Source organism: Scatophagus argus, chromosome 17 (assembly GCF_020382885.2).
Source record: "Scatophagus argus isolate fScaArg1 chromosome 17, fScaArg1.pri, whole genome shotgun sequence".
In the NCBI taxonomy this organism is placed as follows: Eukaryota; Metazoa; Chordata; class Actinopteri; family Scatophagidae; genus Scatophagus; species Scatophagus argus.
Genome location: NC_058509.1, coordinates 10,154,666 through 10,270,079, shown reverse-complemented (window position 1 = coordinate 10,270,079; position 115,414 = coordinate 10,154,666). Strand labels below are relative to the sequence as shown.

The following is a 115,414-nucleotide window of genomic DNA, read 5'->3' as shown; positions in this document are numbered from 1 at the left end:
TTTTACATGTATTATTCATGAACTCATCAGTCAGGTGGGGCTTTTGAGTAGCACTTTGTCCTTCGCTTGGTACCAGAAACAGGAAGCGTAAATTACAATCTTCCAAAGAGGAAGAGAGACATTTTTTTGTTTTTTTAAATGACATGACAAACATTTACGACACACAAGCCAAAGTGTAATCTCGGTGTTGCTTCATTTCCGTCAGAGTTGAGCAGAGGAACATACAGTTCATTTGTCCTGTGTTTGTGGTGAACTGAAACGAAGGCAGCCATTATATTATCAAACTTTGGAGGCCCCCTACTGGTGACTGCAGGGAACACAATGGTAGAGTCAGGATGGAAACAGCCATGGTGACATTTTATTAATTTTTACAGAAAGGATTTTAAAATATGGTGGCCAAATGGTAAGGCGTTGGTCTCATAAACTAAAGATCAAGGGTCTGATCCCCATCTGTGCCTTCAAAAATTCATAAAAAAGAGAAGAAAAAAAATAATAAGACAGAAAGTCAAGGAAAACTGATTTAACTTGAGAACAGATACATCAAATACAATAGTAGTCAATCTATAAAGATTCAAAACTGATGTCCATTCCTCCCCCAGGACAGTGTTACATTACATTTATTTATTTATCTTATGCATATGCAAATCTGGAGGACATCAGGGTTTACTGCCTTGCTTATGGATACTAGAACATGACAGGGATTGAATCGTCATCCCTCTGATTAAAAATCCTCAGGCGTTCATAGAAAACAATGTCAAGCTCATTTGACAGATGTTTGTGTTCAAGGCAAGTTATATTTCCTTCCATAAACGTACGTAAGGAGCAATTCTGAGTTCAGTGTCTTGCTCAAGGACACTTTGGCATGTGATGAGGAAGAAACGGGAAACAACCATACCATTATTTTTTCTCTAAATGTTCCCTCTAGGAGTTGAGAGACACCAGATTTACCTCTTTTCTCTCAGCTATGTGATATTTCCAGTTAGCCGGAAGGTTCCAGTTTTAAAAAACTTCCTGTTTCCACAACAAAACTGAGATGTGTGACCTGATACAGAAGTACACAACATACTGAGTGAGAACATGTAAAGACCACCATAGGGCACTTAATAATGCAGGCAATAACAAATTAAAAGTGGGCTGTCAAAGTGATTCCTGTTTTAGTCAAGCTACTATTTTAGCTTCACTTCGAAGGTTTTAAAAAAGGGGTATCAAGGGTTAAATGCTTCTATCTTTGCTCAGAAATGCTCTAAAAATATAAAATGCATTTATGATGCATTGAAGGCCTCTACTCTGTGGTGGTTGCCGGTAAAACCAAACAGCATCTACTCTTCTATGAAGAAATACTGAGATAATCAGCAGTCAGAGACTACCCACTCAGAGACTACTTCCGAGGAAATAATCAATAACCTTCAACATCAGTGCTTCGCCTTTGATGTGTTGCTGCTGCTGACAGATTAAAAAGGTGCAGAAGTAAAAGCTATGAATCTATGTTTAGCTACTAAAGCAGCTGCATCTGACAGAAAACTGCATCAGTATGGCTGAATGTTTCAGCTTTTTGACTGCAGTGCTCAAACTGAATACATTTCAACTAAATTTTTAGTTAAAAGCTTTTCTACATCAGTTTGTGCAGACTTCACTAAGTTCATTAATTTACCAAAAGTGGCATAAACATGAGTAGCTATGCACAAATATGAAGTTAAAAGTGACTAAATTAGTTTGATTTGAGGCTTTATATGAATGATGGTGCCTGATCGAATTGTCCCTTCTCCCTGCCATAGCCACTCAGTCAATCATTCGCCTCGCCACGCCGCCCCACCTGCCCCCAGGCTGATACATACAGTGGACTCTTGAGACAAGCAACCAAACAGAAAGCGTTTACGTTTTGTGAAGAAAGTGCTTTACTGATCTCATGAGAGAAAAACTAATACTAGGACAATTTCTCTGTCCTACTCTCCTCACCTTTACCTTTAACAAAACAGGACTCGCTGAGGGATAAGGACAAAACTGCAAGTTGCTCAAGACAGACATTGCAGGTACGACATTAATCAATGTGCACTCAGTCGATCCATACTTTCAGTGTACTACGATGGAGTACACTTAACACTACATACATGTTCTCCTTGTGTGCAGGGAGCCACAGTTCATATTTGACAATCAACAAAAATCTTAAAATGGAAAACAAAAATGTGCAGCTTCTCGTCAGGGCACTGCAGTTCGTAATCAACACCAGATTCAACAACAATAATCTACTAGGCCCACTTGGCATGGCCACATGGATGCTGTAATCCATTCTCCCTACAATCTGATCCCACACAGTCAACACAGATGCCTTTTCAATTAAAGATGCACCGATCAAATAAACTGCAGCTTCGACTGACCACGGCCTGTGTGTGAGCCACAGGATTTTGTTATAATGAAAGTTAACATGTAAGAGTGAGTCTCGAGCATCCAGAAGTGTCCCAGTAATACGACTAAACATGAACTCCTGAGACAATACCAGACTCAGCATCAATCTTATCTAACACCTTATCCACTGTGAGGGATGTAAATGACGCCTGCTCGGTGGAGAAGGAGACAGAACCATTCAGTGAGTCACTATGCTAATCAATTAATTAAAACACAGAACCTGGATGATATTTCATATTGATAATGCTTAAAATCAACAAGTATCATTAGACACAGTAGAAGAGAGTCAATTACCCACAGCATGAATCACAAGGATTTTCTCAGAGCAGCAACACACGTCTGCAGGAGTTACTGACCCGACAAGACAAAGATGACTTCACTGAGAGCTTCTCAGGTTCACAGCAGCACTTAGGACCAATCAAAAGGAGACCCACAAGACGAGACATTTTGAAAGGAGCACAGAACATGAAAACACAGCTGCTAATGTTCTCGTTCAGTCAACTTACGGTTGAACTCCCTGCGGCAGACGCGAGGCCTCCAGGGTCTGTTTCGTATCCAGTTCAGGCGTCGAGGCAGCTCCATGATGCCAAGCAGGTGCCAGTGTGTAATGGCCACTCACCCATCAAAGATCAGCACCCTGGTGCTTCTGCCCATCCTGAGGACAGTCCCTGCAGAGCTTCAGAGGTGCCAAGTCCCAGTTTAGCAGCCTGCACCTTTTTAAAACTGACACTTTGTCTACAGTCTTACCTGTATTCTCTGAGAGAGAGTTGTTAACAGTAGCTGCCGTGGAGCTCGGTGGTGCTACATTTCCCCTCCGCTGCTTTATCTTTTATGCATGAGTCAGTGGAACCCAACTCCCTCGGTCCAGGGGAAGGACAGAGGCAGGCCTCTCCACAGGAACAAGCAACTAATGAAGGCCAGCATCTGAAGCGAAGAGTGCACACCCTACTGAAATGTGATGCCTCTGCACCAAGTCCCCCAGGGAGGCAAGGTGGATGGACTGATGGACGGACGGGAGGTGGGGCTTGGCCAGACACCTGAGGAGGCTGGAAGGAAGCCAGTAAGTCGACAACACCAAGACATGGACAGATTCAGTGTGTGTGTGTCCATGCAGTGTTTGGTCTGTGAATCTTGTAGCTCTGATTCAGTACACTGGTGTTATTTTTGCTCCTGTTTTGTAGACTATTTCCTGATGCATCTTGAATGACATGAAGGCATTCATGACTGGATTTCCTCCCTGTCAGCTAGTAATGTGCACTGCAACCCCTTTTTCCTGCATGTTGATAACACAGTATATATGTGTCATCTCTGCATAATAATGCTCTTCTTTCATGGCAGAATTGCTAAGTTACTGTAACAGAGAAAGACTTTGGTGATTAAAAGCATAAAGATCCACATCTTAACACATGAATCTCATGAAGATTCTGTACTATATTAATCTGCTGGCATACACCTGTTTACACTTGTTATCGGTTAAGGAAACCTTTGGAAGATTGGCAACAATTTTTTCCATCACAAAATCCACCAAATCGCAAAATGTTTTATGGTGACTATTAAAAAATATCCATCACACCTTGAGCCCCTAAACTGAAATAATGAATCTGCTTGTTTTGACAGATCAACAGTCCAGCACAGACACGCAGATTACCGTTAAGAAAAAAAGATTCAGAAATCCTCACATTTACAAAATTGAAAAAGTGAATGTTGAACTATAAAAATTAGTTCACATTAATTTTCTGTGTAACTAAAAACTATTTCAGCTCTAACTTGATTCAGAAAAAAAAAATTTGGCAGAAAAATAGAACATCTGTCCAGAAAAAAAAAGAAATATAAAAAACAAATTTTGTTAATCTGGTAAATAACTTCTAGTAACAGCAGACTGTGAAGCAGCTTTCAGTAAACCAGTTATACTGTTCACACAAAAAGGTACCTGGAGCCAAATCAACATGAGATCACTAAGCTCCAGTCTGGATTTGGCTGTGTGCCGCCAAGGATTCAACATATCTCTTGTTCCAGTTCAGAGGTCACAGTCAAAGTCACTGACACACACATTGTGTACTTGCCTTTATTCAAATAAAACAACACTTTCCCACCTCAGTGTGGGGAAAGAAATGATACCCCATTAAAAAGCATATCTTGACATTTGGTTTGTCCATGTCCAAAAAATGATAAATAAAAAAGACAATTCTACAAATACACAAAAAACTACTTTATCAAACAAAACGCAACCGGTACACACACATTTGAAACTAAATGAAAATGTGGTACACTGAAACATTCAGGTTTTTTGAGTATATAAGCTACATATACCTTGACAATATATGGAAATATATTGAAAATATTTTATGTTTACTGTAGATATATAGTGGACCTCTTAGCAATACACACAAAACTGACTCTTTTAAACGACTACAAAGATCTTTGTGCTTCTGTCGGCTGGTGTTGTGGAAATGTGTATATGAAGATATTCAAGATGGTTCAGTCTGGGCCTGAATATTTCCAACTCATGGTTAACTACAACAACTGAAGCTGCTTCTTTTTATTTTTTTTTTTTAATTGACACCCTGAATAACATTTAGCAAATCCTACAGCAACATGTCAATATGATTGTGCTCAAGACACAATACACAAAAGCTACGACGTTTGGCAACACACTCACAGAAGGCACGTGTAGTTCAAACGATATACACAGCAAACACCACAGTCCGACTTGTTTCTACATGTGGTTCAACACACTACAGCTATAATTCTCTCACTAGAGAGCAGAGACACTTTGCTACGGGCTTTCTGTGAGCAGAAAGATGGTCCAACTGTCAGCCTGGTTAAGACCTTTGGTTGTTGACTGTGAACAAATGGTCCAAGTTGGCAATATATTCAAGGCAACGTTACATTAAATATTCTATGTGTGATACAAACTATTAAGACAAGAGGTAAAAGGTAAAAAAAAGGAAAAATATCAGCAACAACATTGTGCACATCAATGTGGTTGATCCTGAGGTTTGTGTCTACAAAGACCTCCGCCCCATTCTAAGTCTGGCAGGTACATTTTTATAACTAACAAATAATGACATGAGCTTAAATTTTAAAAACCTTTCCCATATCTGAAACATGTTAGTGACATTCCTCTCATAGGAGTTCGAACACATACGAAGCTGAGGGCGGACACTTGGGAAACTCTTACAGCTTGTCCCTGGAAGTTAACATCAGCGTCCACCAGGAGGTACCAGAAATCAAATATAGCCCTGAAGATGCATTCCGCTCAAAGAAGGAAGCATTTCCGATGCATCACAGTGACAGATATATGATCATATTCATAGTAGGATTACCACTTATACAATAAAACCATTAAAACTCAACTGACACAACAAAACAAGCTTGTTTTAAACCGAAATAACAGCACTTTAGTAAATCATCTCTTCCTCCTTCTAAACTAGGTAATTAGAAACTGTACCCATCCATCTGGTCCACTGAAGTATTAAAATAAAGCTTTTCTATAACGGAAGTGGTAGAACTCAAAATGGAACATGTGCAAATTTGCCACAAGTGTATTAACAAACCCCAGAACAGTGTTTTTTGGACTCTGGCTGGCTGCCATAACAATACAGGTACCTTTCAGTATGTAAACCACTGGTCAGGACCAAACCTCAGAGGGTCGTAAGATAAATCACAAGGGTCATGAGTGATCAAAATTGGAAGTTATGCTTATTTTGCTTTTTGCTCATAGCAAAAATAGCATAACTTCATGACTCTTAAGAGACATAAGAGTCGTGATCACATGTAAGGCATTCAATGAACTTTTGTGTGCGTGTGTGGGGGTGTGTGTATTTTCTGTATTAATCTTCCTGTTTGTCAATGAATCACTGCAGGGATCCTTGCTGAGTCTACTCCCTGTGGATCAGGTTGTTCGTTTGCATTTGCTGTAGTGTCACTCTAAGTTTTCAGTTAGTGTGTGTGTGTGTGTGCGTGTGAGGTGCAGGGTATGAGTATGTATGGAGGGATTTACACATCCAACACTGAGCTGTGCAACAGCACGTGAAAGCGCACCAGTTCCACTGTGTTAATCTGTATAGTGCTATTTGTCTGAGCTTTACTGTGTACAAAATTTAAATCCTTCTTCTTTGTATCCAAGATTCATCTAAATCCTGATTGTCTGCAGCTCACGGCTTCCTTCCTCTTCCTACCTCCATACAGGGTCCTTTGTTACTCCATCACTCCTTCTTGTCTGGGTCTATATTGTCCAGGTCAACATCAGGTGACGCCACGCAACACATGCACAGTTTTTGTGTGTACAGAGAGAACTGATCTGCAGTGATAGAAAAGAAAAGTTTGTCCTGAAGAGGTTATCTTTGAAGTGTTTGTTTTAGAACAAACAGCCTGAAGCATTACCAGTTTAAACATTTTGGCATACAACAGTAAGTTAACAGTATTAGGTTAAGGTACTCCTCAACTGGCAGGGGTTGTATATTTACACTACAGACTCCTTTACAGCATGTGGGTTCTACAGTACTGTACAGTGAACTTTGAAACAATAATCTCAATCACTCTTCAGCTCTTAACAAAGCTAAAGAGAGGAGTTTTTACACGTGGCAGCTGGTCTACATGCAACTTAAAGCAGTAAGCTACTTTCAGAAGTTATCCATAATAACATCACACAGACATGCTTATTCACAAGCTAATTTAAAGCTTGTCCCAAGACCTGAACAGTATTTTGTCTTAAGACATTCCAGTATCAATGTTGCTTTGTACTTACAATTATGTTCAACAATACTGTTTCTGCAGGACAATTTAAAGCCTTAGAAAGCCGAATATATTAATACCCATGGGTCTCTGTATGAGAATTGAGGTTGACTGGTCATCCTCTCTAGAATTTGCATCTGGATTTAAGTGAAATTACTGTAACGCAATAGAATTATTTTTTTAAACAAAGCAAAACTGCTACGATGATATGCGCGCCTCTTACCAAGAATGTGTCCGAGGAAGGCTGGTCTGGAGCTTGGGGGCAGGTGGACACAAATGTAGTAGACTGGTGCGCCAGACAGCGCCACAGCAATTCCCACCAGAGAGTTGACAGTGTCACTGTAGAGGGGAACCACAACCAGGAATATGCTGCACACGCAGTAGACGATGGGGAAGAACAAAGACAACTACAAGGGGAGTGGAGACAGGAGGATGACGAGGTCAAATCAGAGGTGGAAGGTTAAAACGTCTAACAATTACATTAACAACTCCAAACATTATCAGATTAAACCAGATCCCTGATGATCTATTTGTGGCTCTAATGGCCCTTAACCTGCTCAGCCAGCATGCAGCACAGTCATTCTTATTTTAAGAGAATTAAATAAACTGAGCGATCAGGTTCAAAACATCACCATAACTCACAACTAAAGCCACTGCTAAGGGTAGTGAGACCTACAATGGAGGCACTACTGATTTGTAAACAAACATAAAGGTCCATGATACTTGAATCCCAAAGAACTTATTTTGTTTATTGTGAATACAGTTTCCTTTCCGCTGTAGCATCTGCTAAGCGTGTTGAAGGGCTGATGACATGTTGAGAATTCAAAGGATGTCTGTGTTTACCCAAAGGGTGGACCCCGTTTACCCAGTACACATCTCTCTGACTAAATATTAAAAATGTGACGGTGAACTGGCTGTTCATAGTAAACGGAGGTTTACATTTCCAACAACACAGCTTGAAAACGTGGCTCAGAGGTTTCAAGATGTCCATGTTTCACAATGACAAGTTGTCAAAAATATATTACAGCTGAGCCCCTTGGAACAGGAACATTTATGAGCCTTTTCTTTTGTCATTGCGGTAAAACTCTCTGAACTAAATTTCCCAACACTGTAATTTCAAGTCTCAAGCAGGGAAACTCTGATGTGCCTGGAGGGAAGCGTCACTGTGGTTCATCATTATGTTGGTTGTCTCATGCTGTCTCATTACCTTAATAGGTCTGTGCAGATCTGGAGCTTTGAAGCGAAGGTAGATCTGGCTGGCTATTGACAGGCCAATAAACAGCCAGTAGTTAAAACTGAAGTAGTTGATTAACTGGAAAACGTCCGGCACAGACAGATACAATAGAGACATGGCACCCTGAAAAGAGGAGATGAAACACACAAAGAAACACTGTTTGACTTTGGTAACAACTGGGCATGAGGGACACGGACAGGGCTGGGTAATGCTACTCGATATCTTTACACAACTCAAATAACCAGGTGCCAAGTAGTTCACACGATACCTGCCTTTGACTGTAGTTTTGCTAACAGACAATCACCATGTGTTCTTCAATTTAATGCAATGTGTGATCAAACCTCTAGCACAGCAGCTACAGCCAATATATCATTTTAAAGATACTGGTATTGTTACTGCTATTGCAGTTTTTTTTAAACCATACCCAGCCCCAGACACGGGCATCCAAAAGTGATACTACAGTTCAATTTCAAAACCCATAAAAATATGTGACACTGACATTGAAGAGCAGGGCAGGAATTGGGGTGAAACGCTGAACATGAATCATGCACAGGACATTTGGTAGGTGACGCTCTCTGGATCCAACAAAAAACAACCTGCAAGAGAAAAACAAAGACGAAAACATGTCACACTTTCCGAGAGTTTTGCTGACATTTAAAAATTACAACCAATGCAGGCAGAAATAGGATTCTGTAGTATAGCAAGGTTAATCTGCATTAGGGGAAAGCTAATCAGAGTAGCTTCAGGTGTGCTCGTATCTACCGACCTGGAGGCCGCGATGATGGAGGAGTTGAGGCCTCCGTAGCAGGAAATGGCCACTGACAGAGGGATCAGCCACCGAGCCCAGCCCAGCACTTCATCTGCAAACGTCTGAAGTGACATTCAACAAAGTGCTTACTGCTCGCATGAATCGAATGGTGAGATCATTGGTCCTCAGCTTTAAAACACAATAACTTTTTGCAGCAAACAAATGTAAAAACAAACAATTACCCAGTGTCCTGATCACACACATTTATGTCTGTACACGTCACATTTTAGGTTTAGTAGTAAAGTGAAAAAAAGTAGTGAATTAGAAAAAATGCTTGAACTTGTCTGACTAACTTGCTAATCTCAGTATGTAAATACCCTCATGTATTACCTGCCACTTCCCTTGTGAGATAAAATTTCTGATTATGAAGGTCACTGTAGTTCCTAAAAAGCAGTCAAAGTGGCAAATGGCTACCTGTGACCTTTGCTTTTAATGCCCTACAGTTTTGAATAAAAGGTCAAGCTCAGTAACAAAAAGCCTTTAATGCAGCAACCCAATGTGGTGCTGTAAATGACCACAATAAGGTCTGCATGTGTGTGAGCAAGTGTGTGCTTCTTTTCAAAACAACAACATCAATTCCACTTGTGAATGCTGGCTGCTGTACCTGTGAGGGACTTTCTGCATTATGACTGCGAAAAAGCTCAGAAGCTATGAAGTGGATTTTGTTATTTACGAATCATTACTAAAAAGGAGCAGCTCACCCATAACAGAAAATTCAGCCATGTCGATGGAAAGTGGAATGAAGTTCAAATACGATGCGGCTCTGATGTGCAAACTCTAAGCAGTGCACAATGTTGTGCTCTCTCCAAAATCTGACAAATGCAATTGTATAAACAATGGACAAATATTTGCTTGCTCCTTAGGCTTAAAGTCAAAGCAGCACACAGTTCATGGCTTGCTGGAACATTAGTAAACCTTTGGAGTGAATACTCCAATAAAAAAAGATTATAAATTCTAAATCCTCCTCCAATGCACTAATCACATCTTACAACTTCCCAGTTCTCCTGTGTGGGGCGCTAACCTATTTAGCTAAATGAGGTTCCTGTCATTGTCTCGTCTGTACAATCACAAATAACTGGGGGGGGTATCAAACCAGATGCTAGTGCCCGTGGCTGCCAGCCAGGCACAAAGAGATGACAGCAGAAGACAGGAAGGAAAGATTAAAACCTGTAGTCCCTTTGAGGCTGGGCAGATGCAATCAATTCGAATAAGTCCCGTGATGTCCTAACAGAGTTAATGGTTAGACTTTAGCATACACAGGCAGAATGCTCACATACAGCTTCTTAAACACACAAGGGAAGGGAAATGCAGTGAATTCTTGGTACATTTAAGCTCCGATCAGTAAGCCAGTAAGCTCCGCTTCAGTCAGAAAAATTAACATCACTCTTCTTTTAGGGAATTATTGACATCATTTGTTTGCCTTCATTAGAAAAGGAGCCTCTTTCTGCATTCACGTGTTAAAGTAAACGCTTTGTCATATAGAAGGTGCTTCAACCCTTGCATGAAATATAATTCCAGCAGGTGTCCCATTTCATGTCATTACCCTTTACAGTGAAGCTAAACCACACATTTTTGAGCTTTTAATACATCAGACAGTGTTAACACATGTTAACATGTATTGCACAACAAGTGATGTGATGTTCTGCAATGACCTCTGGATACTCACCACAGCAACAGCTTCACTGCTGAGCACAGTGTCAGCATCCATGACGACATAGTAAGCGATATTGGTCAGGATGTAGATCACTGTGACAATGGGCATGGAAATAGCGATGGACAGCGGAAGATTCCTACAATGGAAAATGAGACAAGTGCTTTTGTGTAACTTAAAGCTCTCGGTTGCATTGCAGATATTTAAAAAAAATGTAAAATCTTTCTAACTCCATTATTATTCCAGCAATTTCATTTGACTATGTGAATGCAAATAAGACACTCTGTCTTAAAGATCTCATTTGAAAAACAAATCTGATCTGCCTGCTGTCCAAACAAAGCCTAGTACATTTATAGATGCACAGGATGTAACAGCTTAATGTAAAATACTTCTGAAATACCACAATCCGTACCTCTCTGGGTTTTTGATCTCCTCTGTGATAAAGTTGAGTGTGTCCCAGCCAGAGTAGGAATAGAGTGCTGAGTAGAGGGCCAGGGCCATGTCACCAGGGTTCAGCTTAGAGCCCCTGAATGAGTTCTCAAAGTTCTGGTCAAAGCCTACATACATGAACCCAGCACATCAAGAAGCATCAAATTACTTTGTTTTCATCATCAGCTAAATATATCCTGACTATTTAATCCAGCTGATGCATTAATTATTTTTTATTTTAATACTCAGATAACTGCTTTGGCTTGTATTTTATATACAGTGTAAGACACATGCCTTTACCAAGTTAGTAAAAGGACAAAAACAGTCATGCAAATCAATCATTCACCCAAAATAATAAAATTAAAATTACAGTTATTTGGGTGCAAGGTGCATAAAATGTATACATACAGTAATAAAAAGTGTCAGTAAAAAAACATAACTGGTCCAAGCTAAATCAAAATTAGAGCACTGGTACAGCAGGTATCAACAAACATTTGAAACATTCACCCATTTTATCTGCACTATTTTGAAGAAACTGATGCCGGCTGTTTGGGTGCTTTATGACACTCAATAAATAAAACCGACTTAACTAGAGCAGTAGTACTGGAATAATATGTCTGATGAGGAGGACATCCTACCTTGTGCGAGCTTAACCATGCCGGTGATGATGATGACAATAAGAGCTAGGACCTTGGCTACAGTGGAGATGACCTGGAGAATAGCACCCCATTTCACCTTCATACAGTTCACAAATGTCAGCAGACCTGATAGACAGAAAGAGTAAAATAAACAAACAAACAACTAACCAGTATCTAATCTACAGAGTTTATATTCAATGATAGACAGAGGAGCAGAGAGTTGTAGATAAGCAGGGACACAACTTGAACTGAAGAAAATATTTCTTGCTTTCATTTCTGCACCAAGAATTCTAAATCATTTCTATAATGATATGAAAATTGCAGCAGTAATTGCTCTGCTGCTCTGTTTAAATGTTGCAAGACCACAATCTTTCCTCACCCAACAAGAAGTTATATCTGGGACTCTGAGAATTGCAAGCGACCTAGCTGACTGTGTTGACAACCACTAGCGTGTTTGAGGTCACGCTCAGTCACGCAATTCTTTCCTCACTCGTAATCATATGCAACAGACTTGGCATACATCCATAGATCTTATGAAGACAAAAAAAAAAAAACAGGTTTAGGCCTGAAGAGCTGTATTAACATTGCTGTTGTTCTTACATGTTTCTTTCCTCTATTAGCATCACAAAGCTTTAGGAGGTGCTGTTTTCCACGCACAGCAGACTCAAAGTAGAGTTAAGAGAAAATCAACAAGTATAGTCATTTCCCTCTAAATGCAGTATAAACATGATTAAAACAAGCAGCTGTTTCTGTCAACACGGCTAACCACTTAAAAGAATGTCATCAATTTAAATGCAGGGTTTAACCTACCAGTAGCGCTGCTAACAATAAAGATATCACAGCAGAGCAACCTTGGGTTGCAGAAGTATCTTTCAAAATGATACTGTTGGTTAAAATTATGTTTGGAGAACAGTATTTTGTTTGTGCTGGGGAGAGGCTGTAGCAGTTCTGGTTGAACCTTCCTTCCACAACAGTTCTGAAGTGACACCTCTCTTACTATGGGTATTGGCCGAAAACACTACATCACATAAACACACATCCTCAGTCACCCAGGTCCTTTCAACACTAACGTAAACACACACACAACAGGTCAGTGAGTTTAGTCAAGAGAGCCTTACATATGATGACGGCAGCGATGAGGCGGACGGCGTCATAGGGGGCTGGACAGGTGGGGTAGAAGGGCTGGACCAGGTAGTTGGAGAATGTCAGAGCTATCACTGCCTGACAAGCTGGCTCAACTATCATCAGTGATGTCCATAGTCTACAGCAGAAGTCATGAGTCTCGATTATTATCAGGCATCAATGACATTTTTGTTAAGCTTTAGTAAAATAACAATGAATAATAACAGCAGAAAACTGAATTTGATGCTCCTCTGTCCTCACCTTTTACATGGGCCATATGGAACAAATCTCTCTTTAGCCACACTATACTTCATGCTGACTTGAAAGTAGAGACATGCAGTACACATTCTGAGTTTCTGTTGGGGATTGTCTCTGGGATCAGAAATCCTTAATTTATTTAAATTATTTTTCCCCCAAGTGCAAATTCTTTGAATACTTTGGACAACGTGCCTAAAGAATGTATTTACAGAGACAAAGAACAACAACTACATACCGAATAAAAGCCAAAAAACCTCCAAAGGCCTCCAGAATATAGGCATAGGAAGCTCCAGACTTTCGGATGGTTGTACCCAGCTCAGCGTAGCATAAAGCTCCGAACACAGAAAAAATGCCACCAATGGCCCACACCACCAGCGACAGGCCAAATGAGCCTGTGTACATGAGAACACCCTGTAAGACCACAAATGAGAGTGAGAATGCTGCAGTTAAAAATACCCAGTGCGTTTTCCTATTTGTTGCAGTTTGGTTAGGATGGCGTGAAAGCTGTCACTTAATATCTACTGCAGAGCAAACAGTGGCACCAAGAACAATGATCACAATGACAATAGGAATTTCTGAGTGCAGTAGAAAGCTGTTAGAAACTAAAAGAGCAAGAAATATTTTGTCGGCTGTTTAAGAAACTGAAGTCTGGGAAAATGAATTCATTGGTCTCATAAGAGCGAGACTCTTACCTTAGGTGACACAAAGATGCCAGAGCCTATCATATTTCCCACAATGAGACAGACCCCGTGGAGGAGCGAAATCTCCTGCTTCAGCCGCACACCGCTGCCCTGAGACGCAGAGTCTACCTCAGCAACCATTCTAAAGAATATACAGTCTTCAGCCTGAACGCAGACAAGGTAACACGGGAGTGATGGGAACTGCTTGAGAGATTCCTGGTGGCACTTAAGACGAGGTGAAAGAAAAGAAAAGTAAAATGAATAGTGGGTGTGGACCGAGACAAGAGAAAGGGAGGTAGGAGTGTCACTGGAAGGCTAAGGCTAGGCAGTCTCAAATAACCATGGTTGAATCCAAGGACAAAATCTCCACAGCGACAACCTGCAACAAATACACAGAAGTGACAAGTCACAGAAGTGCTTTTACACATTCCAGTAGTTTAATTGCTGCTGTAATTGGGCCCAAGTGCTTAACCAAACCAGTAGTGCTTTTTAAAACCCATTTAGGTCCCAATACATATCATGTCAAATGCAGTACGCCAAAATAAGCAGGATGCCTGATTACATTCCGCTGAATTTTTGTAATATGCAAATCAGTACGCTCTTGTGGTTATTGTGACATCCACTCAGCTGCTGAGAGACGGGCAGATGACAGAATCTGCCATGACAGGTGTCAGCCCATTCAACTGTAAGTGCTACATATTTTCTGTGACTCGTGTGTATATTTGATATATAAATATGCAGACTACAACAGCGGGGGGAAGCCGTGCATGCTTACTGCATTCCACAGTAGATGCTGCTGGTAAGAGCAGCTGCAGGTATGGGCCAAAAGTAAACAGGAAAACTATGCAATTCAGAAAACAGCAAGTCAAACCATGTCTGTACATATGTACGGAAAACGTACATCTCCGTGGAAGGAAATGACTTTATTTTGCATCACTCACTACATACAGTATATGACGTTACCCTGAGTTCCTTGGAGAAAACAGATGAATAATACGAATACATATTTAAACTTTACTGTCAACGCTGCAGCTAACTATACGACATAAAGACAGTGATTGTCCCCATACGTCAAACCCACTGTGGGCAGATTGCGGACACACAGGGTGAGGGACGTGAACACAAACGAATGTACGCCGCCTCCACGTTAATGCGTGGGACTGAAAATTTTATCTTAACACCAAGTTAGTCAGTCCAGATATGTTACTACGATCCACGATAGCCCAAAACACACAACCGCTCGCTCCAACACACCAACATCCTCGCTCGCTGTTAATGTTTAACTTAGCGCCAGACAGATGGATAGCCTTGTTAGCACTGGCCTCACACAGAGAGAGGGATCAATTAGACCGTGTATTACTAAATTAACGTTAACTCATTGACACTGATATCCATTTTAAACTCAACTGTGCGGCCCCAATGCAATGTGGCCCAGAGCTAACAGCGCTAGCCGACTCACGCAACAGATGTTACATACAAGATGCTGTTAATGTATATGCTAACGTTAGGGTGTGATTTCAAGCTATACAAAATTATGCTGAACTGTTACTTCACCCGTGTCATTTTATAACCCAGGACAGAATTTAAAAGTGGGAGATCATGTGTGCATTCGGAAATGACTGTATGAAAAACGAATTACCTTAGTTGTGTCGTCTTCTTTCCTTCCAGCGGGGACAAACGGGAACACATGTGCCCCGTTTCACGACCGTACAACTTTAAGCTAAGCAACATCTGCAGCTAGTTCCTCCTCATCACTGACTGCCGGAGGATAACAGGAACCACCCACTGGCAAGCCCGACCGGGGGCGTTGCCAGATAAGGAAACAACCACTAAAAATCACGTATATCAGATGTTTTAACTTTGATAGATGGCAGTGACTGCAGCGCCGTTTCCATCCCTCAGCAGACAGTGACGTATTGGCACGCAGGCACTAATACAAACAGCACTGCCAGTAGGTCAGCGCAGTGATCTGTATTTGAACAGTGATGCGGCCACTCCAGCGTGCCCCTGTGAGCGGAGAGTAAAGCACTTTTTGTGGTTGGGAAGGTGCTATATAAATTATATGTACTTTATTTGTGTTTTTATATCCATACCACATTTACAGCATCATTACAAACCACGGGGACCGCTGAATCAGGGACCATACATAAGATCATGAGATACTCCTGACATTATTGTATGTGTATCCAGGGTTGGATCAGACTTTGACATGTTTACCAGTGAAAACAGACTACGGGGGTTACATGGCAGTTTTTGTAATTAGCAACGTCATCCACTGGATCACAAAAAATATAATCTGATCTGAATACGTTTGGTTTGCTTTTGGATTGCTTCAAAATCAGACAATGGATGCAGCCACAAAAACTAGAGTATTCTTTGTTTTTCTGCTTAAATGGCTTATCTCAGAACATTTTCAGTGAAAATCCATTGCATTTTGCATATTCAGGATTACATTTGGTCAAATCAAATGGATGATATTGGGTAATCTGGGATCATTTGGATTTCTGTGTCTTATTCTGTCAACACAAAAAATATTGACAATGATAACGATAATAATCCGGGTTAGGTGTGTAATCTGGGACACTTGTATTAGGTTTTAAAAAGTCTCACTTTATCATCTCGCTTTATGCATGCCCAGCTCAATACCAATTTTTAAAGAGCATTTTGAAAAATGAGAGCAACAGAAAGCTGAGTAAGAATTCAAAGAATTCATAGAAATGTCAATAATTCATATCAACATATAGTCACATTTTTTTCATAATGACATCAAATAAGAGAAATTTATGAAAAACTACTTTCCATCTCTGCCTATGATTAATAGATCTAGAGTATTAATTCATTTAGAATAAATTAAAACATCCTGTCTCTCATTCTGTCATTTCCCTGTCTCTCTCCTCCTCATCCTTTCTGTTCCCTTCTCTTTTTCTGTTTTTCCTAGAACATTTCATTGAGTTAATTATGAATCATGAATATTTTCGTATATTAGTCCACTAATGGCTTTCCTATATTTGTACATGCTGAACAGCAACTGTGTCTGTTTGTCTACTGGCATTAGACATAAACCTCAAAGTTTGCAACTTCAGGAGTAAATAAATATTAACATAATAACATATTTACTGTGCTTGAAAGATCTTAAATAACAGTCCCAGATTACCTAAAGCATACTGTTCTTGATAAAGTGGGTCCACTCAAAAATGTCTGGAAACAAAACCCCACAAGAAACATTTTAATGCACATGTTTCTTGGGTACCCATATTGAATCCAAACCAGCCCTTCCACAAGGTGTACTGTATGCATTCTGCAACATATGAGATCTTTCTTTTGTGTAAGTTTGTGATGTGCTACTTTTTTTTAATGAAAATCTTAACAGAGGACTTTGCTCTTCTAACTCAATAGAGAAACTTACTCAAAATGTCCATCTTCCATTTTCTGTGTGAATAAAAAGGAATGAAAACTCAATCGTCACCCTTAAGATTGAACCCTTTTAGGGCCACATCAACTTTATACTTGATTTGTTTCCGTGTGCTCAACAGCAGTAAAACATCAACAAAGACAGACAAGTTAGTCTACTCTACAGCTACAAACGTACAACCACGCAGTCCACAATAACACATCGTCATAGCAAAAATAATCAGAATCAGAATCAGAATCAGAATCAGCTTTATTTGCCAAGTATGTGTGACCATACAAGGAATTTGACTCCGGATTTTTCTCTGTCCTGTGCACCATACAAAATACAAAATAGCAATAATAATAATAAAAATGAAGAAAATGAAGAATAAAGTATTTACAAGAAGGAAAATATATATATATATATATATATATATATATATATATATATATATATATATATATATATATATATATATATATACATGTAGTGCAAACAGTGGAATGATGTAGTGCAAACAGTGTGATGGTTCACACAATGGCAGGTGGTTTACGGGGAGATCAGGGAGACAGCCTGGGGGAAGAAACTGTTTTTGTGTCTGGCAGTCTTGGCATACAGAGCTCTGTAACGCCTACCAGAGGGAAGCAGATCAAACAGTTTGTGTGCAGGGTGTGAGGGGTCTGCAGTGATGCTTCCTGCCCGTTTTTTGACCCTGGACTGGTATAAGTCCTGGATGGAGGGCAAGTCGGCCCCGATGATTTTTTCTGCAGATCTGATTGTCCGTTGCAGTCTGTTTCTGTCCTGTTTGGTGGCCGATCCAAACCAGACAGTGATGGAAGTACAGAGAACAGACTGGACGATGGAGGTGTAAAAGATGGTCAGCAGCTCCTGAGGCAGGTTGAACTTCTTCAGCTGTCGCAGAAAATACAACCTCTGCTGGGCCTTTTTCCTGATTAGGTCTACGTGGGACTTCCACTTGAGATCCCGGGCGATTGTAGTTCCCAGGAACTTAAAGGAGTCCACAGTAGACAAAAACACCAATATTAGTTAAGTCATCATTAACAAAACTGGGAACTTGAGCGCAGAATTTTATTTTGATATACAGTAAGAAAAGTTCATGAAAAGTTACAATGTTGCCATTTTAAACATATATTCAAACTGTAATCGAGGCCTAATCCTTCACAGTATAACTGTAATCTAATGAGACATTTTTCAAAGGTAATCTGGACTTTTTATAGTTACATATTTTCTGTAATCTGATTAGGTGTATGTAAACTCCTGGGTCCCTGGGTGTATGAAATAGACAGCAGCCACATAACGTCTTTCTTATCTCTGCAAGCACACAAAGAGGTGTGTCTGACTTGTGTGGTGGTACTTTGCATGGTATAAGAGTTGGAACTCATAAAACCAGTAACCCACAAACAGGGTGATAACTATGAAAACCTTTGAATTAAACTGCACATGTCTTTGCTGAATGAAGCTTGGTCTTCAGGGTACACAATGAATGATTCTATACTGTTTACTAGATTCCCACAAGCCTTTCACTGCTCACGATCACTTTACTTGAGATTTGCTGCCCCCTAGCGACTATATTTGTTTAAATGTTTACACCCATTCATTTGTCGGTTTTATGATTTGTGTTTTCTGCAGTAACAAAGATGGGATAGCAGGTGTGATTCAGCCGATTGGATTTGATCAGGCACTTTAGGTTTTGGGCGCCATTAAATAGGCTATCTGAAGACTGGGCAACTGCTTGTAATCCTTATTCTGCCTGATTCTCCTGGACTGGCATTAACTCACATGGTAAGGCTTCAAGAGAGCGCCCTTCAAACTAAATTCTCTGAAAATGTTAAAATAAATAAATAAATAAAGTATGCAAAATTGAAACGTTATCGTTTTCTGAAATCATGCTTCTTATGTCAGCACCATGGACAGAGAGAGCGGATGTTTCTTCCCTGCTCATCATCACCACACGAACAAAGAGGGAAACACCCACACTGTTGAGAGCCTGAACTCTCCCGTACAAGGGGACATTGGATTTGTCAGGCCTTTGGTTAAGCAAAGGCGCGTCAAGGGAGCATGTTAGCCAATATGCACTGGGAGGCACATAAACGCTCATTACTGGCCCTGTGTCAAGACAGTCCAATGATATATCAAGACTTCCTGTTATTCGTTTCAAAATAAAGCCTCGTAATATAACGTTTTAGTGCGTTGCGAACAAAGACACAAAAAAGTGGATTGCTTTTCTGTTTTAAATCTGAGAGGCTGGAACCAGGAAATTAGTTTTGCATATTAGCTTGTTAAATGACTAAATTTACCTATCAGTTAGGCTATCAAAATAACTACCGATAAATTGTGGCATCTCTTCTTATCTGCATGAATCTGTGTTGAGTCTTGTGTTTCTAAATGAACATGTTTGTGTATTTTATTTTGAAGGCCAAGTCTACGCTTTTCCGGTTGCGTTCTAGTTATTTTCCGCCGACTTGACGCAGTTTATCACAGACCACCAGGCGCACCGGCAGCCCCCGTCTCTGCTGACTCAGTGCCTTACCAGCAGTCCTTTCACTCCGAGATACAGCTACAGCATCCAGCTGCCGACGCACACTCCTCCAGCCAGCCACCCTACAGAAATGGCTAAGACCGCAATTGGTGAGTTTTGCACTTAAAATATATTTTTTTGTCTTCAGACATAACAGCGGCTTCGCAGGTTTGAGGATGCTGACGGGCTGTGGCGACACCCACGGCACAAAAGGATGCTGAGGGCTGATGAGAGGGAGCGGCCAAACTCCTTTGCAAGTCTATAATATTAAGTTGCGTGATAGAAATAGTATTTTTTCCCCTCTATTCTCTGCTTCGAATTCAAGATTATTTCCCTGTTTTTTTTTCCTCATCCTTAACTCAGATTGGTGCTGATCAATATGAGCCAATGGGAGGATTCAGTTTACCGTATCAATGACGCATGTATATATATTTTTGTTTTTAATTCAGTTTGAAGCAAGAGAATTAAAGAGAATGAATACTTATCGACAAGAGAAAGGCGAGTTTTTTTTTTCTCCTCACATAGCAGCATTTTGTGCCTGCCTGCCGCACCTGCCCCTCATATTGCCTGACTCAGAGCCGTGCAGCATAATGCAGCGCCAGCGACCCCACCCAACATCCCCGGTCCCTTCAAAGCGAGCCAGTCGCTCTCCAGGGTGTGAAATATTTTCACCGTATCAAATCTCCTTATGAAAACTGGGCCATCTTATGTGTCTGAAGTGTAAAGCCTGATGAACCAATTTTGTGGGTGACCGCTAAAGGCATGAATGAGAGAGAGAGAGAGAGAGAGAGAGAGAGAGACAGAAAGAGAGAGAGAGCATCCTTCATCCTTTCTCCAGAATTGCTTTGCAGTCAAGAGAAGAATTTACAACTGGCGATGAAAATGAATGTGGTCTCAGGAAGACCAGACTCCAATCCTATAATGAAGGTTATAGACTGTAAATGTTGTCTCTTATGTTCCATAACTGTACTGTCATCAGGCCACAATATCATAATGTGACAGTATTTGGTAGGGATATATGAAGAGGTGAGATCGCATGCTATGGCAGCTGGTAGGCATTTGGTTTTTGTGTCAACCTCTGAATTTCCAGATCAAGAATATTGATATATTTCATCTACATGTGGATTGGATTATTTGAACGTATCACCTTGTGAGTGCAACCTGTGTGTGTGGCCAGTCTAGGGGATAGTCTGTTTGTTTTCTGGTTGACTAGGCACCTGATGGATGGGGGGGAGCATGCAGACAGACAGTGGTAAGGGTCCTGGTGTCTGTGCTGTGGGACGCTGACAACGAAACCATGACGGTTATATTTATCCCCCTGTCCTCCTCCTTCGTCTCCTCTTTTTTCCTCCATGATCTGAGCTGTGGACAGGCAGAACAGGGCGGGCAGGGAGCACACACTCGTGCCAATCAGCACCCAGCAGGTCGCTGAGTTCATGTCAGCTCTTAATATTTTAGCACTGCATTAAAGGAATGTAAATCAAGATAAATACTCCTGTGTAAATGTGAATTTGTGGGGACTTTCATAAACCCTAGACAGACCCTAAAGCTTCTAGATGTATCCGCCGTCTCACAATCAAACCTGTGGCTCAGAACCACTCCTGCGTGCATTAAAGCCTCTAAGCACTCTTCCTGATCCTTATCATGCACACTTGTCATTTCCAGTTAGGTGTGGTCATTCGTCTGGTTTCCTTAAATCAATTTCCCTGAGTACAGAAACAGACGTTTATCGGGCAATTGTACCAGCAATTTTCAAACAACTAGTCTCGTCAAAATCCAGCTATATTTTCCATCCTATTATCTGCATCACTCTGTCGTAATGTGTGTAAAGCTTATAAGTCTAGACTCATGTTTCATCCCAGTTTATCACCAAGTCCCATCGATCAGTGCAGGACACTCCCATTACTGCTTCAGATGACTGTATAAGAGGTGACATCGATCCAGCGGTGATGGTCTCCCATGTGCTCGTGATCTGCTCATCACTTGTGATAATCAGCATCTGGGTGAAACAGTTCAAACATTTAAGCACGCTAGTCTGGAAAAATTTGTTTTAGGTTTTGGTAGAAACCGTTTTCCTTCTTTAATATTTGGCAACACAACATCTCTGTGCACTTTTAATGCCCTGATCTGGAACTGAAACAGTCACGCAGACAGAAATGTAACCATGTTGATAATCGGCCATTTAAGTTAATTTTCAAGCCAAAATGCCACAAATTCTCTTGTTATACCTGGCTGCTTTTCTTGACTTCGTGTGATAACAAAGTGAACTTCTTTGGGTTTTGGGATGGTTGTCAGACAAAACAAGACTTTCGCCCTGCACTTCAGGAAACTGAATCGACTGTTTTCACAATTGAATGACATATAAACTAAAATATATTTTCTTTTAATTGAAAATGATCTTTAGTTGCAGCCCTACAGTGGTCTCCTTGGACAGACACAGGGCGCGGTCCGGGAGCAACTTACCACTGGCCCTTCCCTCCTACATCAAATGTCTGGACGGGCCTTTGGTCATCTGGGGGTCATAATCCTTCAGTTAATAGCCAATTTTGCCGCAGTAATACCTTCATAATTTTTTGTCAGGTAGCCCTTGTGTAAAGGGCCTATTTGTGCTGACCACAAGCCTAGTGTGCTGCTAGGTTATAGGAGCCAGAAGGGCAGAGAACACTGTGACACACAGGGTCACATTTTGACAGCTTTTATGCACAGTTTGCTCATGCTCTATCTATCTTTTACATGTTTTGAGAAAAAAGGCACACTATCTTTCGCAGGTTGTTCACCGTTCTCTTGATAAGATTCTCATTGTCGGGTGTTGGGCGTTTCAGAGAAGATGAAGACAGGAAGGAAGAGGTTGGTGGTTGAGAGGAATTAGAAAAGTAAAGAAAAAGAAAAGTACTAAACAGAATTGTGATGGTTTGCACCAACACAGAAATGAAGCTCCCAGGAGATGCGGGGAGAGCAGGAGAAAAATAGAGGATGATAAAATGGGATCGAGAGGGAGAATACATCAGCAACAGATGAAACGGAGGCTTGGGGATGCAGAAGGTGCTGGTGAAGAGGGATGCTTGCGGGGGAGGAGGTACAGTAGATATTGATGATCTGTGCTCTTTGGCTGATGGATTGAAAGAGGAAGTGCAGTGTGCTGGCTGTAGTCGGGACAAGAGGAGCAGCTCTCTGGGAGGATGCAGAAATGACTGGTTGAAACCAGTCCACTGGATTGGGGTGGGAGCATTAAATTGGTGTCGTCTGCATTTCAAATTATTTGGTCTCATCTCAGATTGGCATAGGAACCTGACCCAACATGTTTAAAACACAGCCAACATGTTCGATGGTGGTGTTTGGACACTTCCTGCTGTGGACTGTCATGCTGAATCATTTGTCATTTTTATGTGCCTGAGCTGGGAATGAGCTTATTACTGCAGAAGGAAAAGATATTTTCTCTCAGGAGAAATACAGCAGCAATTTCATATTTTTGCACAATAGAGAATCTCATATATTTTTGATTAGGGACATAAAAGAAGAATCTCCACAGCTCAGTTAGAGAGCTGTTTCAATTTACACTGAGTGCTTATCTTCCAAGATAACAAAGACATGAATCTTACTCTGATGCAGTCAAAAGCCAAGTATTACTCACCTCAGACAAAACTAGAACCGTGCTGCAAAGATTAGTCATTTTTTAAATAAAAATGCTGAACTTTTGATGATTCCAGCTCTTCACTTGTAAAGATGTGCTGCTCTTCTCTGTTAAATATCAATATAAATGGACTATGCTTGGGTTGTAGGACTGCTGGCTGCACAAAACAAAGGTGAAAGGAACTTTTCAGTTTTATTATGTTTGACAGGCCCACCAGGTCATTAAATTAATTAAGAAATAACCAAGAAATGTATAAATAAATTAATCAAGAAAATAATCTGATTAATCTGATATGATTATATAAATAATCTTTTGTCACAGCTCTGAACTAGAAATCTAGATCTAAACATTGAGTTTCAAAAGGTAATTGAACCCAGGAGAGGTCCCACCCAGAACTTGGAAACCACTGAACAAGAATCTCTGCTGATTTGCTCCATGAGCACTTAACCCAAATTACCTGCTCCACTGAAGTGTTAACTGCTTGAGTCTTCAGCTGTCAAGTCGGGCTGGGTGTGGGAGAAAATGGCTGCTGGGGTCTTGACATACACACAGCAGTTAATGAGCCTGTGACAACCCTCCAGAAGCTCTGTTCCCCCCTCTTTTGTCAGCAGAAATGGTGCGGTCCACTAATTACAAATTAGAGTGCTATCCACCTGAGGTGGCTGCTTCCATTAGGCTGTCCTGGGGGCAGTTGATGGTGGCTCCGAGTCCCACTGGGAACTGCCCCCTTTGCTGGTTTTTAATCCTACTGTCTGTCTGTTTATATTAGAAAGGTGTTGCCATGTTTGCCAAGCCCTACCCCAACAGCCAAACATTTTCTCCATCTTCCTCCATCTTCTCCCCTCTCATCCTCCTTTCATCTGGGAGAAATCAATCCACTTTCTTTTTCTCTACCAAACTCTACTTTATCTTCATTCCTACTCAACCCCCTGTCGCCTTTCTTCCTGTATTTCTCTGTTTTTCTGCACCCCCTACTCTGCTCCCCGCTCTCTCACTTCCTCCTCAGGGAAGGGGTTAACAAGGCCATCAGAGAGTAGTGAGAGCTGCATCTGAGAGTTGATCACATTACCGTGGCGTCTGCCAGTCTGCAGGGCAGAAAGCGAGACACAGCATGAAGAAGAAGACGAAGAAGAGAGATTGAGCAGGGAATATGAGCAAGGAATAGGATTTGGATTAATCATACTGTACACCGTACCCCAGCATGGAGAGGCCTTTTCACAATAAATCTCATTTCTGGCTTTGCTACTGTATCCTGCTGCAAACCATGAATCAATGTGGCACACTTCAACCCTGTTGGCCTTGTGCTGTGGGTGATGAATTATGCCATAATATGACAGTCCACATGCAAATCTCCACAATGAGGCAGTGGAACTTGACAGAACACAGCAGCCATGTGCTAAAAGCAGAATATCTCACAACCTGCAGTGTGTTGCGGTATTTTTGCCGTTCTCCCTGCAGGGACTGCTGCTGAACTCTGGGTTCATGTTACCAAGTAGTAGGTGCCAAAAACACAGAAATAAAAAAGAAATCAAGGTTAGACAAGGTTGGTTGTTCTGTTTTTCACTGTCTGCTCTTTGGAGCACTGCGTCCCACCCTCTTGTGCAGGGTTCCAGTTGCCAAATATAGCAAGTATGATTTAATGCCAGCTTTGCTTCAGTGTTATTAATTTTTGGACCTTAAATGGATGGGGTGGGCAGTCATATTGCTGTGTTATGCTGATAAACTAAACCCTTGGCTGCTGCCCATAAGCCACAGACAAAGAAGATAAAAAACAAACCAAAGATTATTCAAATATCTATCATAAATCCCCGTTTCTTTGTTTTCTGAATTATCTGAAAAGCTAAAACTAACCTTTGATGTTTTTTGGTGCTAGCCACAGAACAGCTGAGAGGAAACAGGGCGTTGGTCTGTCTACGTTAATAAATAATAGACCAAAATGAAATGCATAGCTAATGATGTGTGGAGAATCCTGTGGGGACGACAGCATCTTGACTGTTGGGGAAATTAGGCCAAGTGAGGACACATCCATCTTGCTCCCCTCGTGGCTCAGTGAAAACAAAGCCCACAAAATGCCTACAAAACCCGAAGCAGTTCAGCTTCACAAGACTTCCTTTGATTAGGTTTTCTTTTGGAAGACTTGATGAATAATTAATTATCTAAAAATCTGTATATTTACATCAGGTCCCTCTTGTGGAGGCAGAAATGGGCTAACAGTGTTTCATCTTTTTGCATGTTAGTAGGTTAATGATATTTTGTCTGAGTGTGTGTGTTTTACACTCAGTTTACATACAGATGCAAGTGTAACACACAGTCATGTGTCACCTCCACAGCTTACAAAGAGAAGATGAAGGAGATCTCAGTTCTCTCACTCATCTGCTCTTGTCTGTACCCTGAGAACCGCAAAAACATCATGGGTGACTTTGAAGGTATGTCATAATTATACTGAGCACTTCCATTTTTAGCTTCCTTTTCAAAAACACCTGAATGTACAGTCACACGGAGGCAACAAAGGATTTTTCTGTCTGTCTTTCTTTCTTGTTAATGCACACACATGCAGACATGGACATCAAGCCCATTAACAAGCGGGCCTCAGGCCAGGCCTTTGAGGTTATCCTGAAGCCGTCCTCCCCTGTGTCTGATGTTGCCCACTGCATCACCCGCCCCCCAAAGAGGGACCTTTCCCTGGAGGACATCCAGAAGAAACTGGATGCAGCTGAGGACCGGAGGAGAGTAAGGATGCTTCCAGTCATTTTTATTGCACTCAGCTCACATATCACTTTGCATTCAAGAGCCACAAAAAGCTGTAATAAATCTTATTGTAATGGATACACTAAACTATCTATGACCCAAAACAAAAGCAGAATGCAGTTTATTACAAGTTAATGTTAATTGTATATTGTGACTACATGACTTCCCTTAACGCTTAATTTCTTGTCTTGTTGTTTGGTTGATTGCGCATCACTCTGACTACTGCAGGTGCAAGACTGCCATGACGAATCTAATGTGACACTGGCTAATTCCTGCATCTCATTGATTCAAAAGTCAATACAGTCAGTCAAGCCACTGGCAAATCCAGCAACCCACCAACAAATCAATCACACAATCAATAACACAGCTTGATAGATTTTTTTTAACTCAGGATGTCCAATACTATAAGTTAAATAAACAGTATATTTTATAATTTATGGGACATGCCAGGAGAAGACAAAGTTGGAGAAGGAGAGAAATTCTCTTACAACCAGACATTTTCATGCTTAACAAAATTGTATGATTCTGATAAGTTGAATTGGCTCTGGCTCATGCTTAAAATTTAAGAAAAAAAAAATCAATCGATGGTATTGGGTAAATCAGTGCCTCACTGATGACCTTTGCTCTCTGACTCATTCTCTCTGGTGCTCATCACTCTTCCTGCTCTAGTCCCTGGAGGCGCAGATGCTTCTGGCCCTGGCTGAGAAGCGGGACCATGAACGCGATGTGCTGCTCAAGGCCATGGAGGAGAACAGCAACTTCAGCCGCATGGCCGAGGAGAAGCTCCAGCTGAAGATGGAGCAGATTGAGGAGAACCGGATGGCTTACTTGACCGCCATGATGGAGCGCCTGCAGGAGAGGGTGAGGAGCAGGGGCGTCGTCCAAGCCAGCTTTCAATTTTTGACCAGACACCCCAAAAGAAAAATACTAGTACAAAAAGAGTCTTTTTTTAAATATTCTGATTTACTAGTATGAACAGTAAGTTTCTAATTGTTGCTTCCAAATCACCAACACGCTTCAGGGAGTCTAAAAATGCCTCGCTTTTAAATGCTGAATGTAAACTCCTCACAGCTTACTAAAGAAAAAATACTGTGGACAGAACTTCACTGTGCTCAGTAGAAAATACAATAGTCTTGGATTGGGATGCAGCTATTTCTGAACTCCATCACTAAGTTACTGTGGATTTTATGGGGTTGCACGATTAAAACTTAACAAAAAAAATACACCAGCTAAACACTTTGGCAGTATGTAAAACAATCTTCAGATAAGCAAAGTCAAATTCAATTGCATAAACAGGAAGTTACTTTAGCATCACAAGATGTAACTTGCTGTGCTATTGTAATAACCATGGCTGTTTTACTTGAATATGGATGAAAAAGAAACACATGCAGGTGGAGACAAGGGAAAAAAAGCCGGTATAAAGGACTTGTATACCAGCTTGACATAAATTTAGGACCTTCAGGAGAAGCCTACAGAAGTTTGTCAGAGACGAAGAAAAGATGTCAGTCGTTGCTGCAATGGCAAAAGTAGAGAAATGGTGAACTGAGCAAGAAACCAAAAAAAGCAAACAAAAGTGACATCTGTGTTTGTGTTTTTTCTAGGAGATGCATGCTCAGCAGGTGCGCAGGAACAAGGAGTTGAGAGAGGAAGTGACGGCGTGAGAAGCCCCAACAGGTTCTTTGTCCCACCCCCAAACCTCCCACCACCACCCTGACCCTGAAGAACACCCCTTTCCACACCTTTTCCCACATGTCCCCACCTCTCCAGCTCCCTGCCATACTCCCCCCATACTACTATAAAATTACCACAGCCTGAGACAGTGGGAGGTTCAAATGGGGTTGGGGGTGGACAAAATAAAAGCAAAAATAGTAATAAAAAAAGAAAGATTAATGTCTCCCACCCACTCTTCCCAAAAAAGAATGTTTTTGCTCTGTTTCAGATGAAAAGAAAAAAATCAAATTGACAAGCGTGTGGGTATTGGTTTTTGTAAATACTTCTTTTTTTTGTTATATACAGTGCGATACAAGCAGCAGAAGTATTGATTGCAGTGTGCCATTTTTCTATCTAAGTTTCCTCTCCTTGCATATATATATATGGATGTAATGATTTGTTCATTTTTATGTTCATTTCAGCCTGAGAATCATTTCGGGCGTAGGTGTTTGTTGTGAGTTTGCCAGCTAGCTGATGTTTGCTGTGACTGGCTGCGTCCTCACAAGGCCCGCATCCTGGCTCTGTTCCCTTGTCCCTTCAAGTGGCCACTCACTCATTTGACCCTGCAGATCTGGAAACAAAATTGGATCTCTGTTTGGTTGGAGTGATTTTCCATCCAGTTTATGCCAATGTTCCAATTAGTGAGGGACATGTGCAGGAAAGTTGGCAGAAGAAAACGGAGGCAGTTTGCTTTCTGTGGGGACTGCAAGCCATCGCTGCACATCCACTCCTGTGAGTTAGATGGTGACTGTATCACAGGAGAACACTATAGCATTTAATGAGCCCATCCACATCCTCCTCCCCTCCGTCTGCAACCTCTCCATCTTTCCACATGCATACATACATACATCCTGTAGAAGCACTCACTCACACGCTCTCCATGTGGGCATTTAGCCAATCATAGCACAGAGCTCAGTAGGAGCTTGCTATATTCTGTCCATCTGGCACCAGAAAGCTCACATAACATCCCTGACCAATTGCGGGCATCTTATAGTCCTCAGAAACACGCTTCCAATCACATTTCCAATCAAGCTTGACAGTAATATACAACACAGTTGAGGTTGAAATGCATCTGAAGAATGCTGGAGAGTGACAGACTACACCTGAGATCAGACTGTGAATCTTACACTGGGGTAACCACAAATAAATCCCACCTATCTCCGTTTCATAGAGGCTAGAGTAGTGCTCAGCATCATCAGCGCCTACTGGAATCATTGCACTTCACTCCAAGACACTGTAAATGCCACTGAGAGTCTGGCACAAGAAAGATATTGAAGCCATAACAGGTATCGCTGCAACAATGATTCATGAACACAGTATTGCCATCTGTAAAGGTGTATATGAGTGTATTAAAGTATCCAAATAGTTTGTAACCAGGGGTGTTGAAGCCTGAGGTTGAACCCTGTTGGTCACACACGCATGGTAGGCCCATAGAAGTGTGTGAGAGAGTGTGTGTGCGTGTATTTCAGAAAGGGCGGGTAGATACGTGAATGTTTGTGCCATGTGATATTGCCCCGGTGAAGTGTAAACCAACACCATCACAGTGTGTAACAGCTGTCACAACTACACCACAGACAGTGACTATCCTACCTGCCTCTCTCTCTCTCTTTCTCTCCTCTGTCCATTTGTGCGTTTCCCCCTCTCCACATATATCTTTGTGAGCAAGCAGTGGTTAATAAAGATTTGGGGTTCAGTGAATGAATCTGGCTTTTTGAGTCTCTTCCTTCACACACTGCGATCGGCCATCACTTGATTACACTGGATTTCTCTGACAATCTTGACACCTTAAAGAACATATCAGAGGTGTTATTAGGGATTCAGCTACTGATTATTTTTTCCCTTGTAGATGAACCTGTTTACTACTAATCATGTCATTTGTTGTGTAAAAGCCTTTTAAATCATACCCAAAAGAAAAAAAGAATATAACAAAGTACATTTACTCTGATTGTGTACAGTTCTGGTTGCTTGTACATTACTTCCCATCTTATGTTTTTTATGCTTCCACTCCCCAACATTTGAAAGGTAAATATTATACTTTTTGAAACCTTCATCCAGGTTCACACTGTTGACTTATCTTTGCATGTGTTAAACATACATAAAAGCAGGAAAGATTTATCTCAAAAGTAACGTGTGTTGGGAATACTGATAAAACACTGCTCGTGCTCTTTAGAAACAAAGATGAAGATGAAAAAGAAGATGAATATGATTATTCATTGGTCACATAAAGCCATAGCACAGTGAAATTTGTTCTCTGCATTTAACCCATCCCAGCTCCTTAAGGATATTCACATGGAGTTAATGACAAAAGATTACGTGAGACCACCTACTTCCTGTGTGAGTGCAGTGACTGATTATTTTACAGATTCAAAAATAACATAAAAAACATGATCAGTCTCTAAAATATAATACAAGCTCCACCTTGATAAGCTATAACATTAAAATGCTGCTTACAAGTTGAAGCATTGCTAACAATAATCCAATAAAATAACATACTTAACAAAATAACAACATAAAGGTTTAAATGTGTTATTATTAGTACTTTCACTTTTGACACAATGAATTTCATTTATTACCCAGAATTCTGAATGCAAGACAGAGTATTGTGTTTTTCCTACTCTTAACAATCTCCAGGGTCTCAGTTGTTGAGGTACCATTTATGACCAGCTGGGGGAGCCAAAAGACAAAATTTCCTCTGCTAATAGTCTGACTCACCTTGTGGTTTTGGCTGCAGTGAAGCTTACATCACTGCCTGGCCCTGCATCATCCTCACTGACAATAGACGTCAAAGGGGGAAAGCGAGGGTGGACATTTTATAGAGATAGAGGATATTCTGGCGAGTAATTAAACCTTTGGATGAGTGGAAGCGGGGACGGCTTACTGAGCTGAGAACAGAAGGTGCAGCTGGTGAAGGCTGAAACGATGGCAAAGGGACAAAACCCTGCACACTTCCTTTCTCACCGTTTCTCAGTCTCTCTCTACTGCTCTCTTTGATCACCCTGTCCCGATTCTTTCTTCCCCCTTTCCCTCCATATCCTACTCCGCTCTCCATCCCTTCTTCCTTTCCTTCTTCATCCTCTTCCAACCTGCCCTCCCTCCTTCTTTGCTCCTCCTCTAGTTCCCACGCAGCACATGGGGCCAGCCTGGCTGCTATTGTCCAGGATATCCCCTCCTTGTTAATGGTTTCCTGTGCACACACAGAGGGCGGCTGAGAGAAACAAGCAGCCTCATCTGATACCGGGCATTGCCACGTACTACACTCACACACACACACACACACACACACACAAACAGCTACAGGCATCAATAAGCAAACACACATACCATACATGCACTCAAAACCACATTCACACCCTCACGCACAATCTCAAACGCTCTTGAACAAACAGACAAGCAAACGCACACTCAGAAACAGAAAAAGATGCCGATAAAGCCACAAACGATTTATCTGAACTCTTTTATTACAGGGAACTTGACAATACCACCAGCAACAACTTTTAGATGCTGAGAAATCTGAACCATCCGTGCTTGCTTGTGCTCTGTACAGCCATCAAAATATACAAACTCAAGAGTGAGGTTTGCCAGGAGAAGCCAAAATGTCAGGTGGATACCAAGAACCGGTCTTTCTTAATGAGAAAGAACTGACGTGGGTTGCCTTGTTGCTGTCACAAATAGTCATTTTAAGGATTGATAATGCTGCTACTTTGAACAGGAAGAAGAAAATAACTTGTAAACATGGCGATAAAAAGATGAAAATATTGTAAAGCTGGTAGAATCTGGAAAGTCATATGCAAAGCCTCAGTTGTTAAGGATAAGATTTACTGTAGAGAGGAAACATAACTCGAGGAAGGCAAACTTAAACAATGGAGCACCATACAAACTTCAGAGGCTGGGGGTAAATTATGGCTACGTTTACTTCAACCAAGCTGGTAGCTAACTTCTGTTCCCAGTGTTTAGTCAAACAAACACCTGGTTTCGGTTATTCCACCCCATAAAATGCTGTAAAAAGGGGGGTGACTCTCGACCACCTCAGCCCCTTCTTTCACCCCCACCCCCACTTTCTCTCTCTCTCTGTATGTAACCAGGGCACCAGCACTGGGTGTTTCAGCTCAGAGGGATAAACAAAGAGGAGACAGTTTCGCCCAGGAACTTGACGGGCGGCGACTGCTTGACCATCTGGAAAAGCCATTCCTGATAGGCTGACAACAGTGGGTGAGACTTCTAAAGAGGTGGGCAGGAACAGAGATCAGTTTCGATAAATCACCCCTGTTGCTTTTTAGTCGTGGTCTCCCTCCTCACTGTTCTTTTTTTTTTTTTGTCTTCTAATACATTAGTAAGAAAATAAAAATCCTATAGCTAGATGTATCTTCTGTGGGATGTCAACATCATAGAAAAAAATAGTATTTTCTTAGCTGGGAAAACAAAAAGTCTTGTCCTTGAAAGTCCAGCTCAGCTGGGTAGTGAGTCTATTTGTAGATTGTGTTGAGGTTTTCATTTCAGTCAGAAAGCTCCTATCTCCATACCCCAGGGTCTGTAGGGCTTGCCCACACTGGATGTTGGGACTGGGGGGCTGATGGTGGTGGTGGGGGAGATGAGGGGGAAGGCACTGAAGGGGAAGGGGAACGCTGAGAGGGAGGAGAGAAGGGGAGGGGAGAGCTTGGACGCTGACGAGGAGACCAAGGCGGGGTGGACGGTGGTGGGAGCGGCAGTGCTGGGGGGAACCCGGATCGGGCCTTGATCTGAGTGGGGAGTGGCACTGCCGCTTCGCTTGCCTGGGGCGTGAGTCTCCGCAACCGATGAAGATGATGAAGAGGAGGAGGAGGAAGAGGTGGATGAGGCGGGCCCAGATGACAGAGGAGTTTGTGGGCTGCTGGTGGTGCTGCGGGGTAAAGGTGCCAAGGGTTGGTGCTGTTGGTGCTGGAGGAGGAGAGGGTGGGTCAGGTGGGGAGGAGGGGATCCAAATGCAGAGCCCCAAGCCAGGTGACTTAGGCCAGAGTGAGCCTCTCTTTGACTGGCGTAGTTGTTAAGGTGGGAGACCAGACGGAGCCGCAGAGGATCTGTGCTGTCCAAGCCTTCGATTATGCTCAGATATCGGGCCGTCTCAGCCAGGCACTCCCTGAAACCCAGTCCACGGTAGTCCATTGCCAGGGCATGGGCGTCAAAATATCCTGAGGTTAGGGCAAGAATACGGAAGATGAGTTTACATAATCACCTGAACTGCACACCACAAAACAAGTTTGTCCAGAACAGTAGGAGCTGTTTGACATGAATCAATACGCCCCTGGCACTGGGACTGTTAAAGAGTAAATAATCATTCAAAACAAGTCGGATATAACTGGAAAGCCTGCCAGACCAGTTTATAATCTATATAAATGCAATCAGTTTTGCAGTCTTAAACACATGGAGTGAAAGGTGTTTTGTGGGAACAGTTAATGGATCCCAGACATACCTTTGCCTCCAGCAGCATGAAGCATCTTCAGATGGTCAACAGTCATCTGCAAAATCTCTGCTTTCTCAAGTTTGGCTGAGCCCTTCAGCGTGGGGGAGACAAAAAGGAGCCAGTCAGAAATAATCCAAAATGAGCATGAATGCACGACGTGGCTTTCATATTTCTGGACCTCATTGGTCACTTTGGGTAAGAGACGTGAAAGTTGCTCACCTGTTTCTCAAAGGCGCTGGGAACCAGCCTGCGAAGCTCGCTGAGGCTGTTGTTGATTCTGTCCCGGCGCCGTTTCTCAATGATCTGAGGAATGGCAGAAACATTATTTAGCTATTTCCATAATGTGTGCCTTTGACAAAATTACGCACAGGGACTCCAGCTGCACGAACGGACTTCTCTGTTTTCCATGAACATAAATCCACTTACTCCTCGACGCCTTTTCCTCGCCTGCACCTGAGTTGATGTGGTGGGAGACATGGGGCCGAGAGGAGAGCTCATGTTCCTGAAGACACGTGAAACGGGGACAGTTAGTCAATATCCATTTGAATTTTCCGACTTTGATCATAGATGCTAAAGCTGTAGCGTTACAGGCGTTTATTCCATCAAGGCTATCCGTTAATGTGAATGACTTAAAAATAACTCACCCATTCTCATCCGCGCTCTCCTTTTCCACCTCAATAGTCTCATCCAGCTCGCTGTCTGAGGAGCTAAAATCGTGATTCCTTTTCATTTTTGATTCGTCCACAATAGTCCTTCAGTTTTGCCGTGTCTGCTGCGTCGCCGTCTGACGTTCGTCTGCCCAACTTTGCCCGGAGCGCCTCCGTTTGAAGCGCACAGCTTTCCCACGGTGTCATTTCAACTGTGGTGCCGGCCAACAGGGGCGGGGCATCGAGTCAAGACAGCCAATCAGAAAGCGGCAGTGGGTTTGAGTGACAGCGCAGTTGGCCCAAGCTCATCCTTTGACAAGTCAGAGAGAGGAGAAAAAAGTCAAGACCTTTCACTCTGTGGATGTTATTGGAGGCTTTGGAAGTGATGTAGAAGTTTAGAGGCCGACCTCTGATATTTTATTATGAAAACACATTTTGTTGTTAGCAGTGTTTGTCTGTGGTGGTTTCAGATATGAGATTAAAAGAAACGGTACTTGGATGACTCCATCTGCTGAGGAAGACTGTGTGACATGATAAAAAGCTCCTGAAAAAAATTCAACTGCTGCTTCCAAGGTCAAGAATGAAATCTCATGTTTTATCTATTTAGTTTTTTTAAATACCTGAATTAAGATTTTTTTCATGAGTACCTGAGTCAAACTGAAACTGAAACGGATTTATTTTTTTAAGTCAAGCTGATGGCTTCTGGCAGGCTACTGTTTCACACGAAACTACCGTTGTAGTTTTGTTATTAATTCCAAATTGGGGGAACACTTTTGTTTTTCTGACTTTTCTGACAGGGCAAATAGATTAAGACCACACAAAGACAACGTGTTTTTCTTTAAATGTAGGCATACTATTCATCCTCTTTGTACTGTAGAAGGAAGCTTTTGAATTTCTTTGCCTCACTCTGTACAACATGCAACAACTCAACACTGAAATCCTGGTTCTGTTTTCCTGCTGAAAATTGAAGCGCAGTGGGTATTTGTGACGCTATGCGTTAGAGTGACTCATCTTAAAAAACACAGAGGATCTTTGGAGAAACTTTGACAGCGGTCCAATGGACTTTCGGTCCGAGGCCAGGCCCTCCCTTCACCACCACCCCACCCCACCCACGCCTCCTCCCTCGTCTGTGTCCCGGTGGTGATGAGGAGTGGCTGGCCGGCTGTCAGCACGCGCTGGCCGTGGGAAAGTTCCCTAACCGGCGCTGATAACCAATCAGAGGCCGACGGCCGTCTCCGGCGCTGGAATGAATGGAGCAATTGGTCGGGGCGACGGGCGGTCTGCGAGCGAGCGTGTGAACCTGTAATCCAATACTAACTCAGCCCGGAGAGACAGGGAGCACTGCCGCAACTAAAGGAAGCCACCAAGTCTAATCTTACCCCACAGAGAGACCTCATGCACGGCAGAGACGCTGTGGGGACTTCAAGGACCCTTTTTTTTTTAAAGAGCGCATTCAACAAAAGAGCATAATGCAATCAAAGCAAGTTTCCACATCACCACCACCACCACGAGACCGGTGGCTCCCATAATGGTCACACTCCCCAAATAATTTGACAGAGCTGCTGGTGTATGTTTGTATACATGAAGGGCTCATGTTACTGCATGTGGAGCTGGAGATCTTCACTGGAGGGTCTCCTGCGGGGACTGTGGTATTCAATACACAAAAGTCACGCCATAGAAAAGGACAACATAAAGCCTAATAGGCTTGTAACTTAAGTTATGTACACATTTAAAATCACTTTATTATAAGATTCTCCTTTTCATGATTCTCCTCCTCTTCCTCCTCCTCCCCCTTCTCACCATCATTATTATTCTCGTGTGATTGTTTTATTGCGGTAATGATCCAGAAGATTGAAGTTTAGCAGAGATCTGTTAACTGTCTACTTCAAACCAAGTGTGTTAAAGGAAGGTGTGCAGTGTCTGTTCATGTCTGTTAGGAGCTGCTGATTGCTTGTTCATCCCATTTCAACTTCACACTCAACAACAGCTCCCAAAAAACATTTTTTTTAACCAGACCAGCCAGTGAGATATGTTTAGTATCGAGTCTTAGGTAGCTGGATTTGTTATTTTTGGTTGTTTCCTCTTGATTCAGGTCTTTATGCTAAGCTAAGCTAACCACCCGCTTGCTAAAGCTTCAGTACTTACCATACAGACAAGAGAGTAGCATTGATCTTTTCCTCTAACTATAAAACCATATCGTAAGGGTATCATAAGAGTCTTCTCCACAATCTCAGAAAAAAGATCTAGCAGTTTGATTGGCTTATCATGCAGATTTAACACACAGACATCCATTTTGCAATGCTGCTCAGACTTATCTATAATATCAGACAGCCTTTTTCAACATCTCATTAATATTGTTTGCAATCCACAGTGAAACCAGTTGATGCTGGCAGCACGCTGGCATTTCTCAAAACCAGTCCAGCTGTCTGACAAGAAAAGCCACGCTTCAAAATGTCAGTGAAGGTCACTTTTTTAGAATAAATAATGCCTCCTGCGAAATATCCCCTCTAGGCAACGAAACTGAAAGGCAGCAAGGAAACACAAAATCCTGATTAATCAGACATGAAAACAATATTGCAGTACAAATTATACACACCACCATTCATTCTCTGAGGGAATGTACTTTGGTCAACAGAAATCACTAAATCTCGGATCAGTGTCACACCACACGCACGCACACACATGCACACACACACTCACACGCGCGTGCACACAGTAGTGCGGCGATCCTTATCAGTGGGAAGCAACCAAAGGCGTAATAATCATCAGAGAGAGACGAGGCTGCCTTGTTTGGTTTATATGAATGAGAGGAAGCACTTAGAGCTGTTTTCATCTTATTGTTGTTGTACAAGGCTACACTTATAGCAGGACAGACACACAGATGCAGTCCCACATACATCCAAATGATTATTGGTGAGCTGTGTGTGCGTGTGTGTTGGGGAGTAGGAGTATGGGAGTTGCGTTCACATGCGTCTGAGTTCATGCAACCCGAAGCCTTTGTCACAATAAACACAGGTGTGCATCCACATTAGTTGCTGACTCTGTGTAAGTGTGTGTGTGTGTATGAGACCAGGGGGAGTGGGAGGAGGGGGAGAAGAGGAGGTGGGAGTAAGCCCTCTTGTTGTATTTCAAGTTCACCGAGAGTTCCCACGCTGTTATTTTCTGCACGGCTGTCTTTGTTCTACCGGTCTCATCACATGTTGTGATTAGTAGGGCCTTTCAGGGGCCGCCCTTTGAAGGTGAGGGCCCGCAACACGACATCATCAAATCCCCTCCCTCTCCCCCTCCTCCTCTTCTTCCTCCTCCTCCTCATCCTCATCCTCCCCGCCTCTTGTCCCGCTGCAAACCAGGCCACCGAACCGACTCAAACTCAGGGGCCAAAATAATCAGGGTTGCTGTGACGGTTCACTTCCACTGATCTCTCCTCGCTCGTGTTCATTTCTCTTTTTCTTAAATGTCTATTTTATTTTATAGTTTCCTCTGTGTTGTTTTCTTGAATCGCGTCCTCACTCTTTTCTCCCTCTCGGTCAGTACTTTTTGCTGTCAGAATGAAGTCAACAGTAATTTTTCTCTCCAAACCCTCTCTTTAGCTGCCAGACACTGAATATTGATGGTTCACTGTCTGTTCTAACGGTAGACATTAAGAAATTTATTTAGAAATTAATTGGCAGATCATCCTGAAATTTTGGCCACAAAATGATACGTTTCCATGCCCTCTGCCCACTCACACTGTGCAGTCAAAAACAGTTTTGAATTTCAGTTTATTAGCAAGCCACGAGTACATTTCTGTCAGCAATAACATGTCAGCAGTGCAGACGAAAATTGAGTCTAGGCTGTCTTACCAGAAGGAAATGCTTGGAGTTGTGTGTGCACACTCAGCCTTTGAAGCAGTTTTATTGAAGGGTTCCATCAGTAAATTCACTTCAGTGCTGTACATGTTCCATATTTTTTATTTATTTTTTTTTTGCATTATGTGCAATTACATCTTTTGCACATATTTACACAATGGTCCACATGTCATCAGGCGTTTAGTCGTATTGGTTTGTTTGGCTTTGATTTCCTGCAGAAAGCTCGTGTGGATCGACATGACTTCAGTGAGGGTAAATGAAGCGAGGCTGCAGTGTCGACAGAGCGACGTTGATGAACGATGTTGATATCGTGTTCAGGAACTCTCAGTTACTGCTTAACCAAACAAAGTCACGCTGAACTGTTAACTGCTCAGGCTGTTCTTGATGGTGTCTGACTGCTACTGAGACAACATTTTTCAGCACGAGCAAACGTTTTTGTTCAGTCATGTTTCACGTCTGGCGTGTCTTTAATAGAAGTTTAATATGAAGTTGATTATACAGTGACATTATGATACAGTAATCGTGCTACTGGTCAGGGTCAAGATGAGTGTGCACTGTAATTCTAGTGCAAAGGAAATAAATTTGGTCATGTTAATTGTGTGGCATATAAACTAGCTCTGATTAATAATAGTGAGACAAAACAGCACTTAAAGTATCAGTTAAACCAGCCCTCATCCTCGTCCTCCTCCTCTTTTTCGGACAACTGAATCATATCCTGGCTGACTCCGCTGATGACTGATGTTAAAGGATAAAGCTGGTGTTTTTTCAGGTTTGTAATCTGCCATCATCCCAGTCTGTTCTCATATCCCTGCAAAGTGCAACACACTGTCAGTTTTTATTTATAAAACCACAAATCACATATTTTCATCAATGCTTTACAACCTGAACAACATATAACTTCTTTGAAGCTTGATTAGGCAAAAAAAAAAAAAAAATCTAAATAACTTTTTAATTGAGAATAAGGGTGAATGTCTTATGTATGGAGTATATTATTTGTTTGTGATTTATATATATTCGGTAAGTTTCGGTGAGTTTTATCATTGCTTTATGCTAAAAACATCGTGATGTAATAAATCACTCTCAGCATATGCTGACTGATGAAGTTCAGTGTTTTTTTTTTTTTGTTTTGTTTTGTTTTTTGTCTTGTGTCTGATTTGGGTTATCATTTTTGCTCAGTTTATTTTAGGGGTCTGTTAAGATGACAATAACATAAATGTAAAAGAAAAGATAGAGGTAAATTAGGGATGTAAGGGAAGGACGAATGTAAACTAGACAGAAACTGTAGAAAACGGCAGCAGACTTAGTTTGTTATGTAACACAGATGTCAACTAAAACACTTAGGATCTTTGAAGTCTTTATAAATACACACAAACTGATATTCTGCTCTGAATAATCAATGAATAATCACTTATGCTTGATAAGGTTTTCCCACACAAAAAAAATGTTACAGTTGTTTAAAATTACATTAAATCCCCCCCACTGAAGAACCCATAATTGAAGAAAATAAAAATTTTTCATTTCAAAAGTTTAACCAATGAACACAAAACATCTCTGAAAAGTCCTCTCTCTGTGTTTATGTCCTGGCGGCTTCAAGTTTCCACATCACACAAGCTGCGTGTTGGACCGTAGTTTACTTCCAGTCATGCTGTCTTAAGCTCATCTCCTGCACACACACACACACACACACACACACACACCAATGTCACGTGAGCAAGGGGAAACATCCCATCTTCAGCTGATGGATGTGAAAACAACCTTCTAGTGTCAAACTCTGTGCACACATCACTCTGCACAGTGATGTTCAAACACACTAGAGTAGTAGAAATAAGAATAAAAACATTTTTGAGTGGGATGTGGGGTGGGGCTTTAAATATTTTTGCTAAAGCCAAGTACTACATACTTTTCTTTTCTTTTTTTTTTTGAAATTGAGTCACAGTCAAACACCGAGAGCTGCGGCGTCTGCAGGTTAGCCACAGACAGATGTTCGTCCGCTCGAAACAATACGGCGAGCAGCGAGCTAGTGAAGGCCTGTGGAGGGCGAGCCTTGTTATTGGTTATAAATAGAGCCGTGTGGAGCACTGAGGAAGGCCAACTTTGTTTCCCCTGACAGGGAAAGGAAGCGACGGCTAATTCTGCTCCAGACGTGTGTGACACCCGACCATTGTGCCTTAGAGAGAGAGAGAGAGACGGGGTGAGGGAGCGAGAGGGTCATTGTTTATGAATGTGGGTGTCTTAAGGAGGGTGTGCTGTATGTGAGACAGGGGTGAGTGCTGTGTGTGTTTGTGTGTGTGTGTGAGAGAGAGAGAGAGAAACACTCCAGTATTGTCCTTTTGGAGGGTGGGGGTTTGAACGAGGTTTCATTGTTTGCTGTTGTCTGTCACTGACAGTTCCCCTGTGAGTTTTGTCATGGGGGGGGGGGTCGTCTTCTTCACATTGGTTCTCAGTGTGTGTGTGTGTGTGTGTGTGTGTGTGTGTGTGTGTGTGTCCACGGAGGAAATGAAGTATGTGTCAAAGTTGACCCACTGACACTCATCCCTGTCTTGTCTCCCCATGGGAAGTGTTCGAGGGCGTCCCTCTGTCACAGACACAGAAACACACATGCACACACACACACACACACACACAAAGTTTCAGAAGCTAACTCCCAGAGTCTTCTTTTTGTAGATGCTTGTTTTTTGATGCTTTCTTGTGCTCTGAATAATCATTTTACAAGCATCTTAATTAGCTCAAATATATTATTGAGCAAAGCAAAGAAACAGTTTTTTTTAAGCTATTTTGACAGGTTGGACTTTGTGTCAGCTGTTTTCTCAAATAAAGCAAACTTGACTCAAACTGTGTGTTCCTTTACACTTACTTGTAGTGCAACCCTGTCTAATTTGCAACAGCAAACTAAACTAATACGTTCAAATGTTAAAATAATTATAAGAAGATGACGAATAGCGGGAGATGGCAAGGATGGCATTGCTGTTATTTAGTCTCTTGTACCTTCTGGCTTACCCTGTCTGTGGTACTCGACCCTGAGGACACTGTGTCCTACTGAAGATGTAACTCTTTAAAAATGACTCACAGAAATAGATACTTTAGTTCTTTTTACTTAAGACTCCTAAAACAAATGGGATCTGTACTGGGTACTTTTTTGGGGGGAACTATTTTCAGCTGTGGATTAATACGCATTTGCTACTGGGAATATCAGCAGCAGGACAGTGTTGGTGGGATTGTCTCAAAGTAAACTTCAGTGTCCATGTTCATTGCAATAAAGGAACATGTCCCCCAGTGTAAATCACTCATATGTTGTTGATATATTTTGGACAATGACGATGCTCTGTGTCACAGAGGAATAAGCTACATCAGGCTTTGGCTACACCAGCTGTTAACAGGATGCTTGTTTTGGTCTTTTCGTGACAAGGCAAGAAGGAGAATACAGAATACTGCCAGACTTATCCTTGAAAACAGTCTAATAATTTAAAAAAAAAAGAAAAAAAGAAGGTATCCCACACATAAAGTGTGTGCAGTTAGCACAGTATTTCAGGGTAAAAGCTGTTCTGGAGTATGAATGCGAGGCTCTCATGCACCTGTAGCACTTCCCAGACGGCAGATTTGATGGACATATGTTGCAGGGATCATGTCTGTGATTTTTCTGGCCACAAGAAACAACCTGAACAGCCCCTTCATCTGCAGTTCTCTGATCTTCTAAATGGTCGTCTAATCCTCAGTCTGGTACATTTGATATCTAAATTCAACAGGTGGATGTGAGGCAGAACTTGGTATTTGACTACCATTTGCTGCATCCAGAAGTACCTGCTGGTCGAAATTAACCGGACGTCGTAATAAGCACTGTCTGACTTTAATCAGGAGGTTAAGTTGGGAGCAGAGTGGCTGGTTTTGGCAGGGGGTGCGGTGGGGTCGGGGGGGTGTTGGGTGTGACTCATGTCTGGAGTTGGCGAAACCCCTGGTGGGTGGTCACTGTGAGGAGAGAGTGAGACACAATCTCAGAGAACAAAGGCAGTTATTTAACTTTCATCTCAGCTTGAGCTAATTATTCGCTTTGAGTTTGTCACACTTTCAGACTGGCCTTGTGCCCCTGATTTTGCAATGTTTTGACATTTTATATAATTAAGAGTATATAGGACACGACAGCAATGATCTGGGAAAGAATAACTTGTTGAAATGCCACAGAAGTCATAAGAAGTCTGTGCTTTGTGCTTGAAGAAAGATTGTCCCAGATTTCATCTTTTGCTAAAGTGTGAAATGTGAGGTGAAAAACAACACTGTTTTCATTTGTCAAATGTGCACGCACACACACACTCCTAACGCACACAAAGTTCTAATCACCCATCTTAACTCACTAATTCGATAACGAGCCTGAACAGTCGGAACATGTTTTAACGTTTGACATTTGGCCTCAAGAAAAAAAGAAAGGGGAAAAAAAAGGAGCCTCCCTTTAGTATCTTTGCAGTCTTGGGAGAGAGTAGCAGCCCCACGTCCTCCTCCTCCTGCAGCGAAGGGTTGCTGGTCCTCTGACCCTGGTAATGATGGAGGGTCAGGAGTCAGGTTGTGTGAAGGAACTGTCTTCGTCTGCAGAGCGCGTGAGGAGCGCCTGGGAACCAGAGCTTGCCGTGTGATCCCGTGAAATTGATCTCTCCAGAGGGGACCCACTGGTGTGTATTTACTTTCATGTGTGGTGGTTGTGTGTGTGCGTGGAGGGGGGGGGGGGCGCGATGGGAGACACACCAGCGGAAATGGTAGACCCAAGTGGTCGGCCCGTCATGCCGTGACCAGGGGTGCCATGTCTGCCTGTCTGTCTACAGCAGGCATGAGACAGTGGGAAGACAGTGGAGGCAAAAAAAGCAAATGAAAACATTTCTCACTCAAATGGCTAATTGCACAACGAAGATATCAAACACAGAGAAAAGCAATTTGACATTCTGGAACATATTTTTGGAAGGTGAATATGCAGCATGGAGCTTAGCATATGGTTTATAAGCAGGAGGAAACAGCTAGCCTGACTCTGTCCAGAGCTAACAAGCAGCTCTAAATTTCACTGATTAACACACTTATTCAAAGTGTTTCTTCTTTTTCTTCTTCTTCTGAGAGAGTTCATTTACAGGTAGACTTTATGAAAGGGTGAAAGAAAACTCTGTTTGGGCCAGGCACCTCAGATCTTCTTCCACACATGATCTTCAGTGCAGCTGAATAAAATGAGATCATAATTTTCAAAGGAGCAGACAACGGAGCAAAGAAAAACAAAACTGAGATGGCGTCCAGACGGCATCTGATTTGATAGAAAAGAAATTCATACTCATGTTACCCTACAGACGTCGTTTCTTTTCTTTCTCTCAACACACGGCTGTTCCCATCACTCCTCCTGTGTCACAGCACCGTTTTCTTATCGTCCCAGTGAAACCAGCACATTCGTTAGTTTCAGTCATTATTTCGCAAAAACCTTCTAATCAAAGACATTCCAAAAAAGGCACATACTAACCTTGAACAGTTATTGTTTATCTCAAACTTTTCTGCCTTCAAAAAAATAATTTGATCATTTATTAATATTATACATTATTCTGTGTTATGTACCTTCTGATTGCACACATTATGATTACATGTGCCAGAAGAATATTCACCACAACTTAATTACCATTGGACATTCTTTATGCCAAGCTAAGCTAGCTGGCTAGCTGAAGCTTAATGTAATGGACAAATACTGTATGAGAGCCGTGTCCATCTTCTCATCTAACTCTCAGCAAGACTTTTCCTTTTGCCGTTATGAAACATAGTCTATTATTTATGTTTCAGCTATTTAAGAAGGACCTTTCAATCTCTCAACATTAAGGCCGAAAGCAAACAATCATAAATGTGTGTAAATATAATAATGTATATTGTCTATACCTCATGCTTCAGTTGTGTTAATACTTTGTCTGATCCCATTAAAGCACCTCTAGAATGAGCTGAGATCAGGAAGGAGGAGCATCTTAAAGAGAGAAACAGATGAGAAGAAGTTGTTCTTGTGTGTGTGTGTGTGTGTGTGTGTGTGTGTCAGTATCTGGGAGACAGGCCCCTCCAGTGATGGCTCTTTCATCTCCAGCATCTGCTATTCTTCTTAGAGCTCTCGGGCCAAACCTCCGCTGTCTGTCTGCTCTGTCTATTCAAATGCGACCACTTCAGTCATATCTGCAGGCTCGTTATGGCAGCTACAAAACCAATCCCTCTGTGTGCTTATTCAATCACAGAGGGGATCTTATGAGCTTTCTCGTCTGGCTGCTTCCTCTCGGAGGCTTTGCACAGACATTTCGGAACAATCAGATCTATTAGTTGGGACTTCTGATGTCTGATCCCTCGGTTGTACATGGGGCACACCCCGTTCAGAAATTCCTTGAGGTTTGCTAAAAAGACAGGGAGAAAATTTGTCAAGAATTCGGTCAGAGTTTACGGCTTTGAAGCAATGCCATGAATGTCAGTATGAACTGATATCCACTTTTTTGTGACGTGAAGGACGGTGATGGTAACAGAAAGTGTCGCATCAAACAGACCAACTAAGAGAGATTTGCACATTTTCAACAACGCAACAGAGGAGAAATGAGCTGAAACAGGACATTATATGTTCTGTATGCACAAAACTATACTTTACGCTTTACTGTGAAGTGCGGCAGTGTACGAAAGGGCTGAGCAATAATTCAATATTTATCAACCATTAGTAAATTCTATTTTGATTGATAACAGAAATATTTGTATTAACATTGTGGTTTCAGCTGCATTTTCTGGCCATGCTATGCAATATCATTCAGTATAGTTGTACTTTAACTTTTTATCTCAATAGAGAATTTTACAACATGAAGCCTAACCACAATCTACGTCTTTATGGAAACAAATGTGATGAATCTTTTAGCCAAGTAACCTTTTCGTGTTAGAACTGTGGAGAATTTTGTTGAAGTAAAATACTTTTTATCCCACAGCAGACTTGTTTGATATTCCTGAAGTTCAACAATACATTTCTTAGGGTGGCATAAACCTAAACTCCAGTTTAAAAACTATTGTTTTTGTGGTTATTTTACCTTGAGAAATAAAATTATGGGTTTTTTTTAAATCTACGATTATAGTTTCAGCACTGACTGCAATGGAAGAACTGTAATTTACATTTTAGGGATAAATAAATGAGGGTTTGACATCATGTAATGTTTCTGTCATAAAAAAAATTCATCTTTTGACCTCAAATTCACAAAATGTATAGCGTCATGAAATAAAATGATAACGCAGAGCATGTTGTAAAACAAGTGATGATATAACAAAATGTACAGTATATACAGTATGTATATATGTATTTATATGGTGTTTAATTTGCAGATGGCACGTTGTTGCATTGTGCCCACACAAGTCAAGACCAGGTTTGTGGGAAGTCACACACTCACGGGCTGAGAGAGTATGACTTATGTGTTGTCATTACATCACTCAGAGGCAAGTTTCAAAACATTAATTAGACAGACTTCCCGGCTTGTTTGCTTTTGGACTTGTGAGTGACGTGTGGATTTGTGTGTGCGCACACACACACGTGCTCTTCTGTGCACTGTGAGCGGTTGCTATGATTTGAGTTTGTGCTTGCTGTGTGTGTGTGTGTGTGTGTGTGTGTTGCCATAGAGTGGTTACTGTAGCGCTGATTGCTGTTTATTTGGTCTGTGGGTTGACACAGAGCCTAGCAGTCAGGAGCACCACTGACAGCTCTGTTTTCATTGGGTCCCTGTGGCCGTACCAACACTAACACTGGGGTCGCGGTCTTCCCTCTGTCCCCTGCACCCCGAGACTCCCACACCAAGCTTCCTGTCTGTGCTTTAAAATAACATACAGTAAATCATTATGATTACAACAAGATATTTTCAAAGACAGCGAAGAAAATGATGAGAAAAATTCTGTTTCAAGAATAATATTGAGCTGAGTATCACAGAGTCAAAATGTGGCTGATTTTTAAGAAAGGGAAGGTAGAGACATTACTGATGTAAAGTTTGTCAAGATGGTAAGAGCATTCCAGCTTTTTAAAGAAATCATTTAAGTGGCTAATACAATACATTTGATTTCTTTCCATGAAGGGGAAGATCAATACCACTCTCATATCTGTACACAGGTATCAAGTTACAGCCAACCATCGGTTAGCTTAGCTTAGCTTAGCATAAAGATTAGAAGCAGGGGGAACAGCAAGCCTGGCTCTGTCCAGAGGTAATCCACCCACCAGCACCTCTATGATTAACACATTATGACTTGTTTCTCTTTGATCCACACAAAAATCCCAGCTAACTGTTTACTCTGTCTCCAGTCTTCATGACAAGCTAAGCTAAGCTAAGCTGGCTGCTGACTATAGTTTTTGTCTCACTGTATATTTACTGTCTTGACGATAAAGCAAATGAGCATACTTCCCAAAGTGATGAACTGTTCCTTTAAGATTATTAAGAGGAGGAATACCTGTAATACTCATTTAAAATATAATGTTGAGGGGAAAAAAATCTATTTCATTTTGGAATATTTGAGGACATAATACTTTAATCCTTAAAAGAGAAAGTTTCAGGGATAAAGTATCTGTCAGATTTGACTTTGGGACTGTATTCTTTCTGCACCATGTAATTGGCAGTGATTGATTAATAACACTTATAACGCTGCGGCTAAATAATGACAAAACGTGAGTATGAAAAATAATATCACATACACAAACAAACATAAAGTGTTCAATTTATACTTTCAAACAAATGGCTGAGAGTGGACTGTGTGAGCACTTGTTTTACTGCCCAACATGAGCTGTTATCAGAACCAGTAGGAATGTTACAGGAAACACGAATTTTCCTTTAACATTTGATTTTTTTACACAGTCTGCAAATTTCAAATGCAAATTTCAAATCCAGCAAATCCGTTTCTGGATTTTCTGGCTGAACTTTGTGTGCACTGTGAACCGTTTCCACTCACAACTTGTCGTGGTTCAGCCCTGGCACACACAGATGTAAGACGAACACACACATACACACACTGACACTACACATGCTGACATGCTCAAGATGGTGTATGGTACATGAACACTTAGTCAACCATGTAATGTGACCCTGTCTCAGCCAACACACACATACACACACACACGCACGCACACACACACGCACACACACACACACACTGGTAAGGAGGTCACCGCTTTGCCATCTGGTGGTCAGACCCCCATCACACACACACATACACGCAGTCACACATAATGATATAATAACCTCTACTGTCCAACTCAGTGGACTACCGTGTCTGTCTCTTCACCCACCCGTCTGACCACTGACCCTGTCTCACACACACACACACACACACACAGCTGACATCTCCCTTTCCTGAGAAGTGATGAGAGTATTGGGGGATGAGAAGGACGGGGTGGGATGCCGAAATGGGCCGGGTGTGGTGTGTGTGTGTGTGTGTGTGTGTGTGTCTCTCTCTCTGCTGTAACGGCTGCTCCCGGCCATCCACACAGCTGTCTGTTCGACACACTCACACTCACACACACATACGCACTGAGCGGCTGTGAGAGCCCCCCCCCACGACTGCTTCCCAGGCCTGTGACGGAGAGAAAGGAAAGGAGGGGAAACGGCTGGAAAGGATTAGACACACAAACACACACACTTACACAGCAGCAACCACACATTAAACATGACGCATAAACGCACACACACACAAACACATTTTCTTGAAGAGGTTTTGGTGCCAGATCGCTGAGGAGCAGATTATTGGCTGATCAACAGTGTGTTGCTGCTTCTGTATGGGCATGCAGAGTAATGTCAGACGTTCTAAGGGTTTTTTGATTCCCTACCACGAATGTGGTCTTCAGCATTTGAAATGAAAGCAATTGCTGAAGAAAGAATTGCTGTGAGACTCGGGAACACAGAAACATCTGTGACAAGTCGTCAGACAATCAGACAGGTTGTAAACAAGCCAACAGTTCTGCTAAACACTTCATTTAAAAGTGAAACCAAAAGTGAGTGAACACAAAATGCTGGCAAAAATGTTGAGAAAATTATTGTCTCATTGCAGAGAAAACAATAGAAAAAAAAAATTACAGTACAAAATGCAAAAAATAAAAGTTGTCCGAATTTTCTCTTGTACATAAGTCTGGTTGATTAGGAGGTTTAGTTGAAACCTGATGATGAGATATGGCATTAATTAATGGCATTAGTATAGACTTATTATTACCCAACAAGAAATCAAACCAAAGCAATAATAAAAATAGCATTCAAGTTTTACAAAAAATCTTTAAAACAACCACTTGCAGTCGTACTGTCTTCTACAAAAAACACTGGCTGATTAATCCAAACTTACAGTTTAGTTTTTCTTTACGTTTTTCATCATAGTTTTGGTGATCTTTTTTTTACAATTATTATTTAATTGTTGATTTTTTTTAGCATTTTTATCTTGACAGTGTCTTATCTTAGTCAGGGACAAATCATTTTCATCATACTTTTCATTAATTATGGTGATTATGGTGATTATGGTGACCCTAACAAGAACACAACAAAAGACAGAAAACACAACCAGATGTGGAAAATACAAATACAGAAACACTTAAGTAGCACAAACAACAACAGACACTATTTTCATAAGGCATCAAAAAGAGACAAACACTGCTGTTGCCATGGTTTGTGACTTATTGATGGGGATTATCTGAGTGAGTTGGAAAACTGACTACAATTTAAGGTTTTATTTTTTTTTGGGTGGGACAACAAAGCTTGTTCATCATTTTTTAGTGATTACTTTCCATCGCCATATTTGCAGCGTTTTTTGGATTTGGTTGTGTTTTTGGTTGTGACACTGTATTATTTCTAAATGCTGCACATGCTTTGTCACATTGGTGAATTACATACAACTTTAACACAAGGAACATAGACCTCGAAATGGTCATATAGATCCTTTTCGGGGACGGTGATAATTAGATAAGAGGAATTGTTAGTGTTAGTCTTTTGTGTCTGGACTCACCCATGCTGACAATATAAAGCAATACTTTTTCCCTTCATTTCATACCATTCACGTCACATAACAAATGTCAGCACAGGGTGATCGTACTCTCTGCCAGCAGGAAATTGTTCATAGTTAACAGGAAGCACTACGGCAGTCCCAACAGGAGGCGATGAGCAGCAACTTTGGTGAAACTAACTTTTGTGAAGGATGTGTCTGTTTAACACATCTTCCTTTCAGCAGATATAAACGTGTGTCAGGATCATGTTTGTGTTATGTTTTGCATGTGTTGTCCTAACGAGACCCAACAGATTTGTTGTGTAAATGGTGACATCCTTTCGTAGAGTGTAGTTTTTGCTTCTGGAAATGTTTTGATTGCAGAAACTGTGCTATTTTAGTTATTTGTCGAGGGCCTCATGGTATTTCGGACATGACATGTGAAAACATGCAGCGGACTCAAGAATATTCCCCGTGTTTATGTTTGTACCGGGTGTTTTACGCTGTGTTTGTTATCCCTGCAGATGGAAATAGACAGAGGCTGGAGTTTCACAGGCACAGGAAAGGCTTTGTTGGCAGCCAGAGCTGTCACTGCAGGAGTTTGCATGTGGAAATCTGCATTGATATACTATAGCATGAGTCCTTGATGGCAATCAGGTTCAGTCGAGACGTACTGTATGCATTCAGCGGGTTTTAATGAGAGACCGCAGTAAAAAACAAAGACAAGAAGAAAGACAAAGGGAAATAATCTAAGTCACTTGACAGGATGAGGCTTCATGAAAATCAAAGTTGTGACATCCCTGCAATGATTCCAGACCCCAGATTTAATGCTTGGTGTTCACCACACATATTTGCTTTGTAGCTTTTTTGCAGCTCTCATGAATATTTGGGAGCATGTTGTTTAGGCGACGGCGGGTTCCTCTCTGTGTATGTTTGCGTGAGTGTGGTGTGTGAGTGAGCGCTATTGTGGTTATCGATGCATACTTCTGATGAGGCACGACATTATGAGCTGGGCAGCAGTTAAGAGGGTGGTGGTGTGTTTGTTGTGTGTGTTGAGAGTGTGGGAGCGAGACAGAGAGGAGAGACAAAGACACCGAGACAGAGGGAAAATAAGGAAGCGAGAAACACACAGAGCAGAGTTAAAAGTTAGCAGAGAAAAAGACGCTCACGCCAAAGCATGTGTGTGGTTAGGAGGGCAAATGAGAGAGTCAGAAGGAAAGAAAGGAAGACAGAAAGTGATCCTCTCTCTTCCTCTCTCTCTCTCTGTGTGTGTGTGTGTGTGTGTGTTGTAAATATGTTTTGAAGGGAGAACAACTGCATTATGTTTTTCGTTTACGTAACAAGGAGATGTTGCTTAAGAACGTTTCTGGCAAGATTAAAGTTGTTTAATTGTGTGACTCAGATTTAAATTGAAACATTTAAAGGATAACTACTAAATACTACCAGTCCCTATTTCTAGTTTCCATGAAGGCCATTTTAATGGGCACTCCGGAAGGCACTTTATCATGTTTTGTCATGCACTTTTGCTGCACATCACATGTTGTCTGTCATGTTGTGGGACAGGGCTCGCTTGGGTGGCACGCATGATCTGAAAAAGACAAAATAAATGCCAAACAAAGAAGATAAAACGAGTACAACACAAAGTTAAGGAGGAGCTCAAGACAAGACAGCAGCCCTCAGCACCATCTTTTCTTCTATGTTGATGCATTCTTCACACTCCAGACATCAGAACTATCCAGTTTGCCCTTGAATTGTAGGCTCAGGAGGCAGACAGAAGGTCAGTGGTTCCATCCCCCGTTCCAGCAGTCTGCGTGTCATCCTTGGGCAAGATTTGTCCCCACATTACCCCACCATCAGTGTGTGAGTGTGTGCATGTGAACTGGTTGAGCATACACACAATAGACATGGAGCCATTTGGACAGAAAGCACTGTATGTGGCATGTGTTGAGTGGTTGGTATAAATGCAATCCATTATTTCCATTGTTGCATTTAATGTTAATAATCCTACAATGATCATGTTGTCTTGTGTGATTATGGGCTCAACATTAATACTAACTATTATTAATTTCATATTTGTTGGGTTGCAGATGGGGCTCCAGTCAGGACTTTGAACCCATGCATACCTTTTGACATTTTATACATTGAAGTGGTAATTAATCAGATGGAAACGAGTGATAAATTCAGCAAAAACGATGTTACACACCTAATAAAGAGGTCACGCATTGCAGTTGGCCACAAACGATTATTTGAACCATTTCAAGAAGTTATAAAATTAGATTTCTAAAATGTTATTTTAACAAAATGGACTGTGGTCAAGTTCAGCTTAGTCATCTCACTGATTCACAGTAATTCATTAAAGTGTGTGAGTGTGTGTGTGTGTGTGTGTGTGTGTGTGTGTGTGTGTGTGTGTGTGTGTGTGTGAGTTTGTGCTCATGGGTGTGGATCCGTAGCAGCAGCTGGTGGATTATACAGCGCAGATGTGTCCCTCATGTCCTTCAGAAGATGTCGTCATGCTTCCTGTATTTTCGCCAGCAGTACATGATGTCACTTCCTGTGCTGGATAGCATGTGTCTGTGTGTGTGTGTGTGAGAGAGGGTGTGGACCATGCTGATACCCAGCTGCAATGGGCTCCTAACTGTCTGTCCTAAATGAATATAACTAACACTCTCACACAGAACAAAGGAGAGACATCATTACAGGAATCTGAGTGTTACTTAAAGGCAGATAAATTTCTTACACGCTGAGTCATTGATCTTTCTTAGCTAATGACACAGCAGGAGGAAGGCTCTCAGTTGGGCCTGATTAGTAATCAGGGTCACATCCTAAACGTGAGGCTTAATCAATATGAGACAATCAGAGCAACTGGTCCACCCAACATAGCATAACGTACACAGAGCTAAAAGACACCTCGTGTGGCTGTGTGAGATGCCTGCAGGTGGGACAAAGTAGCGGCAGTATTTGATCACCTGCGATGAAAATGTGTTGGGGTTTATTTATGTTCATTGAACATTGTATAGACAAAAGTATCCAGACACACATCTTTATGGTCCTTACTTCCAGTTAAGGGAAGTCTTAAAGCTTAATGCTTTTCTAATCCAGCACAACTGTGCCCCAGTCAAGGTCCAGTATGTATGTATTTAGAATGCAATGTCATTAAAGTCCCTTCTGTTTTGACAAAGAATCATACAAAAGATTGTAAACCTCAGTATGAAATGAAAAACGGAAAGCACTGACAGATGATGGTAAAGGAAGTATATCAGATCATTATGTCATTAAAAAGTCACTGCGTATTAAAAATAAATACAATATACAGTAAAATGTGCAGTAAATCTGAGAGATGACAGAGAGCTGAGAATAATGCCAGGATGTCAGACAAGTAAAGCTGAGTCATACTAAGGTAACAAGATCCCAGTGTGCTGTAGGAAATGGTGCTGACTCATCATGGCAAGAACATGATGTTATTATAAGACAAGTGTTTCACAAGTATGACATGTCGGTCTGATTTAGTGGTAATACAGTATGAAACAGCACAAAAAGGCTGATTGATTGAATGTGAAGTTAGTTTATATAAACAAAGACCGATATTCAGATTCTTAACAAGAACAATAAATGCCTACAAATCTGGTAAACCAAAACCGCTTCCACAAGCTGCTCTGCGTGGATCAAAAGACTTTGTTTTTGTAGAAACTGACATTTTGAGCTTTTTTCATAAGTCACAACAACACTAAAACGCCAGAAATAAAGTCTGTCAGCAGACAAACAAAGATTCAAACATACATTTATTAAGCTAAATTTAACAGATGGTTTATGAGGCAATGATGAGAGTCTGCCCTCATCTCTCTCATCCAAAGCAAAGGCAGACGCTGACTCTACATATTGACATTTCTGTCGCTGCTGAATGTGGGTGCTTTTATTGAATCCCCTGTAGAATGGACTACTGCACTTATCAGCTGCTCACTGCCTGTGATCCCTGTGATTTCATTTGGTTTTATGGTATGGAGTCTGCTCTAAGATTGTACCGTACATTAAGGAAGAAGGCGAGTTCAGAAGATGACAGTGGCGGCTGAAGAAAGCATCTTTTTTTGAATATATATACAAAATTAAGCTAAACCTTGAACAAAGCCGTGTGTTTGTTCGGTGTTGTTCCAAAAGTGTGATGCCTTTATAAAGGCCCCGTGGTCAGTCACGTGTCCACATGTTCATGCATGGACTCTGGGAGAAGCCGAGACTGTGGTGAATATCTTTCTGCAGCGTGTATTCAAAATATGATTAAACTCACATACAATAATGACGAATATTAATAAATGATCAAGTTCTTTTTTATGCTGAAAAGATTGATTGATAGAGACAATTCAAGGTTAGTGTGTGCCTTTTTGGAATGTCTTTGATAAGAAGGATTTCAGGAAATAAAGGAATATGACTGAAACTAACGAATGTGCGGGTTACATTGTGGAGATAAGAAAACGCGACACAGGAGGGGTGATGGGAACTGCTGTGTGTTGAGAGAAAGAAAAGAAACAGAGTCTGTAGGGTAACATGAGCATGAGTTTCTTTTCTATCAAATCAGATGCCGCCTGGACGCCATCGCAGTTAACAATAAAACCTAATCTACATTTACTGAATTGCACTGAAGATCAGACAAAGATTTTTCACCCTTCCACATCATGACTTTTCATAATAAAACATCATCATCCCTACATGTTTTCAATCATCCATTCATCTGCTTCATGACAAAATCTCCTCTCCCTCAAACATTCCCTTCATCTTTCCCTGTACGAGTCCATGCATCCTTCCATCTGTCCATTCCTCCCTCTCCCTGTTCATTCTTCTCATTTCTCCTCCCTTCACTTCTCTCCTCATCTATTCGTTCTTGTTAGTGTGACCCCTTTTCACAGTCTATGGTTGGCAGCCGCGCTGCTGGGACACGTGGTTCATTGACTGGGAAGGTCTGGCCACACACTCTTTCTTCTCACACCATTTATTATCTGGACCGGGAGACTCCCAGGACCCAGGAGCTTGTGCTCACATGAACACTAACACACACAATCACACACACACACAGAGGAGATTATAAGCAACATTCAGTGTGAGAACTTCAGCGAGGTCTCTTCACCCGAGTCACACAGATGTTCCTCTTGGCACCTCAGCAGGTTGTGGCGGGGCGGCTCAGGGGGCCTTTCTGGGGTCTGGGGAGAGACGGGGGGGGGCTGAGGGCCAAACAGGGCCCCAGAGTGTGGATGAGAGCTTCCTTTGTGGGACACAAAGCATTGTCTGTGCTGGGAAAGGCCATGAGGATGGGAACACCGCCCAGAGCTGGACACTGAGCAGCGATTCTAGCTCTGTGAGTGTGTTTATTTGAGACAGAGAGACGAGGAGAGTGAGTCCAAGTGTGGGAGAGAAAGTGTGTCCTCACATATGACACACAGGGAGACCAGTGCTGTATGTGTGTGTGTTAGACACTGCGGACTTATCCATGTACAGTGAAGTTGTGTGAAAATCCGAGAGTGTGAGAGAGCAGCTGGAGTGTCGGAGCGGTTCACTGTTTTTCTCTTTAGGGTCTCATCAGTTGAACTCAGGCCCGCTCACAACAGAGTGTGGTTCATCCAGGTGTCTTTGGTGAACTATTACAGCCAGCGTCAGCCAGCAACATGCTTCTTTCTGTTTGTCCTGCACACCCTGTTACTCCCCTATTCTGCCATTTCATTCTCAGAATTGTACGTCACTAACAAAGAGTTTGGTGAAGGAAGACCACACTGAATAAGAGCATGGTCATTTGAGAAATGCGAATGTGATAATAACCTTTCTATAGAAACAAACGTCAACATCAAATTTATCCTGGGATAAAGCTATTGCAAAAGCCGTACCAGACAGTCTAACAAGCAGCCCCACCCAGCTTTTCTTTCAAATATGATAAGATATGGTGCTGATGAAGGGCCAGGAAGCATAGTGGCTATTTTAAGCCGAAAGAGTGAGCTTGCATGTGTGCGTGAGTGTGAGTAAAGGGGCAGAGCTGGGCTTGTAGGGACGGTGGGAATGGATGAGGAATGTCAGAAAGCCAAAGATGGGGAAAGAATGAAAACAAAAAAAAAAGCAAAGAAGTGGTTTATGCCCCCAGAACAAAGATGGAGAGAGGCTTTTTTTTAAATTGGCCTTTTCCTTTGGGTCCCAGACTCACTGGCTGAGAAGAGGAGACAGGGGGGACAGAGGAGTGCATGTAGCCTCTTTTCAGTACACACACATTCACACACACACAGACCACAAAGCCAGTCCAAACTGCAGAGGGCTCCAGGAACATATTAGGAGAGTTTGGGACTGAGGTGATGTGGGAACCTTGATAAACCAACACCGTCTAATTACTGTCGCCACAGCTCTTTTACTGGCCAAGCACATTGCACCAAAACAAAACACACACACAATCACTCACAAAGCACCACGCACTACCAAGCTCTTACAAAAACACACACAGACAAACACACAACGTTCTACTTAGGCACATGTGAACATCAGAACAGGCTGGCCCCGGGCCCTGAAGTTCTCTGTGGGTAGCTGTGTTTTACATAAGACAAGCGTGACCCTCATGCACTGTGGAGAATGTGTATGTGTGTGCGTGTGTGTGTCCGCATGTCCACTTTACAAACCACCCTGGAAAACCCCGCTCCTTAAAATCCATGTGGGTCTGCAAACCCCGCAGAGCTGCCATCTCATAGTTTATTCAGCTATTTCTGGGAGCCCGGTTAGTTCAGCCTTTAAGAAATCAGAAGACCTGAGAGAGTTTGTGCAGAGGTTTACTCTCTCACAGGGACATTCAGAAGAGTTTCTGGTTATTGTTTTGTCCAACGTTGCCCAACGAGAGAAAGGGTATCAGATATGTCTTTTACTGTCATGAAGGATGCACAGACGTGTCAGTGCTTTTTATCATCCAACACAGATTCACCTTCCAGAAAATCAGATTATCTTCTAAGATGAAGACACCTTTCACGTCTGTTGCAGGCATGCAAGAATAATGCAAATTAATGTCAAAAATGTAAAATTATGTGGAAATGTTTTAAATGAGAAACCTGACAATAATAAAAACATCTTTTAACATGTGAAACGATACGTACAGTTTTGAACAGATTTAATTTTCCCCAACTAAAATCAACCTCAAATTACTTTCAGTTATATTTGTAACACTGTGACAGATTGTTTGGAGAGTTTAAAGAAGAAGACTGTCATTATTCTGTAACTTTCCTCTTGATAACAATTTCCCCGAAAAGACCCAAAACCAACAAAGCATCCACATCTCAATACATTTCCAGTTCACAAGTCCACTGATTGCTACTGCAGATATGAATCTTTAAAAACAAGTCTAAAAGTTATATTTTCATTCAAAACAAAAGAGAAAAGAAAATTATTTACTGTCGTCTTCAGCAAACGTTACTAAGACAGGAATAAATTATACGTTTAATGGGCTTCTACTTCTGCGTGTGGATGAGGACAGATTTGTCGCTGCAGTTTGTGTATTGTTGGATTGAGCAATTTTGAGGAAAATGTCGAAAGTTTCTAGATTTATTTTTAAAATCTTAAATCTGAAATGTGAAACTTTTGTCTCCCCCTTCTGGCTGTAAGAGTAATTACACAAACACTGTCAACATGCTTTTGAAGCCATAAGCTCTCCTTTTCTTCTGCTGACTGACATAAAACACGTCGCTACGGGTGCACCACTGTGGGAAAGTCACCACAGACTCGAGATTTAAAAACTTCTGCGTTCTGTGAAAATACAGAGAGATTTATCAGGCTTTAAGGGGGGCAGTCATGGATCAGTGGTTAGGGTGTCGGACCCGTAACCGGTGGATCGCTGGTTCAATTCCCCGTACCGGTGTCCATGGCTGAGGTACCCTTGAGCAAGGTACCTAACCCCCACTGCTCCCCGGGCGCTGCACGCGGTCGCCCACTGCCCCGGGTTTGCTGTGTGTGTGCACGTCACTTGGGTGGGTTAAATGCAGAGCACAAATTTCGTTGGAGTGAGTTCCCTCCAATGACAAAATATGTCACTTACTTAATCAGCACTGGGTGAACTTGTTGGGCAAGCACTTGAATGCAACAAAGCTCATTTGTATGTAAAAGTCCTGCACTGCAGGTCTTAAAAAAGTGAAACTTAAGAGAAGCGCAAACTTGCCAGCCGAGCAACAATAGTCCAGTCAACATGTGTCACTATTGTTGTTTACTGCCAAATGCAGCTTTTTCTTGCCTACACTGATATGACTTTTAACTACATAAATATGAAGACAGTTCACAGATACACACACACACACACAGCCTGTACAGTAGTACAGTGGATGTTGTCACTGAGCAGACTGCAGTAGCTCTGGTTGCGGTGTCTAATTTCCACATGATGAGAGTGTAATCCTTGCAGGTTCCTGCCTGCTGCTTTGTTTTCCTCGCTGTCTGACTCATCCCTCCAACCTGTGGGAAGGAGAGAGAGACGGACTATGTCACTGTCATAACATGGGATTACTGTCTACAATACACTTTCTCAAAGGGTTGGGAAAGATGCCCTGGAGTTTCTGTCCTCTCCTCTGTCTTTGTCCTCTCAGTTCTCTCGGATTGCACTTTCATGTTTTTTGGGTTCTCACCTCTCCTGTTCCTTCTCTATCCTCTCTTGTCGCCCATTGTTTACTGGTTTACGTTGATATTTTACAAGTTATATTATCAATAACTGAAAGCTTTTATCCTTTTTTATCATACGCAAGTGATATCACCCAAATCCATTTGATGTCAAAGACAGCTTGTTTATATTCTGACGTGCTTTGAACTCTTTCGGTTCACTTCCAGTTTCACCCATTACATTTTTTTTTTCTTTATCACAACAAAGACTTTCCTTCTTTCTTTTTAATCCAATTATCTTCCTTTGTTAGCTTGCATCAAAGACCTCCATCAAGAGAAGATTATCACATCCTCTAATTTAATACTTCTGGCCAAGATCATATCTCTAAATTCTTTGCAAGAATTTTGTGTTGTGTTGCAGTTATGTCAAAGACTCAAAGCATGAGTGATTTATGTGGGTTATTTCTGAGATATAAAACCTTGGCACATATGAATATTCTTGAAATTATGTCCTGAAAGCTTGAGGTTTCTTCATCCTGGGAGTTTCCGTTGTTCTATTGCAAAAAAAAAAAAAGGTTGCTGCAGCTCATGTAAATATGAGCAATTTATTCCACCTTTTCATAAGTAACTTTAGTCTATTTTTTTCAGAATTTTACTTTAGCAAAGTTCAAGAGTACCCTCTCAAGTGATCACATTTAAACATATATATGTTGAGATATGAGAGACAAGGAATTACTCTCTCTAAAGATAAAAAAATAAACAAAACAAAACAAAACAAAAAATGCTTTATTACATTTTATGCAATGATTCACTATGTAGACTAAAATATCCAGACACGGGGCTGTTTTTCATTTCCCTTCCAGTGAAGGGAAATCTTAATGTTTCAGCATATCAAGACAGTTTGGACAATGCTATGCTTCCAACTCTGTGGGAACAGTTTGTTGAAGGCCCTTTTCTATTCCAGCATGATTGTGCCTCAGTGCACAAAGCAAAGTCCATAAAGACATGGCTGGATGAGTCTGATGTGGAAGAACTTGACTGGCCCACACAGAGTCCTGACCTCAACCCCATCAAAAACCTTTCGGACGAACTGGAACAAAGATTGTGAGCCAGGACATTTCAGCATCTGACCTCACAAATGCTCTGATTCATGAATGGGCACAGAAATACTCCAAAATCTTGACAAAATCTTTTGTCTATATGGTGCATATAATTTTGCAAAAAAATGTGGGAGCATATGTGTTGTTTTTTAGATATGCAAAGTGCCAAAAACAAACAAATAAGCAAACAAAAGAACATATCTCACATCGTGTGTGCTCCCCTGTGTTTCTGATTTCCTGATAAACAGCTTTGTTCTGTAAATTAGCATCTTTTAGCATTTTTTACTTTTATGATTGTTAGCAATTTGACAAATACTGATCTTGGGCACAACTTTCCAATAAAGTTGATACAAACACACCACATAACATATGACTTGTTCTCAAATGACCAAGACCAGCTCATACTCTGACTCATCCCCCAACTTTCTCATTATCTGTGTGAATCCCAGGTCTTATCAGCCGGCACCTGCGCCGCTGCTCAGCTGCAGCAGACTAAATCCAGCAGGATCACAGCTAAACACTGTGGGATTACAACACAGTTTAACAACACTGAAGCATTCAGACTCAGGTTTGATAGCCTTTCTGAAGCAGCCTCCCAACACGTTAACAATCAACCCATTTTACACCCGCCCAAACTGATGTGCAGTGTGAGGTTTGCTGCCAAAACCCGGCAGTCTTACAAAGTCAGCATTTGAGAAGCAGCCATTCAACCATACAAACCTGTACGTTTTTAGTGTTCTGTCAAAGGGTATTGCGTCGTAGAGTAATAAAGAATATTTATAAAAATGCAGCCTACAGTGATACATGCATTTTTATCACCATTTGAGTTTCAACATTTTGGCAGCTCCAAAGAGAACAATTTCTGATTCAAGATCCTACATGCAGCCACAGAGCTCCAGGGTCTTGATAGTTTGGCCCTTTGGGTGGAGTGGCAACATCAAAAACTCCACACACACACACACACACACTGCTTTCCTGGGTGCCAAAAGAGCTTAACAAAGTACACAGAGGAGCTTATAACTCATCTTATACAAAACCAACTTACTGCCGTCCACCTGGCAAAGGAAACACTTTGCCAATAACGAAACCTCACCTGCACCTGCAACAATCGTTCTTTCTCTTTGTTCCAAAATCTTCCCCATTTGAACGGAAGGAGAAGTGAAAAGAGTTCAGTTGCGCCGTGTCAAGTCTGAGTTTGACGTGTGTGTTTGAACTTTGTGGTTTGAAAATGTTTTTTTCACCCCAGGAGTGGAGATGTGGCCCCCTAAACAAGGCTGGTAAGAAAAACAAATGAAGGTCGGCATATTTTCATTTAGAAGAAAAGCAGGAAGCTTTGAATACCCAATGCCAACAGTTCAAAGAGCTGCAAGGAAGGTGGGGAAGGTGTACGCACACACACACACACACACACAGTATGCCATTCAATTTAAACAAACAGGAGGCCTCAGCGACCCTCACAAGGCCATGTTACTGAGGCTACCAGTTGCCTTGCACACACATACATGTTCGAACAACCGTTGCAAGGCCTGGTTCGAACAAGTCATTGTTGTGTTACATTCAGACACACACACACACACAAAGCCCCTCGTTGGCTCTCCTGTTTCAGCCGCATGCAACCAGTAATGTGTACAGCCACACAGTAGAGGCCTTGTGTGCAAGGGGTCGTAACAACTGCGGCAGTAGCTGCATGGCCACCTTTAACCCCTGACAGCATGGGAAAGTGGGCGCACTCAGCTGTTGGGACCCCGGTGGGGCCGGTTACCCCCCTCAGTAATGGTTAAACGATGATTAGACATCAATGGGAAGACACCCACAACGTTCAGAGAGGAATGTCGTAAAAGTATGTAAGTGGATAAAGTGTAAACAAATAAAAGAAACATCTGAGCATTTGATGCATGTGCGCACACACACACGCACACACTTCATTAGATTATTGTCCTGACCTCTACTGTAATGATGAGTCAGTGATGAACATGACAAAGAGACAAAAAAGGGAAAAGACTCTACTCATTAGTCTAATTGGCCTTTCTCTGAAGCCCCTGAGGAGCGATTGTCCATTGATGGATAAGCAGCCGTCACTTGGCCTGTCAAGCTTTGGATTCAGAAATCGTGAGCAGAAGGTGTTTGTGTGGTGTCTTTTTCGTCGACTTTCCAAAAAGACAAAAAAACATGCGGGCGACAGAGTAAAGCTGCTTTAAGATGCAATCCTGAGCATGTAATATTAGATTACTACCTACAGTCAAACTACCAAGGCTCTTGAGCACATCATTAGTGGCATTAGTTTGTGGGTTTACTGGTCATGTTCACAAAAACAAAAGAAACTACGACATGCATCGTGCACTGGAGTGTTTCCTCAGTGTGACGGGAAGCTATCAGAGTTTAGGCTAACATGAGAAGCTCAATCATGCTCTTTTTTAGATTTAGGGAAGTTCAGAATCCATTAATCCCAGCTAATGTTTGCTAAGCACGGTCAGTCCTCATCTGTTTCTCTTGTGATGATAACTGTGACAATAGCACTGCTAGATACTGCTGATAAGATCTGTTAGCAACAACAATGTCATTTCAGCTGGTAAAGCTGACAGTCGCAAGCATCAAATGGTAGCAGCTTTTGTCAGGCACAGCGAAGGACCTTGTTTCGGCATTTCAAGATGTAAATGTGACAACACGGAAGACGTGAGACTATAACATTTGCTTGCATCTTCACACACACTGCACCCATTTTTTTCCAGCCTTTGAAGACATAAGAGTATTTCTGCCTGTGTCTTTTGGTTCTCACAGTCCTCGGTCTCTGCAGGAATGCCAAGTATCCAGGAACCCCCCCCGGCTGAGCAGCCAGTGGTTAGGACCGTGATTTAAAACAGCCCTGGTTGTTCCCATGTCACACACTGTGAAAGGGGGCATGTGGAGGTGGGCTACAATATATGTCCTCTGCATTCAGCTCTCCATGAGGCTTCACATGAAGCTTTTTTTTTTCCTTTTAGGTGGCGCAGAGCCGGTCACCTCGGGTTGCACCACACCACTTCAAGAGACCATAACAGTATGTTTAATGTTTTAGCTCATTAAGTACAAATTGCAAACATTGCAGCAAACCAGTTTCCAAAGCACAGTGAAGGGTTTTGGGGTGACAAATGCATTTTTCCTACCTTCTAGTCAACCACAGGTTACAGTTCATCATCAGCACTTGTAGAAGTTTAAAACTTGCTGTTACGTGGTTGAAACTGCCATGCTGAAATGTTTGCTTGCTGATTGGCTTCTTGTTCCTGATTTTGTTTCAACAACAGTGTATTTATAGGTTTCAGCAGCCAACATAAAACAAAGATGTCAGGCCTTGTTTAACTTTACCACCAGAGAAGACATTGACATTGGATGTAAATTCTCTGATTATGTTCAGTTCAGCTGTGTGCGAAAAGCAAATACAGTATAGTTAAACAGATAAAGCAAAATAGTTGAGGTAATATTGGCAAAGATCTTGGGTTACACCACATTTCTGAAAAGAAGACAGAAAAAATGCCTTTGTGACTTTAAAAGCCTGCGATATGCCTTTTGTAAAATGCAAAGGCTATACGATATGTGGTTAATAAGAACAGAAAGTCTGTCATGGTTAAAGAAATAATCAGCTCTGACTGGCTGTATTTACGTGAGAATGAAGTCTGTGGTTCATCAGAGAGTGAATAAACATGGCCCTTGCCTTTATGAAGCAGAGCTGACTTCAGACTTGACGAGGCATATTGGTGTTAGACTACAGTGAAGAAATAAATATATGCCTTTACTTCCATCAGGCTAGTTATAACGGGTCAGCGAGCACACTGCCCCCGAGGATCTTCCTTCGATTGTTATAAACCCTCAGACAGCTGGGGCCCACAGACTCACAGATGCCCGGGCGAGAGGAGTCGAGACTGATAAGAAATTGTGTTTGTGTGTGTGTGTGAGACTGTGGTGAAAAACCTGTTACTGATACGCATGTGAATGTGTATATGTCTGTCTGACACAGGTTTGTGTGTGTGTGGCGTAGAAGGTTTCATGCCCTGCATCCTTCCGTCAGGTTGGCAGCTGACTGTGATTAATATTTCAGTGTGGGTGTGTGTGTGTGTGTGTGTGTGTGTGTGTGTGTGTGCATGTCTGTATAACCTTGCCATGACAGCAGTATAATTGGCATAATTACCCACCCTCGCTAAACATCACACACACCCTGCAGACACAGGCGCACACACATGTTCGCGCACACACACACACACACACACACACAGTGCTCTGCACTTTTCACTGTGTATGCTCATATGTCTGAACTGATATAAGTATAGCGGCCACATGCAGAGGAGTGATCCAACCCAGTGCTCAGACTAAACACACAAACACACACACACACACACACACGCACACACGCACACACACAGAGTTCGAGTCACTATCCATCCACTGGTAAATTAAAAAAGTATTATAAATAGTGCTTTTAAATGGGAAAATATTAAAGGATAAGCTCAATCAAGCTAAATCACATAATAAATTGACAGAAAATGTATAAAACCCACACTGTATTCATATTTCATAATATTAAAATAGTTTTTCATCGCCTTATGTTCAGCAGGCTTACTGTAAACATAATGAAGTTCTTAAATGAAAGCTTGTGTCAAAGTTTTCCACCAAAACACCACATAACCTCACATAAAATACGTAATGCAGTATTTTGCAAACTTGTATATTTCAAAGTGTTAGTACATATATGAAACAAGAATACAAAATACACTTCAAACGCTTTCCTTCATGATACCTCTGACAGCTATGATAGTAAGTTTAACTTTCAAGGCTCTTTCTTCTCAACGTAATCTCCTTCCAAGGCCAGGGCGTCACACGTCTCAAACAGCAGATAACTCCCAAAATTAATGCCAAAGTTAAAACAGTTATCTTTGTTGTTTGCTGTTTTTGTACGTGAAAACATCAAAATAAAATCTTTATCCCATGTGAAAGTTCTCCCTGATGAGACGGCTTTGATGAGGCCTTTGAAGTGGAGGAGTCGCGGTAATAATGGTGATGATGGTAATTGATAACGGTGAGCTGAATGGCAAATGGCCGTTCATCGGGGATAGGAAGTGCTGAATGGAAGCCAGACTGGATGCTGCCAGGCCTCGGGGCTGTGTGATAATAAACGGGAGGGGTTGGAACAACGATGATAAGAAAAAAATAGCAATTGTGTATCTGTGGGTGTACACTTCCAGTACACGCTGTACGCCTGAGTGTGTTATTGTCTGCGTTTTGTGTGCACAAGGGCTTCTTGCGGATTGGGTGTAAAGGTCAAAGTGCACGTGTGTGTGTGTGGGTGTGTGGGTGGGGGGGGGTGTAGCAGGTGGTTGAATAGTAGAAAACGCACAACACACGCTGTCACTATGATTATTAGGGGGGATGTGGGAAGGATTGGGGGAGAAGAGCGAAAAAGTAAGCGCAAGAGGGGAAAAAGAGGGAGACAAGAGAGAGAACTTAATTTTGAGTAATTAATGAAAACGGCCTTCACTGCCAGATCGTCCACCTCAGTGTGTCTCAAGACGACACTCTCATTTCTTTGTTAGGAAATAACGCGAGACCTTTGTAGCGTGTCATTCCCCATCTTTCATTTCCTGTAATTGGTCTGTGTCTCATAAGGGCTTAAAATGTCCAAAAAAACCCCAACTTCATAATAATAATGTTTGTCCTCAAATGAAAGTGACATTTTTGGCAAATAGTAGCATTAAGGTTATCCCTTTGTGTGAAAGCCCGGCACTTCATGTTGACTATGCGATATTTGTGTAGGGAGGAAGATGTAAATTTTTCTTTTTGCATATTTATCCTCACTCAAATCATCGTCTATGTTTAGAAGGTGTCTCATGTTCATATTGTAAAGCCATTGAAGTTTGACATTTCTGTTGACAAACAGACAAATGGATGGCAAGAGAGCAGAAAAATCTAGTCAAGAAAGTTAGAAAACAATAAAAGTAAAAAAGGAAGGAGATGCAGCTTGACGAATAGGAGGTGAACACGTCTGGGCAGCCTTTATCTTACTGTGTGTGTGTGTGTGTGTGTGTGTGTGTGTGTGTGTGTGTTTGTGTGAGACTGTGCCACAAACTAATGGAGCTGGCAGGGCGGAATCAATTACTGACCAGCAAGGATTTTCCCACAAGCTCGAGCTGGTGGGAAACAAGGAGTTCTTCAACATGAACGTGTGTGTGTGCGTGTGTGTGTGTGTTTGTGCGCGTGTGCTTCGGCGTAGCATGTGGAGGTATGTGTGCACGTGTGGCTGATATCAGTGCATGTCTGCATATGCAAATGTGTAGGTGTGTTAGTGTTTACTTTTGTGTGTGTGTGTGTGTGTGTGTGTGTATGTGTGTGCGTGCGTGTGTGTGTGTGTAAAAGGACGGGACGGCTGGCAGTGGTACACACGCTGGGAAAAGAGCCGGCGTGACTTCAGAAGAGAAGCGAGTTGACTTATGAAGGAGTGACTCGGTGTTCTGTACAAACCTTGTTATGTTTTCTGCCTCCTCCTTCAGCCGCAGGGCAAAAAACAAAACTTTATTTCATTACTTTCACCCAAGACTTTATGACATAAATCCTCCTCCTGTTAGTGTAATTGTCTGGCAGACTGACACACCATGTGTACCAATGAATATTTTTTTTCAGCTTTCTCTGAAGATTTGTGAGCATTTGTGAGTCAAACCTCACATGCACAATATATTTACATGAAAGCCAATAATAACGAGCCTGTGACAAACATTTCCCAGCATTAAACTCCTGCCTGTCTTTGCCATAAGCACAATTTGAAAACTGAAGTTCTTTCTTTCTCTCGTGTTTTTTCCCCTCTTATTCTCTGCAACCAATCGGCTTTTGCCACAGTTGCTTTTATCCAATCATCTTGTTGCTCTCTGAATGTTAAACCTTTTGCATGCTGTTGTCAGCTGTCACTTTAGTTTCTGAGTAACACAAGTAACACATGATGTTCCTGTTCTTACTCAGAGGAAAAGAGCAGGAGCAAAGGCTCCACATTATTGTTTACCCATGTTTCCTGTGTGTGTGTATGTGTGTGTGTGTGTGTGTGCGTGCGCATGTGTGTGTTGCCCTTTCATTTGTCTGATTGTTCTCTTCAGTATCGACTCTGTATTGAGTGGCTGTTGCTCTATAGTGAACAACTGCAGCAGGAAGCAGTGCCATGCAGGATAACATTGGCTGGATTTAGGGCTTGGTGACCCAGGGGATACTGAGCCTGGTGACACACGCATACACACACACACACAACACACACACACACACAATTGGGAGCCAATAGGGCTGGACAACAGTCCCCTGGGTGGGTCTTTTAAAAACCAATCAAGCAGACATCTTGGCTCTTGTCATTGTTGGGTGTTACAGTAACGCCGCCTCTGTGACCAGATACAACTAGTCTTTATACGCACGCACAAACACAAACACACACACACACACACACACATTTCCAGCCCCAGTTTTAAGCAGGCCAGTGTTTCTCAGGATGTAGGGTGTTGTTCCAAAGTTGTACACGGAGAGCACAGGGAGTCATCCCTGCTTGCATTCATGCACTTCTATCAGAGGAAATACATTTATAACACACAAATATACTGTTTAAAAAGGTTATATAATTCAATATTTTATGTCAATAACTGTGTGTCCAGTTCTCCTCGTAGTTTTGTGTCTCTCCCTCCCTTTCTTTCTCTTTCTGTACCTTTCTGCAGGTCTCTCTCCATCCAGATCTACATGTTGAACTGCATCCGGCCGTCTGACAAACCCATTGTCTACTATCAACATCTGCCCATGTTGTTCTTCTATGTAGTGCTATTAGAACTAACTTAAACAACATATCAGCTAAAAAACAAATACATACAACATATATAGTCTTCAGAATTCCAATTATAAAAACCTGTCATGTCTATCCTTGTAATTCATGATGTTTACTGCAGAGTTCTCCCTTGCAAGTCGGGAGTTTTTCCTTGCCACTGTCTGCTTGCTCAGGGGTTCAGGCTCTGGGTGTCTGTAAAGCATCTAGAGACAATTTTGATCGTATAAGGTGCCATATGAATAAATTGAAATTGAAATTGAAATTAAAAACTAAACTGAAAGATGTATCAGACGCAGGATCGTAGCACAGCTTCATCTACCTGCATAGTGCAAGTGCATTTAGGATGTGTCCAACTCCAGTTTTGCTAGTTAAAAGGCACACAGTCTGGGGGCAAAGTAAAGCCCAGGGGGGTTGTATTTAGTGTTTGTCCCGATATTTAACTGAGGAGGAGGAGCACAGCTGTGTGAGTGTGTAACAAGCAGACCTACGTAGGAAATAGCAGGAAAGTACTGCATCCTTGACTTTAGACCAGGTTTTTGTTGGTCAATGGCGCAATCGCTTTCTGCTGCCTCAAGATAGAAAAGCAGCAACAATGCACCTGACCACAGCGCCAACACGCCCATGGTTTAGTTTAGTCATAATTGTCAGCTAAACCGCATATGCTGACTGACATCCCAGTTAGGTGAGCTTTTCCTGGTAAACCACTTATGTCCTTTTCCACAGAAACTATGATTTTTAATTTTGTCTCGTCCTTCAGTCGAGAAACCGCAAGAATGCCAGACAAATCAGACTCAGTCGGCTCGGACTGCTTGTCTCACTTTAAGTGTCATGTTGCTCAGTTTCAGAATTTTGGAATAATTTATTAAGAATTTACGAGAGGTGTCCTGGAAAGAAATACACTATATACACAAAGGTATTGGGATAGGGCTGTTTTTCATGGGTTGGGCTCAGCCCGTTATTTGCAGTGAAGGGAAATCTTAATGCTTCAGCATACAAAGACATTGACAAAGACAACGCTATGCTTCCAACTCTGTGGCAACAGTTTCTATTCCAGCATGACTGTGCCCCAATGCACAAAGCAAAGCTCCATAAAGACATGGTTGGATGAGTTTGGTGTGGAAGAACTTGACTGGCCCACACAGAGCCCTGACCTCAACCCCATCCAACACTTTCGGGATGAACTGGAACAGAGACTGCGATCCAGGACTTTTCGTCCAACATTAGTGTCTGACCTCACAAACGCTCTACTGCATGAATGGGCAAAAATTCCCACAGAAACACTCCAAATTCTTGTGGAAAGCCTTCCCAGAAGAGCAGAAGCTGTATGTAGCTGCAAAGCTGTTTAAGTATTTAGAATGTAATGTCCCTGTTGGTGTGATGGCCAGGTGTCCCAATACTTTTGTCCATGTGGTGTAGTCCTTTCCAGAAAACTGGAAAGTGTTAGGAAAAGTGTTAGGAAATTATACGCTTAAAGATTGTGTGTCAAAACTCGAGTATTAAGAACAATTTTGAGGATTTTTTCTCATTAAATAGCATTTGTAGCCAACAAGCTTCATTAGGAATGAAAGTGAATTGAAACAAGACCAGCCTGATCAAAGTATGAACTGTTCAGTGTCACAGTTCACCAGCCTGTGTGTGTGTGTGTGTGTGTGTTCAGGGAGGTGCAGAGGATGGATGAGTTGTTAACAAGACCTCCTACGACAACAACACCTTTAGCTACAGTAGCACAAACACACTCACACACACAGTTAACAAGCATTCCTCTTTCCTGGTCTACCACATGCTATTGAGTCAGTACACAAAACACATGTGCACATACACACACACACACACACACACACAGCCTGCCTGATCCCTCAAGATGTTTTATTTTGTTTGTTTGTTTCTTGTCCTCTTTACACACTTGAACACACACACACACACACACACACACAGTTACTCACATGTGTTTGGATTTCAGTCTGAAGCAGCTCTCTCCCTCCTTGGTTTCTCTTCTCACAGCAGGCCAAAGCAAACTTTGAACGGTCACTCTGTGTGTCGTTACGTACCACACACCTGCTCCAGACAGTCATTTCATTTCTCTTCTGTCTTCAGTTAATTTCTTTAAATGCATGTGAATTCTGCTATGATAAAACTAAATTCAGCTGTTGAGCAGGTGAGCATAAGCACAATGCTACCCGCTGAGCTGCCCCAGTGTACAAAAATGCGGTCTGATCCGGAGGCCATGACTTATTGGAAAGTTGAACATCTTTACATTGTTGTTATTGTACTTATGTCACATAGCCGTTTGTTTTGAGGCTAGTTTAGCACCAATTCTACATTTTATCCACAAAAAAGACTATAAGACTGCAGCAAAATGAACTGATTAGGTATTATTTTGATATCTCAGACTATTTCAGTTAAGAAAACAAATCCAGACACTGACCATCTCACGCCTTTATTTCTAGGCTTAGAACTTATGTCATAATGTTTCAGGGTTTAGTGTAGAGATTCAGAAACTCCACCGACTCACCAGCTGCTGCGTGTGGTGGGGCACCAGCGTGCAGAAAGATTTATTGTGAAACGGTTTTGAATGTAATGTATTAACGACTACACCTCTGTAATAAAAACACACAGTCAGCTGTTCTCATTTTCAAGCATGAATTTACGAGCACAGAGGCATTCAAGTGGACACTTTTGCTGTGTTTTTTTGCAATTATGGCGGCACCGGTGCTTTAAACCCTTTAATCTGTTACTCCGGCTGGACTAAATGGACTTTATCTCATGTCTTACTGATACCTTACAGATTAAGCACCAACGCAGTCTGCAACGCCGTTTTAGTTCAAGGCTCTTTTTCAGTCTCAACTCCCACCACAGCAGCAGAGTTTTTACAACATTTAATCGCTAATAAGAAAGTATATGCAAATAATGATAGCAAAAACAAAAAAATAAGGAAGTATGAAATTAAGTCAGTTATAAGAATTAAGACAAATGACCAACATAGACATAAATGCAGGCTACAGGAAGATTAAAACACCATAAAATAGAAATGACTTTAAAATAAGAGTGAATAGAAAAATGCACAAAGGCGACTGTTCACAGCCTCCACAGATCTTAAGTCCAAAGCTTTTTTTAAAGCTCTTCTTTAAAGGTATTTTGTCTCTCCTTGTTTTAACGGGCTGTGCTGACTGACAGTTTAGTTTTGCCTGGTTAGCACACGTTCCATGTTGTACTTTCTCCTGTTCTACTTTCACATATTGTGTATTTTAGTGTATATACAGATACACACACACACACGCAAACACACACACACATCACCAGTGTCCCATAACCTCCCAGATGTCTGAATGTCCCATTTGTTTATATGAGTGTGTGTTTGTGTGTGTGTGTGTGTGCGTGTGTGAACGTGGCTGCTGCTGCCGTCAAGCCCCTGGCGTTGACACAGTAAACTGATACTAAAGGGTCTGACAGGGGAAATGTCTCCCCACCGCACACACACATATATACACTCAAACACACACACACACATACACACACTCCAGAGGGAGAGGAGAGCACTGGAGGAGCGGCACTCACACGGAGATTGAGTTACAGCTGAATTAGATCTGAGCTGTGGGAACCAGCACCTTCCCTTAGACACACACACACACACACACACACACACACACACACACACGTGTTGTCACTACTTGACACCATAGACACGCTGGGACACACGCTGAGATGATACGGTATGTGTACACATTCTCTCTCTCTCTCACACACACACACACACAAACACATACTCTCCCACACACGCACCACTTATAAACAAACACACGGTCATGAACAGATGCAGGCTCACCCTCAGGGACACACACACACACACACACACACTCACACAATATGACATCAAAGAACAACTATGTGATCATACAAACAAAAAGCAAGTACGAACGCCTGGCATTGAGTGTGTGTGTGTGTGTGTGTGTGTGTGTGTGTGTGTGTGTGTGTGTGTGAGAGAGGGGTCATAATTAACAGAGATAATCATAAACGCAGATACTCATGTGTAAACAAAAGTGATTAAAAGCACAAACACACATTTCTGTTGACACCAGAGAGCAATGAAGCCTGATGTGGCAAGTTTATACCCGGCGCAAACACTGCCTGGCACTTTGTGTGTGTTTTACTGTGTGTGTGTGTGTGTGTTGATCGTGTTGGCCTTGACTTGGAGATGGTGGCCCTAAATAAAGCGAGGCTGCAAAGAAAAGAGGACAGAAGAGAGGCCACCACACCACAAGCCAGTAAACTCTCCACATCTTAATTGCTCTTTCGTTTTCACATGGTAATGACTTTCCTCATGTGTGTGTGTTTATTTGTGTGCCCCTGCCAGGTTCACACAGCGAACCCGCCAGGCCAACACACACACAGTGTGTTTGTGTCTCCTCCTGCCATAAACACACACACATTCTGCTGCTGCGAGCTCCTATTGTACACACAGCCGGATGGATGGATGGATGGAGTGTTTCCACCCCCACATACATCCATTTTATTTCATTAGTCGATGTTTCCCACAGTGGTTACTTATAAAGTATATTTAACTACTGTACAGGAATACAATTTTGAGGTAGTATTTTCTGCTACTTTGTACTTTGCAGATTTTGTTCAATAATACAAACTTGATATAAGATTACATATTAAGATAAAAACTTTATTGATCCCTGAGGGGAAGCTTAAGATCAAGTAGTAGCGGTCAAACCACCTTTACCGGCTTCAACATGATGAACACATGAAAGCATCAGCGATTATCATCCACGTAACATACATGACTGTGAAATACGTCATTCTGCATAACATATACTTTTACCTTTTGTACTCACTTATACTTTTTTACTTTTACTCATATGTCTCATGTGTATGTTTTTAATTGCAACAGAGTATTTCTGTACTGTGATATTGCTGCTTTTACTTAAGTACCAGATCTGAGTACTTCCTCCACCTCTGGTTTCCCATCACGCCCCCTCTGCTCAGTCCGTTATTGAGTCGTCTCTTTTCCTCACTTCAGTTCTCACAGTTATCTATTTCATTCTGTTTTGACAAAATGATGCAGTTGACAGAAAAGTTTGGGCTGTACTTTTACTTCTACTACATGTCAGGACAGTAACTGCTTCTACTTTCAAACTATTCAAACCATAAGCTGCTTACACCAAAGTGAACAAACAAACAAACAAACAAAAATCTTTAATTCCTCTTTAATTAATTTCGTTTTCTTTCTTTATTATTTTATGCACACTGCCAGGGCAATATGGAAAACACCAAATGGCTGTGCAGGATCAAATAAACTCTTTGTCCATTTAGATTTTATTTTAATTCTTTAAAACAATATTTTTGTCAATGCACAGCTGTATTCCTCCACATTATGCTTACAGAAGAAATGAAAAACAGTTGAAAGCTCCTCCAAATGTGTGTGTGTGTGTGTGTTCCCCATCAATTTAGTCTTGCACGTATTACAAGTTACATATTCTCAAAGACGGTCAAAATCACTCAGGTGAGGCAAACACATTTCCCATAATGCAACACAAATACATAGCATGCACCACTGGAACTTGCCCTCATGTTTTAAAGCCAGTCTCAGATTTTCTCAGGCTTTATGAAAGCTCTGTCACTGTTCAGTGACCGACAAGACAAACTAACCTTTATGTGTAAAATCAATGAAGTTTCCCTTCCAAAGGCAGAACAATAACAAAATATTAGTACGAGAGGCAGAAAAAGAAAGTTCTGTCATCAGTTGTTCAGTTGTTGCAAACTTCTGCTTCTGTCACTTCAAAGTCTGTTGTAAAGCCGCGGTGTAAATGCGGGCCACGTGCAGCGCCGTATTAAGCCGTCCTGCTGGGAACACTTTACGCATGAGAGCCAGATTTGTCTTAACACCAGCGCAGGGTCACAGAAGGTCACAGAGGAGATAATAGTGATCAGAGAATAATCTTCATTAATGTTTGCTCTCGCTTTGACCCCCGAGTGCCTCACTGTGAAGCCGTGAAGGGAACAGTGATGATGTGAACACACACATGCACACACACGCTTCATACCCACACAAAGGGTGGAACTGGGGTTCCCCTGTTAACAGCTGCAGCTGTGATCACATTATTACCTGTCTTTCCACCTTTGATTTTTTATGTTCAACCCACAAGAGCTGGTGGTGGGAGGAGGGGGTGTGGGGGGGGTGCAAACAAACTCTCCACAGGTCCGGGGCTCCGGTTTCAGCCTTCCGTCCGCCGTGGCTGGAGGGCCATGGGAACACGGAGCGCCAGGGGCCCTGTGTCAATAAGGAGCAGTGGTTCGACACAATGGAGGCCTGCTTGCAGACAACACCGCTGACAGACACCCACACAAAAGAGCCTGTGAATGGGAAGGAGGCTCATGCACACACACACACACACACACACACACACACACAAATGCACATGAACACACACACACAGAAAAGAACAGAGCTGTGTGCGGTTGCCCACAAGGCCAATGTTTGATGACTGCCTGTGTGTTTGTACACTCAAACACACAGCAGCGCTCATGCCCACGAGGAAATAAACACAACAAACTGAGGCCTGTACACACTTTAGACTTTAGACAGTACAGCCTGTACCACAGAGAACCAAAGACAGGTCGGTAAATTGTACTTTTAATGCATTCTTTGCATTTGTTTCAGTCTAAGAGCCAAATTGGTGGAATTTACTGCAGTCAGCCACTCAGATGACTTCAGATAAGCTGTGACAGAAGAGTGTACCATCAGATACTTTAATCTGTATGCTCCTGGCAAATCTGTCTGTTGGAGTAGGGAGTGGAATAGGGAGATCTAATCTAATGACCTAATGGGTTTACGCGACTACCTGAGAGGCACTGATGTTTTGCTGTACTTCTCCAGTGTCAAAATACAAACACTGGTCAGATTTTTACATATTTCACAAATTTTTACATACATAAAAAGTTTAACTTAAATTTAAGTCAGGATCAAATCGCTGCTTGTGCTTAAGGATTCATACATTTACAGCAAGTCACATAAAATTCTTACTGGCATTCAGCAAGCATAGTTACACCTTTGTGCAGGAAGGGACATTAAACCACCTTATGTAAAAATACAGCCACCAGGCTCACTGCCCCAGCTTTAGCAGACCCACATTTCATCAGGGCATCGATCAGTTCTTCCATCAGCGGCCTCACTGAACAACTGGGACAGAGCAGGAGCTGTGCACACTGTCCAACTGTGCAGGGAGACAATGTAAAGAGAAGTGCTGCCACCTGGTGTCTACTGAGAATGATCTTTTACTCTGAGTCTTTACAGCAGGTGGCAGCATGTTGGCTTTTGGGTGGAAGTATGAGTTCATGGTTTTCTGAAACCACTCACCCCCATCCAACCTGTGATAACTGGATCCAGAAATCACATTCCTGGGCAGGACTACAGAGGGAGTCAGATTTAGAATGATTAAGCGATGACAGTAAGAAATATCAGAAGATGTTGAAGGGGACAAGACACCTCACCATCAGCGTCTCTTCTTGCGATTTATCTGTAGATGTGTGCAAATCTGACAGAACACCATCTACAAGAGATTTGAGATTTGAAGCCGCGCAGCTGTCAGTAAATCTCGGAAAATATCTAATCACCGTGAATGAGTTACGATGACTGTCTGCAGTGTGTCACCCTGTTGTTATCCTTTAACCACAGGTGTGTCAGGATGAACTGTGCCATAGTGCAAACTGCTCATTTACAGTGTTGGCACCGTCGGTTGCTTAACATTCACACTTCTGCAACACTGCTGCAGTTTAAACAGTACAGAAATCTCCATGTGATTTATCTTGCACAGCACAAAACATCGCTCATATAAATATCTTCCTCACTTACACGTCTGCTGTGACATCCTCACAGGCAGAATGTTGTCCCTGTTGTCCACCTGCCCATATTCCTACTGTAAAAGCAGCCCGTTCGGCATCAGAGAGGGACAACAGAGGATTCAGAGGATGGGGAACACAAGCAGTATGTAAAGCTGCTTTGAAGAGACGATGGCTCCTCCCTGTATTAGCCTGGTGTCAACAAAATTGGTGTGAGGAGTACAGCTCTAAATATAGTTAGTCAATACACACCGATCAGCTGCTACATTAAAACCAGTTGCTTGATATTTTGTAGGCCCTCCCTCTGCTGCCTAAACAGCTCTGAGCTGTCAGGGGAAGGGACACGGGACCTCTGGGGGGATTTTGTGGTCACCACCATCAGAATGTTGGATCATTTGGGTCCTGTGCATTGAGGGTGGGATTTGCCTTATTAAGGTGCATCCCACAGGTTCTCCATCAGGTTGGGATCTGGGGAGTCTGCAGGCCGTTGTTGTGGTCCTTGAGAACCCGAGATTTCTCTGCAGAACATTGCATTGCAAACAGATGATTTAGGTTATTCACTTCACCTGTGTTCATGTTGTGGAAAGATTCTGACTACAGGAAAATAAGTGGACAAAGAGTTTAAAGCAATATCAAAGTTTTATTCTTAAAATGTAGTATAGAGAGGAACAGTAGTACAATTCAGACAGAAAAAAAGGAAAATGTAGTTCCATCTTTGAAAACCTTTGATAAAAACGTAAAAAGAGTAACCTGAATTTGCTTTGTGTTCGGAGGGCACTGAGGCGCGGCCCGAGTTTTGCATCACTGTTAAAGTTCGAGAGAAGTTGAAAAATACAACCTTTTGCAACAGCGTAAAAAAATACAGCTGGGGAAAAAAAACCTCTGCTTTACATCTGTAGTGTTTTTGCTTCATTTTTCGTGATTTTTTTTTTCTTGTCCATATAACAAATACAGCATAAAATCTAAAATGATACATCATAGTTTTGAGTTTCATTCATTACAGTAAAATCAGTAGGATGGTAAAGAGTATCAAAAGAACAAACAAGACAACAGGATGGTGTGATGAACAAGCACACAGCGTGAACAGAGAGAAAGCGGAAGGTTAAAGTTCACGGAAATAAACCACCACGTCAGGAGGTCTGTAGCTGACAGTCAATGTGTTCCATTACACAGATTCACTAGTTAAATAATATATTCTTCATATATATATATATACTTATCTTATATATTCTCAACATATATATATATATATTTATATATATATATCCATCATATAACCCCTCCCACAGTGATTTGAAGGTAAAAGTGACACGAAGAGGCTGATATCTCTATGACTTAAAATATATCTTCTTCCACTGAGAGTAAAGGGAAGTTACACATCTTCTGTATCATTAGCACTTCAGTACATACTGTATATTCCACTGCATATAAACAGATACTGCTGTTCCAAGGTCTCAACCCGCAAACAATCCGTGTTTTTTAAGAAAATATGTGCTTAATGAAATAACGAAAGGAGAAAGGAAACACCTGTGGGAAAAGGACAAAATTAAACAAAATCTGTATCTAGGGTAAAGTGAATGATTTTGTAGCATAAAAACATTTAAAAATCTCAACAATTACAGACACGAGCAAGGATTTTCTACACTAAGCATGTTTTCACCTGGCTTTTCTCATACATTATATTTCAACAATAATTAAAAACAACAATTTTGGTTGGACAAATAGAAATTAACAGTCTTGATTGCATTTTGGAGTCAATATATATAATATTAAATAACAAAAACAAAAATGTCTAATAAAAAAAGTTGCTCATTGGAAGAAAGACACAACAGTTTTTTTATATATATATATAGCTCCATTCAGACCCGCTTTTTGGGGAAGCGAAGAAACATAAAAGCAAATTATTTTTCATGAACACAAACGTAAGTGCATGTCTATGAGGCGCCATAGAGCTTCACTTTTTGTGGAACAAAGTGTTTTTCTACCTGGCAGACCTAAAAAAAAATAATAAAAAATAAAAATAAACTTACATCAAATTAAACTGATGACATTTTGTATATCTCTTACACATGAAAAATGGAGTTCTTTCAGACTTCAAACAACGCACATCAAGACTTTCTGAGCACTTCTTCCCCATCGCCACCAAGGTTCAAGTGATTCAAAATATATATACTGTATTTACCATATAACTCAGTACCAAATATAAACAAACGTATACAGGTATTGGTGTCCACTTAGGTCCTCAAAACGTCAATTACAAGTACTGCCGGTAGTTCTACAACATGGTGTGTGTGTGTGTGTGTGTGTGTATGTATATGTGTGTATTAAATAAAATAGAAGCTTAAAAACAATGGCAAAGCATACCTGATAGTCGCCGTAGCACAACAGTGTTCTATAGTTTGAGCTGATTACACGTGTATAACTGAGTCAGTTTAAGCTTTATGATTATAAACATCATATATAGCCTGTAGGTCCAGTATTCTGCGACAAGCATTACAGCACCAAACGTTTCATCATTTGGCAAAATTCAAGCTTTAAGTGAAAGTCAAATGCTTTTGTTTAATAATAATAAAGTGTTACTGTGACGCCGTGATTTGTATAAAGCTAGCAATAACATTTCCCCTTGTACTTTTTTTTTTTTTTTAAATTCATCTTATTTCCCCGCTTAACAAAAAACCTCACGTTGTCTTTTTTTTTTCTTCTTTTTTTTTTCTTTTTAAAGCATATTCAGTAGTTTTTGTTTCCTGCTAAATCTTGGTGTGCGGTCTGTTTGGCACAATATCGCAGCCCTCTTAAATTAATCATAAATATGGCTGTGATACATTAGAGTCACAAAACAGATTTTTTGGTTCCAAGATTCGTGCAGGGAAAAGGAAAAAAAATTAGAAAAGAATATTATAATATTTAGCGCAACTAAAAAAGATCTACAGAGCAAGTTAAAAATCTTCCTGTGGACAATAATGCTCTTCTTCGGTGTACTTCTACAAGCACCAAGCAATATACTTTCAGATTGTGCAGAAAGCGACAGCCATTACTGTGCCTCTGCCGGCAGACAAAAACAACAGAAATACAAATTATAGCATTTGATAAGACCATAATAACCTCTCTTCATAAATTAAATAATTAACATTTCGCTTTTTTAGATGATTGGCCTACCCCGACTCTACATCACCAACGTGCCCAAGGAAATAAAAATACCAAAAACCTGATTTATCATATTATTCGCTGTTATTAATCTTTCTCTTGTGGGCGCTGGGCCCAGAGTTGGACACATTTCAACAATAATAAAATCTGTACATCTTGGAGTTCTCATTCTAACAAAGCTTTTGTTTTAAATCCATCTCTTTGTCATGTACTTACACAATTAAGTAACCTCAAGGTTTGATAGCACTTTGGAGTTGATTGTATACCAGCTAGGTTTTGTATACATATATATTAAACATCAACTTTTTTTTTTAATATATATTTTGTTTCTCAAGCTTGTTAAAATTCTTAGTCCTCTTCCAGGGCAGCACCGGCATTGCCTTCGCCCCAGTTTGATTGGTCGTTGTCGGTGGGTTCCTCCCCCTCCAGGTCTTCTCCATCCTCACCTTCGAAGTCTTCATCGCGAGGAAACTCCATGCCCTCCATGGCCTCCAGGCCCTCCTGAGTGGCCTGGTGCGAGTCGGCGCAGTCCGCACACACGCCGTAGCGCCGCGAGCCGTGACGGATACCAACGCTGGCCGCAAGCATGAATATCTTCTTGCACACCATGCACTTGTACTTTTTGTCTTTCTTGTGCACCTGTAAGAAGAAGAGAGAGAAGGCCGGAGAGCGTCAAGCAGATGAGGCAAGTCTGGTCACTGATGATTTTTTAATATGACATTTGAAGGAGCAATTTGACATTAAAGAAATTATTCACCTCATATCTCAAGTGAGACAAAGGATGCAACTCTCATATCGTAAGCTAAATATGGAATGAGCTCTAGCAGCTGGTTAGCTTAGCATAAAGACTGAAAGCAGGAAGTAACATTGACCCATGTTGTTTTTTTTAATCTCTTCATTTTTGTAAGAATTTGATAAATGAGATATTACTTTGTGATTAGTTAGGCAAAATATGCTACTTTTGGACAGAGTCAGAGCAGCTGTTTCCCTCTGTGTCGAGTCTTCCTCTTTAGCTAAGCTAACCAGCTGCTAGTGGTGGATTCGTATTATACAGAAATGAGAGGAGTATCAATCTTCTCATCAAACTCTCAGGAAGTAAGTAAAGTAAGTAAAGTGCATTTCCTTAAATGTCAAACTATTCCATGAAGACATTTTTCAAATATTAAATATGGAGCAAGAAATCAGAGTGCAATGTTTGAAGTTGTTTCTAAATGTGGATCTAAAAATTTTAAAAACTTTTTAAACTCTTTAAACAGTCTGGCAGATTAAATTGCCTGCCCGTTTTTTTCAAATTTTGTTGCCTGTATAATAATGCAGCCTCTGTACAAGTAATACGAGATGAACTCACAAATGTGCTTCAAATTTGTTTTGTGCCACTTTGTGAGAGACTCTAAAATACTCCCCACATCAATAAAACAGGTTCCACAGCCAAACCATTCCTGCTTTTAAAAATATCTTGTTGCATTCACTCCCTTGGACAGAAAGCTGCTAGACACAAACCGTGAGGTGGAGTGCAGAAAGATGCAAGGGAGTGTTTGGCAGAAAATGGTGGCAGTACATCACGTGGTGAAAGAGAGGAGAGGATCCTGTGCATATGTGGACTCACCAGGGAATGTCTCTTTACGTGCTCACGGCGGGTGAACAACTTGCCACAGATGTCACAGCTGAAGGAGCGCACGCCCGAGTGGATGATCAGGTGCCTCTTGAGCGTGCGCCGGTGCTTGGCGATGTAGTTACAGTGTGGGCACTTGAGCTTATTGAGGGCTAGGTGTGAGGACTCGCCTGGACAGAGACAGACAGAAACACAAGGTCAGACCCAGTAACATCCTGTCATAAACCATGGTTTGCTCTTTGAGATTTAGACATGACTGGAAGTCACTTGAACAAAGTGGATATTGAACAAGACGATCATAAAACCTACATTTGCATCTATAGATCCTCTAATGAGAGAAGAGTGAGTCAGGAACCAATATCCTGTTTATCAAATCAACGAGTTGGATGCGGTTACCATTAGGGAGAATAAGAAACCACAAACTGATGCATTGCAAAAAGCTCCTCCGGTGAAAGTTTGCTACAGAAGTTTGTTAACTAATTACTCTAGCAGCCATGTAGAAACTACGGATGCACAATGAATTATCAGCACGATAATGGGAAATTTATATCTGCAGCTATCAGCCGATAATCAAATTATAGACAATAAACAGAGCCGATAATACAGCAAATCTCATTACAGCTATGGAACAATACATCATCCATCTCTGCTCAAAGCATCGTTGCCTTTCTTACTCTCAGGTGTGCATAAACTACAGATTATTAACTTTGTTTTAAATACAACATTATCATATCGGTCAAGAGAAGCAGGTGGAAAAAAACCAAATGTGCATCTGTAATGTGAACTTCACTCTGTAGATTTGTCACCATTGCTACACAACTGCCGCTTTTAGAAAGGATACAGATTCATATCAGGACTGACTGCAAAACAGCAACATGGGTCCGTCGTACTACATGGACGTGTAATGCAGTTTGGTGTTAAAATGCTGAAGAAAGCATCGGGGATCGACCAGTAAGGGTTTGCTAGTGCTGACAACTTCATTACATCTTGAAAGGAAAAGCTACACTTTCCACAACACTAGAGATTCAGATCATTGATTCAAATAACAGATAATATTATATACCACGACCATAAGCAGTTATTTTAAAATGCAATAAAACAAAAAAAATGCTCATTAGATCCAATAATGGGTCAGGAGGATAAACGTTCATTATTCCTAATGTAACTGTGAGTACAAGTGGAGTAACTTCTATTGCCACTCAAATAATGAGGAGGTACACTGAATAATTTAAGAAACTGCCAAATTGCATCCAGTCTTCATAAACCCAACATCAAACACCATTAAATCCAAAGCTAAAAATGGAAACACCACCATTAAGTATCATCCATCAAGCTTGGCTATCACACTACTTAGCAACAAGAGAATAGTGCTTGCCACCTTTTTTTTTTATTATTATTTCAATGACGAAAAGGAAGAAATCGAGATGTGCCCACACCAGCACTTCTCTCCTGAGATGTTTATGCTAACAAGCTACCGAGCGCACACATAAATAAGCCATCCATTGATTTTGAAAAGGCTCCAAACAGAAAGCGAGTCTTCGCCGCTGAGAGAGCACGGTGACAGGGCTGGGCCTTTTGTTTGAGCCAGGGAGCACACAACAGAGGCGTTGTCAGGGCAGGTTGCTAAGGGGTAGGATGGAGGAGGGAGAGGGGTTGATGAGAAGCAGGTCACCTGTGTATTCCCCGTGTGTGTGTGTGTGTGTGTGTGTGTGTGTGTACGCACACATGTACAAAGCAGAGAAGCAACTCTTGGAAGTGCAGCAAGATGTTTATGCAGGCTTTAGAGCTCAATGAAATGTTCACTATATGTCATTATAAATACAGAGCAAACTTAAAGTTATTTTTTGTTTTTGTTATTTTCAAATTTAATTCAATGATTTTTTTTTTTTTTTACAGTTTTAAATACAACCTCTCTGGCCTGGGACTTAACTGAGCTTTCCTCCCCTCATGCCTTTTAAGCTTATGTCTCGATCCACAATTCCACTGCAGCACTGATGTGTGTCAATCAAAGTGCGACTTAAAGCCAAAAGACTTCCAAAGATTTTGTTTTTATTTCTGTTCTCTGGGTGTTCACAAAGCTGTTTCACCACCATCCGTGCTTAGTTTTAGTCTAGCTCCTCAATTGCCTTTGTGCAACATATTGCAGGAACGTGGTGTCCATCAACAGCACACTCAAAAATTAAATTGATCTTGCTGGTATTCATTTTATCTGCACTGTTTAGTTTTATTTCCTGATGTTAATCTCCCTGTCTCTAACTGTTAAATAGAAATAAAATGTTTTAACATACTGACTGGACTGCCCACACTCTTTTGAGAAGATGCATTTTAGGTAAATACTTAAAGTTTCATTCCTGTTCTTTAGCTGCAGTCTAATGAGTGAGGCGTCTTACCATTCTCCCAGGACTCTCCTTGCTGTATGTCCTGGATGATGCTATACTGGATCTGATTGGCCAGCTCTGGGAAAGGGGGGGAGGGGGTGGGGGTGGGGGCAAGAGAAGCGAGAGGGGAGAAAAAGATATGAGAGGTGGTTCAGAGCCTCGGGGGTATACATACACACACACACCTCACTATGTTTCGTGTACACAACTAACTGCTCTCCACACATGAAACAATGGAAGTTTCGGTTAACACAGACAAACACACACACGCACAGCCCCCTACTGTATGTAAAGCAGTGTGCTCCCCAGGCCAGAGGGACAAACTAATGGCGTAACCAGGACTCCAGCAGAGAGGGGGTTAATCAGAGAATAGAGTCAAGCCCTCACGCTGGCTCAGTTTACACCCTGCTTTTGTGAACGCTTGTGTGTGAGCACCTGTGTGTGTCCGGTTCCTCCTGCATCAGTGCTTAAAGCCCATTAAAGACACACCCCTGTGACTGTGTGTGTGTCTATTCTCCATGGGTCAATATTTGGAATAGTGAGGACAGTCCCAGTGCATTAGAGTGGATTAGGGAGGGAAGGGACTGCCCATGACGGCTTTGCACCTCGCAGGGATTGGGGGAGTTATTGGGTGTGTGTGTGTGTGTGGTGTGTGTGTGTGTGTGTGTACGCACTCATATGCTTCAACAGGGACTAATGTGCATGCAAATGTATTTTGCCTGCTTTGTGTATGTCTGTGTGCAGCACCCACCCTTTAAACAATCCAACAGTCTTGTTTGGAGAAGACGAAAGAATTTACTAGCAAAGAGTGTTGGCTGTGGGCTCAGCGTGGTGAGAGCAGACAGCCATGGTAAAGTACTTATATCACTGCATCTACCTTTCACTTTCAACTGCTATTTTGCACAACACTAGCCTGCCAGTAACTCTAAATTGACCAAAAACAGCTGCCTGGACAGTTATATTTGTCAGCACTTTGGCTTTTTTTGGTAAACCATTACTGATAATTTTGAAACAAGATAAGATTTGTGTTAATACAGCATGTAAAGAAAATTAATATGCAACTAACATTTTTAAAGCAAAATACCATACACTTCATCTTTCCAGCCTCTTAGTTGAGAAGAAGCTTTGCTTTTCTCAGTTTTATAAAATATGTTTGGACTGCTGTTTGGACCAAAAAAAAAGTCATGTCACCTTGGGCTTCAGGCAAATGTAACTAAAAGAGAAAGCAGCAAAATCCACAAAGATAAAAATTGTCCCTTGCAGACCTAAACTTTTTTATTAGCTAAACAAACAATCTATAGTACTAAATGACTTAAAAACAAGCAAAGCAGGAAGAATACCACCATTTGGGCTCCTATTTTTCCATCCTTGGAGTGGACCACACAGATCCAACTGAAGCAAAATGAAAGCCAAACGAGTGACATCACTGTGGGAAACTGGGACAGCTAATAATGGTGGATGACTGCTCATAGGCTCAGACAGAAATATGCAAGCGAATGAAGACTAATCATGCAAGAGGGCCGTCTAGTCTTAGCAAGAGGATCTCACAATTGAAAGATGATGTTTTGGTGTTGTAGTCTCATCTGCATAACTGTGGGTATATTCATAACCTCATAGAATCGTCTAATAATGCATGTACATATCTTCATTGTTGGTTTTTGATGCAATGTTTTAGTAAAGCTTAAGTAACATGTCAACCGTCATGTGACACACGTATCCAGAGCGAGTCACAACAATAAACAATCTATGAAATACAACACAAGTGAAGAATAGGCAGCAAAGAGAGGCTGTCACAAAATTAAAGTTTTGACAAGTGACTTTCTGTGCATAAATGGCATGTGACCATCTCCCCACGTGCGTCCCATGAGATGTGGAGTGAAATATGATTCGATAAATATGGTTTTGAGCCCTCTGACATTTCAAGCACAGTAGACTCTTTGCCATAGATTCCATGACACAGCAGTTATCTACAAAGAAGTACTTCAAATTCAAAATATCACACACATACCACTGGATCTTCCTATTAAGTATTATTTTTTTCTTAATAAATCATAACCCTCATCAACATCTGATCTATTCATTAGCTTACTCATAATAACACGGAGCGTGGACGGTTACTTGGTCAGCTGGTTTATTATTTAAGACTCGAATGCAAGGCTAAAAATTATTTTAGACACCTTTCACATAGGAGACTTTAACTCCAAAAAACCCCCAAAAAACACATCGACAATACCTCAGTTTTGAATAAGAAGGAGGCAGGGAGAGCTCTCACATTTAGATATAAAATGTGTGCTTCTGTTACTCCTCTCTGTATCACCTTGTCTTAGCAGATGGACAGAGTTAAAAACAAAAGTCCTAGCTTTACTGCCACAACACTGTTAAAAAAAACAGCATTTCAACACATAAGAAAGCACTTTTATGAAAATTCCTCTTAAAAGGAAACAAAAACCCCTTTGGAAAACACTTTTCTTACAAACCGAGCAAAAACTGGAACTGAAAAAGGGTGAAAGAGGTCAGTGGTTAAAAAACACGCCGAAATGAATGCAGTGCTGCTCATATAAATAACAACACCTATTGTTCATTCGTAGTGGCTCAAAAAAATAGGACAAAAAGGCCCTCCCCTCTCACGTCGACATCAAACAGCATCTGGATAACATGTTGCACACTTCTGCAGGTATGCCAACACAAGGCACCTCTCACACATGTTCAACAATAGGGTGTTCATCAGCTGCAGACATTTATTGTTCTTGAGCAACAGCAATGTGATCTGACTGTCAAGATTGTGCGGTGGTTATTTTTTGCGGATCCCGTCTACACAAACACAGACTTAATATTCACAGATCTATATTTAAACTATAAACATACAGTTTACTGTATGAATGAATGCCACAGTTCGGAGGTAAATGTACCGCTGAATACAAAACTATAATTTAGGGGATAAACAGTTGCCTTGAAACCTTTTACTGTGACTAAGAGCCTACTTGAAGTTTTAACCATATCTTAATTTGGAAACGTAGTATACATTAAATAGAGACATGGAGCTAAACGACAAAGATACATGAAGAGAAGGTTGGAGAGTTCGCACATGTGCAAACAAAGCCTTAAAGTGAGTCTCTCTACGCTATTACAACACCCTGGATCCCTTCGTGCACACATTAAAAGAGCCCTACCAGGAGCTGGAGGTACTAAGAGCATTCAAGTGCATTTAGGGAGGCCGGGGGGAAGAAATGTTTCCCCCGCTTTCTTCATTTTCCTGCATTAGGGATCACTTCTCTCTCACTCATAGACACAAATGTACCGCTCTCTCTCTTTCTACACACACTTTGCGCCTCACACATCCCTGCCCCCCGCCACCCACACCACTCCACTTAATATGTGATATCATTATGGTTACATGGAGTGCCACGCTTAATGGGCCCAACAGAAGGAGCCGAGAGAAGAGATTACTAAGAGCGCTACGCTGTGTGTGGGTAGGGAGGAGAAGGAGAAAAGATTAGCGCAAAAGTTAATTCACGAAACTTCAAAAAAAATATGCTGAATGAGTGAAAGACACTAAAAAGGTCAAACAGACTTTGCCAACCACAGCATAGTGTGGGTTTAAAAGTGAATGTTGGATAGTATAGATCATCTCTATTCATCTCCAACTCCCTTTAAAATAGTTATTTCATTATTCCCTCTAATAAAACATCATAATACATCCAAAGACTTATTAAGTCGATTCAAAAATCATTGAAATGAACCTTCCAAAACACCTCATCATTCCTTGAGAACAAGTCTCAGCAACGCAATGTGGCGGCAATGTGGCAACACGTCTCTGTGCCCAGACAAAGCACTCCAGGTGGGCGTAACTTTCATAAGCCCCCTCCTCTGGAGTGATTAGTGGAGATCGCGGCTGGGAGTGACTCACTTGATGGCTATGCAGGTTAGAAGCTTGATAAGCAAATTTCCCTACTGTTCGATGTAACAGCAGGATATTGATTAGAACAGTACTTTTAACATATTTTTTGCAGTGTAATCAGGAAAACTAGTGACCATGCCATTGCTTCACCACTGCGATTAAAATAATGCAAAACGGTCTGGGCTGGAGAACCGCAAACAGAGAATCAAATACTGAAGCCACGTGACCTACCAGATTTATCATCTTCAGGCCCGCTGACTCCCCGGTGCGTAAATCATTATAGATGTACGGTGTGGTAACAAGCATTACTCAAAAAATTTTTTGAATACAGATTTTATAAAATAAAGATAATAAACATGACCAGTTAAATTTGAGGAGCACATGTATAAAATGATACAGAAAACACCCAGAATCATTTAACTTCAAGTAAGTGTTGGAAACAAGAAGGCAGAGAGGCATCAGGCTAACTAATGATGCTATCTGACATAACTGGTTATTGTGTCTTACACTACCAATAGCTTTAGGCTGAGTTTGCAGACATAATCCCCATGTATGTCAAAAGCAGAACAGGGATGCACTGTTACACAGACGAGTGCACAGGGCCAACCACCTCTTTTAGGGGTATTCTTCCTTGAGCTTGGCTGTGCTGTAGAGCTTGCTGCTTTTATATATAAAATATTTTCCACTGAACACTTAACAATAATGTTTAAAATGCTATACAGAAGCCCCAACTTAGCAGAGCTTTCCATACATCAAGTAGGAAAATATGCATCTTCAAATCATACATACAGATGTTACACCCAAGTGGTTTCTGGATCATACGCCACAAAAACACTGCATGCAAATCTCTTGCTTTCACTTACAGAGAGCATGCAGCGTGACTAAAAGGAATAAGAAAATAATGATTTCAATGTGAAAGCTATACATATAATACTGGGTAAAGAGGTGGGGATGCAGAGTGTGTGAGATGTGTTTAGAGGAACAAATGTGTGTCATACCAGCATTTTCGGAGAGGGAGGAGAAGTCCTCTCTGGGGTAGGAGGCCGAGGGCTGGATGAACATCCCCTCATCAAAGCCCTCTTCAGGTTCTGGAGGAAAGTTGTACACGAAACGTCGTGTGGTGGTCTGTTTTTTTCTCCGTCCGCTTCCGGCTGCAGCGTCCGGTGTTTCTCGCTTTATTGCTGCTGGTGCTGTAGCAGCGCCACCTGTGGCTGGCTCATTCCAGACGAATACCTGCATCTGGCCACTTGCCGCCCTTGTTTCATTGGTCTCTGCTGAATCAGATGAGTTGTCATTGTGATGGGCCCAGCTACCAGAGGATCCAGGGGTCACCAGGGCACAGCCCTCACCCCCAACCACTGTCACTTCTATATCACTGGTCTCCTCCTTCACCCTGCCGCCTTCATCTTCTTCTTCCATTGCTTCCTTTCCTTGACTGTTGCTGGCCTTGATCGACAGCTTTGACAGGATGCTTGTGGCCCAGAAGTTGCTTGGTTTCCGGTCCAGCCCTCTCTGTCCCTCTTTGGCTACCATCTGCCTCTTGTTGTAGTCCACTACCACTGAATCAGGAGCCTCCTGCTTGATGCTGATATTCAAGGCATCTTTTATAAAAGCCCTACAAGAGTGGACAACTTCTGTCATCTGGAGGTAACTAGCAACAGACATCACCTCAATGGCATTTTGGCTTGTGAGCAGCAGATTCCCGGAGTACAGAAAGTCGAGGATAACAGAGAAGCCCTGAACAGCAGCAACATCCAGGTGTGTGACGGTGGCCTGGTCCTGGGCCTCGCTCTTGGTCAGACAGTAAAGGGTTTTGAAGTAGCGGCTGCCTGCCACCAGGATGTTCTTGTGTGCACGGAACACCTGGCCTGAGACAACTATGTTGACGTCACAGAGGATGCCACTTTTGCGTTGCTTGTCCAGCTCCTGCAGGAGCTGATAACAGTAGGAGTTCTCATTGGGCTTGTTGCGGTAGTCTTCCCCTGAGCAATTAGTGGAAGGGCTGGTGTTGTCTGAGGGCCTCACCATCTCCTTTTATGTGAAAAGAGAGAAAGAAATTATTTCAGAAAATTTGTGCTCAACAAGTCATTTGCATAAGCAAGCACAAATGTTCTTAAACAAAAACGTATTTTCTTTTCCGTAAACTCTGTCTTTACAAAACACACACACACCCTCAGGGATCCAAGTGTGACACTGACTTGCCTGCCCTAGGGGTGAAACAGGTTTGACAGGCTTCTGTTATGGAGAAGAGGCAACGAAAGCTCTTTCTACTTTCAGGAAAGGTAGTATTCAATTCCTTTTCTCCATCAAAACTCCACAAAGCCTAACAAAAAACGATCATACCAGGTCCAATCAAAGATTAATAAACCATTAAAGATTGTAATTCAATATATAAAGGTAAATTATTTTTCCTTCTTTCAGCTATACTGGAGAAATCTTGAAACTTTTAAAGACAACCTCGGAAGGCTATTTGCATATGTTTTTGTTTCCAACGGTGGAGAATTTAGCATCATAGCTTGCATAATATTACTATTAGTTGTATGACTGCTGGAAAACAATGCCAAAGAGTGAGAAAGAAACCTTTGCTTAACAGGGCTACTTGTACATCTACTGTTTAGATTGTTCTATAAAGAGAAATGCAAGTGACATTATTTATGGCTATTTCTGTAGAATCCTAAAACTACCATCCATAAGGATTACCCATTTAATAAGTTAAAAAACACCTTTTAATTTTTAAATTTATTTTCAATCAAACAGTGAGGAATCAATTTGTTCCAACACCAGAGAATGTCTTTGTTTTAGAAGATCCCTAGATGAAGACAGGTGGAAGTTTTTTTTTTATTAATAAATAATCCTTCCAGTTTGGTTTAAATTATCACCCAACCCAATACTACACTGGAAATTTGGATTTGCAAGACCTTACACAAATTTAGCTCTTGTACAGTAAAATTATCCCTCTTGGCGAACTTGATGTAAAGTGGACCATAATTAGACCTGGAGGAGTGCCGACCAATGTGTCCAAAACAGGACACACAACATGGCTGTAAGATGGGTGGAGAACTGGCAGAAGCATGGATCTACTCTGTAACAGCCCCACTCCCCCTCCCGTGCTCCCCTTTAACAGGGCAAAGGGCCAGGCTGGTACGGAGCAGAGGAGAAGGGAGCACATGCGTACCCAAAGTGTTACAAAAGCAGAAATACATTTTTTGACCTGTATGCATACACGTAGATAGAAAAAAATACACACTCCAATAACAGATAAAAATGCACATTACACCCTGCACGTGTGAAAGTCTTCATTATAGTTTTTACACTCTGAGCACACACATGCAGTGGCATACATCTCCAGCTCATTTTAGAATCGCACAGCAGATGTCCTAATCCAGAATAATTCACATTGCTCGAGCCCTGCATTTTTGCCCCCACCCACCAACATCTCTTCTGTGCAGACATGCATGTACACGCACGCGCCCGCACACACACACACCAAGCTGCCGACACATACACACAGCTGGGGTTTCAGCTCGAGTAATTCAGATTAAATCCATTTCTCTGAGGTCCCCACCCAGCCCCCACCCCCACTCGCTCCACACTGCAGCTCTTGTCCAGGGCAGCCTGGGCACACAGGATAGTATAGGGGGGCTTATCATCCTCTGCCACAGCTGGAAGGGGAGAGATGGAGAGAGATAGGATGGGATAAAATGAGAGGCAGAGATCGAGAGGGGGAAATGTCGATGTACTTTGCAGGCTAGAAGAAAAAAAAAACAGAGGATGGAAGGAAAGAAAATAATGGCAGACAAAAGAGCAGAATGGTAGAAAAAAGTAGAAACAGAACTGAGAAACTCAAGTGTGAAAAGCTAAGAGGCGATTGCGGAATAAAAGGGAAAAACCTGATAATACACACACACAAAGAAACAAGTGAGAGCAAGAGGTAGAAACTGAGAGAGCAAGACCTTGAGCCTCAACAAATAGGGTGGAGGAGAAAATGTGGAGCAGAGGGAGCCGGAAAGCTGGCGCGATAGAGAGAAGGAGTTAGGTCACCCCATTTTAGCCTTCACAATAGCCCGTGTTCTCCCCGAGGCTCATTGTCCACTCACTGTGGGCCTTTGTGAAAGGGCTCGGCACTCACTCTCCTATTTCACAGCATCCCATCTCCCACTTGCAAGCACAGAAAGAAGCCAGGGTTCATGTGGGTGAGGCAAAGAGGATGGGAAGAGAGAAGCAAAATTATTCCATGATATACACATCAAAGCCTCTGGAGGGGCTGGCCATCATGTTGAGTACTGTGGTGGAATATATTGGTGAGGTGGAGGGCAGGAATGCTATCACAACAAGAGGTGCTGGATATGCTTCAGCGTTAGACTGTAAGTGGTCGCACACATTAGTTTTTTCTGCTTTGTTTTTGTTTACATCGTTCCTGTTTTGATACATTTAGAGCTAATAAGCTTTTCAACAAGATTGACAGAAAAAAGATGACTTGGATCTGAGAATCTATAGGCCCGTTTTTATTATTTTGCCATCCAAGTCCCAAAGCCCATGACTCCCCACAGCTTTTAAGCATTACATAGAGCAGGGCACTGGGCCAAGGAAGTTAGACTCTGACTGGCAGTTCTGACATGAGTTGGTACTTGTGTGTGCACTTATTGAAGTCAGGCTAGGACAGCCTGGTACTGGTAAAGCTGCTCCATACTGGCCTCAACAGCAGCATCATCCTTTCTCCAGATGTGCCACGTGTGAGCTGAGAGCTTGGAGAACCAGCAGACCAACCCTGCATAGCAGATGCTGGAGGCAAAACCAGCCAGAGCCAACAAAAAATGTGGGGACAATATCAACATCACTCGTAATGACGTGGCTAGGTTTTTATTTGAGCCAGAGGTGGTAGTGGTGGATAAATGAAAGGCAGAAAGAGAGTGGATGGGAATGCAAGAGGGTGCTGGGAAGAAGAATCCTCTGATCTAGGTCTAACACTGGATGCTTCAAAATCCGGAGTGACTGGCCAATAAGAATTGATTTACAGGTGGATTAAGCAAACCAAGATGGTCATAAATTCAACCTCAGTGAAGCACTGGCCACAGCCAGACACTACTCATAACAGATCATGTGATACATCGCTGTCCTCGTGCAACATAATGACCCACTGGAGCCAGTTTTTGTTTACCTTTGGTTTTATGCACGTCTACCTACATCTCCTCACTCTCACGGATGTTCTAATATCCCTTTTTTCCTTCTCAGTATCAATTCCAATACCTGAACTTTGTGTATTGGCCAGTACAGAGTACCAATTAGACAGCAGTGATTTAAAAAATATACACAGAAAAATACTACTATACTAACAGCTGTATACTACCAACCCTGCATGGATGTTTGACACAAATGAGCTTGATGTTTATTGATGTTGGCTAGTTGTGCAGCACAAAATCTGTTGCATACAGGCTTACAGGGCGCTGCTGGGTAGCAGATTCAAATTTTGAAAAAATAAAAATACGAAGTATTGAATTGGTGCACAGACATGAGTACACACTGATAGTGAATTCAGCATCTAAAACCTTGAGTTTGGCATTATGGTCGCCAGCATCTTATTTTGTAAAACCAGAAGAGATCATATTTTGACATAAGGGTGTAGCTAGGGAAAACACGGGTTCTATAAAATCATATTTTGCAAACACCAGACTCGTGAAATAATGCAGGCTTAAGACACTTCAACGGTGGCTTCACTTCTCAGACCTGCAGTCTACATGTACGTCTTTTATACAGTCTACGAGCCAGTCCCATGACTGGCCCAACCCTGTGGCTATCTCTGCGGGTCCCTCACCAACTCCCTACATCTACTGTATCTTTCCCTCAATCCCCCCCTCCTCACCCAACTCGTCTGTCCCCAGATACTAGAACAATACAACAGTGTATGTTTGGCCCAAGGTGTGGGAGGGCTGCACTGAGTGTCTCCCAGCCTCCTAACAATGCTCTGACAGAAGAGGTACTTGTGGGGTGGAGGGCTGGGGGGGGCTGAATTCAACAAGAAGAATTCTCCCTCTGGCTCCACCCCACCCTATTCCTCTGACCTGTGGTCCCCAATAAACATCCCAAATATCTGGCAGACACCAGACCACAACGGGTGGGTCCCCTTTCTTATTTGGGGACACTCACTCTTAACAATGAGTGCGGTGTTTGTCTTAAATAAGTGGTGGTGGTGGGTCTGTACAGGTTCCTCATATCTGAACTTCCCCCCTGGCAATCAATCAAGTGCTGAGTTGTCTTATCTTTCACCCTTTAGAAAATCACAGTGATGCGTCTAAAACATTTGTTTGGCCGTCAAACTGAATGGGGTAACACATCCAGCCTGTTAACCAGGTGAAAAGAACTGACACTATCTTAGTGTGGTAATGTTGCAGTGTACATCTGAGTGTTGTAGTGTATATAGAGTTGCAGTGTAGAACAGAATCTCCATACATGGCGTCAACAACAAATTAAAAGCAACCAACTTTTACCAATCTCTCAACAACATAAAAAATAAGCTAAATAGACTAACAAGGACCCGAAATGTAATCTCATGTATGATCTAAGGGAACCACTGGTCTACATTTGCCTCATCTTAACCTTTTACCAGTCAGCATAGGGAACAATACAAGCACAAGACAGCGTCTAGAGAATTAAGGACAACGGCCCCCTTCTCCAAGGAGACCCACATTCACTACAGCTGCCCTGGTGTGCTAGGGCTAATTGAGTTTGCTATAACGAATGCAGCAGAGGCCTGACTAACATCAGGAATGGGTGAATAGAACAAGACGTTGCCTCGTAACACCACCACCAATTCCTCTTTAATGTACTGCTTCATAATGATGCCTTGCTTAACACACACTGCTGCTCATTATGTCAACCTCGGTGCATATTTGAAGCTTACAATTGTATTCAAAAAGCAACCTCATAGAAAAACTTAATTTGAAGAACATTAAAACAGCAAGAAACGATTCAATTTTCATTTCCATTAGGCAGCAACGGGACTCGTCCCAGGTGTATTAAACAGGAGGAAATGGCCTGGATAACCTCTCAGTACAGTGTCTGGGGTCCTTGTTGCTAGGGTAAAGCCACACCAAGCCCCTAATCCACTCCTACTGCTCTTCTTAACAATTAGAGATGTACACAAGTTAGTGGATCACTTTAAGTCATTCTGATTAGTGATTGCGTGTGCAAAGGAAGGAACTAAATGTAGTAATGCAATCCTCTTCGCTCACAAATTAGAGTCAAATAGCACACTGCTCTTAATTCCTCTGACAGCTCAGACGATTGTCAGAGTAGGAGGTCAGATGTTGCAATGTACAAGAACAGTAAGCAACGGTAAGATTACAAAAAACATACACAAGACTGATCAGAGAAATGCCCTTTGACATTATATGCACTCCCTTTTTTTATGAGGTCTCTGAAACACTGGCATAGAAATGGTGTCTACACTGCAATAAAAATAATGAACCAATAAAAAGACCTTGTGCATATCAATACTACAAGACTACAGTTCACCAAATATAAATCTGGCTCGAATGTTTGTAATTAAAAAGCATTCATTACACTGATACTGTCCGTAACTTGAAGTCTACCTTGAGTTTAGACCAACCAAATAGTATTTATATATCAGCCAAACAGAAGAGTAATTTTCCTGTTAGTTTGATTTCAGTCTTGTGCATACATAATGGGGGTTTCATGGCAAGATAAATCCTAAAGTCCATTAATCCAGAAATGTGTGGACGACGGGGTCAGGTGATGCCGTGCCAATTCTGTGTACTGACATTTACTTCACTCATTCAATCATGTCCTAACGGTTGTGTATGGGCCAGGCAAGCTGTCAGGCTCCGGGCAACATGATTTACTCTTATTCTCTTGTCCAGCCCTGCAAGTGACACCATCTATGGATTTTTCTTTTCTTTTTTTTTGGGTGGTGGTGGTGGTGGGGCGGGGGTCATTCTAGCACAATGCCTCTAATTTAGCTCCCCAACGGGAGAAGGAGGTGGAGGAGGAAGAAATGCGCCAGAGGTCACCCGGGATTGTGAGGCAGCAGAACTGCAAGAGAGGCCAAGAGGCGGGGGGTTGGGTAGGGGTGCGGTTCCCCAAAGGCTGCTAGGGTCGAGCCCTTGCCATTGTGTGACCTCTAGCAAGCTAGCAATCAAGACAGCTGCCAATACAATAAAATGGTATGCTGTACAGTGTGCATTTTAAAAAAGGAAGTATTCCACAACACTACCACTGTGCATTATTTGTTAATGACTTTTTAGACAGTTAAAAATGACTGAGAGTCACTGATGACATGTAATTAGTCCTTCATTCATAGAAACAGCCTCCGGTGTGGTAGTAGCTAGCAGGTGTCATATTGGAGCAGGTTTGAACGTGCAACGTTAACTTGACGGATGAGTGGACAGACACTCAAAATTTTAGACAAAAGCTGAATCAGGGAGATTCGTGTCATTCAGATTGAAGAGTTATTACGTGGGTTTTGCCGTTCAGTAACTCAGTCAGTAGACATTAGAGTCGCTGGGGGCTTTACACTACCGTCACTGTCCATCTACCTCTGACTAGACAGCAAAGCTACAAGGGGCTAGTTGGCTATGCTAAGTAGTTAGCTCAGGTTAGCAGGCTGATGCTAGCTAATCAGTCAGAAGGGATTGTAAAGCTTAGGTATGGCCTATTTTCGTTTTTGTAGCGTTTTAAATTTGCAGGAACGCTCGTTAATAGTAGCAAACAAAAACAGACAATGACATGCGCTACAACAAATGTGTGGCAGATAACTTATTTAACTAGGCGTAATTAACTGAGCGAATTCTTCGTGGACTTGAGCTAACGTTACCTGTTTGGTGGGGTCATTTCTCCCGTGCTCAGAAGACAGGTGATGTCTCAGCAGCAAGGCCCGCTTGTAGTTGCGACTGCCTTTGACAAGCTCGTCGCTGTTTTTAGTGGCAATGTTGTGACACCAGGAACAAGACATGAGTCCCGTCTCCTGGCAAAATTTTAGCCATGGAAATTCTTGCAACCACGAAGCATGAAATAGTGAATGTTTCTGAAGCAACGTCTGCGGTCTCATCTCTACGCCAGATTTCCTGGATCCCGTCTCGACTCCCGTCACACCACTTCCCGACTCCTGGCCGTCGGCGTTGCTGGGACCGTTCCCCGCTGTCAAGCTATTCCCCTCCCTGAAGCCGTCCTCCCCTGCCACCGATCGGACACGATCGTCGCCGTCTCCGGCTGCCCCGCTGCCCCCTTCCGGGTCCTCTTCCTCCTCCGCCTCGGGTTCCGTGCTATCGCTGACAGACCCAGCGCCCTCCACTCTCTTCTGCGATGTTCCGTTTGCCCCAAGATCCCTGTCCTCCTCTTGATCCGGCCTGTTCCCGTTAAATTGTCGGTCTTGACAGGCCGGGGCCTCCCAGCTGTTACAGTTCCCCCCACCGATACCGCTGGAACCCGTTAACCCAGCTAATCCACCTCCTCGGAAAGCCAGCGACCTGCGGTTTCTCTCACCGGACATTTTTCTTAATATATATTAGAATCTTCACTTTCTCAACAGTATCCCCCTGCGACAAAAATAATGTGTTTGTATAAGGTATATTTTCCGAAAGAGATGGACCGTCGTCGTTTCTTTTCTCTGCTTTGGCCCTCCCGGTGAGACTATGTAGGTTATGCGGAAATAAATAAAGGTTTTAAACGCATAATGAATTTCAGGGTTCTCGCTGCGTCCGCGCAGGCCCCGCAGAGGTCGAATGGCAACGACTTTCCTCCCCACAATGCACCTCGACCAGAGAAAGGGGGGTTGGAGAGGGAGGGGGCGGCTTTTAAAGGAAGATGGGGGTGTTGTTGATCAGCAAGGGGTCTTTTGTGTTTGAAGGCTGCACCCATTTTTCCGCATGCTTTTCATCTGTTGACTTTGCTTGTCTTCTCAGCTCATAAATGCTGCCGTACGTGCCCCACATTAGTCATTTGCTAAGCGGGGTTTCCATCATATTTCTATAACATTTTTAAATGAATTCTATAATAACTTGTAGTCTTTCTATATCACTGTGCTGCATTTTAATTTAATATGATAAACTAAATATATAAAATAATGTTTTTGTATTTATATATCATTATAAAGACCTATAAAGTAGCTTTTACACAGTATACACAGAAATACACAGAAATACACAGTATATGTATAAACATATGTATATACATATATAATTATTTTTGTTTTTTAATTATAATTAAAAAATGTTTATTTATAATTAGTTACATCAGTATTGACGCTAAATTGCAGTAATACAAACTTTATTTATTTAAAGCATAAACATAATAGTATGATATCATGATATCATAGTTTATAGTATATTTAATGTTTCTATTTCTTATCCCAGGATATGTATATTATTTATGAAAATAATATATTAATATATATGATATATAGTAATGATGGAAAAAAAAACACATTGTGACTTTTGGTGTGATGTAATCATTTGGATGTGAAATTGGCATCCTTCAGAGACTATTAAGTTGTTATAGCCTAGAGTAAAGTATTCTAACGTATCAACATGTGTCTCAAGTCTGTCTGTGTTCCCTGTCATCAAGTTTAGGTCCAGCAGGTGGCACTCTTTCATGAGAACGTCTATCTCTCAATTTTTTCTTGGTGTGTGTGTGTGTGTGGTGTGTGTGATGCCTGACATACTTGGGTGTATAGTTTCAGTTCTGTCCAATTAAGGGCTTTGCACACAGCGTGTGAACAGGAGTGGGATTTAACCCAGGTTTTGATTACAAGAAGGTGGGAGTTGTTCATCCCACTGTAATGGTTAAATTCCCAGGGTAGTAAGGCATGCCATGTACGATTAGTGTATCTATTTATTGCTCCAGCTCATACAAGCATTGACTTCCAACTAGTAATGCAACAAATTTGACAAATTTAATTGCCCCGCAGTAGGATTATGCATGTCAATGTATGTTCTTTCAGGTATGAAATAACTGAGTATGCCTTAAATCAACGATTGAGTTTCTGCCACTGTTACACCTTCAGCTAGCTAATAAATCATTGATTACTCCTGCTGGTATTATTTTAACAAGGGTGGTGATTTCAGGAATATAACCTGATAGTCCAGTTCAGTAAGAACTCCTCAAGATATTGCCCTGAAGTTCCAGTCTAATTTAAAGACATTTTTTTCAAAACATAACAATGGACTGATTTCATAGCCAGTAGTTTTACTTCAGTCCATGTTCATCTTCATATGTTACTGACAGCTGCCAAAACAAAAATAATGAACAGACACAGATCTAAGGAAATAATGTTTCAAAACTGTGTCTAGTCATATAAATTATATCAACAGGTATAAAACAGCGACATGCCAAACATTCTTTCCACTGAGATCCACTGTATAAAGTTACAACAGGTTGATACTTTATGTACATGCGTAGCACACTATTTTTCCACTCTTAAAACAGTTTGATTTTAGATTTACATAACTGATGTATAGCTTTTAATTGAACAAGACACGTTTTCATAGGTATATCGCTCTACATATATACATATATCGTCCCTACCTTTTCTTTGGGATCAGAGGCAGCAGGTTTTGTTTGGGGTGATAAATGATAAACTTGACTATGTACGATGGGTAGACCGTAGACGTCTATAGGCTATTATTTTGAAGGCTATCTTTATGCGTAAAACTAAAGTGTGAAGTATTTTTATGTAAAACAATGCCTTGCTGATGCAAGATGGATGCGCACGTTTAAGTTCGTCTTGTACAGAAAAAAAAATCACCCAAATAATGACGTGTCGTTGACAGACAGCAACGTTGTTGATGGTGTAAAACTCGATCCACGTGCTCGCCTCTGTTTACACTGCTGCGTGATGACGTCACGACGAACCCCACCCCGTACGGCGGGCTGCCTGGCAACATGAGAGAGAGGGAGCAGGAAGATCATCTGCAGCCAGCTGAACAAACTGCACACTCTGGACATTAAAACTCAGAAATCAGAAACAACGCTCAACCGTACGATGGAGGACACAGAGACAGGTAACTGATTTGCTGAACGATCTATCTGTGACTGTGCTGTTGCCGAGAGCGTTTTTACTTTTGCCCCGCATGAAAGTTAGCAAACCGGCTAACTTTGTAGTGCGAGTAAAGTTACCGTTCGGACATTGGAAACATATGCTACTTTTCAAACATAAACAGAGCGTATTTTTTGTGACAGAAAGAACACGTTTGAGACTTTTGGAAGAAAACAAATCTCTTTATTTAAATCGAGTGCCAGCGTTTACCAAAATATCACGGAAATTGAATATTGCATAGCATTTATTTCGGTATATAACTTGCCGTTGAGCTACCTCAGTAAACACATAAACGAGGAAGCTGTCATTTTAACGTAATTTTAACTTAGGAAGGTACACTTGATGAACAATACTATTTCCATATTTTGAGAAATAACCCTGTACAAGTAGGTCACACCCATTTGACAGTTTCTCACGGGTGCAGTAAATGTCACCACTGTCTAATCAGTCACACTGTCTATTTCTGATCGCTCTGGAGCAGAAAAATGAGTGCATCCGTTTAGTTTGAAAGTACCGCCGTTTTATTTTATATCATTCTATGCCTGTGAGGTTATTTATTGAGGTCAAACAGGCCTAAGCACACGTGTTGGACTGCCAGTCTTTTGATTATCAAGAGAAAGAGGTGAATGTATGATCCACAGGTATGCTGTGAATGCGTTATACCTCTCATTTCTGCTTCCTTTCCTGTCATACACCTAACTGGGCTTTTCCGCTCCTGCTTGGTAGCCATCTGCTCTCTCACACTTTGACATCTTTACCCTTCCTCAAGGTTTGTCTATCACAACAGTTGTTTCTTAAGCAAGCGATTGTGGTTTTTGCTGCAATGCAACATATTTAGTCACACATTTGCACTGAAGCTTTTATGTAAGGTCCAGTTTAAGTGATGAAAAAGCAGTGTTTTGCTTTATTTTTATTTGCACATACCAAGACCTTGTAGCAATGTTTATTTGTTCATGCCTGGTAAAGAAGGCACCTCATTTCCCTTCAGCAAGTGCAGTCGTCTCCCAGCGCTGCAGAAATGTCATTTCCTGATGTCTGCATGTCATGTTTTTGGCCTCAAGGTGAAAAATATTGTAAATGTGACAGCTGCAGAATATTATGACAGATGTAACCTGTTACTGGTTGATAATTTATGGTTACTAATTTCAGACTGAATGAGGTCTGTATTGGTTAGACAATAAATAACAGCACAGTAGCCCTGGAGGAAACGCTAAGCTGGCAAAGTACATAATGTGTGGTGTCGTTCTATTTCGCTGAGAGGTGTTCCATCTTCATGGTATTTTTAAAACAACTGTCTCTTAGTCACAGTTTGTTGGGGGCTACTTGCCTCATGACCACAGTTCCTCTTCACTAGTGTAGATTTCCTGCTGTTCTCCCTTTCTGCCCGACATTATTTTCCTTAGTATTGCTTCTGACAGGCATTCATCAAAATCACATGATGACTTTCTTGTGCTCCTTTTTCTGTTTACACTAGCCACTGTTTCAGTTGTCAGTCTGTCAAATGAAATGGCAAATTGTTGTAATAATTGTCCTTGAAAGAGCTCGAGTTGTCAGACAAAAACTCAGACTGTCCTAGACTGTGTGTTCACTTCTTCTGCCTGCAGAAGTAAATTTACACCCTTCCTATTGTCATTATAAACATCATAGGAAGTTATGAGTTCTCTTTTTTTTTAAATAGTCATACTCTCTTGGCAACAGACAGTGAAGTCCATTTTGTTATCACTCTTTCGTGCGGGTCTCTATGGCAGCTGTATCCATGCAGGCACCATCTGTACCTGCATTTTTGTTAATGTTTTTCCTTGTCACTGTCACCTGTTGGATTTCAGCCTTTTCAGCCACCAGTATTTGAGGCCAAAAAGACATTTTGAAGCATCTCATTATAGATCTTTTACCTTTTTACACTCTCCCCAGTTTGTGTTGTAGAATTTCATGTGAAAGATTACCAATAAGGGGGTGAAAAGGAGCTAGCTTAACAGGTTTTATCGGGCTTGTTCTGACTGGCGCTGCTCAAAGGAGCTGTCAGGAGAGTGGAGTCTGCTCTTCTCTGATTGTGTGTACGGAGGTGACCTTTTTGATAACAAACATCTCTCTCTTTGTGCTTGCTTTTCCCCGCAATTGAGCGTGGTTTCCAATGGCTTTGCATAAATATGAGTTATCTTAATGCTTGAGTGGGAGTTTCTTTGATTCAGTAGTTCTCACTCACAGTGTCTGGAATTTGAGGTTGTCTTTGTGGAGCAGCACACAGTTTGGCCATGTGATATATTGTGGAAAACCTGATGTGTTTTGTTAGCGTTTATGTTGTTTGTGCATTTAAATACTTATGGTATAAATTTCTGGAAGTAAAGCAACACTTTTCAGACTGAGGCCTCATGCTTCAGTTGTGCTATTTTTGACTAATGACTGACTAATTTCTAAAATATAAAAAGCATCTTTCTGAGTTATTCCTGGCTGACACTATAGGCTTATGACTGTTGTTGCATTTCCATTACAGGTTTTATTTCCTTGCAATACTCGACAATACTCACATATCACACAATATGGGATTTGTAGCTTCACTGATGGAAGCTTATGGTCTTGGCTCAATTCATATGTTCAAAAATGAGACAGCCAGCCTTACCAATCTGTGTTGTTTTTCAACTCAGTCGTCTAATGAGATTGATAATGAGCAGTGGCCAACATTTTTGCCTTATTAGATTTTCAATGCTGCACAACTGGATGTTTTCAGCTGTGTGAGCAGTCAGAAGTCATCTATCACAGATGATATCCCCCTAACCATGTACAGCAGAGCTGCTGGAGTTAAAATTTGCTTTGCAAGAACAAAATCATACTTTCAAAATACTGTTTTTAAGTGTTTAGATTATGTTGTGACACATTTCATTAAGAGTAAACAATCTTTCACTAAGAGATGAGACTTGCGATCCACAATATCTCAATAAGAAATAAGAAATGCTGAATGGAAAAACTGATTTTTTTTTATGCTGATTTTTCATTTTTCATCATTGTAGACCAAACACAACTCAGCAACTCTCCTCCTCTTGAGTTTGTTCTATGTAGGTGGAACCGGATGTTTGTTTGCCAAAACTGTCATGTAAAAGTACATGTCAGTGCTGCATACCAGTTGTGGTTGTCAGAAGTCGTTTCAAAAAGAGCCCTTGAAGGGTTTGATGTGAGCCATTATTGAGCTGAAACATGGAACCCCAGGCTCTTAGCTGAACCTGAAAACCTGCAGGTTCAGTGGTGTCTGCAGATCTGCACATTTCATCTCAAAGATTAAAGGGAAATCCCCATCTATTTGAAAACTTTCATGTTTGAGGTGATTGTTGATATGAATGAAAGTTCATGCTTAAAAGGATTCCTGTATTCTATATGACAGACTGAACAGTCTCGCCTGCACTGTGCTGAATTTACTGTAGTGTCGAAAGCTAATGGAAACTTGGAATACAAAACTCGAATTATGTAGTCGCCATTTCATTCCTTCTTTACGGACACATTTTTCATTAACTTGTGAGATTTGGCTGTGCAGAGGTCTCGTCTGTCTGGCAGCTCTGGCATCAGACTCAATGTCTACCAACATGACACCGTAGGGAGAAACCTCGGGCCTCACTGTCAAATGGAGCCTGGTGAGTGTGTAGATTATCCTCTGTAAGTAACTTAACAGATAATTTTATTCACCAGTTGTTAAATATTTATGTATATATTGTGAAACAAGACTGTGAAATCCAGATAAAGCACAGCGTGCCAGTTTTAAGACAAAACTGACTAAATCTGTTCTCAGTTTTCTTTTGATTTGATGAAATATTAATAATGGTTAGTTGGAGTGTTTTGAACATAAGCCTGCCTGAGATGTGACTGAAACAGCTATAAGATAACTGCACAGAATAATGGGGGTTTTTTTTTGTTAAAAAAAAACCAAACTGAAGTTTTAGCATAATATATAGCATTATTTTTACAGGCCAGTTAAAATTCGATGTGGTAAGCTTGTATTAGAAATTGGGCATACAACACCAGCTTTGTCAGGCTCATAGACTCAGCCATGATGTGACAGTTGAGGGGACTCTTATCACTAAGGAAACAGCCTTCTTCTTCAATGTCAGGCTCCCTTATGTATCTAGGATAAGTCTGCATATGTTATACTTTGTGTTTTTCAGGATCATCTTGATTTAGTAAGTTCACCTTGTTTAAAGGGAACTAGCTTAAGCTTGATATTTCCTGTAGAGACATGAGAGTGATAACAATTTCTTCACCTAGCAGTCAGTTAGCTTAGCGTAGATGTAGCATATAACCCAATGTAAAACCACACTGTGTCACATTTCGGTTTCTGAAGAGATTAAACATTGAGGTCGGGGGATTTTGTCACCTATGAACAGAGTCAGGCTAGTGGTTTCCACCTGTCTCTCTTTCTGTTAAGCTAAGATAACCAGCCGCTGGTGGTAGCCTCATACTTGCCATACAGACAGACAGCAATGGAGCTAACTCTTGTTGATGCCACAGTGTCAAACTGTTCCTTTAAACACACGATATGTGGCTTCTGCTGGTAGAGGTGTAATAACAAAACAAAAGGCCTGTGAAGTGTGGGATCATGGGAGTTGTTGTCCTCATTGTTAAACAGCTACTGTTGTCAATGAAAATCTGTCTGATGTGACTCAGGTAGAAATGTTTGCAGACAATGTAATGTTATCACTTTATGTCGCATTCACAGGCTTCCTTTCTCACTCTCTGACTTTCTCCTAGTAGTTACAGCGACATGCAACCAGATAAAATACATTGTTACCTTGAATAAAATTACAGTTTTCTCTGGGTTTCGACATTGTTGGAAGGTTTTTTGGGATAATGAAAGTACACAGCTCAAAATATATGACAAAGTGGTTGTCGTTTTTAGACATTTTATTGCAGAAATTCTACATATTACGTCTTTAAATCAACTATTTTCTTGATGATTCATCTACAGTTCTACCACAAAGAGCCTCTATTAGATAGAAGCAGACTGAGACTGAGACGTGACACTCTCTCTGTAAATTTTAAATTCACTCAATCCATTTAAAGTACAGGCCTGTGTATGCGTTTCATCGGTGGGGTGTAGTCACTCCTCTGCCATGCACATGTCATGGGAACTTTGTGGACACTCTCACCGCATCCCCTGTCATTCATGTCCCATGACTGCTGTTTTAGGTTAATCATGTGACAGGGTTTGCCATGATTAGGAACTAATTGATCTCATGCTGTGCTCCATTAACCACTTAAAATTGTCTGTTTGTCCCAGGCCACAGTCTGAGTGGAGGCCATGGGTGCCGTGGCTTATTTTTCATGGTCTTATCTGTTTCGGTGTATGAATCAAAGATATTAAACAATTAAATTTCGAGAACATGATTACATATTTGGTTAGACGTTTAAACTTGGTTATACATGTTCAGTGTAGATTTTTGTAAATTAGATAATTTATCCAGTTCAAGCATATCAGTGATTTTTTTTTTCTTTTTTAAATAAGTGGCTCCAGGAGGACTGCAGTGTTTTGCCCATAAATATTTATGTAGTCTTGAAAAAATACATTCTCAGATGTTTCTCTCTCACAAACATACTGTGAAAAGGGGCCTATGAATGGAGTAGGACTGAAAGGTTAGTGTGTGTGAACATGGTTGTTGAATATGTCCATCTTTAGACTTCTAGTAGTAATAATGATGCACAGTTTGATTTCTTTTTAACAAAAAATGAATCAAAAGACCAAAAATTTGAGTAGCAAGCGAGTTTTCAAGCATTCACTGTCCTTGATGAGGGCCTATTTTGTTCATGTGTGCGTGCTGATACTCGATATTGTGCGTGGAGCGATTGTATGTGTGTCACTTCCTGGGCTGACCTTGCTGACTGGAAGCACAGTGTGATGGAGCCTTATCGCCGCCGCAGATCAGGGCACAGCACAGTGACAGTAGTTAGCCTCACGTGACCCAAGTGATTTGAACAGAACGCCATCACATCTTTCATTCTGCGTATAAATATAGTTAATCTTTCATGCATTTTAAAGTACATAGAGCTCGAGCTGAAAGTTGAGCAATCTGTTCTCCTCTGTCTGACATGGATGATTGTGGAATTTGTCCCCTGGTGCCTCAATACCTCCAGGACAGCAACCCATCCTTCCATCTTAATGCAAAGAATTTCCTGGAGATCACACAAACATGCTCCTCTGGCACTAGACTTACCACAAAGAGATGGCGGACGAGAACTTGGTGTACAGTGTGCATTTTTGTACTGATGAGATAATCAGACCATTAGTTGTTCTCTCTGACATTTTTTGTGCTTATGGGCTGCTCTCGTAAGCACTAGTCTAATACTGAAAGTCAAAATGCAGTTGTTTGAAAATGGATGTGGTTTATTTATGAATTACATTGTGGATATTGACTTTGGTCATGGCGGATGACGAACTTGTGAACTATCTTTAGTGCAATATTGTCAACATATTTGCTGTCCTTACCGCACAGAGAGCACTTTCCCTCAAGTATACACACACACACACACACACACACACACACACAACACCAAGTGTAGCCTCTGGCATCCTCTCTCCTCTGTTCTAGCAGTACTGGACTGCCCACCGTGGATTAACGCTTCTCTGTAATCTGGGACACTGCAGATTATGCTTTTCATCTAATGCACCCCCAACACACACACACACACACACACACACACACACACACACACACACTCATATCATGTGACCAGCCTGCACAAATGGGACTTCTTTTATTTCCTCCTTGGATGTCAGGCTTGATGATGAGGGTGGGAGGGAATTGACAGAGAGACCTGAGAGTATTGAAACTGGAGAGTCACGCAATATCTCTGCAGCATTAGCTCTGCTGACAGAGGCCAGCATCTGAAAACTGCACTGGTTTGACGCCAATGGATGTTTCAGGGGTGGAGAATTGAATTGACCTTTGGGATTACGGTGGAGAGGAAGAGGAAGTGTGTGTGTGAAGAGAGAGAGTGTGTGTCTGGTGCAAGCTACTTGAAGGGACAGGTAACTCATTAACAGCAAGAAAGGAGCAGAGAAACGAAAGGGGGAAAACCGACAGCGCTGTACTTTGGCTCTGACCTCCCGACTACCTGAAAGACAATACAAAACCTCCTCATTCGTACACACAGACACACACACACACACACACTTATCTGTCTGTCACGCACACCAGAGTCCAGGACGCCGTACACAAGGAGTCACAGAGCCAGCACGCGTCAGGATCACATGCGGACAATCAGCACTTGGCTGTTTTTGCTTAGGTAGTGGAGGTGGTGGAGAGTTGGTGTTCACTCCGACAAACAGCACACTACAGGTCGTAAGCATGGAGCCCCTGGAGGAGTACCACTCTCCGTTTGACTTTGAGCAAGGAGTCAACACCAACTACCTCTACCTCTCCCCGGCCTACAGCGACACGCCGCCCAGCTCGCCAACTGTCAAAACCAGAGGTAATCACAAGGAGGAAAGGGAGAGGCTGGGCGGAGGATGTGAGGAGTGTGTGTGCGTGTTGTGTATGTGTGTTTGCTGGACAGGAAGACAAAACATGGGTTTGGTAATTGGACTGGAAGAATTTGGGGGGAACGTAAATCTGTACAGCAGCAGCAATTTACTTTTCCTTCAATTTCAGACTTCAAGTTTCCTTTTTAGGTAGTTTGTTTGTGATGTTGTTGTTTTTTTTAGGAAATCGTCAAACTTCTAAATGAGATGCTGTTTATTTTGCTATGGTCATGATTGTCTTCACAGTACAACATGTTGTTTTGTTTTGTTTTTGGGTTTTTTTTTGAGCAAATGTAGGGGGTTTATCTTGCCTTCATCAGTGTGTTTCTTACTCAAAACACAGTAGTCTCAAATTTCCTCCATCTCTTCTGAACAGCATAAGAGTAGTTTACTAACAGCAGTAATAGTAATTTTGGTGCGTTGAAGCCCACACCGGTCTGCACCTCGCCGAGTGAAAGTTAGAAGTGATAATTATTTCATGTCTTTCAGGAATCCACATTTAGAAAATTGACTGGCAAAACAGATTTTGCTCTGTCTTTCAGTGTGGATTAGAGACCACACACACAGTCTGTGGTTTAATGTTTTACATCACACTCTGATTTGTTGAGTAAGATTAAATTGTACAGTATGTCAGGACCACATGTTGGTGGCAGCTGATGTGATGTGTCTCCACCCTTGTCCCATTGTCTCAAAATGTAATAATTTGAAGCTTTTGGGAAACTTGGTCTTGTGAATCAGAGATAACTTAATATCATCGGCTGAGTTTGGATTTTTTACACATAATACATGCTTTGTCATTGGGTCTTCACTACACCGGTCTGGTCATATTTTATTTGAACGGCAGGATTGTATTCCCCTAACAAAACCACCATCAGCTTCTAGACTGAAGGAAGTAATCTATCAAGTCCACATTTCTTAGCGCTGCTCATAAAAAATGGCTTAGTCACAAGAACAAAGCAATAACTATAATGCAGTTAACAAATGATTAAGCTGCATTAGTTCAGTCAAGATAAAACATTTACAGAGCTTTGCTTTTGAGTAGTTATCACAGAAGAAAATTCACTAATTATGAGCTTGCAGTTTGGTGAGTCTCTTAATATGTTCCTCTTTTCAGGCGTGCTTCAGCTGTGAAGCCTTGCTCCTCTAGTTAGTCGTTATGGATTTGAAAGCTACAGGGAGTCACGTGGTCATAAGGCAGGGTATGTTAGCCTAAGAAGAAATGAGCTAAAGCAGAGGGGCAGGGCAGCAAAACCAAAGCCCTGCCGCCGTCCACGTACAAACTTTCTCTTCCTCTCTCTTTGTTTTTCCTCTCTGGCCCCAAGTTCTTTCTGATGGAAATAAACCTTCTAGGCATAGATTTGCTGCACAGCTGCACGCACACTCAGACATACAGATCTCTAATTGCTGCCTGCAGGAGTGTATTACACAATTTGGCATAGCAGATAATGCAGACGGGGTGTCAGCTTACAGAACCTGTTCTTCTCACCTGGAGGAGGTGCTGGACTTCCGCTGTAATCCTACACAACCGTGTGTGTGTATGTTTGGGGCAGATAGGAACGCCTGAGCAGTGTAATGTAGGTTATCAAAATAAAAAAATACTACAAAGTACTGCTTGATAAAGAGCAGATTTATCCTATTGGTGACTGAAGCCTGGCTGTTGTAAGGGGAAGTGTCCATTACGTAATTAACATTACGACACTGCAAGCAGGTGCGTATCTGCATATTCTGTGTGTGTGTGTGTTTGTGTGTCACCAGTAATGGAAGGAGAGGGCAAATATTAGATTGTAGAAAGCGATATGAGGGGGGGAAGACCCTGAGGGCAGATGAAGTGTAATGCTTCAGAGGATCAGTGGGGGTGGTTTCAGCCCTGCAAGCTGTAAAGAGAATTTCCACTGTATTTCTTCTCACACAATTCCTGTAATGCCCACCTCCATTTCCTCTGTTAAATGATGTACTCATTTTTAGTTCAATCTCATGCATGTATTGACATAAATGTTTTCACTTGAGACATATCCAATTAGCTCTTTGTTTTCCCGTGGTATTAATTAATGGCAAAACAAGTAATGGCACAGCCTAGTCCTGAGCTTGTGTCAACACTATACGATTGGAAGGCTGAGAAATGCTCTCCAGACAGTCGTTAGGATATTAGCCTTTGTGGGAGTGTGCATTGTTAGATTCTCGTGATTTTGGCATCTCATCTCAGTCCTCTGCAAACGTTCTGTCTCATTTAAAATATTTTGAAAGTATGGGGAGTACAGGGGTGTGACATGAAACAGAGGAAGGGTGCCAAGCGTTTGGAATGAGGTGGGAGGAGAGGATGTGGTGTTTGTTGAGTGAAAAAAGATGTTTAAAGGTCAAGGATCATAGGATGGAAAGAGAATACTTCAGACCAAACGCATCAGTGAGGTTTGGTGTGGTCAGAGGTGGAACAAAGTTGAATCTTTCAGCCAGAGGGGGCAGTAAAACTCCTTCACAATCTGGTATGAAGTTAGTGTTGTGCATCTTCATAAATCAGTCATCTCAAACAGGTCCACAGGAGGGCTGGTGTGGCTGCAGGTTTTCTTTCCAACCAAGTAGCAGCACACCAGACTGGACTCATTTAGTCAACTGATCTCCGTCTTCAGACAGTTGATTGGTCAAACGGTGTGCTCTTGGTTGGTTGGCACAAAAACCTGCAGCCACAGCGGCCCTCCTGTGGACCAGTTTGAGATGCCTGTCATAAATGCATATGGATTCAGTCTATGACTCTTATGTTTGGAAATGCCAGCTTGAGAAGCTGCAGATGTAGCTAATGTGGTCAAAAAGAAATAAATCGATGTATAAAATCAATGAAGTTGAAATAAAATTCTATATAACACAAGGAGTGAATATTTGTTTCAGACGTTGAAATGCTTTTTAATAAACTCTACACATTTGTCTTGGTATTCAATATGAAGCTACAGCCGGCAGCTAGTTAGCCTAGCATAGCATAAATGGTGGAAACAAGGGGAAACATCTGCATAATATCTTGTTTGTTAAAGCGTTACGGGAAACTGAAGTCTGAAAATGAGAAGTTGTGGTTTTGTGGGGGCTTATATGTGTTGGACTATATCTTAGCCGGGTGCAGTGACTTTCAGGAGCGCCACCAGGTTGCATAGAAACTTATTTTTATTTATTTATTTATTTGATGTTAATTTGTATTGATTAAACTAACAAGATATAACATCCTGAGTGTTAGAGGTCCTGGTAGGCAGATTTAGCAGATTAGCATCATATTTTACAGACAGACTTGAGAGTCATTTAACTCTCAGCAAGAAAGCAAATTATGTATTATTTTCAGTGAAGGAGACCAACATGACAAATACCCAAAATATCAAAATAAATATTTAACCAACATCAGTCAGACAAATACGGGGTAAATGTTGTTCATTCAAAGAGGAAATAGTCAGTTAAACAGTGATATTTAGCCTTCCACTGTATTTACTAGGGACAATAATGTGATATGAAAATGTCTTGCTAGTACCATAAAGGTAGTGGGTTTAGAAGTGAAATTGCTTTTACAAGGAAAATGTTTTCATCAAATCTACTCTCGTGTCTGTTTGGGCGTTTTCTCAGTTTAAGCTTTAGTTCTGCCCTCCCTCCCTCCCTCCCTCCCGCTGAGGTAATAGCACAGTGTAGTCCCAAAGTTTCCCTACCAGTTCTTTTTTTGTGTTCTTGCGCATCATATTTTTGGCAGCGTTTCTATATTTTTAGTTTCACTCTGAATCCTTGAAATGCAAGGGAAGACCAGTTAAAAGAAAAACGACCTCAGAGACTAAGTTTGTGTCTCCCTTTTCCTGCTCACCTGCTGTTATCCTTTTGACGGACAGATCCTAATAACCCTTTTGCGCTTGTGTTCTCTCACGCTGTCTGAGCCCAGGATGTCTCCATCTAGAAAGTTCTTTGTATTATTGATGCACTGCTGCTCCTACTGGGCACAGCTCTGTCAGAAATGGCAGCATCAAAGGCACTGTATACTGTATGTCTGTGGAGTGAAAATATGAGTGTGTGTGTGTGTGTGTGAGGGAGAGAAAGTGTTTTGTGTACCTATACACTAGAAATGAATGTTTTTGGAGCAGGAAAGGCATTTGATTCTTGGTATCAATCACACAGCATTCTTTAACATTCTTAATTTTCCTGGTCTTGCTCTCTGATATCTTTTCTTCCTTTCTTCTTCTTATCCTGCCCAGGAACAGCTTGAGTTTGTCATTCAGAATCAGCTTCCCCTCTCATACCGCCTGTTCACTGTCACACGACAAACAAGGACACCTATATGTCTATGAAAAATAACAAATATTCTGCAACCTCAAAGCGGATGCACATGACTTGCCAAGTGGGAGGTATGGATGTAAGTTAACATTTTTTTTTATGTGACCTCCCAGGTTCCCAGCAGCATCCGGACCCAGTCCCAGAGATGGGAGAAGATGCAATGACGTCCGTCGGTCCCTCTTCCCCTCCCCCCACCATGACAGAGGAGGAGCGGCAGGAGCTGCAGGAGGAGTTGGTCAAGGTCAGGAGGGGGTCAGGGATCGAAGAGGTTGTGGTTCAAAGAGTCAGGATTGGGGTTATTTTTACAACTGCAATACATATACACCACTTTGCCTTTAAGGTCCAGTGTATATGTGTAATGCATACTTTGAGGGTATGTATTATATCTTTATTTCCAAACAAGGCCCAGCTGCCTTGGCTTCCCACACATACAGCTTTTGACGTTCTGTACGAGGAACACTGGCTTCCATATCAACAGTATCATTCAGGTCCCTTGTTGCCCCTGTAGCTCATCCAGCCACTTATCTCTCATCAGATGTTGGATTACTTTCCAATTTGTAATTCCCATGGCAGCCAATGTATCGAGCAGCACTTTCCAGATGATTGTACAGAGAAACATAAACCGTAGCTTCTTCTCTGTCATGATTCATTAGCGACTGGCGTTAGTTGACAGTTTTTAAGGAGTCAGAACTTTCCCAAATTATAAAATAGGTCCGCTCTGTCCAAACAGTGGCCACGTTCTGAGAGCTTTGGAACGGCTTCCCTTTGCGTATACAATAGGCAGTGGGGCATCAGCAATTATTTTCATGACCACTTAATCTAATTGTGTCTATAAAGTCTATAAAATAATGATTGACCGATTAATTAACCCATTGTAATCCACTTTTGCTCTCTGTGCATTCTTACCGTTTGTTACTCACTTGGACTAAGGTAGAGGCAAAACATTTAAAACCTCAAAACTTTTAATGCATTTCTTACTGTCTGCGTGTGTGTTTGTGTGTGTGCACGCAAGGTTGAGGATGAGATCCAGACTCTGTCCCAGGTGCTGATGGCCAAGGAGAAGCGGGTGGCGGACATTAAGAGGAAGCTTGGCATCACACCTCTCAACGAGCTGAAACAAAACATCACCAAAACCTGGCAAGAAGTCACCACCTCCACCGCGTAAGTTCCTCCACGCACATCACAGTCTCACGCTTTTGCCTCTTGATTTTACGCCATTGCTCCGTCAATGTCGAGTTTCTTTCTGTATCCGAATGCCCTGAAAACTTGGTTAACTGTCAGTACTACTGAGAGAGAGTTCTTTCTCTTCTGAACAATGTGGAAGAAGATGTCAGAGATCATGACAGCCTGCCTCTATGACTGTTTGACGGGGTCTTTATTACAGGAAATGAGGAGCCTTCTGATGCTTTGAGGCTTTTTCAAAACTAAAACGAATGAAATGTTTTTTTCCTGACCTTGATGCCACTTTCTGGTCTTTGATCTCTCTGTCTCCTTTCATCAGTTACATATCCTCTGGTTTTGCTGCCTATCACTTCTCCATCTCTCACCCTCTCTGTCTCGCCGTGTCTCTTTCAGCTATAGGAGGACATCTGAAACGCTGTCTCAGGCGAGTCTGAAGGCTACAGCTGCGTTCTCCAATGTGGGTTCTGCCATCAGCAGAAAACTCGAGGATGTCAGGTCAGTCAGACAGGAGACGTCAGTGCGACAGCATGTTCAGTAAAAGTAAAAGTGAATAACAGTTGGTGATCCGTTTTTTGATCCATTCGTCCTCCAAATATTCTGCTTCTTATCTGAGTAATCTGATGATTTATGTTCTAGAAATTGCTCAGAGATCTCAAAGTTAGGTGAGCCGGGAGATTGAGTCCGTATCTGTGATATGGTTTCACAAGCGGGGGACAGGACTATTTGTTTGGCGGGAGCAGTGACTTCCATAACCTCCAGTAAAAGTGCAGCTTGTCATTTTTACATGTCAGTTTATGTACAGATTACACAATCAAGATATTACATGTTAATCAGGGAGCTAGTGCTGATAGGCCTGCTGCTTCCCTTTGTTTCTAGTCTTTGTGCTAAGCTAAGCTAGCTGCTACACAAACTTTCTTTTTGCAATGTGTTCGGAAAAGACTGCAAAAAGCATCTAACTCCTACAGAAGAACTATTAACCCTCTTTTTCAGATACTGACTTACATTTCTTTCCTACTATCTCTTTAATTGTTTAAAAAACACAGTTCTTACACGTGTTGCTCATCAAATTCTACCGACTAAACTGAAGCCAGGGTCACATCTGTGTGTAAATGTCATGGTAATAACATATTTGTGCACACAGTTTGGTGTCCTTGTTTTTGTTCATGGTCTGATGTGATGACTCCCTTATGTACCTCCATCAATGACCAGTTTTACTGCTTATGATCTTTAAATGCACATCTAATTACATTACAGTTCTCAGCTACCAGCTGGTTGCCATAAATCTAACTGATTGATTTTCTGTCCGCTTACAGAGTGCCAAATGCTTCCCCTCTTAAGATCCGAAAATACATTATTGTTAGTATTTCCTGGTTAAATAAGGCTTAAAAGACCCACAACAGAATCTCCGGTTCAGTACGGTAAACCCCCCCCCACCTCTCTCCTGATCCTAATCTGTCCTCTCTCCCCTCATCCTTCTTCTCTCTGGATTACTGAGCTGCAAACAAGATTATTAGGCTCCTCAAAGCACCAGTGTGCTGAGAAATGCAGGTTGATGAGCCTGAACACAGAGCTGGTTTGGTTTGGGGGCGGGGAGAGTGAAGAGCAACTTGACAGGGGTCAGAGGGTGTGTGTGTGCGTGTTTGTACATGCCTTATGCTTGTTTTGTGTGTGTGTGTGTGTATGTGTGTGCTTGATGACAAGATATTTCCCCCATGATATACAGGATTAGCACACACCCATTGTGATAATACACAATCAATCTTAATGGGATAAAACGGGATTTATAGGATTTATGCACTTAGAATGTTCACTCATTCAACATATATTAGAATACTGATGGTTTGTACTGTGTATGTGTGAATGTGTGTGTGTGTGTCTTTTTCTCTTATTCTCTTGTTCTTTCTGTGTAAACTTGTCTGTGCTGTGCTAAGATAACCACTAACCCCCTCTCTTCTCCATAATGCTGTCGGATAGCATACGATCATTGCAACACTCGACTAGTATGCCTGTCATGAGGTAAGGGGACTCGGTCGGGTTTGTGTTAATGTGACTGGCACACAGTGGTGCCCTCTGAGCTAGAAATGTTGGATAAAACTTGAACGAGCTAAAGGCTGGGGAAAAGAGACTTCTGTCTCATTCTAGTCCTTGTTTTTAATTTTATAGATGTATGAAAAGGTCTTGAGTGTGTACGTTGAGGTTGCCAAGAGCAACCACCACCAAGAGCCACTTAATCAGCTATCAGTGAAGCTGCAGCTTTAATAATCTTGCCTGGACAGACCTCTGTTTTGTCAGAGCTTACAGAGCAGCAAAAATCCTGTCTCGATGTGAATTTGGAAATGCCTTTTTTCAGAAATAGCTCACTACGATTGAATTTGTGGATTATGAACTGATTTGTTGATTAAATAATTAATTAATATCGGGACGTAATGAAAAATATTTCCTAGAAACATCAAGATGAAGAAAACCAGATGACATCTGTATTTTCATTTAAAATTACGAATCTCTCAGAACTTGGAAACAAAATGAATCTGTCGTTCACATAGCTGATTAATTGTCGTTGGGCTAATCGGCTGATTGTTTGATGTCTGTGTGAGAGTTCCTCTTCAAAACATACATAGGCCTCTCCAACAAAAGCTCACAAAGTGTTTCTGGAGAGTCAAAAACCTCCTGCAGCTCTCTGTAAATGTACGATTTAATATTTTCTCCTAGATGTATTCAGAGCTGTATGAACCCAAACGCAGCTTTACTTAATGCCACAAATTGGTGTTTTAGTAGAATATGCTGCCTTGTCCTTCCATGCCGTTCACTCTCTTGATGGTGTTTTCACATAAATCGACACCTCTCAGAAGTTTTTCAGTGGAGCAGAATAGAACGGGGTCACCTCAGAAACTCCTGCATTGTCTGAGTATCAGATAACATGACCTCTAAAGGTGTGAATACGCCGAATGTCCCGCTCCTTCCTTTATGACGGGGCGGCTTGTTGTCTCCATCTCCACTTTCCCATACTTGTGGCAGAGTGTGTGAGCACGTGAGACATGTTGGAAATACTGTCACGCTCAGCCTCTTATCTTGTCCCTTGTATGTTTTTTTTTTCTTTTCTTTCTTTCACAGGAACGCGCCAACTTTCAAGTCATTTGAGGGGAGAATGGAGACGTTTAAGGTAGCTGACTAAAAACTGTGACCGGTGTGCACATTTTCACACATGTCTGCATCAAAATGTCTAAGTGGCTGTGTGTTACAGCCCAGCCTGTGTATAGAACCATGTATACAGGAAATGACAGTGATTTAGTTCCATTGTATTCAGCACTGAGCTGGTCAGGTGCTTTGTGCAGTAATCTAACTCAATTGTAAACAGCATCCTTCAGTCAGGGATGTTTCTATTTGTTTCTATCGGCTTTATCTAATATTCCTAGAGGTCACAGACAGTTTGTTGAGCCTTTTTTGTGTCGGGAAAAACACAGATTCATCTCAAAGTTTCTTTCCAGACAACATTCAGATTTAAACTGTGTAACCTGTGCTGAACAGTGACCACAAGTGGCAAAAAATAACACATTGGGTTTCTCCTCATTTCCCAACGTTATTGAGCCAGTTTCTTGAAACGGCGTCATTTTTCGGTGCCCTGACTGAGGCAGAATGTTGTGCACCAGTAGCACAAATAGCGAAGAATCGTAAAGACCAGCAAACTGATCTAGAAATCACAGTTACGCAGCGACATTAGCCCTCATAAGCACATAGCAGCTGGATTCCTCAGTACGCTGAATGACATGCAGTTGCTTTTGATTGCTTTTGAATTGAGCTTTTAATTTGTAAGAGAAAGATTGTGTTATTTTTTACTCTTTTTTTTATTTTGCACGTGTACAAAACGAATTGTTAACTTGGGCTACGGGACTCAATTGTTTCATTTTTCTTCCTCTTTGATTCTCATCTGAATGACCAGGGCAAGACCAAGATGAGTCCATCAGCATCCACCACTAACCCTGACAACCAGGACGGCGGCGGCGGCCCTGCCTCTGAGTCTTTGCTCAGTCAGCCTGAAGACTTGCCCTCCCAGGAGGCGCCGATGAACTAAGACCTGACCTCCCAGCCGCCCCTCCTCACTTGACCCTCTGACCCCGGGACCATCAACACTTGCCCCCTAAACTTTTGTGTGTCAGTCTCCCTTTATTGAAAACAAATGACTTACCACAGCCTTCCTTGTGATCTGATTGTCTGGTCCTTTTTGTCTGACACGTGCGCTCACTTGTTAACCAGTGTGGGTACTGAAAACGTGGGACGGGTGCAGGCATGTGGTCTCGTGCCGATCGTATGTTCTTGAGTCTATCCTGACTCGCTGTGAGAGAAATCCCCCCCCCCTGCTGTGCTGCTTTGCTTTTCCTCCTGCACTCCTTACTTCTCTGCCTTTGTCTAAGCAGCAAAGCTCAGATGCCAAACGTGTTCATAGTTAATTTGGTTCTTTATCAAATTGACACCGTTTCACATTTTATGTTTGCTTGAGTAGAAAATTGCACAAATGTAGAAAGATTTATACATGTAGAAAGTTGAGTAGAAAAGGGTTTACACAGAGCTTTGTTCTTTTTATGTGAACCAGGCAGATGTTGGCTTGTTGCTTTTGCATGGCCCTTATTATATGTTGGAGTTACTGTTAAGCACTAGTTTTGTCTGGCTCCATTTTGGGGCCATTCTTGGTTTACTATGGGTTTCCATTGTGGGGCCGATGTGATTTCTGTCTCCTCGTTATATGAATTTTAGGAAACCACACAATCTAAAATTAGTCTAACACTGTTCAGAGTATGAATGTATGCCTTTTTGTGTCGTCTGGATGCAACACTTTGTATAATTTAACCCACAGTAGTGAGCTACTGATTCAGTGTGTCACGACTGCAGCCCCCTTGGCTCCAAAGCTGGAATTTCAAAGCACACTTCAGAATAAAAACCATCCCTTTTTTCCATTGTTAAGAGTCTGTCAGAAAATGATCTCCACGCTTAGATAGTTACAGGAAAACAGCCAAGATCAGCAGAACAGAGGCAGAGCAAACACACAGTCAAGGTTCGGCCTTGACCCAAGCTTAGAGCGAAGTAAATGTGTCTCTTCCACAGCCAGAGTCAATATTTTAACACTTGTCCATTGTTTCTGTGTGGGAGGTAACACCTAGGCAAACCTACG

The 115,414-nt window shown here is 41.7% G+C and overlaps 5 protein-coding genes across 9 annotated transcripts; 2 read left to right on the top strand and 3 right to left on the bottom strand.

Moving 5' to 3' along the window:
- Positions 1–4,454: 4,454 nt before the first annotated feature.
- Positions 4,455–15,895, bottom strand: si:dkeyp-120h9.1 (Y+L amino acid transporter 2-like). 3 transcript variants are annotated; one of them, XM_046417723.1, is made up of 12 exons: positions 15,600–15,895; positions 13,973–14,339; positions 13,516–13,691; positions 13,019–13,161; positions 11,901–12,026; positions 11,246–11,390; positions 10,849–10,972; positions 9,141–9,244; positions 8,874–8,970; positions 8,348–8,497; positions 7,364–7,547; positions 4,455–6,706 (listed from the first exon to the last, which is right to left on the bottom strand). In XM_046417723.1, exons 2-12 carry the CDS (start codon positions 14,099–14,101, stop codon positions 6,612–6,614), a joined length of 1,473 nt encoding a protein of 490 aa, XP_046273679.1. In that variant the 5' UTR covers positions 14,102–14,339; positions 15,600–15,895; the 3' UTR covers positions 4,455–6,611. The 3 variants fall into 3 exon arrangements, with proteins under 3 accessions (XP_046273679.1, XP_046273680.1, XP_046273682.1); XM_046417724.1 differs by having other exon boundaries at positions 13,973–14,185; positions 15,600–15,894; XM_046417726.1 differs by having other exon boundaries at positions 13,973–14,071; positions 15,600–15,894.
- A 3,936-nt stretch (positions 15,896–19,831) lies between these two features.
- On the top strand, positions 19,832–29,690 carry stmn2b (stathmin 2b). Its single transcript, XM_046418522.1, has 5 exons — positions 19,832–20,000; positions 25,852–25,947; positions 26,079–26,251; positions 26,939–27,130; positions 27,871–29,690. Exons 1-5 carry the CDS (start codon positions 19,982–19,984, stop codon positions 27,928–27,930), a joined length of 540 nt encoding a protein of 179 aa, XP_046274478.1. The 5' UTR covers positions 19,832–19,981; the 3' UTR covers positions 27,931–29,690.
- Positions 29,691–31,414: 1,724 nt separating this feature from the next.
- On the bottom strand, positions 31,415–34,310 carry hey1 (hes-related family bHLH transcription factor with YRPW motif 1). Its single transcript, XM_046418361.1, has 5 exons — positions 34,061–34,310; positions 33,843–33,918; positions 33,636–33,719; positions 33,426–33,507; positions 31,415–33,144 (listed from the first exon to the last, which is right to left on the bottom strand). The coding sequence occupies exons 1-5, from the start codon at positions 34,144–34,146 to the stop codon at positions 32,477–32,479; spliced, it is 996 nt and encodes a 331-aa protein (XP_046274317.1). The 5' UTR covers positions 34,147–34,310; the 3' UTR covers positions 31,415–32,476.
- Positions 34,311–74,822: 40,512 nt separating this feature from the next.
- zbtb10 (zinc finger and BTB domain containing 10) lies at positions 74,823–95,014 on the bottom strand. 2 transcript variants are annotated; one of them, XM_046417659.1, is made up of 5 exons: positions 94,065–95,013; positions 86,233–87,265; positions 81,349–81,414; positions 78,953–79,128; positions 74,823–77,985 (listed from the first exon to the last, which is right to left on the bottom strand). In XM_046417659.1, the coding sequence occupies exons 1-5, from the start codon at positions 94,737–94,739 to the stop codon at positions 77,695–77,697; spliced, it is 2,241 nt and encodes a 746-aa protein (XP_046273615.1). In that variant the 5' UTR covers positions 94,740–95,013; the 3' UTR covers positions 74,823–77,694. The 2 variants fall into 2 exon arrangements, with proteins under 2 accessions (XP_046273615.1, XP_046273616.1); XM_046417660.1 differs by lacking the exon at positions 81,349–81,414 and having other exon boundaries at positions 94,065–95,014.
- Positions 95,015–97,091: 2,077 nt separating this feature from the next.
- Positions 97,092–115,206, top strand: tpd52 (tumor protein D52). 2 transcript variants are annotated; one of them, XM_046417709.1, is made up of 6 exons: positions 97,092–97,248; positions 109,182–109,309; positions 110,081–110,229; positions 110,644–110,745; positions 113,362–113,410; positions 114,188–115,206. In XM_046417709.1, exons 1-6 carry the CDS (start codon positions 97,230–97,232, stop codon positions 114,317–114,319), a joined length of 579 nt encoding a protein of 192 aa, XP_046273665.1. In that variant the 5' UTR covers positions 97,092–97,229; the 3' UTR covers positions 114,320–115,206. The 2 variants fall into 2 exon arrangements, with proteins under 2 accessions (XP_046273665.1, XP_046273664.1); XM_046417708.1 differs by lacking the exon at positions 97,092–97,248 and adding an exon at positions 104,344–104,732.
- Positions 115,207–115,414: the final 208 nt, after the last annotated feature.

Bases quoted from the DNA above. Each gene is read 5' to 3' on its own strand.
- si:dkeyp-120h9.1 (XM_046417723.1), bottom strand. From the start codon at position 14,101: ATGGTTGCTGAGGTAGACTCTGCGTCTCAGGGCAGCGGTGTGCGGCTG. The intron at 8,971-9,140 runs GTCGGTAGATAC...TTTCTCTTGCAG, and splicing joins TCCATCATCGCGGCCTCCAG to GTTGTTTTTTGTTGGATCCA. The intron at 6,707-7,363 runs GTAAGAGGCGCG...CTATCACTGCAG, and splicing joins CTTCCTCGGACACATTCTTG to ATCAGTTCTCTCTGTACACA.
- stmn2b (XM_046418522.1), top strand. The intron at 25,948-26,078 runs GTATGTCATAAT...ACACACATGCAG, and splicing joins CATCATGGGTGACTTTGAAG to ACATGGACATCAAGCCCATT. The intron at 27,131-27,870 runs GTGAGGAGCAGG...TGTTTTTTCTAG, and splicing joins TGGAGCGCCTGCAGGAGAGG to GAGATGCATGCTCAGCAGGT.
- hey1 (XM_046418361.1), bottom strand. From the start codon at position 34,146: ATGAAAAGGAATCACGATTTTAGCTCCTCAGACAGCGAGCTGGATGAG. The intron at 33,919-34,060 runs GTGAGTTATTTT...ACGTGTCTTCAG, and splicing joins GAGAGCGCGGATGAGAATGG to GAACATGAGCTCTCCTCTCG. The intron at 33,145-33,425 runs GTATGTCTGGGA...CCCTAACCTCAG, and splicing joins TCATGCTGCTGGAGGCAAAG to GATATTTTGACGCCCATGCC.
- zbtb10 (XM_046417659.1), bottom strand. From the start codon at position 94,739: ATGTCCGGTGAGAGAAACCGCAGGTCGCTGGCTTTCCGAGGAGGTGGA. The intron at 81,415-86,232 runs GTATGACACACA...CCCCTTTCCCAG, and splicing joins CTCCCTCTCCGAAAATGCTG to AGCTGGCCAATCAGATCCAG. The intron at 77,986-78,952 runs GTGAGTCCACAT...TTCTTCTTACAG, and splicing joins ACGTAAAGAGACATTCCCTG to GTGCACAAGAAAGACAAAAA.
- tpd52 (XM_046417708.1), top strand. From the start codon at position 104,609: ATGGAGCCCCTGGAGGAGTACCACTCTCCGTTTGACTTTGAGCAAGGA. The intron at 109,310-110,080 runs GTCAGGAGGGGG...TGTGCACGCAAG, and splicing joins TGCAGGAGGAGTTGGTCAAG to GTTGAGGATGAGATCCAGAC. The intron at 113,411-114,187 runs GTAGCTGACTAA...CTGAATGACCAG, and splicing joins GGAGAATGGAGACGTTTAAG to GGCAAGACCAAGATGAGTCC.